Consider the following 144,179-nt stretch of genomic DNA (forward strand, 5'->3'; position numbering starts at 1 on the left):
ACTTGCACACACACTATTCATTTATTATTTCTTACTACACATCCCATGCACCACACACCACTCCCCTCAAGACTAGTGGGAGTGGCTATTATTATTTAAAGCACCTGCTCGCCCTTTCATCAGCATTTCTGGCCTGGCTGTGTCCATTTGTAAGTATGGCCTTTTTCTGTAATGGAGTGGCCAGCGCAGTCACAAGATCTCAACCCCATAGAGCTGTTGTTGGAGCAGCTTGACCGTATGGTATGCAAGAAGTGCCCATAAAGCCAATCCAACTTGTGGGAGGGGCTTCTGGAAGCATGGGGGGAAATTTCTCCCGATTACCTCAGCAAATTAACAGCTAGAATGCCAAAGGTCTGCAATGCTGTAATTGCTGCAGATGGAGCATTCCAAGACGAAAGCAAAGTTTGAAGGAGAAAATTATTATTTCAAATAAAAATCATTATTTCTAACCTTGTCAATGTCTTGACTATATTTTCTAGTCATTTTGCAACTCATTTGATAAATATAAGTGTGAGTTTTCATGGAAAACACAAAATTGTCTGGGTGACCACAAACTTTTGAACGGTAGTGCATATATATATACACTATGCAGAGTAACTGCTGAATGTAATGAATCTTATATTGCACTCATATGTATAATATCTATACAGCATTATTCTCCAACATATCACACTCCAGCTGTTGTGAAACTACAGCTCTCACTATACTTTGACAGTCTACAGCTCTGCAAGCTTGCTGGAAGTTGTAGTTTTGCAAAAGGTGAAGAGCAATAAGTTAGGGAATAATGCTGTATACAGTCTGTTTTTGTGTATTAATAGTACTAATGGAGATAGCAACTGATAATAAATCATTATTTTTCCTTTTACTTAGGCAGAAGTTGAAAACAACTTGGAACAGCAGTATTATAACCAGGGGACCTTTGGCCTGGTGCACCGGATCCCTGGGCAGCTGCCACTACAGGGGTCGCAGCGGTCACAATTGCGACCGGGCAGTGGTCGCGATTGAGACCGTACTGCGGCCCCCCGCACTGTCTATAAAAATTTACTATAGTAACTTGGGACTGTCATAAGATGCACGGGCCCCTGTTACTATAGTAATACCACTATATATACACTATACTTACTCTCCTTCCCGAGCACAGTGGAAGTCCTGATGTCTTCTCGCGTCATGATGTCACAACGTTGTGCGCCGCACATGATGTCACGACGCTAGATAGGACAGTGCCCATTTCTCCCGAACATTAATAGGCAATGCTAATAACCGGTAGTTGAATGCACGGTACTGTTATAAACACCAGTTCAGCAATGTAGTTGGTCTATCTTTTCTTCTTTTGCTCTTCCAAAATCCTCAGCAGTAATGTTCGATTTAATTATTCATATGCACAATTTTATTTGGGTGGTGGTATGGTGTAGTGCATATTTTTCTTACCTGATACAACTGGCACAGCTTTCCAATCATACTTCCTTTGAAACAAGCTCATTGATCTGAACGCAACTGGGCAGATTCTTCTACAATGCCTATGCTGCTATTTGAACAGTCATCTTGATTTAGGACTGTCACAGTGAACATTGTGAAGTGATTCACAATGACATTTGAAACCTTGCAAGGATTATTTCACTGTCAAATAATTTATTAGCACCATATGTAATGGGTGACACGTCTGAATTGGACCTACTGGAGCCTGTTGTTCTGCTTCTCTGGACAGGTTGCAACTCCTATACGTTCGAGCAGGGACGCCCCCAGCCCTCAGCTACCTCTGGCAGCTGAGAGCAGGGAGATTTGATAGCTCCCTACTCTGTTTATTTATCCTGATGCAGTGCCGTAAAAAGGTTTATGCATCAGAATAAAGCCCGTTAGTGACTGACGTGAAAAGGCGTATTAGCGGTCACTAACGGGTTAAACATACCCAAGTCAAAATCAGTGCTTTCAAAATATCGTAGTATAAAATGAGTATATAAGAAAATATTAAAGTATACCTTTTTTGAAGGATGGAATAGTATAGTAGACTACGCTTTTCCATCCCATTGGATCCCGCCAAAAATACTTATATCGCGCGGTATACATTTTCTCAGCATAGGGGCATTAAAAGTATGCGTCGGGAAGTTCCAGTGACTTTACTGTCAATCAGTGAAGTAACTGGATAGTTATCACTGGAGCTTCCTGACGCAGCAGAGGCTGCCCTGCCCACCGGCACGGTGGCCCTATCCCCAGCGACCGAAAGAACTTTACAGCTGAAGTCCCTGGCTGCTTTCATAGCAGTCAGAGTCCCTGGCTGCGATCTCTTCCTGGGATAGCTACATCACTGGGACTATAACAGGAAAGCTGCAGGGACGTAGCATCCCCAGACAGAGATAGTACCTGGGGATTCCGGCTGCTTTAAAATTCTTGCAGAGACGGGAAATATAGGTTCGCAGTACGGGTGGTGTCTAAAGTCCCAATCCAAAGTGCTTCCGATTTTTTGGCTGGGGACTGCGGCATTGATCGCAGAAGTTTTCCCTGGACCAGAATCCCTGGGAAAGTATTGGGAAACACCTCTTAATCATTGAATTCAGGTGTTTCATGCAATTCCTATTGCTAAAGGTGTATAAAATCAAACACCTAGCCATGCAGTCTGCTTTTACAAACATTTGTGAAAGAATGGGTCGTACTAAAAAGCTTATTCAATTCAAGCATGGTACTGTAATAGGATGCCACCGTTGCAACAAGTCAGTTTGTGACATGTCTTTCCTCCTACATATTCCACAATCAACTCTGTGAGGTATTGTTGCAAAGTAGAAGCGTTTAGGTACCATAGCAACTCAGCCACGAAGTGACAGACTATGATAAGTTAGAGCAGGGTTGCGGAATGCTCAGGGGCATAAGAGTCACCAATGTTCTTCTGACTCAAAACTGCAGAGATCCAAACCATCTCTGGGATTAACATCTGCACGAAAACTGTGAACCAGTAGCTTATTGCATGGTTTTCCATGGCCGAGTAGCTGCATGCAAGCCTTACATCATCAAGCACAATGCCAAGCATCAGATGTAGTGATATAAAACATGCCACCATTGGAACCTGGAGCAGTGGAAATGTGATCTGTGGAGTGATGATTCACCTTTTTCTATCTGGCAGTCCGATGGACAAGAATCGGTTTGACGAATGCCAGAAGAACGTTACATGTCAGATTGCATTGTGCCGGTGTGTAGGCAATATATGACAGTGTTATGTGGGCGCTACAGATGTAGCACTCTTTAACTTTACACAACGCATTAAAGACACTGCGGCAAGAAACCTTAATGTGACTTTTTCCATGGCTTTTCAATGGCTTTTTTTTGTTATAAGTTATTGCGGTGCAGCAAGTTATCAGAGTTAAGTTAAAGTTTGCTACATCTGTATATGGTAGTATTTTTGGATACTGTACAGAGGTATTATTCAGGCATTGTATGGCAGCATAATTTGTTCAGTGAATGACTGTATTTTGTAAGTATTGAAATATTGGCATTACCACCGGATAGGTCATCAGTACATGATCTGTGGGGGTCCGACACCGGTACCCCGCACCATTAAGCCGCTATGTCTGCCTCCGGGGACTAAACTTACATGCAGGAAGGAGTTGGCTCCAGCCATGAAATAGCGGCCTAGCTGCAGTACTGCAGCTCTGCTCCTATGCAACTGAATCGGAGCAGAGCTGCAGTTCTGCAGCATAGCCACTATGCTATGCTATGCACGGAAGCAACTGCTTCCGGCTTGCATAATGGGCAATAACATCCGTTATATGCGGATGTAGTAAAGTTTTACTTGAATCTCATAATTTGCTGCAGCGTGACATCACAAAGCCAAATTCATTGAAAAAGTCAAATTAACTGGTTGCCGACAAAGGACGAGAATACTCGTCCTGAGCGGTACTTAGCGCATCAGGACGAGTATTCTCGTTCTGTGTGACAGTCAGTGTCCGCGCTCCATGGACTTGGACTCCATGGACATGGACTCCATGAGCGGGGCAACGGCTGTAATACACAGCCGCAGTCTCACTCCATCCGCGGAGAGAAGAGAAAGCTCTTCTTTCTGCCGTTAACCCCTTGAGTGCCGCGATCAAAGCTGATCGCGGCATTCAAAGCTATAGTGAGAAGGGGGGTCACCTCATTGATCGCTTCACAGGAAATGCCTGTGACGCGATCAATGGATATACCTGGTATGGGCAGACAGCCCAGGGTCCATTGAAGGACCCCAGGGCTGTCTGACCATATTCCCTGTTATTAGGGCATACTTAGGTATGCCCTAACAACTGCCTGTGTACAATCAGTACAAAGGCTAATGTACTGGCATATAGATATATGGCAGTACAGTAATGTTCAAAAATCTAAATCAAAATGAAAAATCCCTTTATGGGATAAAAAAAAAATAATAAAAAGAAAAGTTTTGTTAAATAAAAAACAAAAAGTAAAAAAAATACACAGAGATACAATTTTTTTACAATAAATAAACTTTTCAAAATATAAGTCCCAAAATATGAAATAATATACACATATTTGTTAGCTAAATGTTCGACAAACTTCTGACATGTCATAGTGACATGTCAGAAGTTTGCATTGGTGGGGGTCCAAGCACGGAGACCCTCACCAATCGCTAGAACGAAGCAGCTGAAGCGTTAGTGTTAGCACTCAGCTGCTTCGAGTCTGTTCAGCTGTTTCCGGAAATAAATGTATCGGTGTGCGGACTCGATAGAAAGTCTAAGAGCCCGTACTCCGATACATTGGCTTTCCGGAATAAGGCGAACACAAACTTAGCAGCTGAGCGCTCACACGAACACTTCAGCTGCTTCGTTCTAGCGATTGGTGCGGGTCTCAGACCCCCACCAATACAAACTTCTGACATGTCACTATGACATGTCAGAAGTTTGTCGAAAGTTTAGCTATGCTTTAAGGCGTTAAACTTTCTTGCCACAGTGTATATAATGTGTTAAGACTTAAGTTAAAAATGGCTACATCTGTATATTTATGTCGCTTATAAAAATTACAATAAAAAATGTGGGGGAGTCCTAATTTGCTTCTTGCCAGGGGCCCCATTTTCTATAAAACCAGCTCTGCCCTAAGTAAGGGGGATGAGGGGGTGGGCAAACAAGCTGTGTGTCCCTTTTTTTTTTATTAAAGGGAATGTGTTGCCAGCAAAACATGTTTTTTTTTTTTTTAGTTAAACAATTAGTGTATAGGTGATTAAACATTGTTCTAATTTTTTATTTTTTTTTCACGAGTCAGGAAATATTATAAATTGGATTCTAATTTATAATATTTCCCATTGCTGGTCACTAGATGGAGCCATTCCCAAAATTGCAGCATTGCATGTGGTAAAGCAACCACATTGCTTTATGCTGCAAAATTGGGTAAAAAGCCCTCGCTCTAGTGAGCTCTCAGCATCCCCCCCTCCTTTATCCTGGCTAGTGCCGGGAGAAACGAGGGGATTGAACGGTCTAACCTCCTACACTGTGTGTCGCCATTTTTTGAGCTAACACACAGTGTAGAAGGTTTACATACAGTAGTAAACACACACTGAACCCAAACATACATAGAAATCCCTTACCTGCTCCAGTCGCCGTCGCTCCCTCCAGTCCATCCGCTCCGTCTGCTGCCGCTGCTCCATGTGCACAAGTCCGGAAGCCGCGACCGGAAGTAGTAATCTTACTGTCCGGCCGCGACTTCCGGTCCACAGGAAAATGGCGCCGGACGGCGCGCATTTCAAATTGAACTGTGTGGGAGCGGCGCATGCGCCGTTCCCACACAGCGGCGTACATGTTAGTGGATGGAACGGGCCCCGTTTGCAGTCCCTATGGGACTGGAGCTGCCGTATTCCATGTCTGTATGTGTCGTTAATCGACACATACAGAAATGGAAAAAAAAATGGCAGCCCCCATAGGGAAGAAAAAGTGTAAAAATAAGAAAAAGTAACACACAAACACACAAATTAATCCAAACGTTTTTAATAAAGCACTAACATCTTTAACATATTAAAAAAAAATTGTGGTAACACTGTTCCTTTAAGGATTGTGGTGTTGGTGTGAATCAGCACCAAGAAAGGGTTTTTATTTTGCTTTGGGCTCCCTCTCTTGTCTTTGCACCCCTATAGATGAATACTTAAGCATACTTGTGATGAACAGTCTTTGTTGAAATTAATTTGTCTATATTAATATGTTACCGATGCCAAATCAATGGTGAAAATTAATAATTTTTTAAAAGTAACAGCTTATTGTCATCACATTGTGGTTTAGAGAATTAAGTTTTACTGAAACTCTAAATTTCTGTTCACTTGTGTGTACATTTGTTCCTTGGAGCAGTAAACATGCCAGCTGATGAGGAATATTTATTAGGCTCATGTTCAGTTAGACTGGTAATTTTGACCACGAGCAAATTCTTATTTGACAGAAAGTGAAAAATCTATTATTCTCGGTGCTGTTGATGTCAGTCAAGGAAAATGTCACATTTCCATGTGCATTTACAGAACCTTAATTATGTGTCTCTCCTATTTCTCTCCAGGCATTAAACAGAAGACGTTCTTCTCCAGAAGAGAATTACATTATTTATTCTTTGTTCATTCACTTAGTCTTCTCGAAAGAATGGTGATATATAAATATGACAGAATACCTTTTCCTATCAAATTGAAAATTTGGCAAGGTAACTAAGGATTATATTATACAAAATATGACAGCAGTGTTAGCTGGTATAGTTCCTTTTTTGGGCATAATCTTATTTGAATACAATATTACATTTTACTTTAGATTTACTCATGGTTTTTCTTACTCAATAGTCCTTATGATTATGTATTATGTGTAATTTAAAGCGGTTATCCTTAGGATAGGCCATCAATATTAGACCGACGGGGGATAACTCTCAGCTGATTGAAGTGGCAGCGGTTCTTGTAGTCTGATTCGTACTTTAAGCAACTGATCAGTGAGGGTGCCTATAGTTGGACCCCTACCGATCATCAATTATTAAATCCTGGATAAATCCTTTAAATCATTATATTATTCATTCATGAAAAATAAATTCTTGTAAAAAATGTTTTAGTATTTTAATTTAACAAAATAGATTCAATTTAATTTTTCTTCAATGCCGTTGCTTTTCTATACTGCTGAACATTTTGAAAGTTCCAATGAAAGCATTCAGGGCATAAATCATTGGCTAGAGATGTGTAGTTGTTTTGTGTCAGATTATCTAAAATGACCAAATAGTCCCGGGGAACAGGAAGGCTATGACCATCCACCGCTTGCTACCCTCTGCAGGCTCTATCTCTGATTCTCAATTTTCTCTGAGATAGTGGGTGAAGTCTAACTGCTGTCTTGTCTTCTATACACTGCACACATAGGAGAGGAGAATCCTGCTCACCTCTCTATATCTAACTATAGATCTATATCTATCACATATATAGAATCTGAATCAAAAACTGGGGTGAGATATAACATTCACTAAGTAGTTGCAAAATCGTCTCTGAGTGTCTCTCTGCCTCTCTTTTGCTCTGCTCCTGCTCTCTTCTCCATAGACTTTTATGGGCAGCTGTAACCTGTTCCCCCTGTGATAGTCTGTCTCATCTTAAAGGACAGGTGTCGCCAAAAATTTTTTTATATAAATTTGCTTTTAGTGTGTTATTAAAATACATTTTATTTATTTGTGTTTTTCTTTTTTCTTACTTTTACTTCACTATGGGGGCTGCCATTTTTTTTTCATCTCTGTATGTGTCGATTAACGACACATACAGAGATTGAATACGGCAAATACATCCCCATAGAGAATGCGAACGGGAGCCGTTCCATTCACTATGGTGTACGCCGTCTGTGTGGGAACGGCGCATGCGCCGCTCCCACACAGTCCAAAGGGAAGGTCTTCGGCCGAGCGACATCCGGCGCCATTTTTATGTGGACCAGAAGCCGCGGCCAGACAATAAGATGACTACTTCTGGTCGCGGCTTCCGGACATATGTTCAGAAGCAAGGACTAGGAGCGGAGGAAGCGGACGGAGCGGCAGTAGCGGCGGCAGCGGCGGCAGCGGCGGCGGCAGGAGCAGGTAAGTTATGTTTGTGTATGTTCGTGTTTTACTGTGTGATTACCACTGTATGTAAGCCTACTACACTGTGCATTCGCTCAAAAAATGGCGGCACACAGTGTAGGAGGTTTGAACATTCAACCCCCTCCTTTCTCCTGGCACTAGCCAGGAGAAAGGAGGGGGATTAATTGAGCACACTAGAGCGAGTGTGTCTTCTCCAATTTTGCAGCATAAAGCAATGAGGTTGCTTTACCACATGCTAATGCTGCAATTTTGGGAATTGCTCCCTCTAGTGACCAATTAGAGGAGTTGGCTTTAGCAGTAAATTCAGAGTAAGTGAACAGTTACGAGGGAGTTGGGAGGGTTCTGATAAGTGGAGAAAGAGGCATTGTTCTCTAATCTTATATATATTTTCGAAAGTTTGTTTGAAACCCGATTTCTCATTGGTTTAAAATCAGGAAGTAGCTATTTTTGATTGGCCAATGAGCGCCGCGGGCATAAAACACTGCAAAATACGCTTTCTCTGCCTCCCATTGAAGTCAATGCAGGAGAAAACCACCCCCGCATCCCATTGAAATCAACGGGAGGCATTTTCGGCCCGTTTTTGATGAGTTTTTTGGAACGGTTTCCGCGTCAAAAAAACGTGTCAAAAAGCTCTGCGTGAACTTAGCCTTAGACATTTATGGCATATTCACAGAATATGCTATAAAAATCTGATAGATGCAGGTCCGAGCTCTGGGACCCACCCCTATATTAAGAATGGGAGTCCCAGAACGCCACCTCTGGACGCTGCATCCATATAGAGACTAAGTAGAGAGGTGGTCGAGCTAACAGAAACAGCGTAGCTCGCTGTTCTACGCTGTTTCTATAACTCCCATAGAAGTAAATGGGAGTTATGGAAACTGCGTAACACAGTGAGCTGCTCTGTTTCCATAAGCCCGAACTCTTGCGGCCATCTGCAGGCATTTCACCAGGCAAAGACAGGGGCAGGGAACCCCTGTTCTTGAGATAGGTGTGGGTCCTGTGGATATGCCATAAAAGTCTAACATAGGAATACCCTTTTAAGTATACGCCATCAATATTATAGTCTCGGTAAATACATTTAAGTCTATGCAGGCAATTCGTAGCTCTGTATCAGAAACACTGAGCTTCAACCACTATGAGATATAAGAGTTATTTACTCTTCATCATGACATGACAAGCAATAATATTCAACAAAAATGTACACAGAAATCTTAACAGCTAAATATATAATATTTTTTTGGAGAAATCTGCAAGAATGTCTTGGAACTTGGATGCATTCCCGGGGGTCTGTGATGTAAATGTAATCGCTAGCAGCATCATGCATACAATAACTGTTTCACACAGACAGATGTTTCATATAATATTGAACATTAAATAAAACATATATATTAATGCCAGCAATTAATATTTGTTGTATGCTGCCAAGGATTCACTTCTGACAGGATGACTGCATATGGTAGAGGAAATCCCTTTATAGCCAAATAATTGAAGAATATTGGAAAGTAATTAACTCTGACATAAGGATTAATTTCCAATATACTTTAAAGTTCTAGTTTCAAAGGGATTTTCTCTTAGAGGAAATCACCCTTTCAGCAGGGAATCCCCCTGGAAGCTTTTAGCATAATCTTTGTCATCAACACAAAAACATTCCACCAATAATAAAAAACAAAAAAATTCTGATAGTTCATATATGTCTGATGGAACATATAGGCACCTCACAACGCCCCTTAGTGTCTGTTATATCTAGGAATTAATATATTTAATTGACTTATACAAGTACTTTTATTAGTGTACATTATAATGTTATAATAGTGTAATAAATCTTTCTGGGAGAAAATTACCGTAAATCTCAGTATAAATGTCTATGTACAGTTGTGGTTTACTATTTTTACCACACACTGCTGGCTCTTTTACTTCGATAAAAGACCTGCACCAATTAGTCAGAAAAAAAAAGTATAATTTTTTTCTTTAAACACAACTATAACATAGTAAAAAGAGATTCAGCTATCCAATTTTTGTTGTTGGGACTTACTTCCTTCCCTGTATGAAATGGGGAAGATCAATAGTCTGAGGACTCCAAATTTATTTGATACTTTGTAAGATGTGGGAATCGTAATTGCAAGGGAATGGGTCCATTGTATTAATTTGATACTGTGCCTTTAACTGCTATTATGTGGACGTATTGCATATTTGACACGTAGCTGTGCTATAGTTTCCACCACGGCATGTGAGACTTGCATCTCGGATTCACCGGCCCAGTGACAATATGAAAAAGACTAGCTATATGGAGAAGATGGGGGTCTATCTGACTACAATGATGGCAAGTGCAATGATTGTAGTGGCATGATGCAAAATAAGGTGAGGCGGATATTGGCTTGTTCTTGCTAAAACATTGGTGCTGGGATGTACAGCCCGGATGCAATCTTAGCCTGCGTTCGCTAAGCTGTGTAACAGAGTGATAGCGCACGCATGTGTGTGCCTTATCATACCTGGTGGCGGCGCTTTGTGCATAAAAGGGCAGTGACCTCACCATATAGTGTACAGTGCTGGGAGAGAGTTAGGAGTGACCTGTACTGTGTTCTGTGAGATGAAGAGAAGAGAGTGTGGTGGCTTTTGAGGGAATGAGCTTCTGACCATATACTTTTCTGCAGTTGAGTGGTCTAGAGAAGCACAGAGCCTTAGGCTGGATTCACACGAGCATGTTCGGTCCGTAAAGGACAGAACATATTTCGGCCGCAAGTCCCGGAACAAACACACTGCAGAGAGCCGGGCTCCTAGCATCATAGTTATGTAAACTGAGGCTTCATATGAGTGCTGGTGAGAAGCGAGCTACACTGTATCTGCTGTGCTAGGGCCTGTAGCAGCAGCAGGGTCCCAGAGAGTAAGCAGTGGTTGGGGAGGCAGCCCACACTGTGAAGAGAGCTAGCTAGGTGGTAAGAGGAGGAACGTAAGGGTATGTGCAAACATAGTGTTTTCAGGCGTATTTCGGGACATTTACGCCTCGAAAATTGCCTGAAAAAACGGAAGCAAAACACCTACAAACATCTGCCCATTGATTTCAATGGGAAATACGGCGTTCTGTTCCGACGGAGCGTTTTTTTATGCCTCATTTTTTAAAAACGGCGCATAAAAAGATGCCCGCGAAAAAGAAGTGCATGTCACTTCTTGAGCCGTTTTTGGAGCCATTTTTCATTGACTCTACAGAAAAAAAGCTCCAAAAACGTCCGTAAAAAAAGCCGCGAAAAACGTGAGTTGCTAAAAAAAACTTCTGAAAATCAGGAGCTAGTTTCCCTTGAAAACAGCTCCATATTTTCAGACATTTTTGAGTTTGCGTGTGATTCTCGTCCGAGTGCTGTGCATTGAAACAATGCACAGCACACAGACCCATTGATTTCAATGGGGCCATTCAGACCTGCGTGAGTTTTCACACAGCGAGTGTCCGTTGTGTGAAACTCACTGCATGTCCTATATTGGTGTATTTCACGCACCTAGCCGCCAATCAAGACAATGGGTGCGTGAAAACCACGGACAGCGCACAGACGACATACGTGTGCTGTCTGTGTTTCACGCATCAATTACAATGCACACAACCAAGATTTACGCACGTTTTTTACGCGCGTAAATTTGTCACGCTCGTATGAATTTAGCCTAAGATACAGGGCCCAAGCAGTAAGTATCCTTGCACAAACCCTCAGGGGCAACTTTGGCATTTCTGGGGCCACAAGCAAAGTTATGTCTCGAGGCTCTAATCAAAGACACCTGTAGAGAGTTCCCCATACAATGTCCCCTGTATACAGTGTCACAACCCCCCTGTATGGTTCCACACACAGTCTTCCTGCCATACATCCCCCTTGTAGACAGTGCCATGCAGTCCCCTGTAGATAGTCATACATACCCTCCTTGTCTCAGCAGACAGCATCACACATGATATGCTTAGATACATGGCCCCAGGAGACAGTATCACACATGATAGGCTTAGGGTATGTGCACACACACTAATTACGTCCGTAATTGACGGACGTATTTCGGCCGCAAGTACCGGACCGAACACAGTGCAGGGACTGCAGGGACATGATTACAGTACGGGACAGTTGTCCGGCAGCGAGGCAGGGACTCCTAGCGTCGTACATAACTATGATGCTAGGAGCCCGGCTCCCTGCACTGAGTTCGGTCCGGAACTTGCGGCCGAAATACGTCCGTATATTACGAACGTAATTAGTGTGTGTGCACATACCCTTAGATACATGGCCCAGCAGACAGTATTACACATGATAGACTTAGATACAGTGCCCCAGCAGTCAGTATCACACATGATAGACTTAGGCTACATTCACATGAGCGTATCAGATTCACGCGCGGGAATCTAGTCCGTTATGCATCAGAGTGCTTTGCGAGTGGCATGCGTTATTCACGCACTCGCAAAGCACATCTTTTTCAATTGAATTGATACGCAAATCATGCAGCGCACATGGATATGCATCCGTGTGCGGTGCGTGGTTTTCGTGCACCCATTGACTTCAATGGGTGATAGGTGCGTGAAAACTCCTGCATGTGTGAACGGCCCCATTCAAATTAATGGGTCTGTGTGCTGCGCGTGATTTCCCTGCACAGCACACGGACGTTATTCACGTTCGTCTGAATCAGCCCTTAGACACAGTGCCCCAACAGACAGTATCACACATGATAGGCTTAGATACAGGGCCCCAGCAGGAAGTATCCTTGTACTAAAATATTTTCACCCTGCAAAAAATGTGTGCGTGTATATATGAGTGTATATATATATATATATATATATATATATATATATGTATGTATATGTGTATATATATATATATATATATATATATATATATACATATATATACACACACATATGTATATATATATATATATATATATATATACACACACATATGTATATATCTATCTATCTATCTATCTATCTATCTATCTATCTATCTATCTATCTATCTATCTATCTATCTATCTATCTATCTATCTATCTATCTATCTATCTATCTATCTATCTATCTATCTATCTATCTATCTATCTACCGTGTTTCCCCGAAAGTAAGACAGTGTCTTACTTTCTTTTTATCCCCAAAAGCCCCACTATGTCTTACTTTCGGGGTATGTCTTATATTGGAAAAAAATTGTCGAATTATTTTTTATTTTTTTTTCACAAACTTTATTTAACTGTTTTACATTTTTTTTTTTAGTCCCACCAGGGGACTTCACTATGCGATGTGCCGATCGCATATATAATGCTTTGGTATACTTAGTATACCGAAGCATTATTGCCTGTCAGTGTAAAACTGACAGGCAACCTATTAGGTCATGCCTCCGGCATCGCCTAACAGGCAGATGCTGAAGGCAGACCTGGGGGTCTTTGTTAGACCCCCGGCTGTCATGGAAACCCGACGGCGACCCGCGATTTGTTTGCGGGGGCGCCGATCGGGTGACAGAGGGAGCTCCCCCCTCTGTCAAACACATTAAATGCCGCTGTCACTATTGACAGCGGCATTTAATGGGTTAAACTGCCGGAATCGGCGCGCGCTTCGATTCCGGCAGTTGCAGCAGGAGCCAGGCTGTGTATAACAGCCGTGCTCCTGCCGCTGATGGAGACGTATGGAGAGGGGGGCGGCGCGGAAGTGGGCAGGAGGCGGCAATACCCCCGTGTTTCCCCGAAAGTAAGACATATGTCTTACTTTCGGGGTACGGCTTATATTAGCCGACCCCCCTGAAACCCCCGATACGTCTTACAATCGGGGGTGTCTTACTATCGGGGAAACACGGTATCTATCTATCTATCTATCTATCTATCTATCTATCTATCTATCTATCTATCTATCTATCTATCTATCTATCTATCTATCTATCTATCTATATATATATATATATAGGTAGGTTAAAAAAAGAGCAGAGCAGCAGCACTCAAAACAGGATAATAAATGTCAGGATGCCCAGCAAGTAGTCCTGATCCTTGGACTATATAAACTATTCAAAAGAAGATCTTGCAGCACTCCAATAGGTGATAAAAAATTGTAGTTTATTCAGGCAACATCAGACAGTGCAACATTTCAGTCCTGCAATAGGTCCTTTCTCAAGTACGATCCAGTACCCCGACAATGAATTATTGATGGCTGGTCACCTGGGCGGACGCAGGCTGGTATTATCAGGCTAGGAAAGGCCAAAAAACGATGGCCTTTGCCACCCTGGTAACGCCACCCTGTTTACATCAGCGTTCAGCATTCTGTTGTTCATTCTGTTGTTCTGTTCTGTCAGAGGAGCAGAATAACCAAAATGACGGAAGTCCAGGCTCTGTTAAACAACGAAGACAACCGGTGGAACCCATTGTCTTTAATGGGTTCTGTCAGGTTTCCGCGGTTTTACCAAAAACAATAGTGGAGTGCTAATGCCTAGTGGCAAATTAGGGCAAGGATACAGGGCCCAGCAGACAGTATCACAAAAAGTAGACTTAGATGAAGGGCCCAGCATATGTGTGATACTGTCTGCTGGGCACTGCATCTAAGCCTACCACATGGTAGGCTTAGATATGGGGCCCATGTGTGATATTGTCTGCTGGGCCCTGTATCTAAGCCTACCATGTGGTAGGCTTAGATACAGGGCCCGTGTGATGCTGTCTGCTAAGCCTTGTATCTAAACCTACCTTGTGGTAGGCTTAGATACAGTGCCCCAGCAGCCAGACATCTAATACTTACCATCCTCTTCAGCTCCAGGGCGCAGATCTGACGTCCATGACGTTGCGCAGTGGTCCGGATGTCTTTAGCACCATGACGTCATGGCGTCACGACGATGAAGACATCTGGACCAGCGCTGCGCCCGGAACAAGGAGGGTAAGTATACTGTTACTATAGTAACAGAGGCCCGTGTCTTTTATTACTATAGTAACTGTAAATAGGTGTGGTATCGGGGGGCATGGGCTCCCTTGGCTTCAGGGCCCAGTCGCAATTGCGACCGCTGCGACCCCCATAGCTCTGCCATTGCGTATGTTTGTCTATATATGTCTATGTGTGTATATGTTACAACATGTGTGTATATGTGTCTCTGTGCATGTATTTGTGTGCCTTTGTGCCTATATATGTGTCTGTGTGTACATGTTTCTGTGTGTGCATAAATTATCTTTGCTCAGGGAGTTATCACTTTGTATTATATGTGGAGTTACATTGGACTGTAGTCACTGTGCGTGTATATACTGTATGTGCCCGTGTGTTCAAATATGTGCCTTTATATATTTGTATATGTCCCAGTATGTGTGTATATGTGCCTGTGTGTGTAATATATATATATATATATATATACATATATGTATATATGTATACATACATCTAACATTATAGTTGCAATGCCAAGAGGGGAATGTTTAGAAATTGTGGAAATCACAGGATCGATAGACATGTTAATGATATGCAAATTATAGAAAATTGCAATTGCTGACCAATGACGTCCCTGATGTGCTCGATGGGAGACGAGTCCAGAGAGACTGCAGGCCATGGTAACACGTTTATGCCACTTTGGCTGCTCACAGTTGCATGAGCAACATGCGGCCTGGCATTTACTGTTGAAAAATGGCTTCTGGGACACTTTGGAGAAATTACCGTACCACTGGTTTTACGACCAAATCAATTTAACGCCGAGCTCTTAGTTTACCTGAATAAAGACTAGAGGGGTCCGGCTACCGCACATTATGCAACCCCACAACATAATTCTGGGAGTAGGACTGGTGTGACGTTCCCTTGTGAAGGCCTCTTCATGGATTTGCCCACCTGGGCAAATCTCCGGTTATCATTGAGATAAAAGCGGGACTCATCTCTGAAGAGGATAGGCAGCCATTCCAGCCTCCATTGCCATCTTGCTGTGTACCATGATAGCCTTTGAGAGCAGTGGCATCTGGCCGATGGAACATCTGTAGCTGGTTGTCTGACTTGTAGATCAATGTCGCGCAAACGCTTTCTCATGGTTTGTGTAGAAACTGGTTGCCGCCCTATGCTTGGGTAGTGACGTCCAATTTCACTTGCAGTACAGAATGGATCACTACGCACCATTCTTCCAATCAGACGATTCGTCCGGGCAGAGGTTCGCCTCTGCACACCTCATGCTGTCATTCCCGTTCATTGTTGTTCTCCCAACCTCCGGGACACGCAATGTCGAACAGTGCTGACATTTCGGCCTACACGCGTAGCAATCTGCCAGAGTTATAAACCAAGGTCTCCCAGTTCAAGGATTCTGCCCCTCTCAATTTGTGACAAGTGGCAATAACTGTCACATCGACGAACAGGAGTCATCGCATGAACAGTATATATGTTCCAGTATGTGCGTGTCCATATATGTGGTTAATTTTTTGTTTGTGGAGGGCAGAAACAGAGTCCCACACAGGGCGCTTTCCAACCTAAGCTCGGCCCTGCTCATAGTCATCTTACCAGGTCAGGATGAATCTATCTACAATTGTAGTGTCAAACATATTTATGAAGTAGCTTGGTCAGAAGACCAGAAAATCAGCAATCCAGACAGAGTAAGTGGGGATCGCAAACTAATAACATGGTCAAACAATCCACGTCAAACTATGTAATTGCGTGGACCATTATAACTGGAACATGCAGAAGGACAATTTCAGTTTTAAATAGAGCGCTCTTCTCTGATTGGTCAGGAGGCTGTGCACACTGCGTATGTGCCGTCTGGCATCCCGGCTGGACTGGCTGCAGAGTACAGTATAGAGGTGGTTAGGACCTGCATATATGACTAGGGCATTTACACTATTCAATTGTAAAATGAAAATCACTGACAGGTGAAGTGAATAATATTGATTATCTTGTTACAATGGTGCTGTGGGCGTAACTACCATGGTAAATGTTATAGAAGCTGCTATAGGGCCCAGAAACTAAGGGGGGGGGGGGCACTTTACTCAGAGGTAAAGTTAGGTAAGTATTAAATGTGGATGATGGAAGGCATGAGTAGGAAAATAAATGTAGACCACTGGACGACAAAGGATGGTACAAAAAGACACAAAGGACAGAGCAGAGACCCAACCAATTTAAAAGCTATTTATGTCCTGATGAAGTGGTCCCCATTTAAAGATTTGCTATGGGGCCCCATGGTTACGCCCTGAATGGTGCCTGTCAAGGGGAAGGATATATTTCACAGCAAGTTAGCAGTCAATTCTTGAACTCAATGTTGTAAGCACGAAAAATCAGCAAGCGTCAGGATATCAGCGACTTTGACAGTCCAAATTGTATTAGATAATTAGGACGTGTTATAAACAGCACAATGGAACAGATTTATTATTCAAAATGCTCCAGAATTTTAGCTTAAATTGAGCCAGAATTATGGCGTACATGCTGTTTTAGACACCTTTTGCGCTGTGCTTGACAAGGGTGAGTGACCATGTGCGCCAAAAATGCACCAGAATTTTGGAACAAAAAACTGGCATCAACTAAGCTAACCAATCGGTGGTATAAGGAAGATAAAAGTGTCTAACATGTCCAGTTAGATGCACCACATTTTTTATACAGTATGCACCACTTTGATAAATCTTGCGCATAATCTGACTGCAATGTCTAAGTTTACACTGTAAAACTTGTGCAGCATTTGAAAATATGCCCTAATATGTATGTCTTGTGGGGATTTGTTTTTTGCATGTTGTTCTGTTGTTACATTTTTCACCCCCGGAAGAAGGCTTGCGCCTAAAGGCGCGTTGGGGTGGATGTCATCCGATGTGCAGACTATCATGGGTTGGTAACTGTTCACTTATGTATTTATTTATTTGCACTATTATTTTTTGATCCTCTTTGTAACACTTGGCACTTTACTTCCTGGATGTTGCCTTCTGATTTATGTATTTCCTCAGACTATTTACTTCCATTGTCCCATTACCATTCGTTATTTACTTCTGACTTTAATAAACTTGTTTTTGCAAATTTTTTCTTTTTTGGTAGCATTTTTGGTCTTTTGGTTTAGGAAAGACTATCTTTCTGTCATTTGAGACTTTATATTTGGTTGGTTTGTTTTGCATTTGTGTTACTGTCAAACTTAGGCAACATTAGTAAATATGCTCTAATATGTCTTGTGGGGACTTGTATTTTGTTGTAAAAATTTCCGGTACATAAAAATTTCAGTCTATCTATCTATCTATCTATCTATCTATCTATCTATCTATCTATCTATCTATCTATCTATCTATCTATCTATCTATAGATATCGATTGATATATCAATACAGTGGATATGTAATGATGGGGGTAGGGAAACGGACAAGTGAGCCCTAATCTACCCGCCAATCTGTCCCTGCCTACTTGCAACGACCCGCCCTAGGCGACGGGGTACAACTGGGCGGCGGTCCCTACTCTCAGTAAGTGCACGAGACAAACAGACAAGGGTACACAAAGCTAAGGGAAATGGGGCAGTTGCCCACGGCAACGCCGTGAGCAACAAGAGAGGTGAACGAGCCGAGTCAAACCAGGAGTGCACGAGGTACCAAACGCAAAGCAGGAGAGTAGTCAGTAAGCCAGGGTCAGTATGGAGCAGGATCAAATAGTTAGTAGCTGTAGCTGGGCCAGGAAACCACACGAGAATAATCACAAGCAAAGGAGGAACAGGAAAGGCAGGTATAAATAGACAGAGGGCGGGAGCTAGCTCCGTCTGGCCAGGCTGCGATAGGCTCTCCCACTCCTAAGCCTGCCACCCTGAGTGGTGGAAGATGGAGTCAGTCTCAGAGACATAGACTCAGGTGCAGACTGATTACCTATGGGCGTATACACAGAAGTTGTGCCTGGCAGATCCTTTACAGTACCCCCCCTTTTATGAGGGTTCGCTGGACCCTTTCTAAGTGGACCTAGTTTATTGGGGAAACGAAGGTGGAACTTCCTGACCAATACCCCAGCGTGAACATCCCGGGCGGGTACCCAAGTCCTCTCCTCAGGCCCGTATCCTCTCCAATGGACCAGGTACTGGAGGGAGCCTTGGACCATCTTGCTGTCCACAATCTTGGCCACCTCGAATTCCACCCCCTCAGGGGTGAGAACGGGAACAGGAGGTTTCCTCGAGGGAGCCAAGGATGGGGAGCAGTGTTTAAGGAGGGAGGCATGAAACACGTCGTGTATTCGAAAAGATGGGGGCAACTCCAGTCGGAAGGAGACAGGATTAAGGACTTCAATGACCTTATATGGCCCAATAAACCGGGGAGCAAACTTCTTGGATGGGACCTTAAGGCGCAAGTTCCTAGACGATAACCACACCAGATCCCCGACCATAAACAAGGGGTTAGCAGAACGTCTTCTATCAGCCTGAGTTTTTTGTACGCTCTGGGACGCCTCTAGGTTCTTCTGAACCTGGGCCCAGACTGTGCACAGTTCCCGATGAACGACCTCTACCTCGGGATTGTTGGAACTACCAGGTTAAACGGAGGAGAACCGTGGATTAAACCCAAAATTACAGAAAAAGGGGGAGACCCCTGACGAGTTACTGACCCGGTTATTAAGGGAAAATTCGGCGAGGGGAATGAATGAGACCCAATCATATTGACAGTCAGAGATAAAACACCTTAAATATTGTTCTAGAGATTGATTAGTCCTCTCAGTTTGGCCATTAGTTTCAGGATGGAAGGCAGAGGAGAAGGACAGATCAATCTCCAACTTTTTACAGAAGGCTCTCCAAAACAATGAAACAAATTGTACCCCTCTGTCCAAAACAATATTGACAGGGACCCCATGGAGACGCAGGATGTGTTTGACAAACAAGGTAGCTAACGTCTTGGCATTGGGTAGTTTCTTGAGGGGCACAAAGTGGCACATCTTACCAAGCGGTCTACTACAACCCACACCACCGACTTGCCTTGAGATGGGGGCAAATCGGTGATAACATCCATGGAGATATGGGTCCAAGGTCTCTGGGGAATGAACAAAGAACGTAGTAAGCCCGCTGGTCGGGACCTGGGAGTCTTGGACCTAGCACAAACCTCACAAGCGGCGACGTAGGCCTTAACGTCTTTAGGCAATGCAGGCCACCAATAGTTTCTGGCAATGAGGTGTTTGGTACCCAGGACGCCTGGATGACCAGATAGTGCGGAGTCATGATTTTCCCTAAGTACCCTTAGCCGGAATTGCAGGGGAACAAACAGCTTGTCCTCAGGAAGGTTCCCGGGAGCTGAACCTTGATCAGCCGCAATTTCAGAGACTAAATCAGAATCAATAGAAGAAATGATTATACCAGGAGGCAAAATACAAGCAGGATCTTCCTCCGACAGAGGGCTGGCCATGAAGTTACGCGACAGTGCATCGGCCTTAATATTTTTAAACCCAGCCCTATAGGTAACCAAAAAGTTGAATCTGGTAAAAAATAGCGCCCATCGAGCTTGTCTCGGGTTTAGCCTCTGGGCAGATTCTAGGAAAACCAGATTCTTGTGGTCGGTAAGGACCGTTACCTGGTGCCTAGCCCACTCCAGGAAGTGGCGCCACTCTTCAAGTGCCCATTTAATGGCTAAGAGTTTGCGGTTGCCAATATCATAGTTACTCTTAGTGGGCGAAAACTTCCTGGAGAAGTAGGCACAGGGACGGAGATTGGTGAGGGACCTGGTACCCTGGGACAAGACAGCCCCCACTCCCACCTCGGATGAGTCAACTTCCACGATAAATGGCTCCATTTGGTTGGGCTGAACCAGCACCGGGGCTGAGATAAAGCACTTCTTAAGGACCTCAAAAGCCTGGACAGCCTCAGGAGGCCAGTGGAGGAGATCAGCACCTTTGCGAGTGAGGTCCGTAAGAGGCTTAGCGATGACCGAGAAGTTAGCAATAAATCTCCTGTAATAATTAGCGATCCCCAAGAAACATTGTAACGCCTTCAGGGAGGCAGGTTGGACCCATTCCGCCACAGCCTGGACCTTGGCGGGGTCCATGCGGAATTCATGAGAAGTGAGGATTTGACCCAAAAATGGTATCTCCTGTACCCCAAACACACATTTTTCGGTTTTCGCAAACAGTTTGTTTTCCCGAAGGACCTGGAGCACCTTCCTGACATGCTCAATGTGGGAGGACAAGTCCTTGGAAAACACCAGTATGTCATCAAGGTACACTACAAGAAATACCCCCAGGTAATCTCTTAAAATCTCATTTATGAAATTCTGGAAGACCGCAGGAGCATTACACAACCCAAAGGGCATGACGAGGTATTCGAAATGATCTTCGGGCGTGTTAAACGCAGTCTTCCACTCATCCCCCTCTTTGATGCGGATAAGGTTATACGCCCCCGTAGATCAAACTTAGAGAACCATTGGGCCCCCTGAACCTGATTAAAGAGATCAGGAATCAAAGGAAGGGGATACTGGTTCCTTACAGTGACCTTATGCAGGTTACGGTAATCAATGCATGGCCTAAGACCACCATCCTTCTTCCCTACGAAGAAGAAGCCAGCACCTACCGGAGAAGTAGAGGGACGAATGTAACCCTTGGCCAGGCATTCCTGGATATACTCTCTCATGGCTTCACGTTCGGGACAAGAAAGATTAAATATCCTACCCTTAGGGAGCTTAGCTCCTGGTACCAATTCGATAGCGCAATCGTATTCTCTATGAGGTAACACTTCGGAGGCCTCCTTAGAGAAAACATCAGCGAAGTCCTGAACAAACTCAGGTAGCGTGTTCACCTCCTCAGGGGGAGAAATAGAATTAACAGAAAAACATGACGTCAAGCATTCATTACCCCATTTGGTAAGCTCCCCAGTATTCCAGTCAAACGTGGGATTATGCAACTGCAACCAGGGAAGGCCTAAAACCAAATCAGACGATAATCCCTGCATCAACAGTACAGAGCACTGCTCCAAATGCATGGAGCCAACAAGGAGTTCAAAAAAAGGGGTATGCTGTGTAAAATAACCATTAGCAAGAGGAGTGGAGTCGATACCCACTACCGGGACAGGTTTAGGCAAATCAATCAAAGGCATAGCTAGAGACATAGCAAATTCCACAGACATGATATTAGCAGAAGACCCTGAATCCACGAAGGCACTGCCGGTAGCAGACCTACCACCAAAAGAGACCTGAAAGGGAAGCAAGATTTTATTACGTTTCATATTTACGGGAAATACCTGTGCGCCCAAGTGACCTCCCCGATGATCACTTAGGCGCGGAAGTTTTCCGGCTGCTTATTCTTACGCCTAGGACAGGTGTTCACTTGATGCTTGTCATCCCCACAATAGAAGCAGAGACCATTCTTCCTGCAGAACTCTCTACGTTGTTGGGGGGACACGGAGGCCCCGAGTTGCATAGGTACCTCCGAGTCTTCCGTGGAAGAGCGAAGCAATGGGACCTCGGGAGGCATCATGGGGGAGTCAGAGGGGAAAACACAAAAACGTTCAAGTTGTCGTTCCCTGCGACGTCGGTCAAGTCGTACCGCTAAAGCCATAACCTGGTCTAGGGAGTCAGAAGAGGGATAGCTAACTAGCAGGTCTTTCAGGGCGTTCAACAGACCCAACCTAAACTGGCACCTTAAGGCAGGGTCATTCCACCGAGAAGCTACGCACCACTTCCTAAAGTCAGAACAATACTCCTCAACAGGTCACTTACCCTGACGTAAGGTCACCAGCTGACTCTCGGCAAAGGCAGTCCTGTCAGTCTCGTCATAAATGAGTCAGAGAGCAGAAAAGAAACGATCAACGGAGGAAAGTTCAGGGGCGTCAGGTGCCAAGGAGAAGGCCCACTCTTGGGGCCCTTCCTGGAGCCGGGACATAATTATACCCACCCGCTGGCTCTCAGAACCTGAGGAGTGAGGCTTTAAGCGAAAGTAGAACCTACAACTCTCCCGAAAGGAGAGAAAAGTCCTCCGGTCCCCTGAGAACCGGTCAGGCATCTTGAGGTGGGGTTCAAGAGGTGAGGTGAGGGGCACTACCATGGTAGCGTCAGGCTGGCTGACCCTCTGAGCCAGGGCATGGACCTGTAGGGAGAGACCCTGCATTTGCTGGGCCAGGGTCTCAAGGGGGTCCATAGTAGTGTCAGGGACCAGGGTAGACTAGGTATATGGGCTTGTGATTATGTAATGATGGGGTAGGGAAACGGACAAGTGAGCCCTAATCTACCCGCCACTCTGTCCCTGCCTACTTGCAACGACCCGCCCTAGGCGACGGGGTACAACTGGGCGGCGGTCCCTATGCTCAGTAAGTGCACGAGACAAACAGACAAGGGTACACAAAGCTAAGGGAAATGGGGCAGTTTCCCACGGCAACGCCGTGAGCAACAAGAGAGGTGAACGAGCCGAGTCAAACCAGGAGTGCACGAGGTACCAAACGCAGAGCAGGAGAGTAGTCAGTAAGCCAGGGTCAGTATGGAGCAGGATCAAATAGTTAGTAGCTGTAGCTGGGCCAGGAAACCACACGAGAAGAATCACAAGCAAAGGAGGAACAGGAAAGGCAAGTATAAATAGAGGCGGGAGCTAGCTCCGTCTGGTCAGGCTGCGATAGGCTCTCCCACTCCTAAGCTTGCCACCCTGAGTGGTGGAAGATGGAGTCAGTCTCAGAGACATAGACTCAGGTGCAGACTGATTACCTATGGGCGTATACACAGAAGTTGTGCCTGGCAGATCCTTTACAGGATATAAAACGTCTACACACCCCTGTTAAAATAAAAAATGTTGTCATGAGACAAAGTCAGTACAAGAAGAATAATTTCAGAACTTTGTCCACCTTTAATTTGACCCATAATCTGTACACTTCCATTGAAAAACAAACTGAAATCATTTAGAGGGAAAAAAAAATAATAATAATGTGGTTGCATAAGTGTGAACACCCTCTTATAATTGGCGATGTGGTTGTGTTCAGAATTAGCCAGTCACATTCAAACTCATGTTAAATAGTAGTCAGTACACAGCTGCCATTATTTAAAGGGATTCTGAGTAACCCCATATAAAGTTCAGCTGTTCTATTATGATTTTCTGGGCATTTTCTTTGTTGCATGTGACAGCAAAAGCCATGGTCCGTAAAGAGCTTACAACAGATCAAAGGGATCTCCTTGTTGAAAGGAATCAGTCAGGAGAAGGGTACCAAAGAATTTCCAAGGCTTAGACGTACAATGGAACACAGTGAAGATGGTCTTCAAGAAGTGGATTACATTTGGCACAACAGTGACATTACCAAGAACTGGACGTCCCTCAAAACTTGATGGAAAGACAAGACAAAAATTGGTCAGGGAGGCTACCAGGAGGCCTACAGCAACATTAAAGGAGCTGCAGGACTTTCTGGAAGGTACTGGTTGTGTAGTGCATGTGACAACTATCTCCTGTTTTCTTCTTGTGTCTGGGCTGTGGGGTATGGTGGCAAGACGGAAGCCTTTTCTAACAAAGAAAAACATCCAAGCCTGGCTATGTTTTGCAAAGACCTACATCAAGTCTGCCAAAAGCACGTGTGAAAATGTGTTATGGTCATATGAGACCAAGGTTTAACTTTTTTACCATAATTCCAAAAGTTATGTTTGGCGCAAAGCCAACACTGCACATCACCAAAAGAACACCATACCCACAGTGAAGCATGGTGGAGACAGTATTATGCTTTGGGGCTGCACAAAACCTGCAGGCCACTGCTTTGAAGCTGAAGATGAAAAGAAATTTCACCTTTAAGCACGACAACGACCCAAATCATACCCCCATTAAACAAAAGAATGGTTTCACCAGAAGAAGATCAAAGTTTTGGAATGGGCCAGCCAGAGCCCAGACCTGAATCTCAATGAAAATCAGTGGGGTGACCTGAAGAGGGCTGTACACAGGAGATACCCTCGAAATCTGACAGATTTGGAGTGCTTTTGCCAAGTCAAGATGTGTCATGCTGATAGACTTCTACCCAAAAAGACTGAATGCCATCATAAAGTCAAAGGGTAATTGAACAAAGTATTAGTTTAAGGATGTGCATATTTATGCAACTGCATTATTTTATTTTGTTTTTTTCCACCCTAAAAGATTTCAGGTTTTTTTTCAATGGAATTGTACAGATTATGGGTCACATTAAACATGGAAAAAATCTTGTAGTTACTTTGTAACATGACAAGAACCTTGCATCTTAACAAGGGTGTGTAGACATTTTATGTGTAACAGATATGGTTGGCAACTGTCCTCAAATCTTAAATTCTAATATGAGCAACATAATGAACCACACTCCTGTACACCACCAATATAATTATAGCAATTGATAACAGGAAGGGAGAAAGGTGAAAAGGTGTGTGATTCTGTAGAGAGCAATAATTTAAAATAAAAAAAAACCTTTATTAAATGAACTAATGAACAATTAAAATCTCCAATGTTGGTATGATGTACTGTACCAAGTACAGATGACCCCTAATTCTGCACTAATGTAATGGACAAGAATCAGTCCATATGTTATGTAAACGCTCTGCTTAGAGATTAAATGGACAAAACATGATAGTGAAAAATACCTGAAATGTATATAAACTATTTGTCACTAAATCAAATTACTATGCTAAGGTCTAACCTGAAGTGCATGGATGCATATTGTTGAAATTAAAGGTTGGAAAAAATTGGCCTACCTGCTAAATAAGTCTGGTGAACTGTGTATGGCCCTGAGTCTGAGCACATCATGTGTGACAAGATCATGTATACATATAGAGCCCTCCGCACTTTGAAAAATGATTAGGCAACAATTACGGATGGGCTAGATGGTATTATTAACCTTATTGTGCTGTCTATGCGCACACTTGGACCAAGTGTCTTGATCCCTAATAATCACAGCAACTCTGTGATGTATGAGCAAAGTTTCTATTGGGCTGGAGGGAAGACATTACCCCATGTATGCCACAGTACTTGATATTGGCACTCTGTGTTGTCAGAGTGTCAATCGCCCAGTCCAGATAACATTGATAGCTATGTACTTAAAAGTTATAATAATGTGGGCTATATGGATAATAGCCCTATGTGAACTTGTATGTTAGCAGAACCTCTCCATCTGGCAGTAGAATTGAAGCCCAACGGTGGAGTGGCGCAGCGCGCACAAGAAGTGGCCGAAGTTGAGACAGCAGTGACACCGTCTGTGAATATAACAGAAGGCAGCGAGATGGAGAGCGTGAGTTGGAGGAGTCGCTCCGAGTAGTTAGTCAGAGTGGCCGCTTCAGCTCAGCTGTCATTCTGAGAAGCGTGCCACAGCGGCTGTTAAAGCCCAGCTGTGACTCGGGGATCCCCGCTGTCAAAGTAAAATGGAAAGCGGGGAGGGAGAGAAAAATGGATGAATGTATATGTGAAAGTAGGCTTGATTGCTTGGTTGCAGAGAGATTACTGTAGCCTAACTAGGGCTGGGCGATTAATCAAATTAATTTGATTAATTCCCCCTCAAGGACTCTCACAATTCTGTTTTTTAGCAGAATCGTAGAATCAATTCTTTAGTGGCACCGTTGCGCCGTGCGGCATGAGGAAGCTTCGCATTGCCGTCTCGTCACTTCCTGGTCCGCCTCGTTCTGTCTCTGCTTTCCCGCGGAACTGCTGTTCTGTAGTGAACAAATGATACAGTACGGAACAGCAGGGGAAGATGGAACTCCTAGTACATAGCCACACCGCCCTGTAGATACTGCCAGTGGTTGATCATCATTAGTGCGGTTCGGGCGGCCGCCCAGGGCCCAAGGCTCCCGGGGGGGCCCATGGCCACATGAACTGCACATGATCGCACGGGCCCCCTCATGCCTGGTGGTGTCGCTAGCACCGGAGGGGGCCCCGGTGCTAGCGGCAGCCACATTCATTTGTATCTGAGTCCTCAGGAGTGCTGTGTGGCTCTATATACAAAGGGAGGAGTGCTGTGGGACACTATATACAAGGGGAGAGCACTGTGTGACACTATGTACAAAGGGGAGGGCTGTGTAGTACTATATACAAGGGGGGGGCGGTGTGGCGCTATCCACAGCAGTATGTGTGTGGCGCTCTTTACAGGAGGGGCTCTGTGGTGCTATTTACAAGAGGGGGAGGGCTGTATGGCACTATCTATAGGGGGCTGTGTGTAACGCTCCCTACAGGGGGATGTTTGTGGTGCTAGCTATAGGGGGATGTGTTATATATACAGGGGGCTGTGTGTGGCACTATGTACAGGGGGCTGTGTGTATGTGATGTTTTACAGTGTATGTTATTATTAAATTCAGGCGCGCAGTGTTTGGTGCTATTATATTTAGGGGCACAGTATGTGGCACCATGATAATTTTATTTTCGTTTATAGGTGTGGAAATGTTGGAAAAGTGAGGAGCCGAAGACATCTGAGTGGCAGATTCTGCAGAAATGGGTCATGGCCGGGAGAAGTCGTCATGAGCTCTGGACCGGATGGAGAAGAAAAGAGGAAAAAAACTACTAGAATCTGAGACGTCGTCACCTGGGAGTCACTAGATTTATAGAGAATTTGTCACTTCTCCTGACATGTTTATTATTGGAAATACTTGTATTTCACAAAAAGTCTTTCTGCAGTCCAGGACTGATAGACAATTCCCCTTGTCAGGAGGATGTGTCCCTGCACAGTGTGATACTCTCAGTATGTAGGGACACAGCCCTGTGACAAGGGGAATCCTAACACCCATTTGTTAATGCTTGCCCAAAAAGGTAGTTAACAATAGTTCCGGCGCGGCAGGGCAGCGGTGCGAAAGGGGGGCCCAAGTTTGGGTAACAGCCCAGGGCCTATGGTCTATTTAATCCGCCACTGGATACCCCCACGCTGTAGATAGCACCCCCTTGCAGATTGCACCACCCCCATTTTACCTTGTAGATCGCATCACAACCCCCATTATAGATCACGCCGCTGTATATAGCACCCTTGTACCTTGTAGATCGCACTACATCCTCCCTTATAGATTGCGCTGCTGTAGATAGCACCCCCTCGCAGATCTCACCCCCCCTTGTACCTTGTAGATCGCACCACAACCTCACCCCCACTTGTAGATCGTGCCGCTGTAGCTCCCACTTGAAGCTGAATCCCAGGCCAAAGCATCGGCAACCTCTGACTGGGGATTCAGTGTCACGATGCGGGGTGTGGCTGTCACGATGCGGGGTGTGGACCCACTGGGCCGTAATGCGTAGCGGGGATGGCAGCTGGCCAAACCGGAAGGTACACAGTTCAATGGTTCAGCGAGAGTACCTGAGGCAATCGTAGGCAGTGGCGAGGCGGACACGTCCAGAACCAGGCGGTGGGAAGTCGTTCGGTGAGGCGTAGCAGGGTAGCGTAGACTGTAGCACAGCACGGCAGGTAGCACAGCACGGCAATAGCACTAGGTAGCACGGAAACAGGATACGGGATACGGAATACAGGAGCAAGGTACACTGGGACGCTGGAAGACACTGGGAGACCATAAGCAAGACGAATAACGTGAAAACTAACAACGCTCTGGCAAAGGGCAAGAGGGCAGAGCCCTTTTTATAGCCCAGGGCATCCTGGGCCAGATTACAGTTTTTACAAAAACGCGCGCACTGGCCCTTTAAGGCCGTGCACGCGCGGGCGCGCGCACCCGCCGGAGACACTCGGAATCCGGAAGAGAGTGCCGGCGCCTGACTGGGGGATGACGCTGCAGGCAGGTAAGCTGTCCATGGCCACGGCCGTCGGGGTTAACGACCGATCGACGGGCCGTGGCCATAGACGTTACATTCAGCTCCTGGTAGCAGCTTCAGGGTGCGATCTGCAAGGAAGGGGGTCCGATCTATAAGGGAGGGGGGTTGTGCTGCGATTTACAATGGGTGGGGGTGCGCTCTATAAGAGAGGTGGGTGGTGCTGCCATCTGCAAGGGGGGTGTGGGTGCAATGTACAAGGGAAGGGGGTGGTGCTGCGATCTACATGTGGGGGTGAGATCTACATGTGGGGTTGCTATCTACTAGGGAGGGGGTGGTGCTGCGATCTACGAGGTGGGATATGATCTACATAGGGGTGGGGGTGCTATCTGCAAGGGGATGTGGCACTGTCTACATGGGCACTGTGGCACTATATTGGGGTGGCACTATGTGGGCACTGTCACTACATATGGGCACTGTCACTACATTTGGGCACTGTGGCACTGTCACTATATATGGGCACTGTGGCACTGTCACTATATGTGGGCACTGCGGCACTATATGTGGGCACTGTAGCACTGTCACTATATGTGGGCACTGTTGCACTATATGGGGGCACTGTGGCACTATGGCACTATATGTGGGCACTATGTCACTATATGTGGGCACTGTGGCACTATGCACCCTGACAAATGAAATCCTTTTTTTTTTAAACGGACATGAAAGACAGACTGGAAATGGATGAGAATTTGGAGACACTGATGCAAAATGGACATTAAAAACTGACAATTGATCAGTTTTTAATGGACATTTTTTTTTTCACTGTCGTGTGTTTGTAGCCTAAATGACTATGATGCCAGGAGTCCTATTCACATGTACCGTGATCGGGCTGCGAAATCCGTCTGACACACGGATTATTTTTCACGGTCGCATCACGGTCGTGTGAATCCGGCAATATCGGAGATGGACTGAGGTGGAGACAGGCAGAGAGCGATGTTAGTGCACGCAGCGGCATCATTGATTATAGATTCTGTTAAACTGTTCCCTGCCAGAAAACACAGGAGTTCTAATCAATTAGATATACATTATTCCAATTGTATTTATGATAAAATAAAGTATTTGCAGGGGTTAAAAGTTGTTAAGTTGTGTACAATATTTATAGCAATATATAGAGTTATTTATATAAAGAAAATGTATTAAATTATCTCTTGGTATTACTGTTAAATAAACAGTAAAAAAATAAGAAAACTGAGATTCATAGAATTATATTTTTGGGCAAAATCGCCCAGCCCTAAACCTAACATTAGATTATTTAAAATTGTGACTAGAGACCCGACGCGCATTTCCGGCTTCTTCTAGGGGTTTACAAAGGTATGGCTTTTTGGCCGCAATTCTTCCATAAAGACCACTTCTGGGCATACTTTTCTAAATAGATGGGTGTTTTTAGGTCCCACTGGTTTCTGCCAGTTCTGAGCTGACGGCACTGCTGGCCATCTTCCGATTTCGAAGAGAAGTAAGCATGATGTGTCTTTGATCTGCTGCACTAAGTTTCCTTGGCCGACCACTGTGTCTACAGTTCTCAGTGTTGCCCATTTCTTTGTGGTTCTTCAAAAGAGCTTGAACAGCACCGCTTGAAACCCCAGCCTGCTTTGAAATTGTTGCCTGGGGGAGGCCTTGCTCATGCAGTGTAACTACCTTGTGTCTTGTTGCTGTGCTCAGGCTTGCCATGGTGGACCTGACACATGAAACTTTCTTCCACAACCTCACCTTTGTAGCAAAGTTTGGCTGTTCTTCATCCAGTTTTAAGCCTCCGACACAGCTGTTTGTGTTACAGTTAATGACTGTGTTTCAACTTACATATAAAAATAATGATCGTTATCAATTGTTTGGTATAATTGGTTAATTATACACCTGAATATAATCCTACAAAACCCATGATTTTGTGCAGGTGTACTTAGAAGAATTGATGCTTTTTTTAGGGCAAAGGGTGGTCACACCAAATATTGATTTTATTTAGATTTCTCTTCTGTCCATTCACTTTGTATTTTGTTAATTGATAAAAAAAAACTATTAACGCTTCTATTCTTGAAAGCATTTTTACTTTGCCGCATTTTTCAGCAACTGCCTAAAACTTTTGCACAGTACTGTATATATATTTAAACTGTATATATATATATATGTGGAATCTGCAATATCTGTGGGTGACATTTACAAAACAGTTCTTCTGACAATGCTTTACTATACTATATTGCCCAAAAGATAAGTCTGAAAATACAAATCGTGTAATTCTACTTTTTCATTATTATGCTAATATGACAATACTCTAATTTCATGTGCTGAACAGTAACATGTAGACTCATTTATTAGTTGAATAGTATTGCATTATGATACATTTAGATGTCTTATCAAATTCTTCGGTTAGAGTCATGTATGAATAGAAATATGAAATAATAAAGTAGAATATTTCCATTCCACTTATTAACACAAAATTAATAGAATTCAAATGTATTAAACATAGTTATATGCTTCTTCTCTTGAATGTAGTGTGACTCTATAAAAGGCTGGCACTGCAGGTAACTTAATGTTTTGTAAAAATTGTATAAACTTACTCAGTTTTACTTTAGGAGTAAGTGTTTTTGGCTCTTCGTACTGTACATTTGAAATTATGCATGCACAAAAGTGTTATTGGAATGTTTTGCAAGTAGTTAAAATGATTTAAATCAGTCAATAGAAAAGTTGCTTAGATCGAGCTATCGGGATCTAGGCCAGAAGAAAGCGTCCAAACAAACACTGCAGTGTACATAAAAATATATATAAAGTTTAAATGCAGAGTTTCTTTAAAGAGGCTCTGTCACCACATTATAAGTGCCCTATCTCCTACATAAGGAGATGGGCGCTATAATGTAGGTGACAACAGTGCTTTTTATTTAAAAAAAACGATCTTTTCTCACAAAGTTAGGAGCAATTTAAGTTTATGCTAATGAGCTTTCTTAATGCCCAAGTGGGCGTACTTTTACTTTCGACCAAGTGGGCGTTGTACAGAGGAGTGCATGACGCTGACCAATCGGCATCATGCACTCCTCTCCATTCATTTACACTGCACTAGCGATATAGATATATCGCTATGTGCAGCCTCATACACAAACCCTAACATTACTACAGTGTCCTGATAATGAATACACATGACCATCCAGCCTGGACGTCATGTGTACTCAGAATCCTGACACTTCTGAATCTTTTTTTGTGAGATTCCGGCAAGTGAAACCAAATCTCGTTTAGCTCCGAGATCTCGTGAGATTTCGTATCCGTTGCTGGAATCTCACAAAAAAGAGTCAGAAGTGTCAGGATTCTGAGTACACATGACGTCCAGGCTGGATTTCATGTGTATTCATTATCAGGACACTGTAGTAATGTTAGGGTTTGTGTATGAAGCTGCACATAGTGATATATCTATATCGCTAGTGCAGTTTAAATGAATGGAGAGGAGTGCATGATGCCGATTGGTCAGCGTCATGCACTCCTCTGTACAACGCCCACTTGGTCGAAAGTAGAAGTACGCCCACTTGGGCATTAAGAAAGCTCATTAGCATAAACTTAAATCGCTCCTAACTTTGTGAAAAAAGATCGTTTTTTTTAAATAAAAAGCATTACTGTCACCTACATTACAGCGCCCATCTCCTTATGTAGGAGATAGGGCACTTATAATGTGGTGACAGAGTCTCTTTAACTCTGAAAACCAAGTATCTCTTTGTAAAAGAGAATGCCATATTATCTTTTTCTTTACATGCTGTGGCAACATTGCAAACATCCTCTTATCTGGTCAGAGATTACCATAAATTTAAATCTCCATAGTGTTTCTCTAAACGTTCTACCGATTACAATGGCACTGTGTATCCATAAAGATTAGGTAGGTTTTCTACCAGGCTGCTCAACTGCTGACCATATTAGAAAACTGTTCTGGGCTTTAAAATGCCCCTCAGTGTGTCTGAGCGGGTGGTGGTCTTGTCAGGGATGCCATTTGTACCCTCTTCTTTTTCGTCTCAGTGATTGAGCCGCTGGCGATTGCAATTTGCTCAAGACCAGCTATAATGGGGTTCAACTACTCGGGTTATGAACTAAAGATAATACTATATGCTGATGACATTGTTCTGGTCTTGAGCCAAGCAGAGCAATCTCTCTAAACGTAATAAGCCCTTTTGGAAAGTTTGCTGGAATTAAGATTTAATGAAAGTAAATCAGCTGTCCTTGGAGTAGACAGTGATTTTTCTCAGCAGACTGCAATTTGTGGATTGAGCTTCCAGAGATCATTCAAATATTTGGGAATAATGATATCTCGTGCCCCAGAAGAATATATTTATCTCAAGATTTTACAATTATTTAGAAAATTGAGAGAAAAAGCAAGTACGTGGAAAACCCTCCCTCTTTTGCTGGGAGCGAGAGCGATATTAATTAAGATAGTTTGTTTGCCACTGATTCTATATACCCTTCAGAATTTACGAAATCCTGCTACCAAAGGGAATATTTGATACATTGGATTCTATTACTAGAGATATTCTATGGCATTTTATTGCCTCCCAGCTTCAATAACTGATTGGGTCAGATATTTCTACCCTAAATACTCATATCTTATCTCGAATCCTAATTTCAATGGGGCTTACTTCAATTTTTTCAGCTTTGGAGATGAACCTTCTGGCAAAAAAGAAACGGATTGGCCTTCCGACATGGAAATGTTTTTTTTGTGTTTTTTTCTGCTCTGTTATCCCTATTTGGCACTTATTGAAGGAAGCAATTAATCTCTTTTTGTTTAGACACAAAGTTGTTTACTTATCACAAGGTATTGAGAATGGGTTAATTAATGCTTTTCCATGTCTAATCTCTAAATTCTGGTTGTTGTCTAAGGACCATCTTTACTATCTACAGTTAAAATATTATCTTATTTGAACATTCCCTGTATTTAAGAGTATTGAGACGGGTTCCCTTATGTTAGACTTCCTAACTAAATCATCTATTAAAAAAGTTTGCTAAAAAGGCCAAGGGAAGTGTCACGGACACTGGTTTTGTGGACCCACTAGGCCGCTCCGCTGTAGCGGGGAGGCAGCTGACCAGGTCACAGTCTATGCGAAAGTAAAATGGCAGACAGTAATGCTTGGGTAACTGAAATAGTCCGGGCGGTGGCTGTGGCTTCAGCACGGATGGAGGCAGGTGCGGCAAGTGGCGCCAGACGTGGCGGGCAGTATCCGATGAGCGGTAGACACTTGACGTGGAAGATGGCACTTGACGTGGCAGATGGCACTTGGCGTGGCAGAAGACACTTGATGTGGCAGATGGCACTTGACGTGGCAGAAGATACTTGACGTGGCAGATGGCACTTGACGTGGCAGATGGCACTTGACGTGGCAGAAGACACTTGAACGCGGGTAGGCACAGGAACAATACGGAATACAGGAATGGTAACAGGGCACGGGTAACAGCTGGAACGGGAGACACTAAGGGACCATTTGCGAGACAGACTGGGAAAGACTAACAACGCTCAGGCAAGGATTAGAAGGCCAGGGGCCTTCTTATAGACCAGGAAATCGTGGCAGTTGATGATGATGATTTCCTAATTGCGCGCGCTGGCCCTTTAAGGCCGGGCGCGAGCGTGCGCGCGCATCCTACGGGACCCAGCCGGACGGAGCAGAAGTGAGCGCTGGCATCTCCTAGGAGGGAGATGGAGGCCAGCGCTCACAGATCCATGGCTGCGGGCGTCGGGAGGTGAGTAAACCCGACGGGCGCTACAGTATCCCCCCTCTTACGCCCTCTCTTCTTGGGGCCAGAGTGAGAGAGGAACTTTTTAATAAGAGTAGGGGCGCTGAGGTTCTCTTCTGGCTCCCAGGACCTCTCCTCAGGACCAAACCCTCTCCAGTCCACCAAATAGAAAGTCCTTCCTCCTACCCTCTTGCGGTCCAGGATCTCCTTTACCTCGAATACATCCGAAGGGCCGCTGGGAGCAACTGTGGAACTAGAGGTCTTGCTGTAGCGGTTCAGGACCACTGGTTTCAGGAGGGACACATGGAAGGAGTTAGGGATTCTGAGGGTAGGAGGCAGCCGCAGCTTATAGGAAACAGGGTTAATTTGTTGCAGGATCTCGAAAGGACCAAGGAAGCTGGGAGCAAACTTGTATGAAGGCACCCTCAAGCGAATGTTCCGAGAGGACAGCCAGACTTTAGTCCCAGGAAGATACTGAGGCAGCTCTCTTCTCTTGGTATCTGCCTTACGCTTCATGCGATCTACCGCCAGCAAAATAGAGGACCGGGTATGTTGCCAGATTTGCAGGAAGTGCCCATATGCAGAGTCAGCAGCGGATACCTGAGATGAAGTCGACACTGGAAGAGGAACTCTGGGATGTTGACTGTACACGATGTGAAACGGAGTGGAAGTGGTGGACTCACTTGTGTGGTTATTATATGAAAACTCGGCCCATGGAAGAAGCTGTACCCAGTTATCGTGCTGTGAAGAGATGAAGTGGCGGAGATAATTTTCCATGATCTGGTTGATCCTCTCAACTTGCCCATTGGACTGGGGGTGATAGGCTGAGGAAAAGTCCAGACTCACATCCAGGAGTTTACAGAGGGCTCTCCAGAACTTAGAGGTAAACTGAACCCCCCGGTCGGACACAATGTGAAGAGGCAAGCCATGCAAGCTGAAGATGTGCTGAATGAAGAAACTTGCCAGTCGAGGAGCAGAGGGTAGGCCGGTCAGCGGGATAAAATGTGCCATCTTAGAGAACCGGTCCACCACCACCCAGATGGTGTTGCATCCTGCGGAGAGAGGAAGGTCCGTGACGAAGTCCATAGCGATGTGCTGCCAGGGGGCACTGGGTACAGGCAGAGGTTGAAGCAGGCCGGCAGGCTTGCTGTGAGTCACTTTGTTAGAGGCACACACCGTGCAAGCAGAGACAAAGTCCAGAACATCCTTAGCTAGCGTGTGCCACCAGAAGTGACGAGCGATCAGGTCTTGGGTTTTACGGACACCGGCGTGCCCAGCTAGTTTAGAACTGTGTCCCCAGCGGAGAATTCTTTTTCTGTCTGCCAACCGAACAAAAGTTCTCCCCGGAGGGATATTTCTAAGCTGCAGAGGATTGGCAGTGACAACGCAGGATGGGTCTATGATCATCTGAAGGGACTCCACCATGTCTTCCGTTTCAAATGATCTGGACAGGGCATCGGCCCTCACGTAGTTTGTCAGCGGGACGGTAGTGGAGCAGAAATTGGAAACGGGTGAAGAACAGTGACCACCTGGCTTGACGAGGATTCAGTCTTTGAGCGGACTGAAGGTAAGTGAGATTCTTGTGGTCGGTGAAGATCAGGATGGGGTGAGCAGCGCCCTCCAGAAGATGTCTCCACTCCTCCAGAGCCAATTTGATAGCCAGTAGCTCCCGATCTCCAATGGAATAATTGCGCTCAGCAGAGGAAAACAGTCTTGAGTAGTAGCCACATACTACTGCCTTTCCTTTGGAACTCCTCTGGAACAGAAGTGCGCCTGCACCAACAGAGGAAGCTTCCACTTCCAGTGTGAACTGCTGAGATACGTCAGGGTGATGGAGGATCGAAACTGAAGTGAAGGCTTTCTTGAGGCTAATGAATGCGGACTCTGCCTCTGGAGTCCATACCTTGGCGTTCACACCCTTCTTGGTAAGGGTAGAAATGGGGGCCGTCAGAGAAGAAAAGTTCGGGATAAACTGGCGGTAGAAATTGGCGAAACCCAGGAACCGCTGTATGGCCCTTAGGCCTTGAGGACGTGGCCATTCCAGGACAGGCTTTAACTTCTCAGGGTCCATCTTAAGGCCTTGATCCGAGATGACATAGCCCAGGAAGGGCAAAGACCTTTTTTCAAAGGTGCATTTCTCTAACTTGGCATACAAGCGATTCTCTCTTAGTCGCAGAAGAACTTGACGAACATGCCTCCGATGGGTCATCAGATCTGGGGAGAAAATTAGAATATCATCAAGATAAACTACAACACACGTATAGAGGAGATCTCGGAAGATGTCATTAACGAACTCCTGAAATACTGCGGGAGCGTTGCACAGTCCGAAGGGCATCACTAGGTATTCGTAGTGCCCATCGCGGGTGTTAAATGCCGTCTTCCATTCGTCACCCCGGCGAATCCGGATTAGATTATAGGCCCCCCGCAGATCTAGCTTGGAAATTTTTTTGGCTCCTCGTATGCGATCAAACAGCTCGGAAATGAGTGGCAACGGGTATTTGTTCTTGACCGTGATCTGATTGAGATCACGGTAGTCAATGCAGGGTCGGAGAGATCCATCTCTCTTTTTAACGAAGAAGAATCCTGCCCCGGCCGGGGAGGAAGATTTTCGAATAAAACCCCTCTCTGAGTTCTCCTTGATATAGGCTGACATCGATAAATTCTGTGGCAAGGAGAGAGGATATACTCGTCCACGTGGAAGAGAAGCTTTGGGAACCAGTTCAATGGGACAGTCATAATTCCGATGTGGAGGCAACGTCTCAGCCTCTAGTTTGCAGAAGACATCCGCAAAACTGGCATACTGAGAAGGTAGATCGGAGAGTGACTGAGGCAGATGGGGCACAACAGGACGGACTTGTGACAGGCAATGGCTATGGCATCTGGAACCCCATTGAAGAACTTCTCCAGAACTCCATTCGAGTGTCGGGGCGTGTAGACGGAGCCATGGCAGACCCAGCAGGATAGGATTGATGGCCTTTCGTAGTACCAGGAAGGAGATCTGTTCTGAGTGATGAGCTCAGTGATGAGCATGATTGGATCAGGCAACGGTAGACCATTCACAGAGGCAACTGCCAGGGGTCTCTCCAGACGGACTGTGGGTAGTTGAAACCGATTCACTAGATCTTGGTGGATAAAATTAGCAGCTGCTCCAGAGTCAAGATAGGCGGAGGAAGGATGTGACGTCTGTCCGGTGACGATGGCCACAGGTATCGATAATTTGTAAGAGGTTTTAACGTTTGGAGACGTTCCACCTAGAGTTGCCTCTCCAACAAACCCTAGGTACTGGAGTTTCCCGGTTTCTGTGGGCATTGGCGCACAAAATGACCCTTGAGGCCGCAATACATACAAAGTCCAGAGGAGCGTCTGCGCTGCTTCTCCTGTTCAGATAACCGGATTCTCTTGAGAGCGCTCCCGGATTCTCATATCAACCCGGGTGGCTAACAGGATGAGGGCATCCAAGGTAGAAGGAAGGTCGCGGGCTGCCAGTTCGTCCTTGATGTGAGAGGACAGTCCCTGCCAGAAGGTCGCCACCAGTGCCTTATTGTTCCATGCCAGCTCAGCTGCTAGGGTACGGAAGGAGATCGCATACTCCCCTACTGTGGAGCCTTCTTGCTTGAGGGTCAGCAGAGTGGCTGCGGCAGAGGATGTTCGACCCGGCTCCTCGAACACGGCATGAAAGGACTGCAGGAACAAGGCTAGGTCCGAGGATACAGGTCCCTGTTGCTCCAAGATTGGGTTCGCCCATGCGAGGGCCTTGCCAGCGAGGAGGGAGATAATGAACGCTACTTTGGCCTCCTCGGAGGGGAAGAGATGAGGCCGTAGCCTAAAATGCACCGTGCATTGATTGAGAAATCCTCTGCATGCTCTGGGGTCACCGTCATAGCGAGGAGGAAGAGGCAGAGGAACTGAGGATCCGGAACAAACAGGGGGAGCAACAGGCAGTGGCACGGCAACAGCTTCAGGAGGAAGAACCGGGGGTGGAACCGCGAGTAGATCCAGGCGGACCAGAATAGAATTCACCGCCTCAAGGAGTTGATACTGACGTGTGCGTACGTCATGCATCTCTGTCTGAATCTTCTGTACTGGGTTCTTGGGCTGGCCAGCAGGTTCCATGGCCTGAGCGTACTGTCACGGACACTGGGTTTGTGGACCCACTAGGCCGCTCCGCCGTAGCGGGGAGGCAGCTGACCAGGTCACAGTCTATGCGAAAGTAAAATGGCAGACAGTAATGCTTGGGTACCTGAAATAGTCCGGGCGGTGGCTGTGGCTTCAGCACGCATGGAGGCAGGTGCGGCAAGTGGCGCCAGACGTGGCGGGCAGTATCGGATGAGCGGTAGACACTTGACGTGGCAGATGACACTTGACGTGGCAGATGGCACTTGGCGTGGCTGAAGACACTTGATGTGGCAGATGGCACTTGATGTGGCAGATGGCACTTGACGTGGCAGAAGACACTTGACGTGGCAGATGGCACTTGACGTGGCAGATGGCACTTGACGTGGCAGAAGACACTTGAACGCGGGTAGGCACAGGAACAATACGGAATACAGGAATGGTAACAGGGCACGGGTAACAGCTGGAATGGGAGACACTAAGGGACCATTTGCGAGACAGACTGGGAAAGACTAACAATGCTCAGGCAAGCATTAGAAGGCCAGGGGCCTTCTTATAGACCAGGAAATCGTGGCAGTTGATGATGATGATTTCCTAATTGCGCGCGCTGGCCCTTTAAGGCCGGGCGCGAGCGTGCGCGTGCACCCTACGGGACCCAGCCGGACGGAGCGAAAGTGAGCGCTGGCATCTCCTAGGAGGGAGACGGAGGCCAGCGCTCACAGATCCATGGCTGCGGGCGTCGGGAGGTGAGTAAACCCGACGGCCCGCGGCCATGGGCGCTACAGGAGGATCTTCAGTTGGAGGGGGGGGTGGTTTAGAAAATGGAAAGCAATCTTTCCAGATTTGACAGAAGAAGATTGGATGGCAGCCCTGAAAACCCTATGTAAAATTACCCATAATCCCTCGTTACGTTCATCTCAGTTATTTATATTTTATATGGTATATTTTACTCCAAAACAACTCTTTTCATGGGCTTTCAAGGCCAATTCAAATTGCCCCCGTTGTATGACCTCATTGGCGGATTAAATGCATCTTCTCTGGAGGTGCCATACATTACATCGCTTTTGGCAAAATGTTTTGGCACATCTATCTTTTTGCTTTGATGTAAAGGTAGCTACGGATCCTATACTGTGTATTCTGGAGTCAGATTTAAGGTTGGCCGGTCAAGCTGAGGGAAGGAATTTGGCTCTATTAGGGATTGCTTTAGCAAAAAAATTGATACTTCAAAATTGGAAGGGTCATAAACGACCTAGGGTATCCTCTTGGGTGTTTCTGATTAATAAGATTACAGCTTCTGATAAACTTCGATACCCATTCTCTTTCAGGAAAGATGGAAAATTTGGTTGAATCAGTTCTTGTTATAGGGATGTCCCTCCTCTTTTTCCTTTTTTTTTTCTCTGGTTTGCTAAATTGGGGGGTTGGGTTATGGGTAAGAATATGTATACTGATTTTTTGTTGATAGTTTTCTCAGTTTTTTTAATTATTTGTTTCTGATTGAATTGTATGCAATTCAAGCAAATAATTAATTAAAAAACAACAAAAGAAAACAACAATAAAACAATGGCACTGTGTGTGGTGTCCCTGAAATTACTAGTGCACTGTGTTAGAGAGTACAAACTACAGGAGCCTTTGACCGATTTAAAAACAATCTTTTTTTTTAAGGTTGTCTGACCTGTATTGCATCTATGACCAAAACCATTGGGCTATATGAAAGCGGACATATTTATCGATACTTTTTTTGGAATTGTAACTTTGCATCACTATGAACTTTACATTGGCACGTTGGCATGGGTACTGTCTAAGTGACACTCTCTTGGCCACCCCTTTCCACTTCTCTCTACCAGGCCTGAATCACACAAACGTGCTAAACGTCCATGGGATGGCCGTTGAAACAGCGGCCGTCCCACGGACCTATGTAATTCAATGTGGCCATTCACTACCGTTGTTTCAACGGACCGTGTGAAGGGTCTGTGGGGAAATAGGGCATGTCCTATCTTTTCACGCATCACGCATCCCTCCATAGACTCTCAACTATGGTGGATGCGTGACATCGCGTCTAAAATTCAGTTTGAAATTTTGAGGCAGATTTCGCTCTGCCTGCATGCTGATTTCCGCAGCGTTTTTCGTCCGCGGCCATTGAGTGCCAAAAAATGCAGCGAAATACACTTTCTCTGCCGCCCAGTGATGTCAATGGGAGATCAGAGGCTTAAACACCCGAGGATAGGGCATGTCCCTTCTTTTTCCCGCGAGACGGTTTTCCCGCTCGCTGGAAAAAAACGCCTCTGCCTCCCATTGAAATCAATGGGAGGCATTTTCGGCGTTTTTTTGGCGCGTTTTCCAATGCGGTTTCCCTGTCAAAATACTTGTCAAAAAACTCTGTGTGAACTCCCCCATACACACATTCTTTATTTACAGGCAGGCATACATTCATACACATGATTAGGAAATTTTGAACAAATTCTCTTGTCTCACGGTGAAATGAAAAGAAAGCTTTATTAAGAAAGAAAATTTACAATAATAAGAGAGAGATAGAGAAGTAAGAAAAAAGGAAAACATGGCCATGGAGATCCTCTCAAGAGAGTTAGACATAAGACCTCAAGATTATTTTTAGATTAACCTTTTAAAGGTCTTTTCTGCTAACTGCCATCAAGGAATGACCTTACAAGTTATTGGCCACACTAGAAATACCATACATACTAATGACATATCATTCTATGTAAAGCTTTATTACCTCCTCCGCTATCCCCTTCTAAAGAGGGATAACCAACATGCAGATTTTGCATAGATTCCGTCTTTATTTTATTATGACCTCATGATATTCCAGAGACAGAAGAAATATAAGATGTTTACATATACTGTATCTGTGGCATAAGCAAATAATATTAGCAATTGATTATTAGCAAAGTTATAAATATTATTTTTCATCAACTCCCTCCTTTTGTTTATTAAATAAACATTTATATTAACCTAAATGTAATGCTGCTTTTATGAACTTTTACTACAGTGATGACGAATGCACATAAACATGCGAAATGTGACATACAAAACCAGAATAAAAATAATTATCGCAGGGCTGTGGCCAACTGCCGGCATGACCAGACGCAAGCTTTAAGAGCTCCATTACCAGCTAAGTTTTCCAACTGTTATCCTGCCGATATTCACCACAAAAATATCCGAACCGAACAATAAGAGTAGTCACAGACTAAGCCAACGAAGGATGAACCGAACCCGGTAATCTCTGGCGACTTAAAGAGTTTGCTCCCCAAGATGGCACCAACGGTCAGGCACCCTCCCAAGCTCCCTCATCTGAAGGAGAGCTGAAGGATCCTGAGCCAGGAACAGAACCTACCTTGACACAGGTATCGTCCAAACTCCTAGACGCAATCCAGCAATTCACGTTCTCCTTGACAGGCAAAAAGCTGAGGGAAAGACTGACGTGGGTCTACTCAGACTGCACATGCAAAACCTGAGAGACCGAGTCAGGGAGACGGAAGACCGAATCTCGAGGCTGGAGGATGTGACGACGCCACAATGTTTAACCAGTTCAGGACCGGGCTATTTTGAGCCTTCAGGACCAGACACCGTTTAGCCCTTTTTAGCACGTGTTAGTTAAATGGCTATAACTTTTTTATTTGTTGGGCTAACAACGTGATTTTTGCAATGTTTTTTTCCGTAGACAATGCAGGTTTCATTTTTTATCGTTTTTATACACATCCTTTTTGCTATTTTCGAATTTTTATTCTTAAAGTTTGAAAATAATAGTAAAAAAATAAGCTTTTTGACTTTTCAGCTATTTTTTTTTTATGCTAATAACATAGTTTTACCCTAAAATGGACCTTTTCCTTGTGATCGTCATTGTCTACCGTAAATTTTAATATATTACATGTCTATATTAGGGTAATTGGGTCAGCGCTAGTGTTACAACAATGATTGGCGGGGGCGGGGGTTTGGGGTGGATATTTTATGTGTATTTATTATTAAAAAAAATTGCACTTTACTTTTATTTATATTTTATTACTATGGTCTGTCCCTCAAAGGTCAAAAAAGACCTTTGGGGAACTTTAGATATATATTTTTTCTTTCTTTTACACCATCTTTTCCACTGTAACTGGAGCTGCACAGCAGACCCAGTTACATTGGAAATCAGCCCTCTTATAGTGATGATTGTCACTAATAGGGCTGTGCTGGGTCTATTAAGACCCAGCAGCAGTCTGTCACTAACGGCACCCGGTGATCATGTGACCAGTTACATGAGCACCGGGAGCAATAGAGACAGCGGTGCGGCCGGTGCATCTATTCCTATACACAGCGTTCATTGAGTGCTGTGTAAAAGAGATCAGAGAAGACAGAAGCAGCAAAAGTTGCTTCTATCCTCTCCTCAGGGTCCCCAGCAGTCACTGACAGCTGAAGACCCGACATTAAGCTGCCCGATCGCTCGGGCAGCAAGTTAAAACGAGCCGTAAAAAGTCTATGGCGCGGGTTTTAAGGACCCTGACCGCTGGCCGTAAAAACATAGCCAGCGGTCGGAAACCAGTTAAACTGACCCTGCTTCAGAAGGCATCTAGCCAGTGGGTGGAACGAGTGGACAATCTGGAGAACCATGTACGCCAAAATAATATCAGGGCCTACCAGAAAGGACAAAAGGCAAAGACCCATGCTCCTTCATTGATTCCAGGTTTAAAGAATTACTGCCGGATGCAGGGCTATCACCTTTATAAACCATAGAAAGAGCACACTGGGTGCTGGCCCGTCCTCCCCTGTCGGGAGCCGCTCCGAGACCTAAGCTGGCTTGGTTACTCAGTAGCCGGGATCGTGAGGCCATTGTCACGTACTCCCTTCCTGCTGCTCGCTCGGTCTTCAGGACGTCGAGAGTTACTCGCTCGGGCGTCGCCCGGCCTGGCAGACTGAGGCAGTCTGCAGCCAATAGGAGCTCAGGAGCGTCAGGTCAATCAAAGCCTGGCTGATATTCCTGATCTCCCGCCCTCTCCTTATTTAGTTCAGCCTGGAGTTGTAGGCCTTTGCCTGTAATTAGAGTTATGTAGCCTGGTGCTTTCCCTTGTTTCAGACTCCCCTGAGAGACTTTCATTTTGACTCCTTTGTGACCTGACCCCGGCTGGAATCCTGACTTTTCTTTGCCTTCTGACTTTTATTTTTTCGGCACTCTCCCGGTTTGACCCTGCCTGCCTGGCTCCGCCTTGTGCGCCTGGACTTGTCCATGGTGCAATTGCCCTGCCTCTCCCTCCGTGTACTTCCCAGGTGACCCTTTGTTATTTCGTACTGTCTCTGTCTTATTCGTTTGTCAGTTCCACTCGTAATAGTATAGGGAAAGCCGCCCTGTTGTGCGCCGCCGTTTAGGTCGGGTCGTACAAGTAGGTACGGACAGAGGTTTGGGAAGAACAGGGTCCTCACTGTTTACTGTGTATTTGTCCATGACAGAATTACAGGCTTTTTATCTGCTCTTCCCTGTTGTCTGGCTTTGTTTGCCATGGACCCCTTGGTAGTGTTAACAGAGCAAATTCAGGGTTTCCCCCAATTGGTGCAGGAGCTGGCCCAAAGAGTCTACCAGCAGGAGCATGCCCCACAGGTGGCCACCCCTGTGTCACCCGTGGCAGCCTACCCTCCCGCACCTGTGCTGGAACCCCAAATTCAGTTACCCCATCATTTCTCTGGCGATCCAAAAAATGTTGTATACTTTCGTGAGAGCTGCATGCTTTATTTTCAATTACGGCCCCATTCTTCTGGCTCAACGTGTGGGGATCATCATATCCTGTCTGCTGGGGGACCCCCAGGATTGGGCATTATCCTTATCTCCCACTAGTCCCCAACGCTCCTCTGTTGATGCTTTCTTTTCACCCTGGGACATCTCTATGACGAACCCGACAGGACAGCGTTCGCTGAAACTTAGTTAGGGGGACTTCGTCAGGGTAAGAGACCGGTAGAGGAGTACTGCTCTGATTTTCGGAAGTGGTTAGTGGAATCTACCTGGCGTGACTCAGCCCTGAAGTACCACTTCAGGCTAGGACTGACTGATGCCCTGAAAGACCTGCTAGTATGATACCCCCCCAACTCCCGAGATCAGCTCATGAATCTCGCTGTCCATCTTGACCGACGCATCCGGGAGCGTTGGCAGGAACAGTCCGGTCCTCCTACAACAGTCGATCCTCCTGTCCCAGTTGCCATCTTCTTCAGCTGACTACCAGGAGGAACAGATGGAGATAGGGATCACAGGAGATCCAAAAGTTCGCAGGGAGTTCCGCCGCAAAAATGCCTTATGCTTCTGCAGTGGAGACGCGGACCATCTACTCAGCGCCTGTCCCAAACACCAAAAAGAAGACTCCGGAAAGCTTCCACGCCTAAGTGGTAATCAGGGAGGTCACTTAGGCGCACAGGTATTTCCCGTTCATTTTAATAAAGTCTTGTTACCAGCCCGGGTGTCATTTTTGGGCAAGACTGGGATAGGTTCTGCATTTGTGGACTCAGGGTCTGTTGCCAATTTTATTTCCCACAGTTTTGCTTTGTCGATTGGTTTACTTTTTATTGATTTGTCTGTTCCTATTCCCCTGGTAGGGGTAGACTCCTCCCCGTTAGCTTGCGGGCACGTTTTCCAGTCTACCCCTGTGTTTTGTTTAAAGATTGGTTCAATTCACTTGGAGGAATGTACTATGTTTGTCCTTAAGGGGCTATCCACCGAGATTTTATTAGGTCTCCCCTGGTTGCGCAAGCATAACCCAATCTTCGATTTGGTGACGGGGGAACTTGTTACTTGGGGTAAGAAGTGTTTGTCATCTTGTATGTCCACCTTAAGGGTCAGTCTCGTTGAGGAGGGGAACACTCTTCCTGAATTTACTCAGCACTTCAGTGACGTCTTTTATAAAAAAGCCTCTGAAGAGTTACCTCCTCATCGAGTACATGATTGCGCAATTGACGTGGTACCTGGAGCCAAGCTCCCCAAAGGTAGAATGTTTAATCTATCTTGCCCTGAGCGTGAAGCGATAAGGGAGTATATCCAGGAGAGCCTGGCCAAGGGGTACATCCACCCCTCCTCATCACCTGTAGGTGCTGGTTTCTTTTTTGTGGGGAAGAAAGATTTGAGTACCTGGTGATGACCTTCGGTCTATCTAATGCGCCAGCTGTGTTCCAGACTTTCGTAAATGATGTTTTTAGATATTATCTGGGGCGCTTCTTGGTGGTATACTTGGATGACATTCTGGTATTTCAAAAGACTGGGACTCGCACGTGAAACATGTCAGGACTGTCCTCCACATTCTTAGGGAGAATAATTTGTTCGCTATATTTGAAAAATTTATTTTTGGTACTCAAGAGTTGCCTTTCTTGGGACACATCCTTACCCCTGAGGATTTCCGCATGGATCCTGCCAAGGTCCAGGCGGTACCTGAATTGGTCCAGATTGTTTCCCTGAAAGCTCTCCAAAGGTTTTTAGGGTTCGCAAATTACTACAGACGTTTTATCCAAAAAATTTCAGTAATCGCCAAAGCCCTTACCGACCTCACCCGCAAAGGTGCAGATCTCCTCCACTGGTCTCTGGAGGTGGCCGAGCCTTCGAGCTCCTTAAGGATTGCTTTTCCTCCGCCCCGGTACTAATCCAACCGGATCAAACTCAACCCTTTATTGTGGAGGTGGATGCTTCCGAGGTGGGTGTGGGAGCAGTATTGTCTCAGTGTCCTACTTCTCACACTCACCTCTGACCCAGTGCCTTCTTTTCCCGTAAGTTCTCTTCTACTGAGAAAAATTATGATGTGGATAATCGGGAACTGCTGGCGGGAATGGCGCCATGTTCTCGAAGCTGCAAGACATCGGCTCACGGTCCTCACTGACAATAAAAATATGGTCTTTTTAAAATCAGCCAAGAGACTCAACCCTAGACAGGCTAGATGGGCTCTATTTTTTACCAGGTTAAATTTTGTTGTTACCTACAGGCCTGGATCAAAGAATATTAAAGCGGATGCACTATCCCGTAGTTTTCCGGCCACCCCTCCGCCTGAGACCAAACCCGAAGGAGTATTGCTTCCTGGTGCGGTAGTGGCAACTGTAGACTCTGACCTGACCACAGAGGTCAAAGCCAGCCAGGACTCTGCTCCTGAAGCCCTTCCAGAGGGCAAACTGTTTGTACCCCTACACCTCCGGCTGAGGCTCCTCCAGGAGTGTCATGACTCAGTCCTGTCAGATCACCCAGGCATCTCTGGTACCTGGGACCTTGTCACCCGTGGTTTCTGATGGCCAGGGCTGCTACGGGATGTCCGAGCCTACGTGACCTCAAGTGAGACCTGCGCCCGGTCTAAAACTCCCAGATCCTGACCTGCAGACTTGCTGTGTCCTTTGCTGGTGCCCCAAGGACCCTGGACACATCTAGCCATGGATTTTATCACCGATCTCCCTTTGTCCCAGGGGAGGTCGGTGATCTGGGTAGTGGTAGACCGGTTTAGTAAAATGGCCCACTTCATTCCACTGAAGAAATTGCCCAATGCCAAAGAGCTAGTTAACCTCTTTATTAAACATATTTTACGTTTGCACGGACTACCTGTTAACATGGTTTCTGACAGGGGGTCCAATTTGTATAGTTGTTTTGGAGAGCGTTCTGCAAGCAGTAAGGACTAGACTTGTCCTTTTCATCGGCCTTCCATCCAGAAACGAATGGCCAGACTGAGAGGACCAATCAGTCTCTGAAACAGTATCTTAGATGCTTCGTGGCAGACGCTTAGTATAAATGGTTCCGATTTTTGGCCCTTGCGGAATTTGCCATCAATAATCACATCAGCACATCGTCAGGAGTTTCTCCATTCTTTGCTAATTATGGTTTTAATCCCCGGTTTTCTTCATTTTCTCCATGTGTATCAGATAACCCTGAAGTGGAGCTTCTCACTGGGAACTTGAGGGTCATCTGGGACCTGGTCCAGAATAATCTCAGGGAATCCCAGGACCCTCAGCGGCTTCAAGCCAATAAAAGGCGTTTGGCCAATCCTGATTTCTTGGTCAGAGATCGGGTTTGGTTATCTTCCAAGAACCTCCGCCTGAGGGTACCCTCCAGAAAGTTCGCCCCCAGGTACATCCGTCCTTAAGAGGTCAAGGAGAGGATCAACCCGGTCTCCTTCCGCTTAAAATTGCCCCCTCCTTCCGCATCCATGATGTGTTAGATTCCTCTCTTCTGAAGAGATAGGTTCCCCCCATCCTTCCTATAGGGAAACCTCCCATTCCAGTATTGACATCCGAGGGACAGGAGTTTGAGGTGGCCAGGTTACTGGACAGTAGAAAGGTTCAGGGGTCTATCCAGTACCTTGTCCATATGGTCCAGAAGAGAGGACTTGGGTCCCAGTTCGAGATATCCACGCTCGGACCCTTATAAAAAACTTTCATAGAAAATTTCCGATTAAACCTGGTTCGGGGTGGAGGGTCCACTGGCCCCTCGTAAAAGTGGGGGTACTGTCACATACTCCCTTCCTGCTGCTCCCTCGGTCTCCAGGACGTCGAGAGTTACTCGCTTGGGCGTCGCTCGGCTTGGCACACTGAGGCAGTCCGCAGCCAATAGGAGCTCAGGAGCGTCAGGCCAATCAAAGCCTGGCTGATGTTCCTGAGCTCCCGCCCTCTCCTTATTTAGTTCAGCCTGGGGTTGTAGGCCTTTGCCTGTAATTAGAGTTACCTAGCCTGGTGCTTTCCCTTGTTTCAGACTCCACTGAGCGACTTGCATCTTGACTCCTTTGTGACCCGGCTGGACTCCTGACTTTTCTTTGCCTTCTGACTTTTGTTTTTTCCACACTCTCCCGATTTGACCCTGCCTGCCTGGCTCCGCCTTTTGCGTCCGGACTTGTCCATGGCGCAATTCCCCTGCCTCTCCCTCTGTGTACTTCCCAGGTGACCCTTTTGTTATTTCGTACTGTCTCTGTCTTATCCGTTTGTCAGTTCCACTGGTAATAGTATAGGAGACGCCGCCCAGTTGTGCGCCGTCGTTTAGGTCGGGTCGTACAAGTAGGTAGTGACAGAGGTTTGGGAAGAACAGGGACCTCACTGTTTACTGTGTATTTGTCTGTGACAGCCATCTTGCACGCTGCTTGGAAAAGAGGAGAACTCCATTGCCAAAATGCTACTATACTATTGTTCCCGGATTTATCTGCGGCTCTATAAAAAAACAAAGCTTCCTTCTTGCGAGTAAAAAGACGTCTACGTGAACTCCAAATCACCTACTCCATGTAGTTTCCAGCTCGCCTATGGATTATTCACCAGGACAAGACTTTGTTTTTTCATAAACCTGCTAAGGTCGAAGAATGGATTACCTCCATCGGACGATCTCCCCATAGATGAAACGTGTTCCTTGTGACTTCTACCAAACGATACTTCTGCATAATAGTTTGGACTGTGCGACTGACCCGATCTGCCGCCCTGCCGGACATCATGGAAAAGTTAGAGGAGTAACCTGAACCCCTCAGCTCTTATTATCACCTGTTGATCTCCTCTCATGTATAGATAATTGTAAATTTATACATTTACAGATGGCCTCCCATATAACCCCACTTGCATTAAACCTTGACGGAAGAATTCACTACATAGTATACATATGAGGATACACTGTTAACTCATATCCTAGTAGATACAACGACTTTTACATGGCCAAATGGGGATACTATGCAGTAATATTTCTGAGAACGCCCAATGTTTACTTGAACTAAGATTTGTCAGGTGCAAGGACACTTGGGACCCAGACATATTGACAATATCGGTAAATGCTCCTACTGGGAGAGAACAATCATTATCCTTATTGTGGATATTGAATCAAAGCCGACTGTAAGGTATGCTGCTGGTTAACTAACACCTACTACTTTTCTGTATTATCAATATGACATATAGTTGATCCCCCGTTTAATCCACGCTGAAACACCAGTGATAGGAAGTTATAGTGTGACAAATTTGGGGTGGAAGTGTCTTACACCTTCCACTATCTGAAGATACGTACCTAATCCACACCCACATATACACACATACACACACCTTACCAAAGTTACTTGTTTATTTTTTCTTACTCTACAGACTTTTTGTTTTGTTTCTGTTAAGCAACTACATTAAGTATGACACTGAAATTTATGTCTGTAAATGTAAGAGGTCTAGGATACGCTTACAAAAGGAAATTGACCTTCTCCTTCATTCGTACCCATAATCCACAAATAATATGCCTACAAGAGACACATCTTACGCCATCTACTACACACTGGGTGAATAAACCGTGGGTACAATGGGCAGCCCACTCAACTCAAAGCTCATACTCGAGAGGTGTGTCAATCTTGATCTATAGATCAGTTGGATGGGAGTCAAATGCAGTTCAGAAGGATCCAGATTTATATTCATCCACGCGTGGATAGAAGGCCAACCATTCGTAATAATCGGGTTGTATCTATCACCACCACCATCCATGACCATCCTATATGAAGCGGCGAGGTTCGCAATGCAATATCCTTTAGCCAATGTGATCTGCATGACTGACCTTAACCTCTTGCCATATCTTTCTAGAGATAGATTCTATCCCATGGGACAACCTCCACAAGTTTCTACGGACTCCCGCTGGGCGGGATTTATGGAGGAGATGGGCTGGCTGGACATGTGGTGACCACATAATATAGAAGAGAAAGGAACTGCAGCACTCAAAGTTTCCAAAAACTGTGTTGGTTTATTCACCAAGCATGCAACACTTGCAACGTTTCAACCTAGCATGGGTCTTTATCAAGCATGATTTCAACGATTCAGTGCACACTTTATATAACACATAACATGTGACATAATTTCCTGCATCCAATTTAGTGTGAACAACGCTTTAATTACTGTAAAAAACTATAAAATACATCCATATAATTCATATAATACCAACTTATAAAATATGTGTGGATCGCCAAAGAATACATTTATACAAACAATGTCAAGCCCATACTATACATAGCGTCCGTAGATCCAAATTGCGCCTGTCCAGCACTTTCCCCTACTTCCTTCACATGTCTAGCGTCTCCTGTTTCCATGGAGAGCCACACGTAATTTCTAAGGATCTGCGCATGCACGCGAACATTTACTGCACAAGCGTCCACCTATTCAGTAAGTGACGGGAAAATATGTATTGTTTTCCCATTAATAGGTGACTGATGACGCTTCAAAATGGATTGTGCATGCGTATTTAGGGCATCATTACGTACAGTTGCTACTAAATAACACCATGTACCCTCGTATTTAGTTATAATTTATAATTAAACTCTTATATTGCCCTATTGCTCTCCTATCAAATAAATTCTCATCTGATTATCGCTATTGAATCCCACTATTACCCAGTTCCCAGAAACTCCATCTGACCCACCTCGGACACAAAAGCTAATCCAACCATAAGAGTAACCATTTAGATAAAATTAACCTTATGTGGCACTGTGTCTAACCTGGGCTTTTCATATGTTACATATTTGGCCCATCACTTACTGAATAGGCGGACTGAAATGCCTATATGTTCTGCAACACGTATTTACCCCTATACCACATGCTCTTTTCAAAGCTCTGCACTTCTTAATCATCTCATTCATATGGGGACACTCAAGATCTAAATTGGCCTTGCATAAACTACAAAGGTCTAAGGACATGGCCAGAATTGCACTACCCGACATTTATCTTTACTACTTAGCTAGACAGTAGTACCCAAGTACCTAGGGTCATAGACTGAACCCAATAACCCCCAGGGCCCTGAGTGAATACTACTGGACTACACAGAACACAACTCCCTGTGGCCTCTCCTATTTAAAACACAGACTCTTAGACACCCACTACTATCTGCACACCAAATCACAAGGGGAGTGTGGACAGTGGTTATTAGACTCTCTTTGCCTACTGATACCCCTTCAGAGACCCCACTGTGGCATAACACAGTTCTGAACTCTCTAAACGATTATCCGGAAGCCACATACTGGATAAAGTATGGGGTCAAAACTTTAGATAACCTATACGTAGATAACACGCACACACACCATCTTGCGCGGCCAGTGAAAAAATCATCCGCTATTCTTTTTTGCAAAGCTACTCTGCGTGCCTGTGCTAGTTCTAAAGAGATCTCTGTAAGGGCATCAAAAGTTTCACAAATAAACTGATCTTTTAGGTTAGAGTAAAGATTTAACATTCTCATAATGTGAATACCCGATCCTGTCCATCTTATATTTAAGGAATAAATAATCTCCCTACTAGAGAAGATGTCCTGTTTAAGTCTGAAACTTGTGTAAAAAAAAGAGAAGGTGAACTCCCCAGAAAGGGTCAGATTTCCCCTGACCCGCACAGCTGGAACCACATTTCCTAATGTGCAATTACCTACTAGGTAACCATCTTTAGGCCTTGTAACTACGAAGAAAATACAGTTTTCCTGGCTAAATCAAATATTCGTTACTATTAACACATAAAAACGCAGCAAGCTATATCCTGTCATAACAGCCTTTGAAATGGTGCAGCAAAAGCAGCTATGTTTATAGCAAAATAAACACATACTGAGCCATTCAGTAACATCTAGATATCAAAAACATAAGGAAAACATTAAGAAATGACAACTTTAAGTTAAACATTAACATTGAGCAGTATACTAAATGTGATATGTGCAAACTGATATTTCTTCATTATGTTTCCCTTAGACATAACTGAAAGAGACTAGGAATGCACTGTATTTGATTAAGTATCTCTGCGTTACCAGTTTGCGTTGGGAAACCTTCCTGCATATGAATGGACTGTTGTGCACAAGAGATGGACTATATTTCTTTAAATGCAAAACTAAATTGTATATTCTTCTCCATGAACATCTGATAATCCAGAACATTTGATAATCCTACCCCCATCAGGTCCTGTAAATGGCTGATTAATACCAAAAACTAAACAATTGTGTTACTAAAATCTGGAATAAAACTAAAAATCTTCAGCCAATAATCACCTCCTTCCCATCTGAGTCTGTAAAGACTTATCTATCCAACAATGCAGAATAGTGCACTATCACAACAATAGGGTTATTACTGTTTTCCCTATTGTCATTGGGGTACATAGGAAATTACCATTAATGCTAAACACACATAGAGATAAGTTTGCCATAACTAAGTAAACTTAAGGGGGTTTTACACTGGGCAATTATCGGGCAGACAAGCGTTCATATAACGCTCGTTCCCTGTGTAAACAGGGCAGCGATCAGCAGATAAACGAGTAAACGCTCGTTCATCTGCTGATCGTATTGTTTTAACCCCTAACCGCACGAGTAAGTAACTGTACGTCGTCACGGGAGGTTACTTCCCGCACGACGACGTACAGTTACTAAGTTTTTCCCGGTGCACACTGTCGGCGACAGTTTGCACCGGGAACCGGGAGATCAGCTGTCGCCGAATTTTAGGGGTTTCTAGCATATCGGCAGATCCCGGTCCAAAATCACGGAGTTTGCCGATAGTTAGTATAGCAAACGGAAGCCAAACAATGGCTTCCGTGTCTGCTATGGACAGAAGCCCATCAGGACCAACCTTCGACTGGTCCTGATAGGCTTCCTTTCAGTGACAGGAAGTCACTGTGTTGTTCCCGATGCACACTGTCGGCGACAAGGTGTGCATCGGGGACTTGGAGATCAGTTGTCCCCGACAGCTGACACTCCAGTGTTGCCGATCAGCGGCTCATTGCCACTGATTTCGGCAATTAACCCGTTACATGCGGGGCTCGATTGCGTTCTCCGCATGTAGGGGGTTTGTAGCACATCAGCAGCCCCCATGCAATCATGGGGGCTGCTGATGCTTGTGATGGCATCCGGAGGCCAGGCAACGGCCTCCGGGTCTGCCATGTGTGGAAGCCTATGATGATCAGCCTCTGCTGATCCTCGTAGACTAACTGTCAGAGTGACTTTGACGTCACACTGACAGTTGGAATACGTTACACTACCTAGGTAGTGTAATGTATTCTAGCAGCGATCAGAGCTGCAGGTCAAAATAATAAAGTGTAATAAGTAAAAAAAAAGTTAATAAACAAAAAAATTAAGTGTAAAAAGTAATAAAAAGTTAATAAAAATGTTTTATAAAAGTGTAAAAATAAATGGTTTTGTTTTCCTATAATAAGTAATTTATTATAGGGAAAAAATGAAAACGTTAAAAAAAAGTGCACATATTTGGTATCACCGTGTTCATAACGACCCAAACTATGAAACTATAATGTTAATTTTCCGCACGGTAAACGCCGCAAACAAAATAAACGGAAGACTGTGAGCATCGCTATTTTTTGGTCACCACCCCTCCCAAGATATAAAATAAAAAGTGATCAAAAAGTCGCATTTACCCCAAAATGGTACCAATAAAAACCCGTCCAGCAAAAAACAAGACCTCCCACAGCTTTTTTGCCGGAAAAATAAAAAAGTTACGGCTCAGAATAGCGTGTCTCAGAAAATAAATTATTCTATAGAAACGTAATTTTATTGTGCAAACGCTGGAAAACGTAAAAAAAAAATATACACATATGGTATCGGCATAATCGTACCGCCCGGCAGAATAAAGTAAAACTTAATTTATTGCGCACGGTGAAAGCTGTAAGAAATAAAGAATTTAAAGCGCCAAAATCGCTGTTTTTTGGTCACCTTAGCTCTAAAATAGATCCTGTGGGGTCAAAATGCTCACTATACCCCTAGAAAAATTCCTTGAGGGGTGTAGATTCCAAAATAGGGTCACTTTTGGGGGGTTTTCACTGTTTTGGTCCCTCCGGGGCAGTTGCAAACCCGACATGACACTGAAAACCAATCCAGCAAAATCCGCGCTCCAAAATCCAAAAGGCGCTCCTTCCCTCCTGAGCCTTGCTGTGGGTCCAAAAATCAGTTTATGACCACATATTGGGTATTGCCGTAATCGGGAGAAATTGCTTTAAAAATGTTGGGGTGATTTTTCTCCTTTATTCCTTGTAAAAATGAAAAAATTCTATGTTTCCAAAGAAAAAAAGGTGATTTTCATCTTCACAGACTAATTCCACTAAATTGTGCAAAAAAACTGTGGAGTCAAAATGCTAACTATACCACTAGAAAAATGCCTTGAGGGGTGAAGTTTCCAAAATGGGGTCACTTTTTTGGGGTTTCGACTGTTTAGGTACCACAAGACCTCTTCAAACCTGACATGGTGCCTAAAATATATTCCTAAAAAAAGGAGGCCCCAAAATCCACTAGGTGCTCCTTTGCTTCTGAGGCCTGTGTTTCAGTCCATTAGGACACTAGCACCACATGTTGGATATTTCTAAAAACTGCGGAATCTGGGCAATAAATATTGAGTTGCGTTTCTCATGTAAAACCTTCTGTGTTACAGAAATTTTTCTATTACAAATGAATTTCTGTAAAAAAAATGAAATTTGTAAATTACACCTCTACATTGCTTTAATTCCTGTGAAATGCCTAAAGGGTTAAGAAACTTTCTTAATGCGGTTTTGAATACTTTGAGGGGTGAAGTTTTTAAAATGGGGTGATTAATGGGAAGTTTCTAATATATAAGGCCCTCAAAGCCACTTCAGATATGAACTGGTGGATGAAAAAATAGGTTTTGGAAATTTCTTGAAAATGTGAGAAATTGTTGCTAAGGTTCTAAGCCTTGTAACATCCTAGAAAAATAAAAGGACGTTCAAAAAACTATGCAAACATAAAGTATATATATGGGAAATGTTAACTAGTAACTATTGTGTGTGGTATTAATATCTGTTTTGCAAGCAGATATATTCAAATTTAGAAAAATACTGAATTTATTGACCAAATAATTTCACAGATGTAAAGTACAATTTCTCACGAGAAAACAATTACCACATAAACTAACACATGTCAGATTTGAAAAAATTGCCTGTGTCCACAATGCCAAAACAGGCTGTGTCCTGAATGGGTTAATATAGGTCATAATACATATATTGCATTGAATTATTACTGATTTTCGAATATAAATATGCATGTTTTCCACATAAAAATATTTTTCTGGAACTGATGTCCCACTGCCAAAATATTTGGGATACTACACTAGGTAGCTTCTATTTTTGTTTGAGATAAAAAGGATGCTACTTTCATCTAATAAACAAAGATTAATCGAAGGATAATCACGCGTTTGCAATATTAGACAGCCATCTGATATAATATAATCTTATGCATACCCCTCGATGGAATATAAAGGAACCAGTGGGGTGCCATAATATAACTATACAATATAGGGAAACTCACCATATGAATAACCCTCAAAAATAAATAAAAAATAAACCCTGTTTCGCGAATATACACATTTCAAATTATCTTATCTCTAAAACGGAATTTCAACAATATGTAATATTAAAATATATTATATATCTGGAATTGCTAATACATATAAATTCTGACAGAATAGTTTTCATTTTAAATGACCCATTTTTAAGTCACTATGCACTATATATTTAGTTTTGTTTTGCGATATGACTTAGTTGTCAAGCAAAAAATACATCCACCATCGGAATATCCAAATTTGTGCTATATATAAACATGAACCCATGATTGAGAATATATATATATATATATTTGTTGTAAGATATAATCTGTCCACATACTACTATCTGTTAAATAAACATATGTAAGACGTATATATATTTCCATCTACTTACCTTACGTTGAATGACATTCTGATTTCCCAGGGAATCCTCCCTTAGCCCAGATGCAGGATAATTAATTCTTCCTACTTTTCTTCCGAATATAAAGCTTGACTGACTGCATCGCAAATTGACATTAGCCATGAATAATGACAGAACTGTTGTCCGAAACGCGTAGGTTACTGCTACCACCCCCTTGAACTTGAACTTTTAATTATTGGAATAAACTTGGAATTGTGGTTCCTTTTTACAATCTTCTACAAGCACTGGATCATTTCTTCTTTTTTCCAATGGTTTGTGGTGCCATGACGCTTTTGCAAAGCCCCTGAGGGACCAAAACAGTGGAAGCCCCCCATTTGGCAAACTACACCCCTCAAGGAATTTATCAAGTTGTATAGTGAGCATTTTAACCCCACAGGTTTTTCTCTGAATTAGTGGAATTAGGCTCTGAAAATTAAAATCTAAATTTTTTCTAATAAAATGTAGTTTTAGCTCCGTTTTTTTCATTTTCACAGTAGATAAAGGAGAAAAAGCACCCCAACATTTGTACTGCAAACTCTACTGAGCACGGCAATACCTCATATGTGAAAATTAAAATGTTCCACTAGAACACCGTTCTTACCCCAAATGTTTCATTTTCACAAGGGTAATAGGAGAAAAAGCAAACACAATTTGTTAAGCAATTTATCCTGAACACAGAAATACCCCCTATGTGGTCATAAACTGCTGTATGGGCAAACGGCGGGGCTCAGAAGGGAAGAAGCACCATTTGGCTTTTGAGCACAGCTTTTGCTGGAATATTTTTCGGGCACCATGTTTTGTTTGCAGAGCCCATGAGGTACCAGTACAGTAGAAACCCCAAATAAGTGACCCGCTTTGGAAACTACACCTCTCAAGCCATTTATTTGGGGGTGCAGTGAGCATTTGGACCCCAGAGGAGTTTTCCAGAATTAGATGCAAAGCATTATAGATTGCACATTTTTCACAACTATTCCATTTCAGAGCCCAATATGTTGTGCCCAGCTTGTGTTATTAGACACTCCACCCATAATTTGTTATGCAGGTTCTCCTGGGTATGGGAATACTCCACATGTTGCCATTATCTGCTGCCTAGGCACACAGCAGTGCTGAGAAGGGAAGGAGAGCTATTTGGCTTTTGGAGCACAGATTTTGCTGAAATGGTTTTCGGGTGCCATGTCGGATTTACAGAGCCATTGAGGTACCAGTTTTTTTTGGCAACACAATGGGACTCAAAAGAAAAGGAATACCCTGTGACTTTCACAACATAGTTTGAATGACTTATAGGCCCCACTCCACACTTACAGAGGATTTGAGTTAACAGAACAATGTAACAACCCCAGAAGTGACCCCATTTTGAAAACTACACCCTGAAAGTATTTATTTAGTGGTATAGTGATTATGTTGATCCTGGCGTTTGTTTTTAGCTGGAATCACGGGAGTGCATAAAACTGAAGAAATTCCTTGGGGTTTTATGGGCCTACTTAGATGAATTTCAGACACAATTTGTTTGCAGATTTTCTGTAGTAACGGATCAGAAAACACTGTCCTTCAGCATTCAACTAGAGGTATAATAAATTATTTAGTATTTATTTTTTAGGTACAATTCCAATTTATAAATGGGCAATAATGTAATGGAAATAGTGGTGAAATTGTCTGTTTGTCTTAATGGAAAGGCCAAAAAAGGTTAAAAAAAAAAACCTTAGATAAATAATAAAATGTATCATTTAGTGACCCTGGCTTATCAGGACAAGTGTCACACTTTCCGTTTTTATAACAGACACAACAGTTTTTGTAGGGTCATCTCTTTTTTTCAGTGGGGGGCACTTCACTTAGGAAGTGCTGATCCTGATACAATTCTGCTGGCCTCACAGTTATGGGATGTATTTGCAGCCTCTTCTGCTCGGTCTTTTTTTTTTTTAATTTATTTTAATTTGGAGTTCAAAGCATATGAATAGACATAAATCAACACATCATATGTCAGAAATGACAGAGTAACATTTTCATAGGTAACATACAAATGATGATATTGAAAAAATAAAGACTTGTTCTGGACTCCAGTTTCCATTTTTCTTGTGACAGTATGATATTATGAGTCAACAATAAATACAAAACAACCCCAAAATAACATTGTCGCCTCGGTGTCATTGTCTCCACTATGTACCCTGCTATAGACCTAGATTGCCCTGGAGATTTTGCATACTGTACCATGATATAGATTGAAATGTGCGCATTGAAGTGGTTATATCAGCTGAAAAACAGTGTTTTTCAATAAATGTTCGCAATGTTTTAAAGAAATTCTGTGTGGATTTGTCATTCTAACTCAATTTTATCATACACGTGTCATGAACAAATACACAGTAAACAGTGAGGTCCCTGTTCTCCCCAAACCTCTGTCCCTACCTACTTGTACGACCCGACCTAAACGACGGCGCACAACTCGGCGGCGTTCCCAATACTGGTACAAGTGAAACTGACAAACAGATAAGACAGAGACAGTACGTAATAACAAAGGGTCACCTGGGAAGTACACGGAGGGAGAGGCAGGGCAATTGCGCCCGGACTTGCGGAGTCAGGCAGACAGGGTAAAACCGGGAGAGTGCAGAAAAACAAAAGTCAGAAGGCAAAGAAAAGTCAGGAGTCCAGCCGAGGTTAGGTCACAAGAAGTCAAAAAGCAAGTTGCTCATGGGAGTCTGAAACAAGGGAAAGCACCAGGCAAGGCAACTCTAAATACAGACAAAGGCCAACTATCCCAGGCTGAACTAAATAAGGATAGGGCAGGAGCTCAGGAATATCAGCCAGACTTTGATTGGCCTGACACTCCTGAGCTCCTATTGGCTGCAGACTGCCTCAGTCTGCCATGCCGGGCGATGCCCGAGCGAATAACTCTTGATGTCCTGGAGACCGAGGGAGACACAGGCAGAGAGTTCGTGACAACACGAGTATTGTTTTGAGAGTGCTAATCACTTCAGAAATCTCAGGGACAAAGTTCTAGAGCCAGTGTATGAGCTGCACTGGAGTAATGAGGGAACCCGGAGGGGAGAAGAGGTGACTTATGTGACTTTTTATTGCCTATGTGGGGGGTATGGATGGCGTATGGCCATGGTAGTTGCATGACAATTGTGGCGCATTTTACTTTTCTTACTTTCCTTACTATTAAGACTGGCGTATGAAATGCCAGTCTTGTTCAATTGCCTCCATAGTGTATAGAGCACCTTGGAAAACTCCATTTGAGGGGCCAGACTAAAAGAATGGACCCTTGTAGCTCCATTTTATTAACTATGGAAATTTGCCCAGAGTTTCACTTTGATTTTAAATGATGAGAATACTAAAATTGCTTTTCCTTTTCACCTTTTTTCATGATGCGTTTTGGGTTAACATACAAATAGGTTAGTAAAGTCCTTTAATTAAAAATGTCTAAGCTCCAAGAATGTACAAAAGCTGATGAATAGTGAATTACTGGCATTATCAGGGTTACATAGTCTTTGTAAAATTGCTATTCAAATTAGATTCTTGTGGTATTACTTTATTGAATTAGAACCAGTTAATTGTTTTAGGCTGAGCACATAGCTCATTTAGTATTCTGCTTATTGACCTGGCTGGATGAAGCCTGTCATCTGCTAAATATTTATTTATCTCAAAACTCAATGGGTCTATATTTTATATATGTACTTTCTATTTAACCCCTTGGTGACATGTCACGTACATGTATGTGACAGCCACCAAGTGGAAGGATGGCGCAGGCTCACGGGCGGAGTGAACTCCGTTCTGAGCGGGTGTTGGCTGTGTGTTACAGATTATTCCTATTTCGCCTGTATAACCCATTATATGTCATGGTTACTAGCAATCGTGGCATCTAAGCCGTTTGAATGAGGTAGGAGGCTCCATCCAGTGACTCAACGCCACCCGTGACACGATCGCGGGGGGCCTACTGAAGGCCCTCAGGTCTGCCATCTTTATGCTCCTATTAAGCCTTGTCTCCTGATGAAGCAAATGCGAAACACATTTTATGTTATCGCAGCAGAAACCTTCTTATTATTTTCATAGGTAAATACTTTGTTTTTTTGTATCTTTATTGATGTTTGTACCTACAATATTTGTACTTCATGAGGTTATTATCAGCTATTGCTGAGCCTTACTAGGAATATTTAGTTGCTTTAAGCTACACTCACACGACAGGGAAAAATGGACATGTGACGATCGTTTTTTTTAACGGACGTCACATGTAGGTTTTCAGAGGAGTGTTATTTTCTAACAGCTGGTGAATACTGGCCATCAAAAAATAGGACATGTCCTATTTTTTGCAGTTTTTACGGCCAGACAGCCCCCATAGAACACAATGGATCCGTTTTCACAGCCATTTTTCATGAATCAATCCCTGTGAAGTCTGTTAAAAACTGATCCTTATCCTCTTAAGAAGACTACCCGGGCACAGTGCGACTTTTTATATATGGACAGTTATTTCAGGGCTTGCAACTGTGTAGTCCCCGGCCAGAGCTATCCATACATAGACAGTGATGTCAGGAGCTCCTTCAGGAGTGGAATAACCAGCCAGAGCTTTGGCGATACTTTGGCCGGGGGTTCCGCTCCTGGAGAAGTCCCTGGCGTCACTATCCATATATGGGAGGTAACATCAGGGACTCTTCCTAGAGCGGAATCCCAGGCCAGAGTATTGCCAACGCTCTGGCCGGGGATTCCGCTCCTGGAGGAGCCCCTGGCGTCAGAATTTTAAAAACGTAAGGGTGCAAGCCGACAGGACTGGATCCAACCATCCTCAATGAATGCTAAAAGGAGAACCAGGCAGCACATCCAAAGAAAAAATTAACTTTTTATTCTACCGGGCTGAGCAGGAAACTATCAGCTCCCTTTTCCGCCACTCACAAGGCTACAGGCTACGTTAGGCTTGCAGCCTACAAGACACTGGCACAGGATCCCTGCACAGACCAACGCAATGATGTCACTGCATCGTGCCAGCCTACTCATGGGTCCCGCCTCGACGTTTCATATTCTTCAGGATTGAGGAGGCAGTGAGAGTCTGAAACTACATTTATCGTGGGAATAGGGCTAGGTGAGAATAAGGGCTTATTTAGACGAACATGATATACGTCCGTGCAATGCGCGTGGTTTTCACGCGCCTCGCACGGACTCATGTTAGTCTAGGGGGCCGTGCGGACTGGACCATGAGTTTAACGCAGCGTGTGTTTTTATTTGGGGGCACTGTCCACAAGGGGGGCTGAGTGGCACTGCCTACATAGGGCACTGTGGTATTATCTACAAGGGGGGTGTGGTACTACAAGTGGGGTGTAGAACAATCTACATAGGAGTGTGTGACACTATCTACAAGTGGGGTGTGTGGCGCTATCTATGGCAGGTGTGGCACTATCTGCAAGGAGTAGTGTGTGGCACTATCTGCAAGGAGTAGTGTGTGGCACTATTTACAGGGGGTTATGTGTGGCACTGTCTACAGGGAGCTGTGTGTGGCACTATCTACAAGGTGAGGGTGTCTGACACTGTCTACAGGGATCTGTGTATGACTTTGTCTACAGGGAGCACTGTATGTGGCACTATCTACAGGGGCACTGCATGTGGCACTGTCTACTCTTTGGCACATTGTTTGGCTCTATCTACAGGGGTCACTGTGTGTGGCACTTTCTACAGGGGGCACTATGCGTCGCGCTGTTTACAGAGGGCACTGTTTTTGGCACTGTATACAGGGGGCACTGTGTGTGGCATTGTCTACAGGGGGCACATCTATAATGAGCGCTGTCCACAGGGGCACTATCTGTGACACTATATACAAGGTGAAGGAATATGGCACTTATTTTTATAAGAAGGGTGTGTGGCATTTTTTTTTTTTACAAGGCGGGCTGTGCATTATCTACAAGGGGGTGGGTGGCACTGTCTACAGGGGTCTGTGTGTGGCACCATGCTGGGGGTGTGACCCTATATACAGGGGCACCGTCTGGGACAACATACAGAGGGGTGTGCTACTATATACAGGGGGTACTGTGTGGGGGTCTTTCTACAGGTGTAATTGATAGAGCCCCCAGACATAACTTTGCTTGGGGCCCCAGAAATGCAAAATTTGCCCCTGAGGGTATGTTCACACAGCTTATTTTCAAGCTGATTTTGGAGAAGAAAATCCTTGGTTTGCGCTCCAAAGTACACTTTAAATAAGTCTGCAGTTACCCTCTTGATTTCAATGAAAAATAAACTGTGCTGTTCACATGAGACGTATTTTTACTCTGCTGAATTAAAAAAAACACCTCGTAAAAAGAAGCCTCATAAAAATAAGTAGCATGTCACTTCTTGAGGTGTTTTTGGAGCTGATTTTCCATTGACACTATGAAAAACGCCACAAAAAAAGCCTCAAAATAAGCTTCAAATTTGAGGACGCTTAATTTTCATTAATTTAAGGTTAAAAAATGCCTTGAAATCAGAGGTTGTTTTTCCTTGAAAACAGCTCTGTAATTTTCAGCCACTTCTTTTTGTACGTGTGAATATACCCTCATTTTTTCACTGCTCTAATTTTGGAGGTTCAGGCTGGTAGAGTTGTTGCAACATGATAACACAGATACAGGTCGGGGCAGGAAACAATCCCAAGGTAGAGTCAGGAAACAGTATGGGTTAAATTTAAAATAGCAAACGACAAACAAATGGTAAGTATCCCTAAAAACTTATTTGAGAATCGAACAAACATCATAGGTCGGTTCTTTAAAGATGTAGCAGAGCTCACACTAATGCCGCTATGAAAAGGTTGGCAATGGTGAGACAAGGAGAGGGATTTCGGCTGCACTGGTATGGGTAGCAACATCCTGTTATATTCTACTTATTTAATAGTTTAATATACTACTGCACTTAGTGTTAGTATTTATAAAGAAAGACAGGGCCACAAAGTGGATAAAGTTGGGCCAAGTGTCTGGATGCTTGACACAGTAGGGTAACCTGCAAGTCTATTTTGGATGCTGCACACTTTACAATCACAAGTATAGCAAGAACCAGTAAGTGCAAATAGAGCCAGGAAGAATGAAGACAAGTTGCGTCCTAATATGAGCTCTGTATGGCAGTATTATTTGTATACCGCAATGTAAATTCTTTTGAAGACTGCATGGTAGTAATATTTCTGCATTTATGGAGGTATAAGCCCCTTTACACTAATTAAGGTCCGCAATTACGGACCCATTCACTTCTATTGACCGCTGTAGAAGTGTACCGCAAAAGATAGAACATGTCCGTTCTTTTGCTTGTTACGGGCCGTACTCCCATACTTTGTATGGGAGCACATGCCGAAAATGCGGGCAGCTGTCCGTGGCCGGAGGCGGCCGGCCGTGCCCGCAATCACAGCCAGTGATTATGGGCACAGCCGTTCACATGAGGCGTTACTTGGTGTTATATAACATCAGTTGGTAGTATTATATGGACAATGAATAGTGGTTTTATTTAAGCACTGTTAATTAAAGAGGCTCTGTCACCAGATTTTCAAACCCCTATCTCCTATTGCAGCAGATCGGCGCTGCAATGTAGATAACAGTAACGTTTTTTTTCCACAAACGAGCATTTTTGGCCAAGTTATAACCATTTTTATATTTATGCAAATGAGCCTTTCTTAAGTACAACTGGTCGTGTTTTAAGTTATGTCCAAGTGGGCGTGTATTGTGTGTGTACATCTGGGCGTTTTTACTTGTTTTACTAGCTGGGCGTTGTGAATGGAAGTGTATGATGCTGACGAATCCGCATCATCCACTTCTATTCACAACGCCCAGCTTCTGGCAGTGCACAGACACACAGCGAGTCCTAGCGACATTACGATCATGTGACGCTGTGTGTCTGAACTGCCAGAAGCTGGGTGGTAACGAAGAGAAGTGGATGATGCTGATTCGTCAGCATCATACACTTCTATTCACAACGCCCAGCTAGTAAAACAAATAAAAACGCCCAGATGTAACGAACACAATACACGCCCAGTTGGATATAACTTTAAACACGCCCAGTTGTACTTAAGAAAGGCTCATTTGCATAAATATAAAAATGGTCATAACTTGGCCAAAAATCTGGTGACAGAGCCTCTTTAAGTGTTGTATGGCAGTATTTTTTGAGCAAGATATGGCTGGCAGTATTATTCAAGCATTGTATTATAACATTACATTGACAATTTATGGCAGTGTTATTTGGAAAGTGTATGACAGTATTATTTGAACAGTGTATGACAGCCGTATATGTGCAATGTATGGTGTTATTTTTGCACACATAATAACACCATACATTGCACAAAAAATTGCACATAGCAGTTCTTTATGGTGGTATTATTTAGGCACTGGAAGGCAATACTATTTGAGAAATATATGGCAGCATTAATTAGTCACTGTAAAGTATTTTAAACTATACACTTCAGAATGACCACCTAATGTGTTCAGTAGCTGCTTCTAGCACTGATTAATAGCAGGAATTATTTATCCGACTGCGTACAAGAGGATACGAGCATTGCAAATAAGCTACTGGGAATGTGTGTCCAACGGCTCTCAGTGGTGGATCATTATTAGAGTGTTCGAACTGCACATGACCGCACGGGCCCACTTATGCCAGGTGTCGTCGCTAGCACCAGAGCCACATTCACTTGTTTCTCTATAAAGCGACAGCCACATTCACTTGTATCTGCATCCTCAGTACACAGATACAAATGATTACTATAGGCTGCAGGACACGTTCGGCAGCCTTCAGCCTATAAGGTGCTGAGAAGACAACCTGCGCAAGCTGGCGTGATGACATCACTTCATCACGATAGTCTGCGTATGCATCCCGCCCGGAGGATGTGTAGTGCTCTGTCCATCACGGAAATGGGGCAAGGTAAGTAAAATATATATTTTTTTGGGGGGGGGAGGGCTCCGTGTGGCACTATATACAAGAGGGGGAAGCGCTGTGTGGCAATATATACAAGGGGAGGGGGAGCGATGTGTGGCACTATATACAAGGGGAGGAGGAGCGCTGTGTGGCACTATATACAAGGGAAGGGGGATGTGTGACACTATATACAAGGGGAGTGGGAGCTGTGTGACCATATATAAAAGGGGGAGCGCTGTGTGACACTATATACAAGGGGGAGTGCTGTGTGACACTATATACAAGGGGGAGGAGCGCTTTGTGACACTATATACAAGGGGGGAGTGCTGTGTGGCACTATATGCAAGGAGGAGCGCTGTTTGACACTATATACAAGGGGGGAGTGCTGTGTGGCACTATATACAAGGGGGAGCGCTGTGTGCCACTATATACAAGGGGGAGGAGCGCTTTGTGACACTATATACAAGGGGGGAGTGCTGTGTGGCACTATATGCAAGGAGGAGCGCTGTTTGACACTATATACAAGGGGGGAGTGCTGTGTGGCATTATATACAAGGGGGAGTGCTGTGTGACACTATATACAAGGGGGAGGAGCGCTTTGTGACACTATATACAAGGGGGGAGTGCTGTGTGGCACTATATGCAAGGAGGAGCGCTGTTTGACACTATATACAAGGGGGGAGTGCTGTGTGGCACTATATACAAGGGGGAGCGCTGTGTGGCACTATATACAAGGGAGGAGTGTTTTGTACAACTATATACAAGGGGGAGCGCTGTACAGCACTATATCCAAGAGGGAGCGCTGTGTGGCACTATATCCAAGAGGGAGCGCTGTGTGGCACTATATACAAGGGGGAGCGCTGTGTGGCACTATATACAAGGGGGAAGCCCTGTGTGACACTATATACAAGGGGGGAGCATTGTGTGGCACTATACACAAGGGGGGGCTCTTTGTGGCACTATATACAATGGGGGAGCGTTATGTGGCACTATATACAAAGGGGGAGCGCTGTGTGGCACTATATACAAGGGGTGAGCACTGTGTGGCACTATATACAAGGGGGAGAGCACTGTGTGATACAGTATACAAGGGGGAGCGCTGTGTGGCCCTATATACAGGGGGCTCTGAGTTGCATTATATAGAAGGGGGAGTGCTGTGTGGCACTATATACAAGGGGGAGCATTATGTGGCAGTATATACAAGGGGGGAGCACTGTGTGGCACTATATACATTGGTGAGCGCTTTCTGACAAGACATCTTGTCAGGAGGCTGTGTCCCTGCACAGTGTGATACTGTCAGTATCTAGGGACACAGCCCTGTGACAAGGGGATATTCGTTAATGCTTGCACAAAAAGGTAGTGTTAACAATAGTTATGGCGCGGCATGGCTTCGGTGGAGAAGGGGGTCCAAGTTTGGGTAACAGCCCAGGGCCTATAGTCTACTTAATCCGCCACTGACGGCACTGCACACATTAGGTGGACGTTCTGAGAAGGAATTCAAGGAACACCATGGGACGCTTTGACAAGTAACATTTGAATCTAGACATTGGACCTTTTTTTTTGAACTGATTTCAATTAAAAAATTTTATGTTTCTGAGATCTAACAGAGAAATGTAATATTTAATCGCGGGACAACTCCTTTAACCCCTTAATGACCAGGTTTATTTTGGCTTTAGTGACTAAGCAATCTTTTTCAGTTTTTAACTGTCGAATTCCAAGAGTGATAACTTTATTATTTTACCATTGACATAGCCGTATGAGGCCTTTTTTTTTTTCCAGAGTGAGTTGTATTTTTCAATAGCACCCTTTTTGCGTACATATAACGATCGACTTTTACTAACTTCGTTTTTTTGTGTTTTTTTTTTTGGGAGTGGGGGGGTTGATTGAAAAAAACAACTATCCCTGCATTGGTGTTTTCATTTTCAGTTAGGAAGCTCAGCATGCGGCGTAAATAACATGTAAAACACAATATAGTAAAGTCTTTTTTTTAAGTTTTACTACTTTTACACACTAAAAAACAATTTAAACAAAACATTTTTTTTTTTGGGAAACAGCATTCCAAGAGCCATAACAGTTTTGGTTTTTTTTCCGTCGATATGGCCATATGTGTGCTTGTTTTTTTTGCAGGACAAGATTTTGTTTTCATTGGTATCATTTTGGGGTACATGGGACTTATTGATTAACGTTTAGCATTTTTTTGTGGGATAATGGGAAAATAAGCAACTCTGACATTACTTTTATTGTACGGTGTTCACCATGTTGTTTAAATAACATATTAACTTTATTGTCCAGGTGCTCAGGTCCTTTCAGATCATGGGGTTCCATATATGTGTATTTTTTTAAACTTTTACAAAATAAAACCACTTTTTATAGGAAAAATGCCTTTGTTTTATTTTTTTACTATGCACTTTATTTTATTTTTTAATACATTTTCCTAATACATATAACAATTTCATAAGTCCCACTAGGGGACTTTAGAATGGGATCTTCTGATCACTTTTATAATGCTTTAGTATACTGAGTATACCAAAGCATTACTGCCTATCAGCGTAAAACTGACAGTCTACAGTATTAGGCTGGGTTCACACGACCTATTTTCAGGCGTAAACGAGGCGTATTATGCCTCGTTTTACGCCTGAAAATAGGGCTACAATACGTCGGCAAACATCTGCCCATTCATTTGAATGGGTTTGCCGACATATTGTGCAGACGACCTGTCATTTACGCGTCGTCGTTTGACAGCTGTCAAACGACAACGCGTAAATTGACTGCCTCGGCAAAGAAGTGCAGAAGGGCACTTCTTTGCCACGTAATTTGAGCCGTTCTTCATTGAACTCAATGAAGAGCAGCTCAAGATATACGAGCGTCACAGACGCCTCGTATATTACGAGGAGGAGCATTTACGGCTGAAACGACGCAGCTGTTTTCTTCTGAAAACAGGCTGTCATTTCAGCCGTAAATGACAGCTAGCGTGTGAACATACCCTAAGAATGTGCTCCTGGCACGGCCAAATAGGCATACAGTCTAATAACTTAAGGCATTTCAGGGGTGAAATGGCCAGGATCGTTTTTTTTTTCCATTCCTGGTTGTTACAGCATTAAGTGGCATTAGCATTTTTATTGGCACTAAAGTTCGTGAAATTAAGCCACAAATAGCATAACAGTGTATTCTGCTATTCTACCAAAATGTGCCCCCAGAATTGCCAAAGATGCTCCCCTGTCTTCATAAGTACTAATATGACTATATTTGCAACCTTTAACCCCTTCCCGACATCCGTATATAGACAGCGCTGTCGGGCAGGGGTTCCCGTAAAGCGCAGAACCATTACGTCGCGGTAATGGTGTGGGCTCAGAAGCAGAGCACGCACCATTACCAGTGGGTGTCTTCTGTATAGTACAGCTGACATCCTGCTGTAATGGCCAGGACCGGAGCTAGTCTCCGATCCGGCCGATTAACCCCTCAGATGCTGCGCTCAATAGAGAGCGACGCAGCCCAGCGACATAATTTCTGGGTTGCCAATTCTTGTTATGGCAACCGGAGGCCTATAATGGCCTCTGGCTTTGCCTTGTATGGAAGCCTATGAGAACATGCCTGCAGCGGATCCTCATAGGCTTGCTATCTGTGAATCACTGACAGCTCTAATACACTGCACTATGTATGTAGTGCAGTGTATTTGTAAAGAGATCGGAGGTGCAGGCCTTCAAGTCCCCTATTGGGACAAATAAAAAAAGTTAATAAAAAGGTTGTATAGAAAAGATAATAATAAAAGTTTCAAGTTAAAAAAATCACAAATTTCACATAATAAGTCTTTTATTATTGGAGAAAAAAATAAATATATATATATACGTATTGCCACAACCCAAAGTATAAAACTGTTATGAAATTAATCCCGCATGGTGAACGCCGTACAAAGAAAAAAAAGAAAAACAACTCCAGAATCTCTGTTTTTAGGTCACATCTCCTTGCAAAAAATGGAATAAAAAGTGATTTAAAAAGTTACATTTACCCGAAAAAATTACCAATAAAAATATCAGCCCGCGAAAAATAAAAAAGTCATGGGTCTTTGAATATGGCGACACCGAAAACAAATGATTTAAAAATAAAACAAAAACATTTTATTGTGCAAAAGCTGCAATACATGAATAAAACGACATAAATTTGGTATAGCCATAATCGTATCGACCCACAGAATAAAGTTAACTTGTAACTTATGGTGCATGGCGAATGTAAAAAAAAACAAAACATTAAAAAAACATTTCAGAATAGCTTGTTTTTGGTCATTTCCTCTTCCAAAAAGATTTTTAAAAAAGTGATCAAAAAGTCGTATGTGTCCCAAAATGATACCAATAAAATCCACAACCCATCTTGCAAAAAAATAAGACCTCACACTGCTCCATCAACCGAAAAATAAATAAGTTATGGTACTAGTAATGTGGAGATGAAAAAACATCCCAATGTGCAAGCCGGAGGTGAACATTACTTCAGTTTCAGGGCCCTAGTATTTAGGGACTGGGAAGGGAAGGGACATAGCACATCTGCTGGAAACAAGGGCGCCCGTATTATATCAGGGCAAACCTTTCCCAGCAAAATTTCCCAAACTACAAAGGAGGAAAATTCCCAAAAGGTGCAGAGTGTTACAAAAGCGGATAAGAAAGAATACCGTTTATCAGTGCGATACCGGCCTGTGCATAACAGATTGCTTCACAGCGTACCACACATCTATGGATAGTTTTATTATTTACCCCATTATTAGACCACCTTATTGTGTCCTGAATGTATGCCGCATAGATTACATATGCGATCAGCAGTTGGAGCAGGCGGTCAGTGTGGTTAGGTGACTCAGGTTAGGTGACTGGATTGGTACGCTCCCGGTCCGGCACCGACCCTATTTAGAACGCCGCTGCAATACCTCCTGCCTCCTCCTAACGATGAGTTACGTCATGCAGAGCGGAGAGTGGTAGTGGTAGGCTACCGCTACTACTCTACGCTCTGGCGGCAGTGTGGCACTAAGTACAAGGGGAGGGCGGTTCAGTGGCACTAAGTACAAGGGGATACGGGATTCAGTGGCACTAAGCACAAGGGGGAGGGGGGTTCAGTGGCACTAAGTACATGTGGGGAATGGGGGATGTGTGGCACTAAGTACAAGGTGGAGGGGGGTTGTATGGCACTAAGTACAAGGGGGGGTTGTGTGACACCAAGAACAAGGGGGAGGGGGTAGTGGGGCACTAAGTACAAGGGGAAGGGGGGGTTGTGTGGCACTAATTACAAGGGGAGGGGGTTGTGTAGCACTATGTACAAGGGGGAGGGTGTTGTGTGGCAGTGAGTACAAGGGGGGCATTGTGGCATTAAGTACAAGGGGGTGTGGCATTAAAATACAAGGGCTGGTCTAGCACTAAGTACAAGGGGGGGGCTGTGCACAATATCTACAAGAGGAGGCTGTGTGTGGCACTATCTAAAGGGGGCTGTGTGTGGCGCTATCTACAAGGGGGCTGTGTATGGAGCTATCTACATGTGGGCTGTGTGTGGCGCTATCTACAGGTTGGGCTGGGTGCCGCGCCATCTACAGGCAAGCACTGTGTGGAGCTATCTACAAGGGGTGTGTGTGGCACTATCTACAGAGGGCTGTGTGTGGTGCTATCTACATGGGGGGCTGTGTGTGGCGCTATCTACAGGGAGGCTGTGTGTGGCTCTATCTACAGGGACAGCTGTGTGTGGCGCTATCTACAAGTTGTGCTATGTGTTCTTGCCTAGCCTTGGACGTATTCGGTGTGTTATGCACCCTTTTACTGTATTTCATTAGATTATATTACTTTATACACACAAAACAATACAAGAATTATTGTTATTTGCTTTAGATGCTATGTACAGTTTATAAATGAACTCCTTATACATTAAATTTGTTTAATGGAAAAGGCTTGTTAGCATTCTAAAATAACAATGTCATGAATTCATTGTCTACATTAGGTGTCTTTGTTATCTCTGCATTTCTTTTTGTCCCAGTGGCACCATTCTAGAACACCACAATATAAATTATTAATAAATGGTTTTCAGAGCTGATTAAAAATTGATAGAACATAAAAAGGTCATTAAAAAAGAAATATGGTAATTAGGTCCTAAAGAGTTTGGTAAATGGATTTACCAATAAAAGTAATAATTCTTACTCCTGTTTGTTAGCATAGAGTACTCATGGGACCCTAGACTATGAGTCTAATGAAAACGCATCTTTTTCATCAATAAGGTCAAACTGTGCAGTACAAATATAAAGTTACAAAAAAGTCAGCTAATCCATAAAAAGGAAGAATAATAAAATGTGAAATAATATTTAAGGTATAGACACAGTTATGACTTGTATCATTAGAAACACATAATAAAATGGCCCTAATATCAATTACCAAATTTTTTGGGCTATAAGACGCACCTGACCATAAGACGCACCCAGGTTTTAGACAACAGAAAATAGGAAAAAAAATATTTCTTAAAGAATAATTTATTGTGTTTCACTACATACATGAGAGCCAATTTTTTTTTATATTGTTTTCATCGATTGAGCAGTGTTAGGGCTTATTTTTTGCGGGACGAGCTGTAATTTAGTTGGTACCATTTTTTGGTACATACGATTTTTTGGATCACTTTTTATTTTTTTATTTCATTTTTTAAGCGCTAAGGTGATCAAAAAACTATTTTGATGTTTTACATTTTTAAACTCACCGTGCGAGTTAAATAATTGTATATTGTAATAGATGGGACTTTTATGGACGTAGTGATACCAAATTATTTTAGTTTTTACATTATGCTTGGGAAAAAAGTTTTTGTTTTTCTTCACACTCCTGAAAATGTATCTAACATTTTTTTTTTTACACATTTTATTAGTTCCCTAGGGGGCTTGAACCAGCGGCCACTTGGTTAAATGTGGAGTTACTGAAACAGCGTAACTCGCTGAGCTACGCTGTTTCCCTAATGCCCATAGTAGTGAATGGCAGTTACAGAAGCAGCGTAGCATGCGAGCTATGCTGTTTCCGTAACTACTGTTCAGTTCTATGGGAGTTACGGAAACAGCGTAGCTCAGCAAGTTACCCTGTTTCAGTAATTCCACATGTAATCAAGTGGCGTGGGAGAGCACAGAAAGCTGGAACAGGGTTTGGGGGCCCCGTTCTAGAGATAGGTGTGGGTACAAGAGGTGGGACCTGCATCTATCTGACATTTATGACATATCCATAGAAAAACCCCTATAAAGTCTGTGGTCGCTATTGACCGCGGCATTTAACTAGTTAAAGGGGTTTGCCATAAAACACATGTATCCCCTATCCACAGGATAGGGGCCACATGTGAGATCTCTGGGGGTCCGACCGCTGGGACCCCCAGCGATAAGGAGAACAGGGGACCGTAAGTCACCCAAAGCGCTACATGAGAAACCTGAACTTCCGGGTTCTGTGTCCGGCTTATCTGTTCCGCAGCTCCATACAGATTAATGAAGAGCTGCTCGCTCATGCACAAAAGAATTCCATTGATCTCTATGAAGCTGCCGGACACAGAACGCGGAAGTCACAGCTTCTCATGCAGCGCTCTTGGTAACTTTCGGTCTCCGTTCTCCTTATCGATCACACATGTATCCCCTATCCTGTGGATAAGGGATACATGTATTTTATGGCACAAGCCCTTTAAACTGCCAGGAACAGCGAAATTGCCAGAAGCGGACACCTGCAGTGTATGGAGCGGGCTCCATACATCACCCCCCCCCCGCCCGCTCCATGATGTGCCGGAACGTCATGGGTCGGGAAGGGGTTAAGTAATGAAGCGGTCATGGCGCCCGGTGATGTCGGGTCCCTTGACTGCGGACTATTAGACGCAGGGACTTTTTAGCAAGATTTATTCTTGCTAAAAACTGCCTCTTATAGTCCGAAAAAAACGGTACTTACTATAATATTTTTTTTATTGGAATCCCTCTTATCAGTTGCAAGATTTGAAAATACAGCTTCAGGGTAAGTAAAAATTTGTGTTATAACTTGAAGCTCCTGGGCCCCAATACAAAATCTGTAACGGGGCTTCAAGATACTGTGCATCATTTACAATACTAGTTTCTTCTTATGTGGCAGAGAAGCTTTTGGGCCCGGTAGCAACTGCTACTGCGGCACCCTTTATAGCAGAAGTACACACTTGTGAAGCACTTTGATTGATTGTCAGGAGAAGGTTTGATAATCAGATTTTTTCTTTTTTTTTCTGTACAACATTAAACATTAAAAAATATCATTAAACAATTATGGACAGACAACAATTTTTATGGACAAATTGGAAAACCAAAATGAATAATAAAGATTAAGTCACATACACTGTTCAGCCTTAGCATTGAAACTACTGATGAAGTGAATAACATTAATTATCTCATTAGAATGGCTCCTGTCAAGAGGCTGGACGGCAGCGCGGAGGGCTTAAGGGGAAGCCTCCATGACTGCTATAGGAGGGAAGGGGTTAATTAATTTGGGCAGGAAGGGGGTTAGTGCAGGGGAGGACAAGGAGGAGTTGGGGAGGGGAGGAGTTAGGGGTCGGATAACTGTTCTTCCCGCTGTTTTCCGCATTGAGCCGGAAGCAGCGGGAGGAACAACAAGCTAAGTAATAAGCTCCCACTGCCCCTGCTCTTACCTGTCAAATGTCGACCGCCGATAGGATGCTGGAGCAGCTGCGTTGCTCAGCTGTGTTTGATGGTCCAGGGTGACTGGAGGAGACTGTTGCGGTGCGGGCCAGGATGCCGCAGGCTGGCCCCTCTTCACGCCGAGCCCGGTGCTCTGTGTCCGCTGCTGGGCCAGACATGCTCCCCTCCCCCGGCCCCCTCTCTATTTCCGGTGACATGGCGGCGGGAGGGGAGTCAGTGAATGATGCTCCTGCTATGATAAAGCAGCGTGCATCGTCGGGAGCGGCGGTTGCTCATGCACGGCGTTATCGCCCACCAGAGCGGCTTAATCTGGAGGTGGTCCCACGGGTCCGGCGTCGCAGGGGGAGTCCTTCTAAGGACGCTGCAGGCCAGGCAGCTGAGATGGTCGTCTCCTCCCAGCTCCTGCGTCCTGGCAGGAATCCTTAGCCGGGACGGGGCTCGGCGGTCCACAGGGAGTCACAGGCCGGGCTCCCAGTCACGCCACCTCCTTCAGATGCCGTTTCCAGGGAGCTGTCCACGGCCGCCCCGCATGGTGATGTTCCGGCCAGGGGGCTGGCTTCCTCGAGGTCTTCACTGAGGACGCCAAGATCATCAGCGGCGGTGAGGCAACAGGTCCGGTCGGAAGTCTGGGTCCCTTCTGTCGGGGCGGCAGGTCGCCGGCCCATCTGTCAGCATGCCGGAGTCCCTGTGTCGTAGATGGTGCGATTGTCAGTCGTCAGCGAGAGAGGACTTGGAAGATGGCGAGTTGGACGTGTCTCAGCGTGGTCAGGATTTTCCGGCTGGCGGGAACACAGCGCCTGGGCAGCCTGGTGAGTATGTAACTCCTTCTTTGCCGTATCCAGCAATTTTTATGTCGGGTGTCGTGGGTGGTCAGCGAGTGCGGATGTATCGGCCGTCGGTAGTGGCGCTGTCGGGCGCGACGGTTTAACGGATATAGTGGGTTGTTTGCTGGAGTTAGTCGGGCGCTTAGATAGGACAACGGTGCCAGTAGTCCCGGCAGGGTCCCCGGTTGTAGTCTGGGAAGGTTTTTGTGAAGTTGGGGGGACGATACAGTCGCGTCCCATTGTCGGGGAAGTTTTGGAGGCGTCCAGGGAGGCGGTTGCGGTGTCTGTTCAAACCGAGGGGCAGAAGGATGGGGATAGAATTAGTCTTGATGATCGTGCTCGTGGCGAGGTTTACGTTTGTTTCGAGGGTCCTTTATGGGCCCACCTTAAACAGGAGCTACGCAAGCGGATTTGGAAAGATGAGTATGTGGAAATTTTTTCTCTTCTCCCGCTTGCAAAGTTCAATTTGGATAAGGGCAAGCGGGACGAGAGTTAGAAGGAGGAAGAGGAACGTTGGCGGTATAGGCTTATCCAGCAGACATTGGTCAATTGGTTGCAAGCTTTTGCAATTTTGGCTAGTGTGATCGGGGAAAAGACGCCTGAAAATTGCTCGGCGTTATTTTGCTATTTAGATGCCATCGGTGAAGTTCATATGGCGTATGGTGGTCAGGCGTGGTTGCATTACGACGAGCAGTTTCGCCAGCAGAAGGCGGTTCGGCTGGCGATTCAGTGGGATCAAAAGGATATTGCGCTTTGGCTGAGGGTGACGGCTCCAGTTAAGCAGTTCTTTCCCGGGAGCGTCGGGCACTGAGGTCAGTCTAGCCAGGCCGGGCAGGGCTCTGGGTCAAAACTTGGGTTTTGCTGGCAATTCAATGATGGCCAGTGTAAGTTCGGGGCTACCTGTAAATCTAAGCACGTGTGTTCGGAATGCAACGGATCCTCGCACGGGGCTGCAAAATGTATGCGGAAGGTAAGCGGTCGGGTAATCAGTCCATCTCAACTAGTCAAGGGGGTGTCGCCGGTGAGGGTGGAAAAGATGGCCCCGTATCTAAATGAATACCCAGATAGGATTGCGACCAAGTTAATTTATGAGGGGTTTTATTTTGGTTTTGTTATTCCCCCTCCTCCTCATGAGGTTCCGGTTACATCTTAAGTCGGCTTATCTGCACTCCGAGGTAGTTTCGTCAAAACTTTTTAAAGAAGTTTTGTTAGGTCGCAGGGTGGGCCCTTTCTTGGATCCGCCGATAGAGAATTTAATTGTATCCCCCTTGGGAATAGTGCCAAAGCGCGAGCACCAAAAATTTCGTTTGATTCAGCATTTGTCTTTTCCCAGGGGGTCGTCGGTGAATGACGGGATTGATCATGATTTATGCTCGGTAGTTTACACATCCTTTGACAAAGCAGTGGTGTTAGTTTGGAAGGCGGGGCCTGGCGCATTGTTAGCAAAAACTGATATCGAGGCGGCTTTTCGATTGCTGCCAGTTCATCCCGAGAGTCAACGGCTGTTGGGATGTTTCTGGAATGGTGGGTTTTATGTCGATCGTTGCCTTCCTATGGAGTGCTTCCTTTCTTGCGCATATTTCGAGCCGTTTACTAGCTTTGTGGAATGGGCAACGAAGGGCGTTGCCGGGGTTGATTCTTTGATACATTACCTCGACGATTTTTTGTGTGTCGGCCACAGTGGTTCACCTATTTGTGGTAATTTATTGTATTCATTGCAAAAAGTTGCGAGGGAATTTGAGATTCCACTAGCGCCTGAAAAAACTGAGGGCCCTGTCTCTAATATCTGTTTTTTAGGGATTGAGATTGATTCGGTTGCTATGGAGTGTAGGCTTCCTGAGGATAAGTTAACGGCATTGCATCAGGAGGTGCGGTGGGCCTATCGGTTAAAGAAAATCACTTTGCGCGATCTGCAGTCTCTGCTGGGGAAGCTGAACTTTGCATGTCGGATTATGCCAATGGGTAGAGTTTTTAGTAGGCGATTGGCAGCAGCGACAGCGGGGGTACATGCGCCACATCATTTTGTGAGGATCGGGGTGGAGCATAGGGCCAATCTCCAGGTATGGGACGATTTCCTCGGTCAACATAATGGTAGATCTCTATGGATGTCCCCAGTACAGGATACGAGCGAGCTGGACCTTTTTACTGACGTGGCAGGGTCAGGCGGTTTTGGCGCGTACGAAGGAGGTCAATGGTGTGCGGGGAGTTGGCCGTCTAGCTGGGTTGTCAGTGGGCTTACGCGCAATCTGGCCCTGCTCGAGCTGTTCCCTATCGTGGTTGTGGTAACCATTTTGGAGGATAGGCTCAGGGATAAAAAGGTTCATTTCCACTGTGATAACATGGGGGTGGTGTTTGCAATTAATAACATATCGGCATCTTCTCCACCTGTGGTTCAGTTGTTGCGACACTTAGTACTGGTTTGCTTGTCCTTAAATATGTGGGTGGTTGCAGTGCATGTGCCGCGGGTTCACAATTGTATCGCTGATGCTCTTTCTCGCTCGCAGTGGGATCGATTCCGTCAATTGGCACCGGGAGCGGATCTGCTCGGTTTGTCTTGTCCGGAACATCTCTGAGATCTGGTTTCGGTTCCGCGGAACGGTTGATTCAAAGGTCGTTGGCGAGTGCGACGTGGAGTGCTTATTTTGCTTGTTGGAGGCAGTGGGAGGAGTGGGTAAGAGGTTTGGGTAACATCAGCACGGATCAAGACAGGTTGGTGGCATTATTTTATTGGTTGGGGGACGCTTGGGAGGCGGGGTTTTCCCTGGCTATGGTTAATCGTTCCGTCTCTGCCTTGGCTTTTGGTTTTAAATTGCGGGGTTTACGGGATGTGTCCAAGGATTTTTTGGTAGGGCAAGCTTTGAAGGGTTTGCGTCGAGGCAGGGCTGAAGCAGATCAGAGGTGACCTGTGTCTTTTGCTCTCCTCTGTTCTTTGGGCACATCGGTGGTGTCTGTTTGTAATTCGCCTTTTGAGGTTAAGCTGTTTCGTTTAGCTTTTTCTCTAGCGTTCTTTGGAGCACTTCGAATTGGTGAGTTGGTTTCTCCTAGTACAGCGCAGGCAGGGGGATTGAGACAGGAAGATGTGGGTCTGTATGGGGACAGACTCGAATTGTTTCTGCGGCGGTCCAAGATGGATCAATTGGGACGGGGGAAGCTCTTAGTGTTGTTTGCCCTCCCAGGGTCGGCGATGTGTCCAGTTGATTGTATGCTTGCTTTCAAGCCACGGGTAGGGGGGCCTGAGTTGCCATTGCTCCGTCATGAAAATGGATAGTTTTTGTCTAGATATCAATTTTGTGCGGTATTTAAAAAATGCTTAGCTGAGGTCGGAGTCGGTTATGGTTCTTACTCTTCTCACTCGTTTCGGATCGGTGCGGCGACTGAGGCTGGGCGTTGGGGGCTTGATGATGAGGCCATGTGTCACATTGGACATTGGGAGTCCAACAGGTTTCGTACTTACGTTCGCCCTCATTTGTTATAAGATTAGTATTGTTATTTGCTTGTTTGGAGGTGGGTTGTGCTGTTGTGGTCGTGGTGTATCGGCTTACGTGTGTGCGTGCATGTCCTTTTTTCATTTCAGATCAGCACCCTTGCTTGGTATGGCTGTTAGGACACTTTTATGTGCATAGGGGGGCCCTGTGGGCGGATGTCAGCCCCGATGGCCGTCAGCTACGCATTCCGCGGCAGGAAGCGGTTTTCCATTGGCTGGGATTCAGAGGTATGTTATGGAGCCGGGTATTGAATGAGTTTCAGAAATACTCTCAGTTAGATAGGGTTCCGGAGGTCCTGGTATTACACGTGGGTGGGAATGATTTGGGGGTGCGCCCCTTTTGGGAGTTGGTGCGGGATATCAAACACCATATGTTGTGTTTATGGGCATCTCATCCATGTCTAGTCATTGTTTGGTCTGACATAGTACTGAGGAGGTATTGGCGGTTGGCAAGGTCAGTGGAGAGGGTTAACAATGCCCGCATTAAAGTGCACTGGGCGGTGTCATGTTTCGTGGCCAAGAACGAGGGCATTTGTGTGCGTCACAGGGATTTGGAGTCAGGAGAAGGTCATTATTGGAGGAGTGATGGCGTGCATCTGACCGAGGTTGGGATGGATTTGTGGAGCCTGGTCCTAGCAGAAGGAATTGAAAGGGTGGTGGTGGTTTGGAGGGACTCACAGGCTTAAGGTGGTCAAGGCCTGTTTCGCTGTGTCGGGGGGAGTCCTTGAGGTTGGTCAGTACGAACTGGTGGGGGGGTCGCATCGGGGGTATGCGTCCCCAAAAAAGGTATATTATTTGGAAGACTTCATAGGGTGTTATCCCTTTGAAGTGGTCTTCTGGTAGTTGGAGCCTTCTGCAGAGGTGAGCGGTGCCTCCGAGCCGGTTTACGGCTGGAGGTAAATAGTTGGTGGTGGTTTGAAGATGGCTAACTCAAGGTAAAAAAAATGGGAAAATGGCTTCAAGGAATTCCCCTGCTCTGATTAGTGTTAATGTTGTTGTTATTACTGATACTGACCCATGTTGGGTCATGAGAATTATAGGAGGAATTCTCTGATTGAATTCCTAAGTACGTATCCGAATGTTTCGGATTAAATTGCATTTTTCTATCCAATGTAAATTAATAAACGGCTGCTGTGGCCATTTCACATCCAACCTCGGTTGTCACGTGTCTTTCTTTGGTGGGTGGGTGAGAAAAAGGGGAATAAACGGTTCAACAGCACATGACTCTACATGACCCTACAAAGGCCTTTCTTGAGATAATTGTCTAATTATCTATGATAAAAGGTGATGCCTTTATACATCCAATTACACATAAATCCTTTAATATCAATTCCTTCTATACGTGCAAGAGTGACTTTGTGATCTAAGTGCTACAATGTCCATGTAACTTGATTTACGTGGGTGAAACGACGACGGAATGTCGCATTAGACTGAATAATCACAAGTCGAGTATACGCACTAAGAAGGTGGAGTTACCGGTAGCAAAACATTTTTTAAAGGCAGGACATCAAGTCCAACATCTTAAATTTACTATCATTGATAGGGTACACCGACCAAAACGAGGTGGTAATAGGGAGTTAATCTTGAAGCAACGTGAACTTCAGTGGATAACTAAACTCAATTCTTTATATCCACATGGCTTAAATGTAGACTATCCACTGAATGTTTATAAATAATATCTGGATCAACATATCTCTACTTCAATTATAACCATCTGATATTATATTAATCTTTGACAATCTACGCTCTTCGTGATCTTCTCTCCCGGGATCCTGTTGATATCGTGGGATGGAAGTTGAAATATTTTTTATGTGTAAACCCTGTATGAGTCTATACAGTTTTGTATAAGGGAATAACTTCCTTTTTTTGTTCTCTTCTCTTTTTAGAGTATCAATGATATTATACGACTGGACCCACACGATCTGGAATTGGACTCATATGTTATAACCCTCCCTCAACAATCATGCCTCCATTACATTTCTACATATAAGATCTTTGTCTCTCTTTAATAGTAAAATACAAAAAAATAAAGAGAAAAAAATGTTTTTAGAAATTTTTTTTCTTTTTATTTTCTTTTTTTTGAGAATTTATTACCACAGTGATGGTCTTGACGTATAATACAACAATTTCAATGTGAATGGGATTTGATTTTGAAAAAACATCTAGAATTCTACTTTGGATTGGTCCATTTTGACATTAAATGTTTTGTCCATGTTCACACTAGGGATCGGTGGTGTTTATGACCATTTTGATGAAGGAACAAAATATATTTTTTTTTTATTTATTTTTTTACAAATAATATATATGCAACTAATGGATCCCTGAATTAATTGTGTCCATCATAATCTGTCCGGGGTGGGGAACCATGACCTGACGATATGGTAGATACTTTTTGACATGTCTAGGGACAGAATGTTCTTTGGATCTGTAGCTACACAAGCTATCTACATAAACGTTTTTCACTATATTGCCGAATTGACCGTTAATATCCCTAGGAGTGATGAGGGACTAAGCAAAAAAAAAACTGAGCGTTTTTTCGTTTTTAAACTCGATTGTAATCTCGAATCCCGTTTACCTTATTGCCTTCCCTTCTTCAAGATGGCATCTTCACACCCGAATGGGCAGTGACGTATATACGCAGTCACGTCCATTACGATGGATAACTCATGCTGTGTCGTCTGATGTTGTTTCCTTGTTCCCTTGAGGACTATTGATCACATGTGCATTTTGACCCAATTGGTGGGTTAGTTAGAGGCATGCTCAGTCTAAGGGTATGTTCACACGAGGTCATTACGTCCGTAATTGACGGACGTATTTCGGCCGCAATTACCGGACAGAACACAGTGCAGGAAGCCGGGCTCCTAGCATCATAGTTATGTACGATGCTAGGAGTCCCTGCCTTGCTGCCGGACAACTGTCCCGTACTGTAATCATGTTTTCATTACGAGACAGTTGTCCGGCAGCGAGGCAGGGACTCCTAGCGTCGTACATAACTATGATGCTAGGAGCCCGGCTCCCTGCACTGTGTTCGGTCCGGTACTTGCGGCCGAAATACGTCCCTCAATTACGGACGTAATGACCTCGTGTGAACATACCCTAAGGCCTCATTTACACGAGCGTGTGCGTTTTGCGCGCGCAAAAAACGCAGCGTTTTGCGTGCGCAAAAGGCACTTGACAGCTCTGTGTGTCATCCGTGTATGATGCGCGGCTGCGTAATTTTCGCGCAGCCGCCATCATAGAGATGAGGCTAGTCGACGTCAGCCACTGTCCATGGTGCTGAAAGAGTTAACTGATCGGCAGTAACTCTTTCAGCACCCTCGACAGTGCATTCCGATCACCATATCGAGCAACCTGTTTAAAAAAAAAGAGGCTCGTACTTACCGAGAAGTTCCCGGCCGTTGCCTTGGTGACGCGTCCTTGGTGACGCGTCCTTGGTGACGCGCCTCTCTTGACATCTGGCCCCACCTCCCTCGATGACGCGGCAGTCCATGTGACCGCTGCAGCCTGTGCTTGGCTTGTGATTGGCTGCAGCTGTCACTTGGACTGAATTGTCATCCCGGGAGGTCAGACTGGAGCAAAAAGCCGGGAGTTATCGGTAAGTCAGAACTTTTTTTTTTTTTTACACGTTCACGTATATTGGAATCGGAAGTCACTGTCCAGGGTGCTGAACCAGTTTAACTCATTCAGCACCCTGCACAGTGACTGTCTCCTGCTGGGTTCGGTCAAAACGAGTTCGGCCGAACCCGGTAAAGTTCGGTTCGCTCATGTCTAAGACACTCCGTTCGGATGTTTGTAAACAGAAAAGCACGTGGTGCTTTTCTGTTTACATTCAGTTTGACAACTCTTGGTTTTCACGCACCCATTGACTTCAATGGGTGCGTGATGCGCGAAAAACGAACGATTATAGAACATGTCGTGAGTTTCACACAACGCACTCGCGCTGCGCAAAATTCACGCATCATCTGCACTGCCCCATAGAGTAATATAGGTGCGTACGACACGCGTGAAAAGCACGAGCGTCGCACGCGCGTATATTACGCTCGTGTAAATGAGGCCTAAGGCTGGGTTCACACGACCTATTTTCAGGCGTAAACGAGGCGTATTATGCCTCGATTTACGCCTGATAATACGGCTTCAATACGTCGGCAAACATCTGCCCATTCATTTGAATATGTTTGCCGACATACTGTGCCGACGACCTGTATTTTATGCGTCGTCGTTTGACAGCTGTCAAACGACGACGCGTAAAATGACAAATGACTGCCTCGTCAAAGAAGTGCAGGACACTTCTTTGGAAGTTTTTGGAGCCGTTTTCTCATAGACTCCAATGAAAACAGCTCCAAAAACGGACGTAAAAAACGCTACGAAAACGCCGCGAAAATCGCGAGTTGCTCAAAAAATGTCTGAAAATCAGGGGCTGTTTTCCCTTGAAAACAGCTCCGTATTTTCAGATGTAATTGCAGTTATCGTGTGCACATACCCTAAGACTCTACATGCTGTTAATGGAGGATGTAGAATACATATATGAGTCCGGCTACAATGATTCCTCTCTTTCTAGATTGGTGAGTGCCAGCTGTTGATGTTTTTAAAATTACATTGCTTATACTTAATTAACTTTTTAACACTTTTTGTAACACGAGGATATTACACTCTATGAAAAGCAATATGTTATATCATGTTTTATCTTTTGCACCATTGATACTTATGTCACTAGTCACTTTATATCATTGTATGATGACAAAAAATTATTTTATTGTATATTGATTGATTGCACTGATTGTTTTGGGTTGTACCCCTTATATATATGTATGTAGTCCTAACACACACTACTTGAAAGTGCCTTCATAGAGGGGGTGAAACGTTGTGGTTCCATGTTGGATGAATAAATTCACTTTATTTGAGTGCTGCTTCACGTTCTCTTTTTTGGATATCTAACACATAAGGAGAGGTCACTCCTTTATTTTTGAAGCTTTGCACAAGCCTAGTCAGGCATTTGTTCACAGTTCTGCTCCAATCCTTTGCTTTTTTTATATATATATCTTATATATACGTAATTGTATATATATATATATATATATATATATATATATATATATATATATACCGTATTTTTCGGACTATGAGACGAACCTGACCATAAGATGCACCCAGGTTTTAGACAACGGAAAAAAGGAAAAACATTATTTGTTAAAAAATAAAAAATTTTACACTCCTAAAAATGTATCTAACATTTCTTTACACATTTTATTAGTTCCCCTGGGGGACTTGAACAAGCGGCCACTTGGTTACATGTGGAGTTACTGAAACAGCGTAACTACGCTGTTTCCCTAAATCCCATGGTAGTGCATGGCAGTTACGGAAGCAGCGTAGCATGCGAGCTAAGCTGTTTCCATAACTACTGTTCAGTTCTATGGGAGTTATTGAAACAGCGTAGCTCCGTGAGTTACGTCGTTTCAGTAGCTCTACATGTAATCAAGTGGCCAGGAGAGCCCAGAAAGCTAGAACGGGGTTTAGGGGGCCCCGTTCTAGAGATAGGTGCGGGTCCCAGAGGTGGGACCTGCATCTACAGTGAAGGAAATAAGTATTTGATCCCTTGCTGATTTTGTAAGTTTGCCCACTGTCAAAGACAAAAAACAGTCTAGAATTTTTAGGCTACGTTAATTTTACCAGTGAGAGATAGATTATATTTAAAAAAAAAACAGAAAATCACATAGTCAAAATTATATATATTTATTTGCATTGTGCACAGAGAAATAAGTATTTGATCCCTTTGGCAAACGAGACTTAAAGGGAACCTGTCACCAGCATTTCACCTAATGAATTTTAATTCTCCCTCACTAGCTGCTGCTATAAAAAGTTCATTGCCGTTATCCCCTCTCCTAAACTCCTCCTCCGACTGTAAATAATGGTCTGCAAACGTTTTGCGCCTTTTATCGTAATAATCCGGTGTCCCTTTGTGCGCACACACCAGAAGAGGACATCAATGCACAAGCGCGGGATGTTGTGTGCTGGGGGAAGGCGAGGAGCTGTCAATCAAAAGTAAGAAGGTGAGGTAAACTCCGAAAGACTTGAGGAATGAAGATTTGACTCTTTTCAAAACGAAGATTTGACTCTTTTCAAATGAAGATCTGACTCTTTTCTGCTCATTAGCATACGTTTTGGGAACACTAAAAAGCTAAATACTAAAGCTACAGAGCCGACTAAGAAGATAATTATAGGTTATATAGAAATGATTTTTCACCCACTACCACCAGGTATAGTCGGTTTAATAGGTGAAATGCTGGTGACAGGTTCCCTTTAATACTTGGTGGCAAAACCCTTGTTGGCAAGCACAGCAGTAAGACTTTTTTGAAGTTGATGAGGTTTGCACACATGTTAGATGGAATTTTGGCCCACTCCTCTTTGCAGATCATCTGTAAATCATTAAGATTTCGAGGCTGTCGCTTGGCAACTCGGATCTTCAGTTTTCAATGGGATTAAGGTCTGGAGACTGGCTAGGCCACTCCATGACCTTAATGTGCTTCTTTTTGAGCCACTCCTTTGTTGCCTTGGCTGTATGTTTCGGGTCATTGTCGTGCTGGAAGACCCAGCCACGAGCCATTTTTAATGTCCTGGTGGAGGGAAGGAGGTTGTCACTCAGGATTTGACGGTACATGGCTCCTTCCATTCTCCCATTGATGCGGTGAAGTAGTCCTGTGCCCTTAGCAGAGAAACACCCCCAAAACATAATTTTTCCACCTCCATGCTTGACAGTGGGGACGGTGTTCTTTGGGTCATAGGCATCATTTCTCTTCCTCCAAACACGGCGAGTTGAATTAATGCCAAAGAGCTCAATTTTAGTCTCATCTGACCACAGAACCTTCTTCCAATCACTCTCAGAATCATCCAGATGTTCATTTGCAAACTTCAGACGGGCCTGTACATGTGCCTTCTTGAGCAGGGGGACCTTGCGGGCACTGCAGGATTTTAATCCATTACGGCGCAATGTGTTACCAATGGTTTTCTTGGTGACTGTGGTCCCAGCTGCCTTGAGATCATTAACAAGTTCCCCCCGTATAGTTTTTGGCTGAGCTCTCACCTTCCTCAGGATCAAGGATACCCCACAAGGTGAGATTTTGCATGGAGTTCCAGATCGATGTCGATTGACAGTAATTTTGTATGTCTTCCATTTTCTTACTATTGCACCAACAGTTGTCTCCTTCTCACCCAGCGTCTTACTTAGGGTATGTGCACACACACTATTTACGTCCGTAATGGACGGACGTATTTCGGCCGCAAGTACCGGACCGAACTCAGTGCAGGGAGCCGGGCTCCTAGCATCATAGTTATGTACGATGCTAGGAGTCCCTGCCTCTCCGTGGAACTACTGTCCCGTACTGAAAACATGATTACAGTACGGGACAGTTGTCCTGCAGAGAGGCAGGGACTCCTAGCGTCGTACATAAGTATGATGATAGGAGCCCGGATCCCTGCACTGTGTTCGGTCCGGTACTTGTGGCCGAAATACGTCCGTCAATTACGGACGTAAATAGTGTGTGTGCACATACCCTTATGGTTTTGTAGCCCATTCCAGCCTTGTGCAGGTCTATGATCTTGTCCCTGACATCCTTAGAAAGCTCTTTGGTCTTGCCCTTGTTGTAGAGGTTAGAGTCAGACTGATTCATTGAGTCTGTGGACAGGAGTCTTTTATACAGGTGACCATGTAAGACAGCTGTCTTTAATGCAGGCACCAAGTTGATTTGGAGCATGTAACTGGTCTGGAGGAGGCTGAACTCTTAATCGTTGGTAGGGGATCAAATACTTATTTCTCTGTGCACAATGCAAATAAATATATATAATTTTGACAATGTGATTTTCTTTTTTTTTTTATATATATATAATCTATCTCTTACTGGTAAAATTAACCTACCCTAAAAATTCTAGACTGTTCATGTCTTTGACAGTGGGCAAACTTACAAAATCAGCAAGGGATCAAATACTTATTTCCTTCACTGTATCTGACATTTATAACAAATCCTGGGGATGTGTCATAAATGTCCTTCATAGAAAAACCCCTATAAATGCCACAGTCGCTATTGACCACGGCATTTAACTAGTTAAAGGGGTTTGACATAAAACACATGTATCCCCTATCCACAGGATAGGGGCTACATGTGGGATCACTGGGGGTCCCACTGCTGGGACCCCCAGCAATAAGGAGAACAGGGGAGCGAAAGTCCCCCAAAGCGCTACATGAGAAGCCTGGACTTCCGGGTTCTTTGTCCGGCTTATCTGTTCCGCAGCTCCATAGAGATCAATGGAGAGCCGCTCGCACATGCGCAGAAGAATCCCATTGATCTCTATGAAGCTGCCGGACACAGAACGCGGAAGTCACAGCTTCTCATGCAGCGCTCTTGGTAACTTTCGGTCTCCGTTCTCATTATCGATCACACATGTATCCCCTATCCAGACGCCGGGTCCCTTGACTGCGGACTATAAGACGCAGGGAGTTTTTAGCAAGATTTATTCTAGTCCGAAAAATACGGTTTATATGTGTATGTATATCCATTTTGGCTTTTATATACCGTAAAGCGAAATATATAATTTTATTCATATAGATTAGGGCTGGGCAATTAACCAAAAAAATAAAAAGCAAAACCGAAATTTAGCGCAATTAAACCCTTAATGACACAGCCTAGTTTGGGCCTTAAGGCTCAGAGCCCAATTATCAAACCTGAGTGTCACTTTATGTGGTAATAACTTTAGAATGCCTTTATTAATCCAAGCGATTCTAAGAATGTTTTCTCGTGACGCATTGAACTTTACGTTAGTGGTAAAATTTGGTTGATACATTCATTGTTTATTTGTGGAAAAATAGGAAAATTTACAGAAAATTTGGAAAAATTTCCAGTTTTCTGAATTTAAATACGTTGTATACGTCCGTGTGCTGTGCGTGAAAACAATGGACAGCACACGGACCTATGCAACTCAATGGGGCTATTGAGATGTGTGATTTTTTATGCAGAGTGTTTCCGTTGTGTGAAACTCACTGCTTGACCTATTCTGGTGTGTGAAAATCACTGGCAGCATATGGCCATCATCCGTGTGCTACACGTGATTCACCAGTTGTTAAAGAAATGCAGAGAAAAAAATAAATAAAGAAAAAAATGTGCCCCAACACTGACATCAAAAACTGATGGCACACGGAACTGTAATGGAGGAAAAATGCTGAGTTTTTTGCAAACGTAAAATGGACACATTCGTGTGAATCAGGCCTACGGCAGATGGTTATACCGCACAAAATAGTTACTAATTAACATTTCCCATATGTCTACTTTATTTTGGCATCATTTTTTTAAGAATCTTTTATTTTTCTAGGACGTTACAAGGCTTAGAACATAAGCAGCAAGTTCCGAAGTGGCTTTGAGGGACCTATATATTACAAAACCCCATAAAATACCCCATTTTAAAAACTGGACCCCACAAAGTATTCAAAACAGAATTTAGAAAGTTTCTTAACCCTTTAGGTGTTTCACAGGAATTAAAGCAATTTGGAGGTGAAATTTGCAAATTTCATTTTTCTCGCAGAAATTAAATTTGAATCCATTATTTTCTGAAACACAGAAGGTTTTACTAGAGAAACACAACTAAACATTTATTGCCCAGATTCTGCAGTTTTTAGAAATGTCCCACATTTTGCCCTAGTGTGCTCCTGGACTAAAACACAAGTCCCAGAAGCAAAGGAGCACCTAGTGTATTTTGGGGCCTCTTTTTTATTAGAATATATTTTAGGCACCATGGTGTCGAAACATAGAAAGCAACTCCAAAAAGAACCCATTTTGGAAACTACACCCCTCAAGGAAATAATTTATGGGTGTTGTGACCATTTTGACCACACAATTTTTTTCATAGAACGTATTTGAATTGGGCTGTTAAATAAAAAAAAAATATTTTTTTTTTCCAAATTTCTCTTGAGTGTGACAATATCTTATCTGTGGTGACAAACTGCTGTTTGGGCCCATGAGATGGCTCAGAAGGGAAGGAGTGCTATGTGTTCTTTGGAGTCCATATTTTGCTGGATTGGTTTTCAGGTGCCATGTCACATTTGCAGAGCCCCAGAGGTATCAAAGCAATGGATGACCCCATTTTGGAAAATACACCCCTTTAGGCATTTATTAAGGGGTGCAGTGAGTATTATGACCCAAAAGGTGTTTTTTTAATTAGAAAATAATATGCAGTGGATTTTCTACTGATATGCCATTTTAGTGTGCAATATGTTGTGCCCAGCTTGTGCTACTGAAGACAAATATCTCATTAACTGTTAAGCAGGTTCTCCTGGGTATGACAATGCCATATACGTGGACGTAAACTGCTGTTTGTGTACGCTGAAGGGCTCAGAAGCGAGGGAGCTTCAGTTTGTAATGCATTTGTAAGGTGTGGGGAACACATCAGGGTATATGTAAACTATGCGAAGTACATCAGGGTATAATAAAAGGGTATAATAATGCAGGTAAATAAATAATATTTCACAGATGTGTGGCCAGTGTCGCAAATGGTGCCAGATCTTATCCTCTTTTGGAACACATTCTGCACCTTTTGTGTCGCCATATTTTTTCCACCGGAGCTGTGTGAGGGCTTTTTTTTTGCGGGACAATCTCTAGTTTTCATTGGTATCAATTTGGGGTACATTCGACTTTTCGATCAGTTTTTATTCTATTTTTTAAGAGGCGTGGTGACTAAAAAACAGCAATTCTACTATTGTTTTTTATTAAAAAAAACTTATAGCGTTTACCGTGCGCTATAAATGACATATTCACTATATTGTGCAGGTCGATACAAGTACGGCGATAACAAATGTATATAGTTTTTTAACATTTTTGGGCATTTGCACAATAAAATACTTTAAAAAAAAAATAATTTACTTTTTGTGTTGCCATATTCTAAGATCCATAACTTTTTGATTTTTCCATCAAGAAAGCTGCGTGATGGCTTGTGTTTTGCAGAATGAACTGTAGTTTTGATTAGTACCATTTTTGTACATGCAACTTTTTGATCTCTTTTTATTGTATTTTTTGGGAGGTGACCAAAAAATAGCGATTCTGGTATGGTTTATTTTTTTTTTTTACTGCGTCATATAAATAACAAAACACTTTAAGGCTATGTTCACACAGAGTTTTTTGATGAGTTTTTTTGACGCAGAAACCGCGCCAAAAAACTCGTCAAAAACGGCCCGAAAATGCCTCCCATTGATTTCAATGGGAGGCGGAGGCGTCTTTTTCCCGCGAGCAGTAAAACCGCCTCGAGGGAAAAAGCAGCGACATGCTCTATCTTGAGGCATTTACGCCTCTGACATCCCATTGACTTCAATGGGAGGCAGAGAAAGCGGATTTCGCAGCATTTTATGCCCGCTGCGCTCAATGGCCGCGGGCGAAAAACACAGCGAAAAACGCTGCAGGGAGAGGAAAATCTGCAGTTATGGGGGCATTATACTGAATGGATGCAGTTATGGGGGCATTATACTGTGTGGAGGGCAGTTATGTGGTATTCTACTATGTGGAGGAAAGTTATGGGGGCATCATAATGTGTGGTGGCAGCTATGGAGGGCATTATACTGTGTGGAGGCAGCTATGAGGGGCATTATACTGTGTGGGGGCAGCTATGGGGTGGTATTATACTGTGAGGGACAGCTATGGGGGGCATTATACTGTTTGGAGGCAGCTATGGGGGCTTTATACTGTGTGAAGGGCAGTTATAGGGTCATTACACTGTGTGGGGAGCTCTATGGGGGCAATATACTCTGTGGGGCAGTGTCAGGGGGTATAGTATATACAGTAGTATACAGCAGGCTCAGGGGATTAATATTAATTTAATGGCGTAGCATGCAAATAGGGGGTTTGGCATGTAAAAAGGGGTTTGGCCTAAATAATTGTTCATTAATCGTAATCAAGGTTACCTGTTCAATTAATCGTGATTTTGATTTAGGTCATAATCGCCCAGCCTTAATATAGATTTATATTTACATCTATACATCTATCTATCTATCTATCTATCTATCTATCTATCTATCTATCTATCTATCTATCTATCTATCTATCTATCTATCTATCTATCTATCTATCTATCTATCTATCTATCTATCTATATTATGTATATTACACATTCACATATATATTTATCTTTTTTGTACCGTAAGGTATAGATCACTATGTCTTTATAATTTATTATAATCTATTAATCTATCATAATTTTTATATATATATATATGTAGATATATATATATTATTATTTTTTTATAGGTAAAATATGTCCTTATGTAGGTATACATGAATAAGATCATGTATACACACACCAAAAAAACAAAAAATATATATATACTATATAAAAAAAAATAAAAAAAATAAAAAATAAATAAAATAAATGGTATACTAATATGAATAAAGTGCAGTAGTGCAAGCAACATAAATAATATTGCAATCATTACAATAGATATCCAAAATATCATACAAAAATATCATACAAATACAGTGATATATTCAAAAGCAGTGTAAATAGTTATAATTACAAACATGTTCATCTACTGTGAATAATTAAAAAGGCCAGCTCTCACCTAACCATAAGGAACAATTACATACATTCCTACTTAAAAATGTAAAAACGCCGGCATTCAAGTCGGCATACTGTGCATGTCCGCCTTGGCCTCTATTCATTGGGCAGACTGCGGTCATATAGTTCTAGACACACGGAACACAGCCTAAACATCTCATGAATATTCACTCCACTCAACCAACAGAGTGAAAAGTCTGACGCAGGCGCATTACCCTTGTTCAGCTGTGTCAGCGCCATATTTAGTCATGGGTTCCGTATCTGGCTAGTTCTATGTATGCCCTTATTAAAATGCTGGCCTGAAAATCAGCCTTATAGCGCTTGCATCCAGGTAATGCATAACTGTACCGATGGAAACTCGGGATATATAGGGTTCACAGCAGAGACGTAGCTAAAGGCTCACAGGCCCTGGTGCAAGAATTCAGCATGGGCCCCCTACCCCTCCCCAACACCACCAGACCCCTATGCCCAGCCACCTTGCCGACAGCCCCATGGAGGCCCCCCACAGTATAATGCTCCTTGTAGCTGCCCCATACAATGTAATGCTCCCCATAGCTGCCCCCCACACAGTATAATGCTCCTCATAATTGCCCCCACACAGTGTAATGCCCTAACAGCTGCCCCCACACAGTATAATGCCCCCATAGCTTCCCCACAGTATATTGCCACCCATAGCTGCCCCATATAGTATAATGCCCCATACACTATTAAGCTAGCCATAGCTGCCCCCATACTAAGTATAATACTCCCCATAGCTGCCCCACACACAGTATAATGCCCCCATAGCTGCCCCCACGGTATAATTCCCCCCATAGCTTCCCCATACAGTATAATGTCCCCCATAGCTGCCCCCACAGTATAATTCCCCCCATAGCTGCCCCATACACTATAATGCACCCATAGCTGTCCCATACAGTATAATGCCCCCCATAGCAGCTCCCACAGTATAATTCCCCCATAGCTGCATATACAGTATAATGCCCCCATAGCTGCCCCATACACTATAATGCCCCCATAGCTTCCCCATACAGTATAATGCCCCCAATATCTGCCCCATACAGTATAATACCCCCCCCCCATATCAGCCACCATATCAGGCCCCTCTCCCATACCCAGTATTATGCCCCCATTTGAGCCTTATAGAAAAATAATGACATAATTACTTACCTATCCCCATTCCCACAACGGGTGGAGGAGATCCTTCTCCTCCGGTCTGTGCTGTGAGTAACTCGGCGCAGACAGGCACGATGACGTCACTACATCATGCCTGCCTGCGCTTGCTGCAGCATTGGCAATTCATCTGTATTTGCGTCCTGAAGACGCAGATTGTCACGTAGGGTTTCTGGACCCACTGGACCATACCGCCTTGGCGGTTTGGCAGCTGGCCAACAGGGCGCAGGTTAAAGTCTATAGTTCGTATAGGGTACCTGTGGCAGCTTGGACAGTAGCAAGGCGGGCGCAGCTAGGACTAGGCAGCAGGTAGACGTCAGGCGTGGAGTAGTAGGACAGGCGTGGAATACAGCACAGCACGACTCTGGCTCAGCATGGCACATGACAAGGATAGCACGGGATACAGGAACAGGAACTGGAACAGGAACTTACTAAGAGACGATCGCATAGAAAAACTTAGGGTACGGCAACAACGCTCAGGCATACAAACCATACAGATAAAAACAAGGGGACATATATACATAAAAGCACAGAAAAAGGCCATACTTACAAATGGACACAGACAGGTCAGAAATGCTGATGAAGGAGAGTGAACAGGTGCATTAAATAATAATAATAGCCACTTGCACCCCACCATTCATTTATTATTTTTATTTAGGCACTATACTCATTACTGCCCCCTATATTTCACTCATATTATTTTCACTTGCACATACACAATTCATTTATTATTTTTCCTATGCACCGCACGCCACTCCCCTCAAGGCTAGTGGGAGTGGCTATTATTATTATTATTTAATGCACCTGTTCACTCTCCTTCATCAGCGTTTCTGACCTGTCTGTGTCCATTTGTCGGTATGGCCTCTTTCTGTGTTTTTGTGTATATATGTCCCCTTGTTTTTATCTGTATGGTTTGTAGGCCTGAGCGTTGTTGCCGTACCGTAAGTTTGTCTATGCGATCGTCTCTTAGTAAGTTCCTGTTCCTGTATCCCGTGCTATCCTTGTCATGTGCCGTGCTGAGCCAGAGTTGTGCTGTGCTGTATTCCACGCCTGTCCCCCAGGGCTTAGGGGCCCAGTCGCAACTGCAACTATTGCGACCCCTATAACTACGCCACTAGTCCAAATACCAATATATTCAGTCTGACCAAACAGGGAAATGTTTCTAATTTCACTCCGACAATTATTGTCATACATCAACCCATCTGGTGGATATGTCAGTGTGATTAGTTCTCAATAATTCCATGATACTCGTCTTATGTCCCAAGGGTGGGTACCCCAAACTGTCACATTCGGACGTACCCCTCTGAGGGTCAAGTACATTAACCTTGTGTCATTCTATGGCCCACACCATGGCCTTCAGTGATGGTCCCTCTGGGATCCAAGATTCTATGGTCAGGAAAAAGCTGCACCTTACTAACGATGTACAATTACCACTCGCTGGAATCTGAATGAAGTGAATGAATTCCATGTTTGAACCTCAAACCTACATATAAAAAAACATGTACTACTCATCAAATAAGATAATTTATTAGATTGTCTTCCATGTGTCCATCAACCATAAGAAAAATAAAAATACTTTTAAATACATTGAAACAAAATCGTATAAAGACCCAGGAAACAATGGGGAGAAGACATCATCCTATATCATATTGTTCCAGGGGGTGAGTGCTCAGCTTACAGTCAGTTAAAAAACCATCTGATTCCCCATCTCCATCCCTTCCTCTTATTGGCTACGTATCCAACACTGCTTTGGATCCTTCATCTGGCCAGCGGGTCACCCCCGCCTGAGTAGGACAATTCTTACTTGCTCCAGGGACGCGGGTCGGGTTGGTCTGCCGGACTGTGGTCTTTATTATTTGGCGTCGACTCATACTCGTGTTCTCGACTTTTTTCATAATCATGATTCTAAACTCTGGGTTCAATTAGCCCAACGGCTCTGTACCCGTACCCTATCTACCTTGCCATGAACCCTGCCTGGGAACAGACCGAGACCCGACTCCTTTGTTGTTTTTCATACCCTCCTGGCGCTACGTTCCTCTGGAATAGGGGGCTCACTCGTGGACCCACTGGGGCATTTCCTGCTGGGGAGGCGCGTCTCTCCTTCTTAGGCAGGTCTTCAACTAATCCCATGTACTTCACTCAGGTCTTATCCGATTCTTCCTTGCTCCCATTAACCACTGTCTGCCCAGCTGAAACGCCCTCACCGCGTCACATATTTCAATACTCCCAGTTAAAACATTTATATAGTGCTACTAAACACCAGGCTCAACTTCACCGACCACTTACTGACTTTGAGAGTTTGTGTCGTGTGTTTCCACCTGGTCCCCTGCACATGCCATCTCCACACACTATAAATTACTCCTAATCCAGCGATCTCCTCACCTCCCATCCATCTGCAAGGCTTGGGAGCCTGAATTGAACAAGACATTTACTGAGGCACAGTGGAGGTGATCTTTCCACCTGTCCCAGAAAGCCCCGATTGCCATACGAGCACAGGAAACCAGCTACAAAATTATCTCTAGGTGGTACCGGGTCCCTTCTGCCCTACATTAATGGTACCCGTCTGTACCTGACAGATGTTGGCGCTGTGGGGCGGCGGGGGGCTTCCTGTCTCATATTTGGTGGAGTTGCCCCTCCCTACCGAATTTTTGGGAGGCGATTCTTAAAATCATACTGGAGGTCTCAGGGGTCTCGGTCCCTAGATCTCCCGATGCGGCCCTTTTATTTATGTTCCCTATGCCACTACCAATCTACAAACACTCCCTGATTAGGCACCTCCTTCAGGCTGCTAAATCGGTTATTCCCTGCAAGTGGAAATCGGCAACTCCTCCACTGTTGGATGAATGGTTTCAGGAAGTTGCATTGATACAACGTATGGAACACCTCCTGGCTCAACCCCCGGCTGCCTCTGCACGATATACAGATACGTGGTCTTTATGGCTTCAGTTTCTCTCCTCTCCCACCTACCGTACTGTAGTGGCCTGAGGCCCAGTGCCCATCCTTCCCCACGTGATTTTGTCTGTGAGGGGACTGCATGCGAGTGTGGAGGGGATTGCTGGTTTGCTCGCCTCACTCAGGTATTTATTAAGTGCATAGCTGTCTTTTATTACTTTTATGTACCCATGATTATCCGGAGCTGGATTCCAGGCTTACCACAAACTACCCTAGTCTCTTCCCTGCCTTGTTTGTCTCCTATTCTATTTTTCTTTCTTTCTTTCTTTCTTTCTTTCTTTCTTTCTTTCTTTCTTTCTTTCTTTCTTTCTTTCTTTCTTTCTTTCTTTCTTTCTTTCTTTCTTTCTTTGTTCTATTTTGAGGGGTTATTTGCTTCCTGTGATTGTGCTCACATGCTATGGCCATTGCGTTTCTGGATGTATAGGAAGATGGCTTATCGCACCCTGTTTTGTTTTTCTTACCACTTGCTTTTCAGCAATACTCCTTCCCGTTATGATGCCCAGATGGCTGTTGTAGTGTGTGCTCTTCATGGGTACTGATGTTTACACTTCTGTTTGGGCTGCAACCTATTTGTCATGTTCTTTTTATTATGGGGACACATTTTCTCCATATGTTTTTGTAAGTGTTATTCTCAAAACCAATAAAAAACTTTGAATTGGCAAAAAAAAAAAATCTGAAAAAAGACGAGAATAATAATGTCAGTGTCAACGTGCACTAAAACTCCCCAAATCCATAAATCATAAATAATGACAACAAATAAACCGACCCTAAATTCCAAAGCGGACATTTACAAAATTAAATTAACAAGAACACGGGCAAAGGTATTTAATGGGGTCTACCCAAGGAGACAAGCAGCAAGAGTGGTCTATCAGGCCCTATTATGACAGATGATCCCCTCCTTGTCCTAATGAAATACATTAAGAGGAAAATCCATGTTGAGGCCACTAGGATATTGAGACCCCCAACCAATGGATCCAGCGCACCTGTCGCTGTCTTAGAATTCGCTCTTTGTCACCCCCCACTTAAGAAGAGGGACATCATCAATAATGGAAACTTTGAGTTGCTGTAGCGTGTGCCCAGTCTCCACGAAATGACGTGGAACAGGATGCTCACACTTTTTCGAGTTTGGATACTCAATCTATAGTTGTTTAGCTGAAGACGGCATTCCGTCTTGGTTTCACCCACATAGATCAACTTGCATGGACACTGTAATATATATATATATATATATATATATATATATATATATATATATATATATATATATATATATCACATAGTCACTTTTGCAGGTAAATAAAGCATTGATTTTAAAGATCTCACCAGGTATCTCCCTTTATCATCATGGAACAATTCTCACACTAAAAACAAGGGAAACAACTCTTGCAAGTTGGGCACGGATGTGTCAACTACGCTATTGTGCCCACGAAAAACGGAAGCTTTACGGAATGAAAACAAACGGAGACCAACTGCAACGGAAGAATTACCATTGAAATCCATGGTAACACTAACGGAAGCTTTGGTTTTCGTTCGGCCTTCCGTTCATCGGTTCCTCAAATGGAAAGGTTGTTTCATAACGCTGACGTGAACAGACCCTTATACGTACTAAATACAGTCCCATAATTATTTGGACAGTGACACAAGTTTTGGAATTTTAGCTGTTTACAAAAATATATTGAATATACAGTTATACAATCATTATGGATTTAAAGTGCTCAGCTTTAATTTGAGGGTATTCACATCCTAATTTGAGGAAGGGTTTAAGAATTCCAGCTCTTTAATATGTAGCTGCCACTTTTTCAAGGGACCAAAGATAATTGGACAATTATCTCAAGCTATTTAATGGGCTGCATGGGCTACTCCCTCGTTAATCCATCATCAATTAAGCAGGTAAAAGGTCTGGAGTTGATTCTAGGTATGGCATTTGCATTTGGAAGCTGTTCCTGTCAACCCACAACATGAGGTCAAAGAAGCTCTCAATGCAAGTGAAACAGACCATCGTTAGGCTGAAAAAAATGAAGAAGAAATCCATCAGAGATAGCACAAATGTTAGGAATGGCCAAATCAACAGTTTTGTACAATCTTGAAAAAATAGAGCGAACTGGTGACCTCGTGAACTGCAAATGGCCTGGACGTCCACGGAAGACAAGAGTGGTGAATCATCGGAGAATCTATTCCATGGTGAAGGAAAACCCCTTCAAAACATTTACCCTCCTGGAAGTAGATGTATAAGTATCTAAGTCTACCATAAAGATAAGACTTCATGAGAGCAATTACAGAGGGTTCACAACAAGGTACAAACCATCAATCAGCCTCAAAAATTTGACTTTGACAAACAACATGTAAAGACGCCAACCCAGTTCTGGGACAGCATTCTTTGAACAGATGAAACTAGGATCAACCTGTACCAGAATGATGGGAGGACGAATGTATGAAGAAGCTTAGAACGGCTCATGATCCAAAGCAGAACACATCCTCTGTAAAACATGGAGGAGGCAGTGTGATGGCATGGGCATGCATGGCTGCCAAAGGCACTGGGTCAGTAGCGTTTATTGACGATGTGACTGAAGACAGAAGCAGCTGGATGAATTCTGAAATGTTAAGCAATATATTTTCTGCTCAGAATCAACCAAATGCAGCAAGGTTGATTGGACGTCGCTTCACAGTACAGATGGACAATGACCCAAAATATACTGCGAAAGCAACCCAGTTTTTTAAGGCAAAGAAGTGGAATTTTCTGCAATGGCCAAGTAAATCACCAGATCTAAACCCGATCGAGCATGCATTTCACTTGCTTAAGACAAAACTTGAGGCAGAAAGACACACAAACAAGCAACAACTGAAGACAGCTGCAGTAAAGGCCTCGCAAAGCATCACAAAGGAGGAAACCCAGCGTTTGGTGATGTCCATGGGTTCCAGACTTCAGGCAGTCATTGCCTGCAGAGGGTTCTCTACAAAATATTAAAAAAACAATTTTATTTATGGTAATGTTAATTTGTCCAATTACTTTTGAGCCCCTGAAATGAAGAGGCTGTATAGAAAAATGGTTGCAATTCCTAAATGTTTTACAGGATATTTTTGTTCAACCCCTTGAATTAAGCCTGAAAGTCTAAACTTCAGTTGCATCTCAGTTGTTTAATTTCAAATCCAATGTGGTGGCATGCAGATCCCAAATCATGAAGATTGTGTCACTGTCCAAATAATTCTGGACCTAACTGTAACTTTTAAAAATAATATCAATTACATTTTATTTATTTATGTAGGAAATGCATAAACTAATACAAAGTCTAAGGCAACGAGTTCGAGAAGCACATCCTCATGAGGTTTATTGCTTCCAGAATGATCCTACATGGGCACCTGGAGAACAAATTCCCTGTCCTGAATAAGCTCCTGAAAACAGACTGACCGACTTAGTATGCTGTACGTGTAATGATGGGTGTAGGGAAACGGACAAGTGAGCCCTAATCTACACGCCACTCTGTCCCTGCCTACTTGCAACGACCCGCAATAGGCGACGGGGTACAACTGGGCGGCGGTCCCTACGCTCAGTAAGTGCACGAGACAAACAGACAAGGGTACACAAAGCACAGGGAAATGGGGCAGTTGCCCACGGCAACACCATGAGCAACAAGAGTGGTGAACGAGTCGAGTCAAACCAGGAGTGCACGAGGTACCAAACGCAGAGCAGGAGAGTAGTCAGTAAGCCAGGGTCAATATGGAGCAGGATCAAAGAGTTAGAAGCTGTAGCTGGGCCAGGAAACCTCACGAGAAGAATCACAAGCAAAGGAGGAAAAGGAAAGGCAGGTATAAATAGACAGAGGGCGGGAGGTAGCTCCGTCTGGCCAGGCTGCGATAGGCTCTCCCACTCTTAAGCCTGCCATCCTGAGTGGTGGAAGATGGAGTCAGTCTCAGAGACATAGACTCAGGTGCAGACAGATTACCTATGGGCGTATACACAGAAGTTGTGACTGGCAGATCCTTTACAGTACCCCCTTTTATTAGGGGCCACCGGACCCTTTCTAAGTGGACCTGGTTTATTGGGGAAACGAAGGTGGAACTTCCTGACCAATACCCCAGCGTGAACATCCCGGGCGGGTACCCAAGTCCTCTCCTCAGGCCCGTATCCTCTCCAATTGACCAGGTACTGGAGGGAGCCTTGGACCATCTTGCTGTCCACAATCTTGGCCACCTCGAATTCCACCCCCTCAGGGGTGAGAACGGGAACAGGAGGTTTCCTCGAGGGAGCCAAGGACGGGGAGCAGCGTTTAAGGAGGGAGGCATGAAACACGTCGTGTATTCGAAAAGATGGGGGCAACTCCAGTCGGAAGGAGACAGGATTGAGGACTTCAATGACCTTATACGGCCCAATAAACCAGGGAGCAAACTTCTTGGACGGGACCTTAAGGCGCAAGTTCCTAGACGATAACCACACCAGATCCCCGACCATAAACAAGGGGTTAGCAGAACGTCTTCTATCAGCCTGAGTTTTTTGTACGCTCTGGGACGCCTCTAGGTTCTTCTGAACCTGGGCCCAGACTGTGCACAGTTCCCGATGAACGACCTCTACCTCGGGATTGTTGGAACTACCAGGTGAAACGGAGGAGTACCGTGGATTAAACCCAAGATTACAGAAAAAGGGGGAGACCCCTGACGAGTTACTGACCCGGTTATTAAGGGAAAATTCAGCGAGGGGAATGAATGAGACCCAATCATATTGACAGTCAGAGATAAAACACCTTAAATATTGTTCTAGAGATTGATTAGTCCTCACAGTTTGGCCATTAGTTTCAGGATGGAAGGCAGAGGAGAAGGACAGATCAATCTCCAACTTTTTACAGAAGGCTCTCCAAAACAATGAAACAGATTGTACCCCTCTGTCCGAAACAATATTGACAGGGACCCCATGGAGACGCAGGATGTGTTTGACAAACAAGGTAGCTAACGTCTTGGCGTTGGGTAGTTTCTTGAGGGGCACAAAATGGCACATCTTACTGAAGCGGTCTACTACAACCCACACCCCCGACTTGCCTTGAGATGGAGGCAAATTGGTGATAAAATCCATGGAGATATGGGTCCAAGGTCTCTGGGGAATGGGCAAAGAACGTAGTAAGCCCGCTGGTCGGGACCTGGGAGTCTTGGACCTAGCACAAACCTCACAAGCGGCAACGTAGGCCTTAACGTCTTTAGGCAACCCAGGCCACCAATAGTTTCTGGCAATGAGGTGTTTGGTACCCAGGACGCCTGGATGACCAGATAGTGTGGAGTCATGATTTTCCCTAAGTACCCTTAGCCGGAATTGCAGGGGATCAAACAGCTTGTCCTCAGGAAGGTTCCCGGGAGCTGAACCTTGATCAGCCGCAATTTCAGAGACTAAATCAGAATAAATAGAAGAAATGATTATACCAGGAGGCAAAATACAAGCAGGATCTTCCTCCAAAGGAGGGCTGGCCATGAAGCTACGCGACAGTGCATCGGCCTTAATATTTTTAGACCCAGCCCTATAGGTAACCAAAAAGTTGAATCTGGTAAAAAATAGCGCCCATCGAGCTTGTCTCGGGTTTAGCCTCCGGGCAGATTCTAGGAAAATCAGATTCTTGTGGTCGGTAAGGACCGTTACCTGGTGCCTAGCACCCTCCAGGAGGTGGCGCCACTCTTCAAATGCCCATTTAATGGCTAAGAGTTCGCGGTTGCCAATATCATAGTTACTCTCAGTGGGCGAAAACTTCCAGGAGAAGTAGGCACAGGGACGGAGATGGGTGAGGGACCTGGTACCCTGGGACAAGACAGCCCCCACTCCCACCTCGGATGTGTCAACTTCCACGATAAATGGCTCCATTTGGTTGGGCTGAACCAGCACCGGGGCCGAGATAAAGCACTTCTTAAGGACCTCAAAAGCCTGGACAGCCTCAGGAGGCCAGTGGAGGAGATCAGCACCTTTGCGAGTGAGGTCCGTAAGAGGCTTAGCGATGACCGAGAAGTTAGCAATAAATCTCCTGTAATAATTAGCGAACCCCAAGAAACACTGTAACGCCTTCAGGGAGGCAGGTTGGACCTATTCCGCCACAGCCTGGACCTTGGAGGGGTCCATGCGGAATTCATGAGGAGTGAGGATTTGACCCAAAAATGGTATCTCCTGTACCCCAAACACACATTTTTCGGTTTTCGCAAACAGTTTGTTTTCCCGAACGACCTGGAGCACCTTCCTGACATGCTCAATGTGGGAGGACAAGTCCTTGGAAAACACCAGTATGTCATCAAGGAACACTACAAGAAATACCCCCAGGTAATCTCTTAAAATCTCATTTATGAAATTCTGGAAGACCGCAGGAGCATTACACAACCCAAAGGGCATGACGAGGTATTCGAAATGACCTTCGGGCGTGTTAAACGCAGTCTTCCACTCATCCCCCTCTTTGATGCGGATAAGGTTATACGCCCCCCGTAGATCAAACTTAGAGAACCATTGGGCCCCCTGAACCTGATTAAAGAGATCAGGAATCAAAGGAAGGGGATACTGGTTCCTTACAGTGACCTTATTCAAGTTACGGTAGTCAATGCATGGCCTAAGACCACCATCCTTCTTCCCTACGAAGAAGAAGCCAGCACCTACCGGAGAAGTAGAGGGGCGAATGTAACCCTTGGCCAGGCATTCCTGGATATACTCTCTCATGGCTTCACGTTCGGGACAAGAAAGATTAAATATCCTACCCTTAGGGAGCTTAGCTCCTGGTACCAATTCGATAGCGCAATCGTATTCTCTATGAGGAGGTAACACTTCGGAGGCCTCCTTAGAGAAAACATCAGCGAAGTCCTGAACAAACTCAGGTAGCGTGTTCACCTCCTCAGGGGGAGAAATAGAATTAACAGAAAAACATGACGTCAAGCATTCATTACCCCATTTGGTAAGCTCCCCAGTATTCCAGTCAAACGTGGGATTATGCAACTGCAACCAGGGAAGGCCTAAAACCAAATCGGACGATAATCCCTGCATCAACAGTACAGAGCACTGTTCCGAATGCATGGAGCCAACAAGGAGTTCAAAAACAGGGGTATGCTGTGTAAAATAACCATTAGCAAGAGGAGTGGAGTCGATACCCACTACCGGGACAGGTTTAGGCAAATCAATCAAAGGCATAGCTAGAGACATACTAAATTCCACAGACATGATATTAGCAGAAGACCCTGAATCCACGAAGGCACTGCCGGTAGCAGACCTACCACCAAAAGAGACCTGAAAGGGAAGCAAGATTTTATTACGTTTCATATTTACGGGAAATACCTGTGCGCCCAAGTGACCTCCCCGATGATCACTTAGGCGCGGAAGTTTTCCGGCTGCTTATTCTTACGCCTAGGACAGGTGTTCACTTGATGCTTGTCATCCCCACAATAGAAGCAGAGACCATTCTTCCTGCGGAACTCTCTACGTTGTCGGGGGGACACGGAGGCCCCGAGTTGCATAGGTACCTCCGAATCTTCCGTGGAAGAGCGAAGCAACGGGACCTCGGGAGGCATCGTGGGGGAGTCAGAGGGGAAAACACAAATACATTCAAGTTGTCATTCCCTGAGACGTCGGTCAAGTCGTACCGCTAAAGCCATAACCTGGTCTAGGGAGTCAGAAGAGGGATAGCTAACTAGCAGGTCTTTCAGGGCGTTCGACAGACCCAACCTAAACTGGCTACTTAAGGCAGGGTCATTCCACCGAGAAGCTACGCACCACTTCCTAAAGTCAGAACAATACTCCTCAACAGGTCTCTTACCCTGACGTAAGGTCACCAGCTGACTGTCGGCAAAGGCAGTCCTGTCAGTCTCGTCATAAATGAGTCCGAGAGCAGAAAAGAAACGATCAACGGAGGAAAGTTCAGGGGCGTCAGGAGCCAAGGAGAAGGCCCACTCTTGGGGCCCTTCCTGGAGCCGGGACATAATTATACCCACCCGCTGGCTCTCAGAACCTGAGGAGTGAGGCTTTAAGCGAAAATAGAGCCTACAACTCTCCCGAAAGGAGAGAAAGGTCCTCCGGTCCCCTGAGAACCGGTCAGGCAACTTGAGGTGTGGTTCAAGAGGTGAGGTGAGGGGCACTACCATGGTAGCGTCAGGCTGGTTGACCCTCTGAGCCAGGGCCTGGACCTGTAGGGAGAGACCCTGCATTTGCTGGGCCAGGGTCTCAAGGGGGTCCATAGTAGTGTCAGGGACCAGGGTAGACTAGGTATATGGGCTTGTGATTATGTAATGATGGGGGTAGGGAAACGGACAAGTGAGCCCTAATCTAGCCGCCACTCTGTCCCTGCCTACTTGCAACGACCCGCCCTAGGCGACGGGGTACAACTGGGCGGCGGTCCCTACGCTCAGTAAGTGCACGAGACAAACAGACAAGGGTACACATAGCAAAGGGAAATGGGGCAGTTGCCCACGGCAACACCGTGAGCAACAAGAGTGGTGAACGAGCCGAGTCAAACCAGGAGTGCACGAGGTACCAAACGCAGAGCAGGAGAGTAGTCAGTAAGCCAGGGTCAGTATTGAGCAGGATCAAATAGTTAGAAGCTGTAGCTGGGCCAGGAAACCACACGAGAAGAATCACAAGCAAAGGAGGAACAGGAAAGGCAGGTATAAATAGACAGAGGGCAGGAGCTAGCTCCGTCTGGCAAGGCTGCGATAGGCTCTCCCACTCCTAAGCCTGCCATCCTGAGTGGTGAAAGATGGAGTCAGTCTCAGAGACATAGACTCAGGTGCAGACTGATTACCTATGGGCGTATACACAGAAGTTGTGCCTGGCAGACCCTTTACAGTACCTGTAGAAATTACAACAAAATGAGAACAGTGATGGAAAGTTTGTGTTCATCAGAAGTTGGTGTTATAAAAGATCTGTTGGAAAATAGCTTTCAATGCATAACCGAACATGATGGTGTTGATCTCATTCGGATCCTAACTATTACTACAATCTATACCGGTCGTTCATTGGATCACAATAAGCCATAGTATGAAGAATTATTATTTTTTAAACATCTTCTGGACTGAATATTACATATAGCATTTTTTTTTTTTTATAAGATTATCATGTGTTTAATATAATAGACTGACACACAATAAATTTGACTTATTTAGCTTTATCATATGTCCTTCCATTCATTTATTTTCCCTATGGGGTTTGAACTATTGATACTAACCATAAACTAATGAGATATAAGAAAATTTTTATTTTAATGTTTCAAATCAGTGTGATTTTCTTATTTTTTAAAATCATAGTTAGAATTGTATTAATTTTGGAGATCTACTAACCTTATTTTACATATTTTTTACTGCAGGTGCCTAAGACTCGCAGCCTGCCATGCACTTACAACATGGGTTTACGTTTTCCTTGGAAACCATAATAGAAGACCTATAGCATCTAGTGTTGTTTTAAAAATCAGAGAAAATTTTCTTCATCCAAAGTGGAGGTATAATGGATTCAAATATTTTCAGGATATCCCACCTACCAGTTCAGACTTTGATTTGAATTTCTAGCTTCTTAAAAAAAAATAATGACTGCTATTATTTAAAATCATTATGTGCTACGTTAAAATCAACAAAAGATATGTTAACAATTGTGAATATATGTTTGTTGTTGGTGTTATACTGTTATTTATTTAATTTTATTAAATTATTCTTTTAAATAAATTGAATAGACTTTTATTATTTATACAAATTAAAAATTGTTAATTAATGAATTGCACATTAACATTTATAAACACATACATTTAATATATTGAATCAAATTATTATTTTTTTAAATATTGCTTAACAAATGTTGGGGTTCTTTTTCTGCTTTATTTTTTGAGAAAATGAAAAATGTTGCGCTAAAGCTACGTCTTATTGGAAAAAAAATAATTTTTATTTTCACTGCCCAATTCAAATAAAATCTATGAAACAGCTTAAGGGGTGTAGTATCACAAATGGAGTCCCTTTTGGGTAGTTTCCACTGTACTGGCACCTTAGGGGCTTTGCAAAAGCGACATGATGTCAAGAAACCAATCCAGCAAAATCTGTGCTCCAAAAGTCAAATGCCACTCCTTCTCTTCTGCTCCATGCCATGTGCCCAAACAGCAGTTTATGACCACATATGGGGTATTTCCGAGAAGCTGCTTTACAATTGTTGGGGTTCTCTTTTTCCTTTATTTGTTGAGAAAATGAAAAATGTTGCGCTAAAACTATGTCTTATTGAAGAAAAAGGATTGTTTTTATTTTTACTGCCCAATTCTAATAAATTCTATGGGGTCAAAATGATCACTACACCCGTAGATAAATTCTTCAAGGGGTGTAGTTACCTAAATGGAGTCACTTTTTGGGCGTTTTCATAGTTTTGTCCCCTCAGGGGCTCTGCAAATGTGAGATGACCTCCACAAAACCATTCCTGCTAAATTTGAGCTCCAAAAGCAAAATGGCGCTCTTTCCCTTCTAAGCCCTGCCATGTGTCCAAACAGCCGTTTATTACCACATTTGCAGTACTGTTTTACTCGGGAGAAATTGCTTTACAAATTTTCTGGTGCTTTTTCTCCTTTAGTCCTTGCGGAAATGAGAAAAAATTAGCTAAACCTACATTTTCTTTGAAAGAATGTAGATTTTAATTTTCACGGCCTAATTCCAATAATTTCTGCAAAACACCTGTGGCGTCAAAATGCTAACTATACCCCTAGATAATTTCCTTAAGGAGTTTAGTTTCCAAAATGGGGCCACTTGTGGGGGGTTTCCACTGTTTTGGTCCCTCAGGGGCTTTGCAAATGCGACATGGCCTCCGAAAACCATTTGTTTATTACCACATGTGGGGTATTGTTTTACTTGGGAGAAATTGCTTTACAAATTTTGTGGTGCTTTTTCTTCTTTAGTCCTTGTGGAAATTAGAAAAAATGTGCTAAACCTACATTGTCTTTGAAAGAATGTTGATTTCCATTTTAACGGCCTACTTCCAATAATTTCTGCAATAAACCTGTAGGGTCAAAATGCTCACTATACCCCTAGATAATTTCCTTGAGGGGTCTAGTTTCCCAAATGCGGTCACTTTTGGGGGCTTTCCACTGTTTTAGCACCGCAAGAGCCCTTCAAACCCGACATGGTGCCTAAAATATATTCTAATAAAAAGGAAGCCACAAAATCCACTAGGTGCTCCTTTACTTCGGAGGCCTGTGCTTCAGTCCAGTAGCACCCTAGGGCCACATGTGGAATATTTCCTAAAACTGCAGAACCTGGGCAATAAATATTGAGTTGCGTTTCTCTAGTAAAACTTTGTGTTACAAAAAAAATTGATTCAAAATGAATTTCTACAACAACAAAAAATTTAATTTGTAAATTTCACCTCTACTTTAGTTTAATTCCTGTGAGACGTCTAAAGGGTTAAGAAACTTTCTAAATGCTGTTTTGAATACTTTGAGGAGTGAAGTTTTTAAAAATGGGTTGACTTTTTGGAGGATTCTAATATATAAGGCCCTAAAAGCCACTTCACCACTGAACTGGCCCCTGTAATAGCCTTTTGAAATTTTCTTGAAAATGTGAGAAATTGCTGCTAAAGTTCTAAACCTTGTAACGTCATAGAAAAATAAAAGGATGTTCAAAAAACGATGTCAATCTAACGTAGACATATGGGGGATGCTAATTAGTGACTATTTTGTGTGGTATAACTGCCTGTCTTACAAGCAGATACATTTAAATTTAGAAAAATGCACATTTTTGCAATTTTTCGCTAAATTTTGTCTTTTTTACATTTTGCCAGTAACATAAAGTCCAATGTGTCACGAGAAAATAATCTGAGAATCGCTTGGATAGGTTAAAGCATTCCGAAGTTGTTACCAGATAAAGTGAAACATGTCAGATTTGAAAAATGAGGCTCTGTCAGGAAGGTCAAAAGTGGCTAAAGAGGGAAGGGGTTAATCTAATGTCTAAACAACTTGGGCTGATTATTGAAACTTGAACGGTGTGGCACTATCTACATTAGTCATTATATTCGACTATATTACTTTGGCACTTAGTAGCCATATCAAAATCAGGCCCATCTGGGACTCTTCTAAAAATGATTACTGTGTTGTACTTTCTATAGTAGATCATTTATTAAAAAAATATTTAAATTGCTCACTGTGAACAATAAAATAGAAACTAAGATTTTAGAATTCTTTATCGGTCCACAGTGTGTCACTTTCTCAATAGAGCATAGAGTCTCAACTCATTTGTCATTTTTTTTTTTTTTTTAAGAAACAGAGGTCAGAAAATAAGATAAAGATTTGTTTTTATAAAACCTGTGGTGGTATGCTTAGATACAGTGCCCATGGATGATACTGTCTGCTAGGAATTGTATCTAAGCATACCACATGGTAGGTTTATGCAGTATCCCAGAACTGGGAGTAAGGAGTGAGGATCAGCCGACACTTGTCACGGTGATGGGCTGGCGGGTGTACCTACCCCTCCACAGTGGCCACTTCAGATACTACTCCCCAGTCTGGTGCAGGGTAAGGAGGTCAAAGGGAAATAGAACTTGGATAGGTCTGTTGTGATGCCAGTTATATATATATATATATATATATATGTAATCTGGGGATGGGCTCCTGTGCGGATGCAGGGCTGTGATGGTAAACCAGGCCAGAATATAACAAAGTCCACAGATGTGGAGAGGTGCGGGGGGGGGGGGGTTGCACTGAAGCTGATATCTTCCCTCCGCAGTAAATAAATCCAGAGAAACGCGCGGGGGGGGGGTAACTTACAAAATCCAACTTTACTTAGATGAACTTGCAGTGAAAGTATCGTACAGGCAGGCTGGATGTAGCAGCAGCATGGAGTACAGGCAGGCTGGATGTAGCTGCAGCATGGAGTACAGGCAGGCTGGATGTAGCAGCAGCATGCAGTACAGGCAGGCTGGATGTAGCAGCAGCATGGAGTACAGGCAGGCTGGATGTAGCTGCAGCATGGAGTACAGGCAGGCTGGATGTAGCAGCAGCATGCAGTACAGGCAGGCTGGATGTAGCAGCAGCATGGAGTACAGGCAGGCTGGATGTAGCTGCAGCATGGAGTACAGGCAGGCTGGATGTAGCAGCAGCATGGAGTACAGGCAGGCTGGATGTAGCAGCAGCATGGAGTACAGGCAGGCTGGATGTATCAGCAGCAGCATGGAGTACAGGCAGGCTGGATGTGGCAGCAGCAGCATGGAGTACAGGCAGGCTCGATGTATCAGCAGCATGGAGTACAGGCAGGCTGGATGTGGCAGCAGCAGCATGGAGTACAGGCAGGCTGGATGTATCAGCAGCATGGAGTATAGGCAGGCTGGATGTATCAGCAGCATGGAGTACAGGCAAGCTGGATGTATCAGCAGCATGGAGTACAGGCAGGCTGAATGTAGCAGCAGCATGGAGTACAGGCAGGCTGGATGTAGCAGCAACATGGGGTACAGGTAGGCTGGATGTATCAGCAGCATGGAGTACAGGCAGGCTGGATATAGCTGCAGCATGGAGTACAGGCAGGCTGGATGTGGCAGCAGCAGCATGGAGTACAGGCAGGCTGGATGTATCAGCAGCATGGAGTACAGGCAGGCTGGATGTATCAGCAGCATGGAGTACAGGCAGGCTGGATGTAGCAGCAGCATGGAGTACAGGCAGGCTGGATGTAGCAGCAGCATGGAGCACAGGCAGGCTGGATGTAGCAGCAGCATGGAGTACAGGCAGGCTGGATGTAGCAGCAGCATGGAGTACAGGCAGGCTGGATGTATTATGGAGTACAGGCAGGCTGGATGTATCAGCAGCATGGGCTACAGGCAGGCTGGATGTATCAGCAGCATGGAGTACAGGCAGGCTGGATGTGGCAGCAGCAGAATGGAGTACAAACAGGCTCATGAGGTTCCTTTCTTCTTTTCTCAGATAAGTGTTCAACAGGTCTTTTCTTCTCTAGAAGTTCAGCTTTAAAGGACGAGTGTCACGATTTTTTTTTTTTATATTTGCATTTAGTGTTTTATTATAAAATCTTTTATTTATGTGTGTGTTTGTGTTTTACTTTTTCTTTTTTCTAACTTTTACTTCACTATGGGGGCTGCCATGTTGTTTTTCATCTCTGTATGTGTCGATTAACGACACATACAGACATGGAATACGGCAGCTACAGTCCATAGGAGTCAATGAACGGGACCCGTTCTACTGACTTTGCTCTATGGCTCTGTGCTGCGCAGACGCAGGTCAGAGTCACACAGAGCAGAGCAGCTGTTTGCAGGGAGAGAGCAGGCTCCATCTTGAAGACCAGCTGCACTGCAGGTAAGATGTGTGTCTCTGCATGTCCCACTCTCTCTCTCACAAATCGCCGCTCTGGTGACCCCCGACGGGTCCCCCCCGACGCCCCCCCCCTAACGCCCCCCCCAACGGCCCCCCCTAACGTTCCCCCCGACAGCCCCCCCCCCTTGTGTGAAGGACACATGAAGAAACTGTACTGGGAAAGCCCTGAACGATAAACCTCTAGTTGTGCTGAGACTGTTTGGGGATGTGACTAATGAACCTCTCAGTCTCAGCACAATTAGAGAGATTTATCATTCAGGGGTCTGGGAAAGCTGGGTGACCACCATTACGCCTCTTACTGGAGTATGAGAGGTTCATTAGTCACATCCCCAAACACACTCCACTAGGATGGGTAATGGTGGTCACCCAGCTTTCCCAGACCCCTGAATGATAAATCTCTCTAGTGGTGCTGAGACTGAGAGGTTCATTAGTCACATTCCCAAACAGTCTCAGCACAACTAGAGAGATTTACAGTTCAGGCGTCTGGGAAAGCTGGGTGACCACCATTACCCCTCCTACTGGAGTATGAGAGGTTCATTAGTCACATCCCCAAACACACTCCAGTAGGAGTAATGGTGGTCACCCAGCTTTCCCAGACCCCTGAACGATAAATCTCTCTAGTTGTGCTGAGACTGAGAGGTTCATTAGTCACATCCCCAAACAGTCTCTGCACAACTAGAGAGATTTACCGTTCAGGGGTCTGGGAAAGCTGGGTGACCACCATTACCCCTCCTACTGGAGTATGAGAGGTTCATTAGTCACATCCCCAAACACACTCCAGTAGGAGTAATGGTGGTCACCCAGCTTTCCCAGACCCCTGAACGATAAATCTCTCTAGTTGTGCTGAGACTGAGAGGTTCATTAGTCACATCCCCAAACAGTCTCAGCACAACTAGAGAGATTTACCGTTCAGGGGTCTGGGAAAGCTGGGTGACCACCATTACCCCTCCTGCTGGAGTATGAGAGGTTCATTAGTCACATCCCCAAACACACTCCAGTAGGAGTAATGGTGGTCACCCAGCTTTCCCAGACCCCTGAACGATAAATCTCTCTAGTTGTGCTGAGACTGAGAGGTTCATTAGTCACATCCCCAAACAGTCTCAGCACAACTAGAGAGATTTACCGTTCAGGGGTCTGGGAAAGCTGGGTGACCACCATTACCCCTCCCACTGGAGTGTGAGAGGTTCATTAGTCACATCCCTAAACACTCCAGTATGAGGGGTAATTGTGGTCACCCAGCTTTCCCAGACGCAGATATAACCAATAAAGGGCTGGATGGACGGGCTGAGGGTGCACAGGGTTTTTGGTGATCCCCCTCTGTCATGTGATCGGACCTAGGTTACCGGTTCATCAGACGGGGTTCATGTGACTATAAATCTGTCCATAACAAGAGACAGTGCACTCAGGACAAGCCCTGCCCTCGTGCCGTAGTTGTGTGGTTCTGTCTGCAGTGATGGCGGTGGGTGGCTCTGACACCCGCCTCCCCCGTCGGGTCATCTCAGGACAGAAGGGGTGTCTGGATTGGAGACACAGCGCCGCACCTGTCCTCAGGTTGTGTCTGGTATTGCAGTTCACCTCCATTGAAGTGAATAGGACAGAGCTGTAATACCACACACGACCTGAGGACAGGTGCGGCGCCATGTTTTCCTGGACGACCCCTTTAAGACTGTGTGTGTGTGGCAGAGGGAAGTGTGCACGGGCGCCGCTGATACATCATAGCCGCTTATCAGCTGTTTTGAAGAATCAGCGGTGAGCACCCCCCCCACACACACACACACACACACAAATCCCCCAAACACGCAAAATCAAGTGTAATCAAGCGTTTTTTATGTGTTTTTTTGCACGTAAAATTTGCAAAAAAAAACATGTCAAATACACGGCGTGTGAACCGGTCAACTGAAAAGTCATTCACTTCACTTTCATCATTCTAAGGCTGGGTTCACACGACCTATTTTCAGGCGTATACGAGGCGTTTTACACCTCGATTTACGCCTGAAAAGACGACTCCAATACGTCGGCAAACATCTGACCATTCATTTGAATGGGTTTGCCGACGTACTGTGCCGACGACGCATAAAATAACAGCCTCAGCAAAGAAGTGCAGGACACTTCTTGGGACGTAATTTGAGCCGTTTTTCATTGAATTCAATGAAGAACAGCTCCAAATTACAGCCGTAATTGACGCCTCGCAATACGCGAGTACGAGCAATTATGTCTGAAATGACGGAGCTGTTTTCTCCTGAAAACAGCTCCGTCATTTCAGACGTAAATGCAGTTAGCGTGTGCACATACCCTAAGGGTATGTTCACACACAATGTTTTCAGCTGATAAATCGGAAGCAGAACGCCTACAAGCATCTGCCCATTGGTTTCAATGGGAAATACGGCATTCTGTTCCGACGGGGCGTTTTTTACTTGGTAGTTTTCCAAAAACAGCACGTAAAAAGACGCCCGACCAAAATGAAGTGCACATCACTTCTTGGTACATTTTTTGGAGCCGTTTTTCATTGACTTTATAGAAAAACAGCTCCAAAAACGGACGTTAAAAAACGCGAGTTTGATTAAAAAATGGCTGAAAATCAGGAGCGGTTTTCCCTTTGTTTAGTGAGCGTGTGAACATACACTTAGCCTTTTGGTGTGTCCTATAAATTCTTCCAGCTGCAGAATCACACCCAATATGGCTGCCGGACACTGCTTAGCAATTTGAAGACACCTTTACCTGGCTTGTGAGAGGGGGGGTGAGGTTCCCTCCCACATTTACAGCAGCTGTGAGTCAGGTTGCTTTGGCTTATTCACCTTGCTGTAATTCTGGGAAGTGCTCCCCCTGGTGGCCAACATTGGAAAACATGTCAAATTATTATTTAATTTTTAATACTTTCCACCATACGGAAAAAAAAAAAAATACAGCAAAAAACTTAAAAAATATAATAGAAATAAGTAACGACACTTAAAAAAAAGGTTTCATTTGCACATTCCCTTTAACTGTTCATCTCTTTCTCTCTCTCTGTTAGATTTCTTTACTCCCTGGACAATATGTCTCTGCACACAGGGCTCTTTAGGAATTAGATGCCTCTCTCCACAGAGACTAGTTCAGTACACTTTTCACTATCTGAGGCTGGGTTCACACGACCATGTTACGTCCGTAATGTCATTGGTGACCGACGCTGAACACCTAACCACCCGATAGGAAACAGCTGTGATTTTACCGGTAAAACATCATTGAGGAAGGTATATCTAGGGGTAACTGGGGCATTTGGACATCAACCCCTGACGAAGCACCAGCGAAACGCGCGTTGGGTTAAGCAGAGGTCCCCCTCCTGGTCTTGATCTCCTATTTATCTTCTTATACGCAGGTGTAGGTATACTACTTTACATGTCGTTTTTACTTAGATTGTACCTTATATATATTCTCTATACTTATTTATGTGTTCATCTGTGCAAAGCGTACCATGCCTAGTACCTGCTCATTAATATGTACTTATGCACTTTAGCCATATATAGGTTGTGTCAGACCATTTTTACATCTGGGTATACCACATGGTAGGCTTACATACAGTGTTCATGTGTGATACTATCTTCTAGGCACTGTATCTAAGCTTACCACATGGTAGGCTTAGATACTGTCCCCATTTGTGAAACCTTATGATGTGGCCTGTATCTAACCATACCACATGGTAGGCTTAGAAACAGTGCTCATGTGTGATATGGTCGGCTAGGCACTATATCTAAGCATGAAACATGATAGGCTTAGATACAGTACCCATTTGTGAAACCTTTTGCTGTGGCCTGTATCTAAGCCTACCACATGCTAGGCTTAGATACAGTGACTATTTGTGAAACCTTATGCTGTTGCCTGTATCTAAGCATACTACATGGTAGGATTAGATACAGTGCCTATGTGTAAAACCTTATGATGTCCCTATATATAAGCATTCCACATGATAGGCTTAGATACAGTGCCCATTTGTGAAACCTTATGCGGTGGCCCGTAACTAAGAATACCACATGGTAGGCTTAGAAACGGTGCCCATGTGGGAAAACTTATGCTGTGAACTATTTCTAAGTATACCACAAGGTAGGCTTAGAAACAGTGCCCATGTGTGATACTGCTTACTAGGCACTGTATCTAAACATACCACATGGTAGGTTTAGATACAGTGTCCATTTGTGAAAGCTTATGCTGAGGCCAGTATCTAACCATACCTCATTGTAGGCTTAGAAACAGTGCCCATGTGGGAAACCTTATGCTGTGGCCTATTTCTAAGTATACCACAAGGTAGGCTTACAAACAGTGCCCATGTGTGATACAGCCTGCTAGGCACTATATCTAAGCGTACCACATGGTAGGCTTAGATACTGTGCCCATTTGTGAAACCTTATGCTGTGGCCTGTATTTAAGCATACCACATGGTAGGCTTAGAAACAGTGCCCATGTGTGATACTGTCTTCTAGGCACTGTATCTAAGCATACCACATCTAAGCATACCACATGGAAGGTTTAGAAACAGTGCCCATGTGTGATAATGTCTGATAAGCACTGTATCTAAGCATACCACATGTTTAATACTGTCTGTGTCAGTGCCTTGTATATAAGTCCACTATATGGTTAGCTTACATACAGTTGCCATGTTTGATTGTGTGCGCTGGGTCATGTGTGTATGTCTACCACTAGTTAGGCTTAGATACAGTGCCCATGTGTGACAATGTATGCTGGGCACTGTACCAAATTACAATTATGAAATTGTATGGTTTGTTCCTTTTTTTTAAATTTTTAGTTTTTTTTTTAAAACAAATGTTTAGTTAAAGTGAAATACATAATTAAGATAATCATTAAAATTAATATAACATTGAAAAATTAGTGGTAATACAAATAAGAAGAAAATATGTAGGGACAGATAAAACTTACATGATGTCTAGTAGAAAACTGCACTAAAGAAAACTGCTCTAAAGTAGACAACGTTATCTTTTAATGGAGCTAACCGTGGCATTAGGGCAAGCACAGTTTCAAAACCCTGATAAGGACTTACCAATGAAAAGCGCTCTATTAATGTGATAACAGACTTCAGGGCTATCGTGGATGCCACGGAGCCGACTGCTGATCTGCATATAGTGGGAGAAAGGTGGCCGGGCGCTAAGGCACATGCGCCTTCAGGCGCATTTTCGATACCACGGCCATCCTCTCCAATGGAAGGAGAGTAAATCAGTGCGCAAGCGCGGCCACCGCTAAAGGAACTCAGTGGTGGCTGGATCCCTAGGCAACGAGCAATACACAAAGAGGAGCAAATAGTCAGATGGAGGATCGTTATCTAGAAAAATATACCATTTCAAGACATGAAGGAAATTGGAAAAGTGAATAACTATGATTTTTTTTTAGCATTTTAAGTTTGTTTGTCAAGATGGAAATATCCCTTTAAAGGATCTGCTGCTAATGTCTTAGTGTTAGATACCGCAGGACACCTTGAGAGGTCATACGGAGTCCGGTCCTCGCGGAGTCAGTGCTGTTTTTGTTGCACAAGGGGGACCTACACAGTTTTAGGCAGATAGTTTTATGTTATGACTGAACGGTTTATATCTATAGCTCAGAATACTGTACATTAGCAGCATTTACTGTAAACTGTAAAATTATGATGATAACAATCACAATACCCTGCACAATCACCCCCAGCTTCAAGAACACATCTATTTTTTTACAGACATAGGAAAAATTGTTTCCTATTTTTATAGACTGTCTAGAAATTTATGGACAGTTGGCATCCCAACTCAGAAGTCTCATTCATCTTAAAAAATGTTGGAAATTGGAGGTATAGGGAGGTACAGTAGGGGCCCTATGCACCTCTATGGGAGCCCTATTACAACGTTGTACAAAAAAGCTGTAATATAGCCATGTGCATGAGGCCTAAGGATATGTCTACGATGCTGTCAATGTGGATGTTGTATTGTAGCCAGTGGCGGATTAAGTAGACCATGGGCCCTGGGCTGTTACCCAAACTTGGGCCCCCCTTCCTCACCGCCGCCCCGTAACTATTTTTAACACTACCTTTTTGGGCAAGCATTAACAGTGTTACGATTTCTCTTGTCACACTGTGCAGGGACACAACCTCCTGACAAGGGGAATTGTCTATCAGTCCTGGACTGCAGAAAGACTTTTTGTGAAATACAAGGATTCCTATAATAAACATGTCAGGAGAGGTGACAGATTCTCTATAAATCTAGTGACTCACAGGTGACGACGTCTCAGATTCTAGTAGTTTTTTTCCTCTTTTCTTCTCCATCCGGTCCAGCGCTCATGACGACTTCTCCCGGCCATGACTCATTTCTGCAGAATTTGCCACTCAGACGTCTCCTCACTTTTCCAACATTTCCACACCTATAAACGAAAATAAAGTTATCATGGTGCCACATACTGTGCCCCTAAATATAATAGCACCAAACACTGCGCACCTGAATATAATAATACCACACACTGTAAAACACCACATACACACAGCCCCCTGTACATAGTGCCACACATAGCCCCTGTAGATATTACACACCCCCATAGATATTGCCATACACAGCCCCCTCTATATATCACACATCCCCCCCGTAGAGAGCGTTACACACAGCCCCCTATAGATAGTGCCATACAGCCCCCCTGTAGAGAGCGCCACACAGCCCTCCCCCTCTTGTAAATAGCACCAAAAAGCCCCCCCTATAAAGAGCGCCACACACATACCACTGTGGATAGCACTACACAGCCCCCCCTTGTATATAGTGCCACACAGCGCTCCCCCTTGTATATAGTGCCACACAGCGCTAACCCTTGTATATAGTGCTACACAGCGCTCCCCCTTGTATATAGTGCCACACAGTGCTCCCCCTTGTATATAGTGCCACACAGCGCTCCCCCTTGTATATAGTGCCACAGGGTTATGTACACATTTAAAAACTTTATATTATAAATATATATATATATATATATATATATATATATATATATATATATATATATATATTAGTATGTGTGTGTATCAGTGTGATTGATTGATTTTATTAAAAAATATTTTTACTTTTTGAGATACAGGATGCTTTGTTTCTGACAGGATCAGTGACACGCAGGATCCACCTCAAATCTATCACATCTAAGATTATAATTTAGCGCAGGGCCCGTTTCACTGATCCCGTCAGTCCTGCTGACCTGACGGATACAGGATACAAAGCAGCTGTATCTCAAAAAGTGAAAATATTTTTTAATAAAACGTAATTACAAAGTTGCACCAAACACACATTTTTATTAAAAAAAAATAAAACCGACGTGATTTTTGCGACGTTTTTTTCCGTAGACAATGCAGGTTTGGTTTTTTAGCGTTTTTATACACACCTTTCTTGCCATTTTAGAATTTTTATTCATAGTTTGAAAATAATAGTAAAAAAAATACGCTTTTTTACGTTTCTGCTATTTTTTTTTTGGTAATATAGTTTTACCCTAAAATAGACCTTTTATTTGTAATCGTCATTGTTTACCGTAAATTTTTATATATTACATGTCTATATTAGGGTAATTGGGTCAGCGCTGGCGTTACAACAATGATTGGCTCGGGGGGGGGAACGGTTTTTTTGGGGTGGGTATTTTATGTGTATTTATTATTTAATTTTTTTTTGCACTTTACTTTACAATTTTTTTTATTACTGTGGTCTGATCCTCAAAGGTCAAAAAAGACCTTTGGGGAACTTTATATATATTTTTTCTTTTACACCATGTTTTTCCACTGTAACTGGGGCTGCACAGCAGCCCCAGTTACAGGGGAAATCAGCCCTCTCATAGTGACGATTGTCACTAATAGGGCTCTGCTGGGTCTAGTTAGACCCAGCAACAGTCTGCCACTAACGGCACCCGGCGATCATGTGACCAGTCACATGATCACCGGGAGGAATAGAGACAGCGCCGCTGCTGCTGTCTCTATTCCTGTACACAGCGCGCATTCAGCGCTGTGTACAAGTCATCAGAGAAGACAGAAGCAGCGAAAGCTGCTTCTATCCTCTCCTCAGGGTCCCCGGCAGTCACTGACAGCCGGAGACCCGACATTCAGCTGCCCGATCGCGCGGGCAGCAAGTTAAAACCCGAGCCGTAGAAAGTCTATGGCTCGGGTTTTAACGACCCGTTCCTGACCGCTGGCCGTAAAAATACAGCCAGCGGTCGGGAACCAGTTGGGCAGGAGGTTAAGCCAACTAACCTCAGCGCCGGTGACCGACCTCCCGCCCGGCTCTTCTCTTGCTGCTTTGGAGTAACAGAACAGCCGTCCGTCGCTGTTCTGTTACTCAATAGCGGCGGCCCGCACTTGTCAGGGAGGCGTGTCCTACCCCTTTCCCGGCCAATTCCCTGCTCCTCCTCCTCATCTTCGGCAGTTAGCAGCGCTAGCGCGCTGAATATATTTATAAGATGATGTGCGGTTCGGGCTGCCATGGGCCCCCTGGAAGCCTCGGGCCCCGGGCGGCCGCCCGAATCGCCCATATGATAATCTGCCACTGATTGTAGCTTAAGCCATGGGCGTAACTATAGCCATATTAGCCGTTATGGGACCCAGAGGTTTAGGGGGCCCACTCAGGTGCAAGAATATTGTACTTTCTTTTGTAGGAAATAAGTTGGTGACTTTCTGCTTTCTAGCACTACTATATGGGTTCTCTGATATATGGCGCTATTAGTCATACATTTAATTATTGCTATTTATGCTGCTGTTTCAGTTTCCTGTCATTAGGTGGTAGGCACCCAGCTCATTTTGCCATGGGGCCCTATGAATTCTAGTTAAGCCCCTGGCTTAAGCATATGGTCATAACTTAGGGTTCCTATGGCGAGCGACACAGCTGGGGGTTATAAGTTGCTGACCACTGGTCTTTATCACCCTAATGTCTTTGTCTTCTGACAGTGCCCCTAAGTTATGCTGCTTTATATTTTTTTCTCTAATGACATAGTCCTAATTACTGATAATTTAGGTTTCAAAGTATTTTAATAATTGGCCCATATTTTTACCCTATATGTGATATCATGCAGTGCAGAACATTACTGGTGAAACTTTTGAACATCTAACTTATATTTCTGGAGATTATGAGTGATATGACATTAATATTTAATACTGACATTTTTTGCTCAGTTTTATATTCACAACTTTTTTTTCCGAGAAAGCCTCTATGCCCGATGTGAATGCTGCATCTCTTTCATCTGCAAGCCAGGATTCACAAGGGATATAAGCCTTGTGCTCTGAAGTAGACTTCTACTTGTAACTTGTAAATGCGAGTCATATTTCTTGCGCAGAGATGGTAATTGAGATGACATTAACATACCAATTATTCTCAGTATGGACATAATGCATAATGGTGCCTGACTGCATAGATCAGTTAAGAATAAAATAAGGATTTTGTGTAGCATACAAACACAAATAAACACTGATTATGATTTGATGTCTTCACATTAATAGTTTAGTGGGTAAGAAATGTGTTTTTCACTTCCAGTGATTATGATTTTTACTTGGTTTGTGATTTCTCTCAGCTGATCGCTTTTGCACCTTCGTTTTAGCGACGATGGTGATATGTCTCTATGACATACAGTATCGAAAATTGATAAAATTGAGCTACATCTGGCGCCATTTTCATGTGGACCGGAAGCCGCGGCCGGACAGTAAGATGACTACTTCCGGTCGCGGCTTCCGGACATATGTTCCAGGCAGCGAAGACGCGAGGAGTAGGATCAGAGGCGGCAGCGGTGGCAAGAGCAGGTAAGTTATGTTTGTGTATGTGATGTGTGTATTATGTTCGTGTTATACTGTCTGATTACCACTGTATCTAATCCTCCTATACTGTGTGCCGCCATTTTCTGAGCGAATGCACAGTGTAGAAGGATTAGAAGATTCAACCACCTCCTTCTCCTGGCACTAGCCAGGATAAAGGAGGGGGGATTGTGTGAGCTCACTAGAGCGTGTGTGTCTACACCAAATTTGCAGCATAAAGCAATGAGGTTGCTTTACCACATTGCAATGCTGCAATTTTGGGAATTGCTCCCTCTAGTGACCAGTATATGGAAATGTTATAAATTAGAATCTAATTTATAATATTTTCCTGACTTGTGAAAAAATTAAAAAAATGAAAACAATGTTTAATCATTTAAATACTAACTGTTTAACTGAAAAAAAACAACTTCTATTCTCTTTAAAGAGGATCTGTCACTAGTTTATTAACGCCCTATCTCCTAACTTCTCTAATAGGCGCTGTCATGCTAATAACAACAGTGTAAATTGTGTTATAATTTATTATTTACAAAGTTAGGGGAGATTCACACGAGCGTTGCGTTTTTGCGCGCGCAAACAACGCGGCGTTTTGCGAGCGCAAAAACCATTTGACAGCTGCGTGTGTCATGCGTGTCTGATGCGCGGCTGCGTGATTTTCGCGCAGCCGGCATCATAGAGATGAGGCTTGTCGACGCCCGTCACTGTCCAAGGTGCTGAAAGAGCTAACTCTTTCAGCACCCTCGACAGTGAATGCCGAACACAACAGCGAAAAACCTGTAAAAAAAAAAGATAAAGTTCCTACTTACCGAGAACTTCCCGGCCGTTGCCTTGGTGACGCGTCCTTGGTGACGCGTCCTTGGTGACGCGCCTCTCTTGACATCGGGCCCCACCTCCCTGGATGACGCGGCAGTCCAAGTGACCGCTGCAGCCTGTGATTGGCTGCAGCCTGTGCTTGGCCTGTGATTGGCTGGAGCTGTCACTTGAACTGAAGTGTCATCCCGGGAGGTCGGACTGCAGGAAGGAGACAGGAGTAATCGGTAAGTTAGAACTTCGGTTTTTTTTACAGGTTCATGTATTTTGGGATCGCAAGTCACTGTCCATGGTGCTGAAACAGTTTAACTCTTTCAGCACCATGCACAGTGAATCTCTCCCGACGTCGCGTACCGATAATTTTTTTTCCGGGATCGGCCAAAACGAGTTTGGCCGAACCCGGTGAAGTTCGGTACGCTTGTCCGGCTTCGCTCATCGCAAAGACACTCCGTTTGGATGTTCGGAAACAGAAAAGCACGTGGTGCTTTTCGGTTTTCATTCATCCTTTTCACTGCTGTTGCGCGAATCACGCTCGTCCCACGGAAGTGCTTCCGTGTGGTGCGCGTGATTTTCACGCACCCATTGACTTCAATGGGTGCGTGATGCGCGAAATACGCAGAGTTATTGAACCTGTCGCGCTTTTTGCGCAGCAGACAAACGCTGCGCAAAAAGCACGGACTGTCTGTACTGCCCCATAGACTTGTATTGGTCCATGCGTGCCGCGTGAAAACCACGCGGCCCGCACGGACCGAATACACGCTCGTGTGAATCCCCCCTTATGTGCTTTTTTTTCTACATATGCTAATGTGTCAATACTAGCCAAATGGGAGATAACTGTTAATTTTCTTTGTGGGCGGTGTAATATATTCTGTATGATGCTGTCCAATCAGCGTCATACCGTTCTCCTCTTCCCATCCCAGCGTGATCTCAGCTTCAATCACGAGATCCCGCTGTAATGTCACGTCCGGCCATAGGTCCTACAACCCAGCGACTCAGCTCTCCTTCAGGAAGACGGTCAGAGCTGTGGCTGTGGATGTGGCTCGTCCTGGCATGGTTGGAGGCGATGCCTGGGACTGTCTACCGGGAGGAGCACTGAGTCGCTGTGTTGAAGGACCTGCAACCGGAAGTGACAACCCAGTATGATCTCGTCAGTCAACTGACCTGTAATGTAAACAGCAACATAACTACTAGTCTCATGCTTTACCACTTTGTAAAATATCTACTCACATAAATGAGCAAGACAACAGAAAGACATCACCATGTTTGCCCCCACAAAAATCTATATCTGACTAAGCTCCTCTAGTCTCTCTCTGGGCTCTGTAGCAGCTAATATGACTCCTATGGCTATAGTTATGGCCATGGGTAATAGCGTATAGAAAGATTTCTTCCATTTTTATGAGAACTGTTTGCATATTCTCCATAACTCTCATAGGCTTTAGTGAAGAGGACCATACACTTTCACGCCCACCTTTCCTATATGTGGTGGCAATAAGGGTTAAGAAAGGGTCCCGTTCCCAGAGATGGGATGGGGGTCCATACAAATATTTTTGCTCAGGGGCCTTCACCAACCTTAATCCGGCCCTAAGGCTAAGTCAACATAATGGAACTTTAACCTCTTCCCGCCCTGCTCCGCAATAGTACGTCCTGCAGAGGGGTTAGTTCCCACATCAGGACGTACAGTTGCGGAGTAGTTCCCGGCGCACACTGTCCTAACGGACAGTGTCCAGGAATCGGGAGGTCAGCTGTCCCCGACAGCTGACACTCCAGTCTTTCTGGTCAGCGGACCATCGCCCCTGATTTCGGCAATTAACCCCATAAATGCGGCGACAGATTGCCGTCGCCGCATTTAAGTGGTTTGAAGCACATCGGCAGCCCCCACTAAGTGATCGTGGGGGCTGCCGATGCTTGTTTTGGCAATCGGAGGTCAGACAATGACCTCCGGGTATGCCATGTATGGAAGCCTCGGAGGAGCAGCCTCCGGCCGGTCCTCCGAGGCTTCCTGTCAGAGTGACTGTCACGTCACAATGACAGTTGAAATGCATTACACTATGTAGGTAGTGTAATGTATTCCAGCAGCGATCAGAGCTGCAAGTCTAAGTGTCCCCTAGTGGGATAAGTGAAAAAAGTGGAAAAAGGAATAAAAATGTTTTAAAAAAGTGTAAAATTAAAAGTTATAAGTTATATAAACAAAAATCAACACGTTAAAAAAAAGGATGCATATTTGGTATCACTGCGTTTGTAACGACCCCAAGTATAAAACTATAATGTTATTTTTCCCGCACGATGAGCACCCAAAAAAAAAATCAATAAAAAACGACACCAGAATCGCTATTGTTTGGTCACCACCCCTCCCAAAATAGAGAATAAAAAGTGATCAAAAAGTTGCATGTACCCGAAAATAGTACTGATAAAAACTACAACCCGTCCCGCAAAAAACAAGCTCTTACACAGCTTTTTTGACTGAAAAATAAAAAAGTTACTGCTCTCAGAATATGGTGACACAAAAAAGAATTTATTTTATAAAAAAAGTGATTTTATTGTGCAAACGCTGCAAAACATAGAAAAACCTATAAACATGGTATCACCGTAATCGTACCCGCAGAATAAATTAAAATTGTCATTTATAGTGCACGGTGAACGCCGCAAAAAAATAAACTAAAAAACATTGTCAGAATTGCTTGATTTTGTTCACCCGGCTTGCAAAAAAATGTAATAAAAAGTGATCAAAAAAATTGCATGTACCCCAAAATGGTACCAATGAAAAGTACAGATTGTCCCGCAACAAATAAGCCCTCATAAAGAATTTCTGGCTCTCAGAATATGGCGATGCAAAATGTGCAGTGTTCTCTAAAAGCGGGTAACATCCGACACCATTTATCAGTGCGACACCGGCCACACATCTATGAATTATTATTTATTTACCGCATTATTATACCCTCTTATTATGCCCTGATGTTCTCTGCACAGATTACATATGCCCCCACAATATAAACTGAAATACCAGCGAAACCCAAAACAGAAAAACTACCAAGCAGCAGTTTTTGTCCACATATATGGTATCGCCATACCCGGGAGAACCCGCTTAACGTTTTATGAGGTATTTGTCTTCAGTGGCACAAACTGGGCACAACATATTATGCACTAAAATGGCATATCAGTGGAAAATTGCAATATTCACACCATCCGCTGTGCATTAACCCCTTTGTGCACTATGACTTAATAACACATCATGGTGCGGGGGTTGATGTATGGAGCGGGCTCACGTGCTGAGCCCGCTCCATACGCTGCAGGTGTCAGCTGTGTATTACAGCTGACACCCGGGACTAACGGACAGGAACAGCGATCGCGCTGTTACAGGAGTCTGTAAAAATAACAATACATTAGTATTGCAGCATATTGTACCCGCGATCCAATGATCGCTGGTACAAGTCCCCTAAGGGGACTAATAAAATGCGTAGAAGAATTAAAGTTATTAGTAGTTAAAAAAAAAAACCTTTTCCATTTTTCTTCTAAAGTAATGTAAAAAAATACACAGAATTGATATCGCTACGTCCGTAAAAGGCCGAACTATTACAATATACCATTATTTAACTCGCACGGTAAACACCGTAAAAAACGTAAATAATTTAAACCGCCAAAATCGCTGTAGTTTTCATTTTTACCGCACGGCGAAAGCTGTAAAAACGAAAATCCTATATTACTATATTTTCCTATTTTTTTTCAGTTTCCCAGTACTTTTTATGGCACTTTAAATGGTATCAATAGAAACTACAATTCCTCCTGCAAGAAATAAGAGCTCACATCACTCTACTGACGGAAAAATAAAAAAGTTATGGCTCTTGGAAGGCGGGTAGTGAAAAACTAAAATAAGAAAGCAAAAAATGGATCAGTCCTGAAAGGGTTAATTCATTTCTAATGAAAAAAATGTATGACCACATGTGGGGTATTTCCGTACCCGGGAGAAATAGCTTTACAAAAATTGGTTGTTTATTTCTCCTTTATCCCTTGTGAAAATGAGAAAATTCAACATTTTAGTGGAAAACAATTGTGATATTAATTTTCTCCGCCTAAGTCTAATAAATTCTGCAAAAGACCTGTGGAGTCTAAATGCTCACTATACCCGTAGAAAAATTCCTTGAGGGGTGTTTCCAAAATGGGGTAACTTGGTGGGTTTCCACTGTTTTTGTCCCACCAGGGCGTTGCAAAGGCAGCATGGCACCAAAAAACAATCCAGCAAAATCCGTGCTCCAAAATCCAAATGGCGCTACTTCCCTTCTGAGCGCTGCCATGGGTCCAATCAGGAGTTTATTACCACATATGGGGTATTGCCGTTATCAGGAGACATTGCTTTACAAATGTTGTGGTTCTTTTTTTCCTTTATTCCTTGTAAAAATGTAACATTTCTATGCTTTTTCAGAAAAAAAGTTGATTTTTATTTTCACTGCCTAATTCCACTAAATTCTGCAAAAAAAACCTGTGTGGTCAAAATGCTAACTATACCCCTAGATAAATTCCTTGAGAGGTGTAGTTTCCAAAATGGGGTCACTTTTGGGGGGTTTCCCCTGTTTTGGTCTCTCCAGGGCGTTGCAAACGTGACATGGCACCGAAAACCAATCCAGCAAAATCCGTGCTCCAAAATCCAATTGGCACTCCTTCTTTTCTGAGCCCTGCTGTGGGTCCAATCAGCAGTTTATTAGCACATATGGGATATTGCTGTAATCAGGAGACATTGCTTTACAAATGTTGTGGTGATTTTCTTCATTATTCCTTGTAAATATTAAACATTCTATTTCTATTTTCATTTTTACAGACTAATTCTAATAAATTTAGCGAAAAACCTGTGTGGTCAAAATGCTAACTATACACCTAGATAAATTCCTTGAGGGGTGTAGTTTCCAAAATGGGGTAACTTTTGGGGTGTTTCCACTGTTTTGGCGCCACAAGACCTCTTCAAACCTGACAAGGTGCCTAAAATATATTCTAGAAAAAAGAAGGCCCAAAATCCACTGGGTGCTCCTTTGGTTCTGAGGCCGGTGCTTCAGTCCATTATCACACTAGGGCCACATGTGGGATATTTCTAAAAGCTGCAGAATCTGGGCAATAAATATTGAGTTGCATTTCTCTGGTAAAACCTTCTGTGTTACAAAAAAAAATGTATTAGAAATGAATTTCGGAAAAAATTCTTTTTTTGTAAATTTCACCTCTACTTTGCTTTAATTCCTGTGAAACGCCTAAAGAGTTAAAACGCTGATTCGAATACCTTGAGGGGTGTAGTTTTCAAAATGGGTTGACTTCTGGGGATTTTCTAATATATAAGACCCTCAAAGCCACCTCAGAACTGAACTGGTCCCTGAAAAAATTGCCTTTTGAAAATTTCTTTAAAATATGAGAAATTGCTGCTAAAGTTCTAAGCCTTGTAACGTCCTAGAAAAATAAAAGGACATTCAAAAAACTATGCAAACATAAAGTAGATATATGGGAAATGTTAACAAGTAACTATTTTGTGTGGTATTACTATCTGTTTTATTTTTTTTTCTGGAGGAGAGCTAATCTTAGAGCTAAAAAATTGAAAAGTCTTTCTTTTCTTCTATGTGTAAAATAGTACTTAATGTGCTGCATAATGGATCACTGAGATTTTGATTTTTTTACTGTGTGCTTCTGTGCTAACAATAACACAATGTCTGTGGAATATGTCATTCGACAGTCAATAAAAATGAATATATGGAAGTCCAATCTGGCTTGCCTAATTGAATGATCTCATGCTTGAAGCAATAGTAATGATACATTTTCTATTTATTTTGCTTTAGACAATCAGATTTTCAGATTTGGCCTAAAACTTGCGATTTGACCTTTCAGCTCAGCTAAATAAATATCAGTAATTTCAACTACTTGTGCATTTACTGGTGTATTGTTACAGTCATTAAGGCTGATCAACAATGTTGTGTGTTTACTTGCTTACTTTATTTTTTAGTCCTTATACATTTTATCTTCTAATTGATGTTGAAAAAAGTTTTTTCCCAACACATAAAAATATGCAGGCTTAGCGCTAAAGAGCTTGAAAGGGGTTGGATACAATCCTAGAAGAAACATAGTCAGACACAAGTTTTCAGGGCAATCGGGGCACTTTCGTTTTGCGCCTAATCTATTCGGGCCGAATCCGCTTAGACGGCAGATCCGCTTAAATAGGACCTGAAACTAATTTTGGGATATTCTCTCATCTCTATTAGTTGTTCAATATAGTAAATCGATTACTATATGTTTCTTGCTTTCAGCGATACTGACTATTCAGACAGCCACCATAACTTGCAGCTCTCATGCCAAATGAAAAAGCTACGATTTACAACAGCCTTCCGGCAATATACCATAACTATGTTGACAGGCAGATTGTGTGTATTGAAAACCAAATTATCTTATAATATAGTTAGAGGAGTTCCATAGTTAGTAATTTATGCCTAAAATGTTCAGAGCCTCTGCACTTGTAGTAGCACCTGGTAATCTATACAAGGTTCGAGGGTCTTCGACCACTTTGTCAACCATGCATACTTTAACTTGCCTCCTGAGATCAAGATGGATCCCATTATTTTCAATGGGTACGGTTTTGAACCAAAAGAGACCAATATGTAATTATTACTATTCTAAAATTATTTTATATAACCAGAAGAAATCTTAATTAACACTTTTTATGACAGTTTGTTTAATTTGCTTTGTCTTCTATTTTATAACCTTTACATCAGTTAAATAATTTTCATAATCACATGTCTACAAATCTAAAGTGAAAAAGTTTTATGGTCTGAATAATGAATCCACAGCATTGCTTTGATTAATAAGGAATTTATTCAGTGGGAGTCTTTTTAATTGTGTTTTTAAAAACAGAATAGATGTACTTTACATCTGCTGCTAGTTTTTATTAGCATACTGATATTTGTACTGGTCAATAATATTCTATCTAAATCAAGATCAATAAATATATTATAAAAATTCTCCCTTCGACCTCATGTGACCATACTGTACCTTTGTGTGCTTCCAATTTGACATTACATTTTTTTTTTCATGTATTTTCTATAAATCCATAATAAACTTAAAGGGGTTTTCCGAGTTAAAGCTTTTATGCTGGGAATGTGATTACATTTATAATGTACTTACTGTACTTTATCAAAATTGGCCCCGTTTCCCGATGCTGCCATGGGGCACATTACGTGTGACGCCACTCTCTTTGCCCGCTGTCTTTACCAGCCATATACCTATTACGTGATCAAACTGTTCAAATTCCTTCCTGGTATACGACACGTCACTTGTTACGCTCCGTGTATGGGCTATTCTGCTATACAGCCAGAAACACGCATGCGCGGTCCCTGCTGTTCTCTCGTTTGTCTGCTTGTCAAACGAGAGAACAGCAGGGACTGCGCATGCGCGTTCCTGGCTGTATAACAGAACAGCCCTTACACGGCACGTAACTAGTGACGTGTCATATACCAGGAAGAAATTTGAACAGTTTGACCATGTAATAGGTATATGGCTGGTAAACACAGGGGGCAAAAATAGTGATGTCACCAGTCATATTCCCCATAGCAGCATCAGGAAAAGGGGCAAATTTTGTTACAGTAAAAACATTACAAATGTAACCACATTCCCAGGTTAAAAGCACTGACATAAAAGTTTTAACTTGGAAAACCCCTTTAACTGTTGCATATAACATGGCATGCTGTATTACAGAGGCATTATCCTCTTGAAGCATTCCTTCAAGGGAATAATACAGTGCCTCAAGAAGGCACCAAACAATGGCACACTATCTATAAGGCCAACGTAAAATGTTCTGGATTATCGTATGTAAACACACATTTAATTTTTTGTACTATATGTATAAAAATCTACCATGCCACGCTAAAAAAGCCATGCAAATATGAAAAATGAAGAAAAACTAATTAGTTAACAAATTGCACTTCCAATGCAAGCAAAGAAATATTTAGATGGAAATTACAGCACAGCTAGATAAGGCAGGAAATTACTTTTCTGCCGCAGCAGAAATGTTGATGTTATAAATATCTAATTTAAAACTGAGTTGAAAATGCTAATAGTAATCATAGCAAAGGGAAAATTATTCTTGTCTTAGTTAACAAGTATAAATGAGACTCACTTCTGGATTATATACATTACATGAATATGAGATTTATGTTATCTGTAGCTATAACAACATAAACAGCCCTAGTATAATACTTTCTATATATTGTAAAAGGAAAAGTATACTACATGTAAATACGGGGCAGACAAATGTTGAACATTTTAGAATCGCTCACTTAAGTAGCCTCATTTGCTCTAACCTCCTAGAAGTTCAATGCTGGTGTGATTTCAGCTGTCTAAAGTTTAGGAATTCCTGAACTTTCTTAGGTTAAATGGTGCCTGAGCATAGTTGTCAATTGCCTATTGATGCCCCCCTCATTTTGTACCATATAGTTTCCTAACAATACAGTCATATAGTACCCAAACAACACTGTCAGACAGCTGCCTAAATACCACTAACCAATCAGGAAATGAAGCTGCGTCATGTGCCTTTGCCTTAGTGTGGTAACGGGGGAGCAAGCTTAGGGTGCCCAGTCCATCAGGGCTAGTGGCTCCCCTTTCAGTAATGACAAGTGAAGCCGCCTGTGCTACTGATCAGATCACACCCCCTAAGGCCAGCCTTTACCTGAATCCTTCCTAACTTCCTGTGGTTTTCCCCTACCTATTGTCACGTTGGGTACGTGGACCCACTGAGCCGCACCGCCTTGACGGTATGGCAGCTGGCCAACAGGACACAGGTCACAGTCTATAGTTTGTATAGTGTACCTGTGGTAGCTTAGACAGTAGCAAGACAGGCTCGGCTGGGACTAGGCAGCAGGCAGGCACCAGGCGTGGTGTAGCAGTACAAGCGTGGTACACAGCACAGCACGATTTCAGCTCAACACAGAACTTGACCGGGATAGCACGAGATACAGGTTACAGGTAGCAGGAACGGGGAACACTGGGAACTGGAAAACAGTTAGGAGACCATTTTCATAGAGATACTAGGATAATGACAACAAGGTTTAGGCAAGGCAGGAAGGGGCAGAGCCCTTCTTATAGTCCAGGGTGCTCTGGGAGCAATCAGCTCAATCTCACACCTGTGTGCCCTCCAAGGCTGGACTGAGCCAGTGAGCGCACCCTGGTGGTCACAGTGGAACAGGACGGCCGCATGTGCAGACATCTCTGGAGAGAAGGGCGTCGACCGGATGGAAGGAGTTCGTGGTCAGCGACCACAGACTATACACCTGTGTTTCATTTTTCAAATTCTGATCTTTTAGGCATTTATATCCATAAACATGACAACCAAGATTTTCTTTCTTCTGTATAGAAATACAATTGCAAAGGAAAATGTAAACAACCTCAATGACTTGGGGCCTCCGTCTGCTTGGAGAGATTATATTTTCTCCAGTTTTAAGCATGACTCTCAACCATCCCAGATCTAGCAATACAGTAACGCATTCCGTGCGATGTCCCTCTGTTCCAGGAGGCCTGCGACATGTCCCGGTTTTAACTGTATTCGTAGCCCAAGGACACAGATAAAGTTGAATAGAATAGTGGAGCAGGAGCCATGAGCTCACTACTTCATCATTCCCCTATGATATCTGCCATAAGTGACTTGGCACACACAGCACAGACCAAAGAATAATTGGTGAGGGACCTACTCCATTAGTCATGGGAATGAGGCTAGGTAAGTATTAATTTTATTATTAGGAGGCGCATTATGCTGTATGGGGAGGCATTATAGGGGCATTATACTGTATGTGGAGGTTCTATGTGGACATTATACTATATGAGGAGGCAATATGGGGGCATTATCTTGTATGGGGAGGTACTATGGGGAAATTATTCTATGTGGAGAGGCACTACGGGGGCATTATACCGTGTGGGGAGGCACTATGGGGACATTATACTATGTGGGGAGGCACTATGGGGGCATTATACTGCATGGGAAGGCACTATTGGGGCATTGCACTGTGTGTGGGGAACCTAAGGGACTTTATGCTGTGTTAGGAGGCACTATGGGGCATGATACTGTGTGGTGAGGCATTATGGGAGCTTGATACTATGTAGGGAAGCACTATGGGGGCTTTTTATTGTGTGGGGGGCACTGTGGGTGTAGGATACTGTGTGGGGGCACTAAGGTGTTATCTGTTCTGTAAGATGGCACTAAGGAGCCATCATCACTATGTGTGTGGGTTTACTATTACTGTGTGCCATACACAAAGGGCACTATAAATGTGTGTGGGGCACAAAGGAGCACTTTTACTGTTTGTTACCCAAATTAGAGCAGTATTACTGTGTGGGGGAACAAAGGGAACTGGGTGTGCATGAACAGGGATTAGGCAGGGTTAGCAGTGTGGATTAATGTTAGAAATAATTTGCACCGCATAAATTTTTTCCCCCTGTAATATTATACGATTTTCATGGCCCTCACTCATGTTTTTTCGCTAAGTTTCTACCAGTCCCTGGTGTCTTATGTGTCCGGGCTTTCGCCGTGGCACTCCCCTGGGCCGCCCAACACACAAACTCCTCTGCCGCTACTCTTTCTGCTTCTCTGGCAACAGGGGTGAACCTAGCCCCTCTGCTGCCTGAGGTGAACTATAAAAAGACACTGCCCCCCCCAAATCTATCAGAATTTTTGTCATTACTAGCTTTACACAACAAACATGCAATATATAATTTTTTTTTAAATAGGAAATCATTTGTTGTTTATTTGCTAAAGTGCTGTTTGAGGTATAGAAAAGATTTAAAGAACGCTTCTTACTGTATTACTTTAGTATCATAGATCAACAACGCAGCATTAACACTTAAAATGGTTTAACACATCTTCTATGTCCCCTTTTTATTACCTAATTGACTTATGATTTTTAACTGAGTTCAGTGGCCCGGCATGAACGGCATGATGCAGTAATGTCATTGTGCTAGGCAGCTGACGCCATCAGCGTGCTTCCGATCTCTTGTAGCCCTGAGGCATAAACAAGGCTGTGGCCTAGAAGAGCAAACGACGGAGCAGGGAGCCAATGGCCAGGGGTTGGCTGGCAAATTTTAGTCTGGGGTCAAGCACACAGCACTGGCTCAAGAGTAGCGGCCCATTCTGGGGGCACTGGGCAATTGGCAAGTTTGCCCCCTAACACCGCTGCAGAAGAACTCTGCTACCTGTCAATGAAAAAATCATCCGCCAGGAGGAAAAATGTTTCTTGATGGCGGAGTACAAGAAAGCCTCACCTGGGAATTAGACTTTCTTGTACTCCGCCATGGGGAAACATTTTTCCCTCTGGCGGTTGACTATTCAGTTGATAGGTAGCAGAGTTACATGAAGGGGAATTATTTTTTTTGGTAGGTTCCGCTGGACCGTTTGGACTGCGTCGTAGATTCATTGGACTACTTCGATGATCTACTTTTTAAAAAAAATAAACTGGTGAAAGAGGGTTGCATGGGGGAGTTTTGATTTCAATAAAAAAATAAATCTTATGTTTGTTTTTTTAATACTTTATTATGGCCTTAGGGCTGCTGTCTGATAGACAGCATTTAATTACTACAGCTGGGACTTAGCATTAGCCAGTAACAAGGCTATCACTAACCCCTATTATTGCTCCAGTTCCCACTGTCGCCATGGATACCGGGAAGAGCCGAGTACGATCCAATACCTGACCATCTGAAACGACGGTTAGGCAGCGGGGCGGCTGCAGGCTGGTATTATCAGGCTGGGAATGGCTAAAAAACATGGCCCTTGCCACCCTGGTGATGCTAGGCTGCAGCTGCTTTATTGTATCTGGCTAGTTATGAAAAATAGGGGGAACCCCACGTCATTTAAAAAAAAATTATAATTGAAAAAAAATTACATGAGATCCCCTCCATTTTGCATAACCAGCCAGATACAATAAAGCAGCAGCAGCCTAGCACTACCAGGGTGGGAAGGGCCATGGTTTTTGGCCCTTCCTAGCCTGATAGTACCAGCCTGTGGCCACCACAATACCCTTTACTTCAGATGGTCGGGTACTGGATCGTTCCCGGCTCTTCCCAGTACTCCTGGTGGCGGTGGGTACCGGGGTAATAATAGGGGGTTAGTGCTAGCCTTTTTACTGGCTAACACTAAGCCTCTTCTTAGTAATGGACGCTTTCAATCAGACAACTGCCATTACTAAGGCGGTAATGAAGTATTCAAAAACAGAGACATAAAAAAAAATGTTTTATTGAAATAACTTTTACACACAATCCACTTTAAAGAGGCTCTGTCACCAGATTTTGCAACCCCTATCTGCTATTGCAGCAGATTGGCGCTGCAATGTAGATAAGAGTAACGTTTTTATTTTTAAAAAACGAGCATTTTTGGCCAAGTTACGACCATTTTTGTATTTATGCAAATGAGGCTTGCTAAAGTCCAACTGGGCGTGTTTAAAGTAAAAGTCCAACTGGGCGTGTATTGTGTGAGTTACATCTGGGCGTGTTTACTACTTTTACTAGCTGGGCGTTCTGACGAGAAGTATCATCCACTTCTCTTCAGAACGCCCAGCTTCTGGCAGTGCACAGACACAGCGTGTTCTCGAGAGATCACGCTGTGTCGTCACTCACTTCCTGCCCCAGGTCCTGCATCGTGTCGGACGAGCGAGGACACATCGGCACCAGAGGCTACAGTTGATTCTGCAGCAGCATCGGCGTTTGCAGGTAAGTCGATGTAGCTACTTACCTGTAAACGCTGATGCTGCTGCAGAATCAACTGTAGCCTCTGGTGCAGATGTGGCCGACACGATGCAGGACCTGGGGCAGGAAGTGAGTGATGTCACAGCGTGATCTCTCGAGAACACGCTGTGTGTCTGCACTGCCAGAAGCTGGGTGTTAATGAACAGAAGTGGATGATACTTCTCGTCAGCATCATACACTCCTAACGCCCAGCTAGTAAAAGAATAATAATACACACCCAGTTGGACTTTTACTGTAAACACGCCCAGTTGTACTTTTGCAAGCCTCATTTGCATAAATACAAAAATGGTCATAACTTGGCCAAAAATGCTCGTTTTTTAAAAATAAAAACGTTACTGTAATCTACATTGCAGCGCCTATCTGCTGCAATAGCAGATAGGGGTTGCAAAATCTGGTGACAGAGCCTCTTTAACCATTTTATTGAAAAAAATCTTAAATCAGCGAAGTCCAACAAATCTACGACGTAGTCCAAATGGTCCAGCAGAACCTGCAAAACAAAAATTAGCAGTATGAAAAATAAAAATAAAGATGGCTGCCCCCACAAAAGTACAAATATATGAATAAATTGTTACTTTAGGGAACATATTAAAATAATTAGAAAAAATAGGCCCATAAAGTAAAACTTCAATAAACTATCAAATAAAAAAAATTTCAATAATTATAACACCTTTCCTTTAAAGAGAACCTTTCACCTGCCCATACGTGTGCAGAATGTAATGGGCCGGGCTGCACAAACCCTGGGGTACTTTACATTTTGTTCCTAGCCTCCTCCGTTATTTAGAGATCGGTGCCGTAATATTTGGCACCCGATATTTAAATAAGCCCCTGAACTGTCAAAGGGGCGATACTTGGCAAGGGGGAGTGTAACATGGCTGTGACACTGTCCAATCACCTACGGGAGGTGTCACAGCAAGAGCTGGAGAGAGGAGAGCGTGTGCGCGCAGCTCCGCCGCCACTACAGAAGAGAAGTAGAGTGTGAATTCTTCTCCTGTTCCATGGCATAGGAGCTGTGCTCGCACGCTCTCACTCTATAGCTCTCGGCAGACAAGGACGACAAGACTGATCTCTCGCGAGAAATCATACAGTCTTGTACTTGCCTGCCGAGAGCTGAGGAGTGAGATCGTGCGCACCCACACGCTCTCTAGCTCCTGCTTTTGACACTGTCCGTAGCTGATTGGACAGTGTCACAGCGATGTTACACGCCCCCTTGCCAATTACCGCCCCATTGACAGTTCAGGGGGTTATTTACATATGGGATGCCAAATATTACGGCACCGATATCTTAATAACGAAAAAAATGTAAAGTGCTCCAAAGTTTGTGCAGCCCTGACCATTACATGTTGCACTCAGTTGCACATGTAGGGGAAGGTGAAAGATTCTCTTTAAAGTGTAACAACATGTCAGAAGTTTTGATCAGTGGGGTCCGAGCACTGACACCCCCATTAGTCGCTAAAACAAAGCAGCAGAAGTGCTCGGGTGAGCGGTGTGCTGCTTCGATTCTGCTTGGCTTTCCTTGGAGAAGTGTACAGGCTCAATAGAAAGTCTATGAGTCCGTACACCGCTCACTTGGCTGCAAGTCGATCATAAATGAAGCGGCACAGAGCTCACCCGAGCACCTCTTGCTGATTCGTTTTAGGGATCGGTGGGGGTCTCAGTGCTCAGTCCCCCACCGATGAAAACTTCTGACTTGTCAGTATGACATGATAAAAGTTTAGTTACAGTTTAAAGGCTATGTACACCTTTAAAAACTTTTTATATATATATATATATGAAGATATCTATAAAGGTGATTGGTGTAAGTTTTAATTCCTTTCTATTGAAAATTATTTTTACTTTTTGAGATACAGCTGCTTTGTATCCTGTATACAGAGCAACTGTATCTAGTGCTGAAACCTGAATCCATTAGGTCACCTATTATAGATCACATCTAAGTTATGAACTTAAATGTGATTGGTAACAGCTCGATCCTGTCCCTACTAATTTAAAAGGTGTCGGCCGACGCTTGGGGCCGGGAATATACTGTTCAGATTATAGTTGGAATCCTTGGAATGCTTCAAAATATTGCAAAAAGTTGACAAATCATAGACACCTTAGACCCATAAGTGAAAACTCACTAAAAGGAAGACTTATTATTAGTTTCTATTTTTATTTTTATTTCTCTAATGAATCTAAGTTTTTGAAGCATGACTATACAAGACAATTTTTGAGAGATTGAAAGCAATATCTACAGTATTCTTTGTGTTTTCTATTACATTCATTACAATGACTTAAAAAAAACGAATCAAGGTTACAGAAACCTGTGAAATTGTTTTACCTGTATGCTGCAGCAGGGCAGAGAAATTACTGTTTCCATTCCTCTTTTCCAGTGTTTGTAAAATTAATGTCACAGGCTTGAAGGCATCATAATAGAAAGATGAGTTTGTGTGCGCCTTCAGTGTCATATGAAAGCAAATATAAAAGTTCACTGGCCACTGCCTGTAGGGATACTTTCTAGCACTAAGTAAAAGGTATTGTTTAAGAAAAATACATTTAGAAGTTAATGTATGATTTACCACTAATGCCATCTTTCTTTTAACTGAAAGGATACTCTCTTCCATCTACCTTCTCTTCTTGCTAACCTACAGACAGTAAAGGACGGCAGCAGTAGATAAAAACTGTTATGTTTTTATTATTAATGTCAAAAAATATTGATAAAGTGCTTCATTTTAGATGGATTGGAGCAATAAAAATATAGTTACAAAAGTGTACATATTGTTTCAAATTTATATTTGAGTTTCACATTTTTCTAGTTGGAAAAATCTGTCTTCATATCACAAATAATTTTTTTTAAACGTACCTTGCTATGATCCATCAGCATCACTTTGTCTGAGCTACACCTGCTTTGTTAGAAGCACTGCAACTACAGCTCAGCCCAACAGAGCAGAATCACTAGGGTGCATATTGTAGTGCTATGGATCCAGCCTCTGGAGTGTCTTTGTATATCCAAAATTCATGACCAATGGTGTTTTTGGCCCAGAGCAAAATTTCACATTTTGGAATCCTGCATTCTAAAGTTGTTGTTTTTTTTTCTTAGCCTACATAAATATACAGTGGAGGAAATAAGTATTTGATCCCTTGCTGATTTTGTAAGTTTGCCCACTGTCAAAGACATGAACAGTCTAGAATTTTTAGGCTAGGTTAATTTTACCAGTGAGAGATCGATTATATAAAAAAAGAAAAAAGAAAATCACATTGTCAAAATTATATATATTTATTTGCATTGTGCACAGAGAAATAAGTATTTGATCCCCTACTAACCATTAAGAGTTCAGCCTCCTCCAGACCAGTTAAACGCTCCAAATCAACTTGATGCCTGCATTAAAGACAGCTGTCTCAAATGGTCACCTGTATAAAAGATTCCTGTCCACAGACTCAATTAATCAGTCTGACTCTAACCTCTACAACATGGGCAAGACCAAAGAGCTTTCTAAGGATGTCAGGGACAAGATCATAGACCTGCACAAGGCTGGAATGGGCTACAAAACCATAAGTAAGACGCTGGGTGCGAAGGAGACAACTGTTGGTGCAATAGTAAGAAAATGGAAGACATACAAAATGACTGTCAATCGACATCGATCTGGGGCTCCATGCAAAATCTCACCTCGTGGGGTATCCTTGATCCTGAGGAAGGTGAGAGCTCAGCCGAAAACTACACGGGGGGAACTTGTTAATGATCTCAAGGCAGCTGGGACCACAGTCACCAAGAAAACCATTGGTAACACATTACGCCGTAATGGATTAAAAAATCCTGCAGTGTCCGCAAGGTCCCCCTGCTCAAGAAGGCACATGTACAGGCCCGTCTGAAGTTTGCAAATTAACATCTGGATGATTCTGAGAGTGATTGGGAGAAGGTGCTGTGGTCAGATGAGACTAAAATTGAGCTCTTTGGCATTAACTCAACTGTTTGGAGGAAGAGAAATGCAGTCTATGACCCAAAGAACACCGTCCCCACTGTCAAGCATGGAGGTGGAAACATTATGTTTTGGGGGTGTTTCTCTGCTAAGGGCACAGGACTATTTCACCGCATCAATGGGAGAATGGATGGAGCCATGTACCGTCAAATCCTGAGTGACAACCTCCTTCCCTCCACCAGGACATTAAAAATGGCTCGTGGCTGGGTCTTCCAGCACGACAATGACCCGAAACATACAGCCAAGGCAACAAAGGAGTGGCTCAAAAAGAAGCACATTAAGGTCATGGAGTGGCCTAGCCAGTCTCCAGACCTTCATCCCATCGAAAACTTATGGAGGGAGCTGAAGATCCGAGTTGCCAAGCGACAGCCTCGAAATCTTAATGATTTACAGATGATCTGCAAAGAGGAGTGGGACAAAATTCCATCTAACATGTGTGCAAACCTCATCATCAACTACAAAAAACGTCTGATTGCTTTGCTTGCCAAAAAGGGTTTTGCCACCAAGTATTAAGTCTTGTTTGCCAAAGGGATCAAATACTTATTTCTCTGTGCACAATGCAAATAAATATATATAATTTTGACAATGTGATTCTCAGTTTTTTTTATTTTTATATAATCTATCTCTCACTAGTAAAATTAACCTAGCCTAAAAATTCTAGACTGTTCATGTCTTTGACAGTGGGCAAACTTACAAAGTCAGCAAGGGATCAAATACTCATTTCCTTCACTGTATATATATATATATATATATATATATATATATACACTACCGTTCAAAAGTTTGGGGTCACCCAGACAATTTTGTGTTTTCCATGAAAACTCACACTTATATTTATCAAATGAGTTGCAAAATGACTAGAAAATATAGTCAAGACATTGACAAGGTTAGAAATAATGATTTTTATTTCAAATAATAATTTTCTCCTTCAAACTTTGCTTTCGTCAAAGAATGCTCCATTTGCAGCAATTACAGCATTGCAGACCTTTGGCATTCTAGCTGTTAATTTTCTGAGGTAATCGGGAGAAATTTCACCCCATGCTTCCAGAAGCCCCTCCCACAAGTTGGATTGGCTTGATGGGCACTTCTTGCGTACCATGCGGTCAAGCTGCTCCCACAACAGCTCTATGGGGTTGAGATCTGGTGACTGCGCTGGCCACTCCATTACAGATAGAATACCAGCTGCCTGCCTCTTCCCTAAATAGTTCTTGCATAATTTGGAGGTGTGCTTTGGGTCATTGTCCTGTTGTAGGATGAAATTGGCTCCAATCAAGCGCTGTCCACAGGGTATGGCATGGCGTTGCAAAATGGAGTGATAGCCTTCCTTATTCAAAATCCCTTTTACCTTGTACAAATCTCCCACTTTACCAGCCCCAAAGCAACCCCAGACCATCACATTACCTCCACCATGCTTGACAGATGGCGTCAGGCACTCTTCCAGCATCTTTTCAGTTGTTCTGCGTCTCACAAATGTTCTTCTGTGTGATCCAAACACCTCAAACTTTGATTCGTTTTTCCAATCTTCCTCTGTCCAATGTCTGTGTGCTTTTGCCCATATTAATCTTTTCCTTTTATTAGTCAGTCTCATTATGGCTTTTTCTTTGCCACCCTGCCCTGAAGGCCAGCATCCCGGAGTCACCTCTTCACTGTAGACGTTGACACTGGCATTTTGCGGGTACTATTTAATGAAGCTGCCAGTTGAGGACCTGTGAGGCGTCTATTTCTCAAACTAGAGACTCTAATGTACTTGTCTTGTTGCTCAGTTGTGCAGCGGGGCCTCCCACTTCTCTTTCTACTCTGGTTAGAGCCTGTTTGTGCTGTCCTCTGAAGGGAGTACTACACACCGTTGTAGGATTTCTTCAGATTCTTGGCAATTTCTCGCTTGGAATAGCCTTCATTTCTAAGAACAAGAATAGACTGTCGAGTTTCACATGAAAGCTCTCTTTTTCTAGCCATTTTGAGAGTTTAATCGAACCCACAAATGTAATGCTCCAGATTGTCAACTAGCTCAAAGGAAGGTCAGTTTTATAGCTCCTCTAAACAGCAAAACTGTTTACAGCTGTGCTAACATAATTGCACAAGGGTTTTCAGTGTTTTCTAATCATCCATTAGCCTTCTAACACAGTTAGCAAACACACACAATGTACCATTAGAACACTGGAGTGATGGTTGCTGGAAATGGGCCTCTATACACCTATGTAGATATTGCATTAAAAACCAGACGTTTGCAGCTAGAATAGTCATTTAGCACATTAACAATGTATAGTGTATTTCTGATTAATTTAATGTTATCTTCATTGAAAAAAACCTGTGCTTTTCTTTAAAAAATAAGGACATTTCTAAGTGATACTAAACTTTTGAACGGTAGTGTATATATATATATACATATATATATATATATATATATATATACATATATATATATATATATATATATATAATTTTTTTTTTTTAACTTTTACAATTTCAGAACCGAATAAGGCTTTTTAATTTTTTGCAAATAGAATCTGATTTTTTTATTTTTTTATTAAGAAGTCTTATGTAGGAAAAATGGTCAGAAATAAAATGCTTTTTCTCATTATTTTCATATTCTGTTATAAAGGTAGTTGGTAAATCCAATATCATTTACCCCAAAAATGTATCACCTAATTATTCTGTGAAGATGATGCCAGATATATGTACATCGTCTAAAGCATGGTTGGGGAACCTTTTTTCTGTCAAGGGCCATTTGGATTATCGACTTAAAAATGAGCCTGCTATAATTGGTCAAACATTTAATTAACTCACCCCTAATATGATGGCTGGAACTGCTTAGCTTAGGTGAGGCGTATGATGTTAGCCGGTATTGATGATGTTACTACTGCATCAGTCAGTCTGGAGTGCAGTCGACTATTTACAATGGTAAGTTTTGAAAAGAACTGGCAGCAGTAAGTTGTTCCGACTTACTTAAAGGGAATTTCCCATCAGGGACATTTATGATCTATCCACAGGATAGGTCATAAATGTCAGATAGATGCGGGTCCCACCTCTGGGACCCGCATTTATCTCTAGAACGGGGCCCCCTAAACCCCATTTTACCTCTCTGTGTTCCGGCTGATTTCCAACCATGAAGAAGAAAACAGCGTAGCTCGCTGAGCTGCGCTGTTTCCATAACTCCCATAGTAGTGAATGGCAGTTACGGAAGCAGCGTAGCATCGAGTTACGCTGTTTCCGTAACTACTATTCAGTTCTATGGGTCTTACTGAAACAGTGTAGCTCAGCAAGTTACGCTGTTTTCTTCTTCATGGTTGGAAATCACAAGCTTCAGCCACAACACAAAGAGGTAGAATGATGTTTAGGGGCCCTGTTCTTGAAATAGGTCTGGGACTCAGAGTTGGGACACGCATCTATCGGACATTTATGACATATCCCATGGATGTAAAGGATCTGCCAGGCACAGCTTCGGGGTTAACTCCCAGAACTAATCAGTTAGCACCTGAGAATACATCCCTGAGACTGACCCCTGCTTCCACCATTCAGGCTGGCAGGCTTAGGAGTGGGAGAGCCTATCGTAACCTGGCCAGACTCAGCTAGCTCCCGCCCTCGGTCTATTTAAGCCTGCACTTCCTGTCCCTCGGTGCGTGTGATTCTTTCCTTGTGGTTTCCTGGCCCAGCTACAGCTCCTGCTATTTTTGATCCTGCTCCATACAGACCCTGGCTTACCGACTACTCTTCTGCTTTTCGTTTTGTACCTCGCACACTCCTGGCTTGACTCGGCTCGTTCACCACTCTGGTTGCTCACGGTGTTGCCGTGGGCAACGGCCCCTTTTCCTTGCTTGTGTTCCTTTGTATGTTTGTCGTGTTTGTCGTGCACTTACTGAGCGCAGGGACCGCCGCACAGTTGTACTCCGTCGCCTAGGGAGGGTCGTTGCAAGTAGGCAGGGACAGAGTGGCGGGTAGATTAGGGCTCACTTGTCCGTCTCCCTACCCCCTGCCATTACATAGGATTTGTAAGATTCTCAGATTCTAAACAATGGGCTGGTTCCCGTTATTCCTTCCAGTTTCAGTTATGTTATAATAGTAAGGAAGGAGTAATTATAAAACTTAGCTTTTATTAAGCTGTTAAAACGTGGAACAACACACATTTGTTGGTAAACATACACTGACATATATAACAATTAAGTCTCAAATAAGCAGCGGGTAATGGTTCCCTTATTCTGTAGTTTAATTTGGCTCTGACAACACCCTGAGCCAATTTATATAGAATAAGGGAACCATTACCTGCTGCTTTGACACTTATATGTTATATATGTCAGTGTATGTTTACTAATAAATGTGTGTTGTTCCACGTTTTAACAGCTTAATAAAAGCTAAGTTTTATAATTACTAATTCCTTACTATTATAACATATATTCTGTATAGTATATGATATATACATCAGTATTGGTGATTACAACTGAAGTAATATGCCTTGAAGAAATAAACATAATTTCTTTTTTAGTTGCTTCGAAAACCATCCCTGTCCTTTTATTAAATATTTAACTAATACTGTTGTTTGTTATTTTTAATCAAATCAAGATTCAAGGAATTCCCTAGTCTTAAAGGGGTTATGTGGGGACCAAAAATTATTATCAGTGTACTCACTGCAGTATGTGAGAACACTCGCTAATATACATTCCGATCCCCTGTTGCGCTGATTCTGAGATTTCCATAGATATTTATAGCGCTGCCAGGGAACCGGAAGTCTACTTGCACAGCCTTCTTTGATGACGATACGACTCTTCGTCATGTGACCAAGCCCATTGTACTCTATGTGCTCGCTGTACTACTGCTCCTGCTTGTACATAGAGTATAGCGGGGTCGGTCATATGACGAAGAGTCGTATCGTCATTAAAGAAGGGTGTGCAACTAGACTTCCAGTATATGTATATTAGCGAGTGTAGTCACATACTGCAGTTAGTACACTGCTAATAATTTTTGTTCCCCACATAACCCCTTTAAATAAGACATGCAATCTTATGCTCATATAAAGCTTAATCGCTATGTAATAAACATTTTACTGCATCCTTATGTGCTTTCTCACCAGTATAAAGATCTCAGTTTACTTTCAGAGAATAGAAATGTTCTTGTTACTCTCATGATTAAAGCCCACTGCCGGGGATTTGGGGCACAAGCAAGGTTCAAAGGGGCATTTAGTTCCAATGTGAACCCCATTCTATATGCTACGGATTCTGGGAACTGCAAACTAGCACTGAAGTGCATGCAACATTGTGGAACATGTCAAACAGGGATTCTATCCCACCGTCTAGCTTGTGCCAAATTAACCAATACCAAGTTAGTATGATAAATAAATGCTCCCTGCCCAGAGAAGCTGCTTAGATCAGTTTTAGTAAAGCATGTTTTAATATTAACATATAAGAACATTATTCATTTACATATGCTGGCAGGATAGATATATTAGTTAATTTAGTTAGGCCTTAACCCAGTGGCAGACACAGACAGCTGAGGGCCACTGTGCAAGACAATGGGCTCCTTGAAATCCAATATTTCATCAGAAATCACCCCATATGTCCCTCTAACAATCCATCACTAATTCTTAGATATTAAATTCGTCATCTCAGGTATTTACATGCAATCTAACAGACAGAAGACGGCTGTTTTTAGGTAACAGTGAGCCCCTTACCTACTGGGTCCCAGAGCAGTTGCACAGGTTGCACCAATGGTATGTCTGCCCCGGCCTTAACCCTATTCCATAGGCTTCTTCAGAAGGCTTGATATTAGGGTCCGTATTAGGAGTTCAAAACTCCGGCCATCGCAGTTGTACTAAGTTTTACATGGTGATCTAAGTTCAGTTCAGTAAAACAACGTACAGTCAGGGTGTTGTGGTTGTAATGTGGACCCTAAAATGCGGCCATACTACTTCTATCTAAAATAGGTCCAAATTAAACTGTTCAAGTTTTATTTAAGCACAGATGGAGAAATGGACTCTAGGTGCAGAGTAATTAAATAAATGAGGCATCACCTTAACAACTGTTAGAATTATTAAACATTATTAATACAGTATGTCTGCTCGCTATAAATTGCAGTGGTGGAGACTGTGCATTACACAGTTCATTGTTAATGTCAAGCCTTTGTAAGTGTGCCCATCCCTAGTGTGCATGAGAGAAGAAAGACAATCTGGATCAAGCAGCAGTGAAATGTAGCATTCAAGCTTGCTCGGTTTGACCTTCTTTTCCAAAGGATCCATTTCTCTGTCTTCCTCACAGCACAACTTCATTATTTTTTTTCAATTAAAACAGTGTTGTGTTTCATAACCAGGATTACAAATAATATGCGGACACCAGAAAAGCAGCTGATTTAGCATTATCCGCTGTTATTCTGCATTAACACAATAGAGTAGCAGATGCCTGTCTTACAAACCTTAAATTAGGCTTGGCGGTGGACAGTTTTATGTGAAGCCTTTATGAGCCTATGATGTATTATGTTGTTAGAGTACTACCTTTATAAAGCATACATTTAACTGTATGTAAATCTTATTAGTGTAAAGATTATCTGCAGCTTGTATTACATATAAGAAAACTAGTGTGTGTTTTTATGGGATGACATTTTCTAAAACTATATACCTATTATAAAGGTTAATGATGCATTATAAGATAGTAATTAAAGGTTTCCAAACTGATACAAGAAACTGCTCATTCAGGGGAATACACAGAAATTATAGGGACACATAGCAAAACTTAGCATGGGCCTTATCCCTACTGAGACCTTTACCAGTTTACAAATTCTTTATTAAAAGGTTTGGCCACTTTAGCAACAAAAAAAAAAAAAGAAAGAAAAGGAAATAAACTGTTAAATTGTGATATTACATGTATAAGTATCTTGATATCTTACATCATATGGACGCGGTGACGACTGCCGCCCATTGTTTACATAGCACAGGCTGCTGGGGTCCTTTATTTGTACAGCGGGGGTATGATATCAAGATAACAATAATTGTAACATCACAACTTAACAGTTTATTGCCTTTTCTGTTTTTTTCAATAAAATCCCTTTAAGTTAATGTTCACTGCTCAATCTAAACACCGTATTTTTCAATGTATTTACACCAGATAACTGGCATAAATACATTTATTAATCTTCCCCATTCAGCTCTAAACCCCCTGCTTCCCTCTACACTGTACATGATAAAAGTGGCTGTCAGAAGCCACCACTAGGGGGAGCTCAGTGCATATTTATTTATAAAGCTATCATTCAATTTAATGGATGCGTTAAAAATCCTTATACACTGGGCTACCCCTAATGGTAGCAGGAGGAGTTTAGTGCCAGGTGGCGTGTTTTGTCCCTATTGTGAGTACACCACTGTGTTCAGTAATGAAATACAAATATAAGTCACTTGTTTTTATAATGCACCATTATTATTATTATTGTTATTATGCACCTATTATTTTGTTTGAGTTTAGGTAACATTTAAAGGGGTTGTCATGTGATTAAATATTATGTTTCTTTGTTAGATCAACCAACATAATTATTTTTAGATTGGAATAATTAAAAAAAAGAAATTGCTTCTGTGACTCAGAATGTCCATCTAATGTGTAAAGTGCTGGTGGACAGACATGACTAGTAGCTCAGTTCTACCACTGGGTTCCTCTTGTATAATGGCAGCAGAGTGATTCCTGCTAATGTGCAGATCAGTCAAAAGGAATTATATTGGGGTTCTGAGATGGAATCAAAAGAACACCAGGGGGCATCATAACAAATATGGAACAGCAATATCTAGCCACAAGAATTATTTTTAAAAAATGACTTAAATTGGAAACTTGTTATGTTTTGCATGATCTAACGGATAAATATAATATTTAATCGTGGGATGACCCCTTTAGATGTTTTATGGGTTCTCACAAAATATACGGTATTAGAATACAGATACACTATATAACATTTTTAAACTCACTATTTATAACAAAATACAATTACTATAGAGGTATATCTGACATATTTCTATACATAACCAGAATGAAAACATCCAATGTTTACATTCAGAGAACAAGGCAAATGTGAACAATAACCCCCCCCCCCCCTTTTTTTTTTGTATTTTAAAGCTATAAACCCTGCTTTCTGTTTCTACCATATAACAAATAAATTAATTGTGTAT

This window comes from Rhinoderma darwinii, chromosome 4 (assembly GCF_050947455.1).
Source record: "Rhinoderma darwinii isolate aRhiDar2 chromosome 4, aRhiDar2.hap1, whole genome shotgun sequence".
Classification (NCBI taxonomy): Eukaryota; Metazoa; Chordata; class Amphibia; order Anura; family Rhinodermatidae; genus Rhinoderma; species Rhinoderma darwinii.